Source organism: Oncorhynchus mykiss, chromosome 26 (genome assembly GCF_013265735.2).
Source record: "Oncorhynchus mykiss isolate Arlee chromosome 26, USDA_OmykA_1.1, whole genome shotgun sequence".
Taxonomy (NCBI): Eukaryota; Metazoa; Chordata; class Actinopteri; order Salmoniformes; family Salmonidae; genus Oncorhynchus; species Oncorhynchus mykiss.
In genome coordinates, this window is record NC_048590.1 from 19,052,868 (window position 1) to 19,197,046 (window position 144,179).

A 144,179-nucleotide genomic window follows, 5' to 3' on the forward strand; every position below is an offset into this window, starting at 1 on the left:
TGAACTACACAGAAGAAGGGGCGATAGCGGTAGTTAGCTAGCCGTACACCGGTAGACAGTGTCCTTCGTCCCTGCCCGTTGGTTACTGTTTTCCCACAGTTATGTTAACGACGGCGAGGGCAGGTGTTCGAAAGGTGGGAGCGAAGGACACTGTGTGCTAGCTTAACCAGCTAGTCTGGTACACAGTTGACGGGAGGCAGGGGTGACACCATGTGCTAGCTGACTAGCATGCTAGCTAGCTAGCACATAGTGTCCCTAACTAGCAAGCTAGCTAGTTAGCTAACACACCGTGTCGACCTAGCCTCCCACCTGCTGTGCTAGATGGAGGCGGGGGCGACCGGTAGAGAGCGTCGGACATGGTATTCTCTTTTACACAGCTGGCGGGAGCGATGCCATGTGCTAGCTATCTAGCAAGCTAGCACACATTGTCGTTTAACAAGCTAGCTAGTTAGCTGGCACAGGTTTCTGCCCTAACCTCCCACCTGCTGTGCTAGCCGGTAGACAATGTCCTTCTCCCCCGCTTATCGGGCACTATTCTCCCACAATTCTGTTAACGACGGAGAGAGCAGGTGCTCTCCCAGGCGGCAGCGAATGACACTGTCTACTGGTGTCTAGCAAGGAGAACTCTGGGAAGAGGGGCTGAAAAAACTAAACTCCCCTTTGACCTAAATTCAAATGTGTCACAAGCATGATGATGTTGTACGTTCATGCAGGAACCAATGGGGTGCTCGAGGGGTGATGTTCATGCAGAAACCAATTAGATGCTTGAGGGGGGGTTTCATGAAGGAACCAATGGGATGCTCGAGGGGGGTCTTCCTGCAGATGCAAGAATGCCCACATGCAGGAACGCCTCGAATTGCAGGAAAGTGGTACCGGAGCGCCAAGTTTAGGTCCAAAAGGCTTCTTAACAGCTTCTTCTATCAAGCCATAAGACTGCTGAACATGTTGTCAAATGACTTCTTCCCCCAAGCCATAAGTCTGTTGAACAGCTAATCAAATGTCTCCCCGGACTATTTGGATTATTTATTTATTAGCCAACATAATTTTGTCAGGGTTCCCACGTCGGCCTCTCTTACTCCATTTTATCCTTTTCCGTCTCTCTGGGATTATGGCCTGGTCCTGGGTGACCATTATGTCATCCGCTACTTACTCATTTAAGTAGAAATCTTCATCCAAATCCATGATAGTGATTGCTGCTCTGATGTCCAGAAGCTCTTTTTGGTCATAGGAAACGATGGCAAAAACATTCAGTGGTGGAAAAAGTACCCAATTGTCATACTTGAATAAAACTAAAGATACCTTAATAGAAAATGACTCAAGTGAAAGTCACCCAGTAAAATACTACTTGAGTAAAAGTCTAAATGTAATTGATCAAATATACTTAAAGGTTAACTCTCAACCCCAATTTCAGTCTTTACCCAACCCCTTCAAATAACATAAAAAATACATTAAGGTGAGAAGTTGTGGGTGGGGGGAAATGCTCATCAATTTTCATTTTGTGGGTGGGTAAACCTAGTTGTACCTGATCCCAACACATTCTCACTAAAGAATACTTGCCAGAAGTCCACTGGCACATTTGGAAAACAGAAGTGGTCCAATGAAGCAGATGCTAAGCCGCAGGACTGTTTCGCTATTACAGACTGGAATATGTTCTGGGATTTATCCGATGTGTTTAGCACATCAGTCACTGGCTTCATTAATACTGTAAGTGCATTGAGGATGTCGTCCCTATGGTAACCATACGTACATATCCCAACCAGAAGCCATGGATTACAGTCAACATCCGCACTGAGCGGACAGTAATCCAGGTGTTCATAAGAAATCCCGCTACAATCTCTGATAAGCCATCAAACAGGCAAAGCATCAATACAGGAATAATATCGATTTCCTACTTATGCTCGTATGAAGCTAAATGCCTTCTATGCTCGCTTGAGGCAAGCAACACTGAACCATGCATGAGAGCATCAGCTGTTCCAGATGACTGCGCGATCACTCTCTCCAAAGCCGATGTGAGAAAGACCTGTAAAGAGGTTACATTCACAAAGCCGCAGGGCCAAATGGATTACCAGGATGAGTACTCAGAGCAGCTGGCTAGTGTTTTTACTGACATTTTCAACCTCGGCTTGACCAAGCCTGAATGTACCTTGTTTCAAGCAGACCTCCATAGTCCCTGTCCCTGTCCCCAAGAACTCCAAGGTAACATGTCTAAATGACTATCACCTCGTAGCACTCATATCTGTATTCATGAAATGCTTTGAAAGGCTGGTCATTGCTCACAAATACCAACACTCTGGACCAACTACAATTCACATACCACCCCAACAGATCCACAGATGATGCAAGCTCTACTGCGCTCCACATTTCACTTTCCCATCTGGACAAAAAGAACACGTACGTGAGAATGCTGTTCATTAATCTAACAACCTCCCTCTGCAACTGGATCCTGGACTTCCTGATGGACCTCCCCCAGGTAGTGAGGGTAAGCAACAACACATCCTCCATGCTGACCCTCAGCACGTGGTCCCCTCAGTGGGGCATGCTTAGTCCTCTGCTGTATTCTCTGTTCACTCACGACTGTGTGGCTGCCCACAATTCCAACACCCTCATTAAATTTGCTGACGACACGACAGTGGTAGGCCTGATCGCCGATGATGATGAGACAGCCTATAGGGAAGAGAACAGATACTTGACAGTGTGGTGCCAGGACAACAACCTCTCCCTCAATGTCAGCATGTAGTGAATTGGATCGAGAGATTCAAGTTCCTCCGTGTCCACATCACTAAGGATCTATCATGGTCCCCTCACACCAACACAGACATGAAGAGGGAACAACAATGCCTCTTCCCCCTCAGGAGGCTGAATAGATTTGTCATGGGTCCTCAGATCCTAAGAAAGTTATACAGTTGCATCACTGAGAGCATCTTGGCTGGCATGCGGCACCGCAGTGTGGCAACTGCTTGGCATCTCAAGGCACTATAGAGGGTATCTCAATTCCCTTGTACCCCTGCACAACGACTCGGTACTGGTACCACGTGTATAGGCAAGTTATCGTTACAAATGGTGGATTTATTATTACTTTAATTATTACGTTTTATTACTTTTCTATCATTTCACTATTTCTTTCTCTCTGCAATGTTGGGAAGGGCCCCCAAAAGTAATCATTTCACTGTTAGTCTACACCTGTTGTTTACAAAGCACGTGACAAATAAAAATGTCTTTGATTTGATAATCAAAGAATGGTTTGTTTCCTATGTGCTAATGGAGCCTCCCAATTAAGGCCTGCAGTGGTGACATGCTGAAGTCCCCGTCTAGGATGCCAGTAGTACACAAAACAATGGCTCTGTAATTAATTCCTCTGACAAAGCAGTAACTAATGATCGATTGAGAATGCCCGGGCGCTAAAGACCATTTCCCCTTCACTTACTTTGCCTTTTTCAAAGCCATCTGACATTTTGATCACCAGTTAGGGCCATGTCAGTATAATTAATCACATATTTAAAGCTAAGCAAGAGCCTGTCCGCAATTAGATGGTATACAGCGTTTTAGTGATTTCTGAGATGATGTTCACTTATTTCATTATATTTAATTTTATCTGTAAAAAAGTGTAGGATGTTAATCTTATTTAAAACCATCATGACCTTCACTCAAAGTGTGGAGAAAAATATTGGGTAAATGCCATTGGTGTAAAGTACTTAAGTTAAAAAATACTTTGAAATACTACTTAAGTTGTTTTTGTATTTTACTTTATTGATTACAAAAAATATATATTTTTAAATTGATTTTTAAAAACTCCATCAATCTACACAATATACCCCATAATGGCAAAGCAAATGTAGGTTTGTAAGAAATGTTTGCACATTTATAAAAAATAACAAACGGAAATATTTACATAACATTTACATAAGTATGTAGATTCTTTATTCAGTACTTTGTTGAAGCCACCTTTTTTCCATTGATAACAGCCTCGGGGCTTCTTGGGTATGACACTTCAAGCTTGGCCCACCTGTATTTGGGTAGTTTCTCCCTTTCTTTCTCAGCAGATCCTTTCAAGCCCTGTCAGGTTGGACAGAGAGCATCGATACACAGATATTTTCAGGTCTCTCCAGGGATGTTCGATTGGGTTCAAGTCCGGGCTCTGGCTGGGACACTCAAGTGCATTCAGAGATTTGTCCCGAAGCCACTACTGCGCTGTCTTGTCTGTGTGCTTAGGGTTGTTGGAAGGTGAACATTCTCCCCAGTCAGAGGTCCTGAGAGCTCTGGAGCAGGTTTTCATCAAGGATCTCTCTGTACTTTGCTCCATTCAAATTTTGCTTGATCCTGACTAGTCTCACAGTCATTGCCGCTGAAAAACATCCCCACAACATGATGCTGCCACCACCATGATTCACTGTAGGGATGGTGCCAGGTTTCCTCCAGACGTGACGCTTCGCATTCATGCCAAAGAGATCAATCTTGGTTTCATCAGACCAAAGAATCTTGTTTCTTATTGTTTGAAAGTCCTTTTGGCAGATTGTCCTCCAAGCAGACTGTTGTGCCTTTTACTGAGGATTTCTTCTGTCTGGCCACTCTACCATGAAGGCCTGATTGGTGGAGTGCTGCAGAGATGGTTGTCCTTCTAGAAGTTTCTCCCATCTCCACAGAAGAACTGTTGAGCTCTGTCAGAGTGACCATCGGGTTCTTGGTCATCTCTCTGACCAAGGCCCTTCTCCCCCGATTGCTCAGTTTGGCCGGGCGGCCAGGTCTAGGGTCTTGGTGGTTCCAAACTTCTTCCATTTAAGAATGATGGAAGCCACTGTGTTCTTGGGGACCTTCAATGCTGCAGACATTTTTTGGTACCCTTCCCCAGATCTGTGCCTCGACACAATCCTGTCTCTGAGCTTTACGAACACTTCCCTAGGCTTAATGGCTTGATTTTTGTTCTGCCATGCATTGTCAACCTCATATAGACAGGTGGGTGCCTTTCCAAATCATGTCCAATCAATTGAATTTACCTCAGGTGGACTCCAGTCAAGTTGTAGAAACATCTCAATGATGATCAATGGAAACGGGATGCACCTGAGCTTAATTTCAAGTCTCATAGCAAAGGGGCTGAATCCTTTTGAAAATGTTTTTTTATTTATTTTTTTATAAATGAGCAGGAATGTAAAAAAAAAAATGTTTTCCCTTTGTCATTATGGGGTATTATGTGTACAGATTTTTTTTATATATACATTTTAGAATATGGCTGTAACATAACACATTTTGGGAAAAGTTAATTAAGGGGTCTGAATACTTTCACCAAAACTTCATCCTCTCTCTGGTTCCAAACAAGTTTAATCAGTCTAAAGTTCTGCTTAGTAAGAAAATGAAGTATTAACTTTGGATAAGGATAAAGATGTTTTACTCTTAATTTGAAATAGACACTCCAATGTTTAATTACATACTGTAGCATAAGCAGATTAAATGCAAATGAATTGAACATAAAATAAGGAAAACATTCCCACATAGCAGAGGCTCTTAAAAATATAATTTTTGAATTCCCATCTGAAATATGCTGCAACATCAAAGTGGGTGGTAAATTAAATGGCTCAGAAAAAAATAATAGTATAGTTGATATCTTTGTTAATTGGGATCTATGGCATCTCGGTCAAAGGCCCTAAGTAGTGAGTCAGGGGGAAAATTTTTAGTGGATAAGGAGAAATGATGTAGTGTAAAACGCTTTGAGTTAATGTCTGGTAAAATATAGATTGACTTCTACCACTATTACTGCTGCTATTCCATCTACTATTATTATTAAGTATGAACCAATAATATTGATAAATGATATTGAATGAGACTGGGAAATAGAGCTAATGTAATCCCAGTCCTGACATGAATATCAGAGGAACAGTAGGGCCTATGCAGCGTTAATGCATTATGTGCAGCACAGATTTGAATAAGGAGATCTCACAATTGAAAAACACAAATGCGTCCCTGAGAGTCTGTTGAACCTGAACATCCTCTCTGACTAATAAAGCCCATTCCCTGAAGGCCTGAAGGACTGATCGGTCTGTGTCTCTCTGTCAAGGCTGCAGTTTAACATGCTGCTGAACACTAGAGGGCTCTCCCCTCGACACTACACTGCAGACCTATTCTGCTGGTGCACAGGCCGATATCTCACATTAAACATGGGGCATTCATATATTAGAATCTACAGCGTTACCACAACCAGTAATCATGGAAGTTGAGGTTAAGTTAGCAGTGGTAATATTTTATCTGTTGTTTTACCCTTCAGCTATTGTCTCCATGCGACAATAGCTTTGCACGAAACAAGAATTGCAATACTATCCCTTGTGTGTTGCATTGTGTGAGTACAGCGACTATTTCATCCTTAGTCAAGCAAATAGAGGGCCCTTTCAGTGAAAACATACACTTTGACAACATATTTATGCATATACCTTTTGTTATTGCCTGCTCATATCATCTAGATCAAGTTTTTTTTTGATAATCATTGTTGATGTTATTTTGATGAAGAACTTTTTGCAGAACAATATAAGAAATCTTGTTTTCTCTCCATCATTTCAGCACCTCTGGCTACAAATAATTGAGAGGGAGTAACCTTTCTTCTGAAGCGAACAGCATTTTTAGTCAAAGGAAAGTGTGGCTTAGACATGAATTACCATTTTAAGTAAATTGTCTGTATAAACACATTTCTATATAATCAGCTATAACTGAGGCAAAACACAGCAGTAAGCCCACATTATGGAAAACACAAACGTGTCCCTGGAAATGGTTTCCATTAAATTAAAAAGTAGAAGTATCTGGCCAAATGCATTTTCACTATACACATTTTCAAAGTGCACTTCTCAGTCTCACTTGTACTGTTTGGGTATCAGGTGACCTTCCGGCCTACCTAAATGAGTAGCCAGGTTAATTCAAGTATTTAATTTCACTAATAAAATGTATGGGGGAAGGAAAACCCAATAACAAATGCTTCAAAAGCTCATATAACTGAAGTAAAGCAAACAATTGAAGTCCATTTCTTTATCTTGCTTTGTTCGACTGAAGACAGTGAAGGATACAGATACACTATATATACACAAGTATGTGGACACCCCTTCAAATGAGTGGATTCGCCGATTTCCGCCACACCCGTTGCTGACAGGTGTATAAAAACAAGCACAAAGCCATGCAATGTCCATAGACAAACTGGCAGTAGAAGGGCCTTATTGAAGTGCTCAGTGACTTAAAACTTAGCACCAAGATGGGATGCCACCATTCCAAAAAAGTCAGTTCATCATATTTCTGTCATGCTAGAGCTGCCCTGGTCAAATGTCTGAGCTGATATTGTGAAGTGAAACGTTAAGGAGCAACAGCGGCTTAGCCAAGAAGTGGTAGGCCACACAAGCTCCCAGAGCGGGACGCCGAGTACTGAAGCGCATAGCATGTAAAAATCGTCTATCCTCAGGTTGAAACACTCACTACTGAGTTCCAAACTGCCTTTGGAAGCAAAGTCAGCACAATAACTGTTCATCAGGAGCTTCATGAAATGGGTTTCCATGGCCAGACAGCCGCACACAAGCCTAAGTTCACTATGCGCAATGCCAAGCTTCGGCTGAAGTGGTGTAAAGCTTGCCACCATTGGACTCTGGAGCAGTGGAAACACGTTCTCTGGAGTGATGAATCACACTTCACCATCTGGCAGTCTGACGGACTAATATGGGTTTGGCGGATGCCAGGAGAACACTACCTGCCCCAATGCATAGTGCCAACGGTGAAGTTTGGTGGAGGAGAAATAATGGTCCGGGGCTGTTTTCATGGTTCAGACTAGGCCCCTTAGTCCCGGTTAACGCTACAGCATACAATGACATTCTATACGATTATGTGCTTCTAACTTTGTGGCAATGAGTTGGAACGAGGAATTGAGCCAGGCTTGATCACCCAAGTCAGTGCCCGACCTCACTAATGCTCCTGAAGCATGTCCCTGCAGCAATGTTTCAACATCTAGTGGAAAGCCTTCCGAGAAGAGTGTAGGCTGTTAGGGCAGCAAAGGGGGGACCAACTCCATACTAATGCCTATGATTTTGGAACGAGATTTTCGACAACCAGGTGTCCACATACTTTTGGTTATGGAGTGTATCTTTGAAACAATACTCTACCACTGTCCCGACCATTAAAGTTGTGTAGTGTATGTATGATCGCGTGCATTAATTTCCGAGGCTGTTGACCTGCCTCCTCATCAGTCCAATGAGCGCGGTAAAAGGGGAGGCTCTTCACACCGAACATTTCTCCTCCATCTCCTCACTTTTCCAGTCAGCAAGCAAGCCTGTCGGAGCTACAATAAGTAGTGCCACTGCGGGGTTGCTAAACTGTAAGGATTTCCACCGTGTCTTCACACTTTTTGCTATTTTTTTTTTATTTGTAAACGTCTCTCCTCGAATGAAAAGAGAAAAGCAATTGCAATGCTTTTAATCCATTTTTGAAAGGGTGAAATGGTGCAAGCACAAGGATGCGAGATACTGTAGTAAGTAACGCGGAAATGTATTAACAGGTGCATGAACATGTTTGGGAGAGAACGGGGCTTTTGTTTGATTTTTCTTTTGCATGTTTACATCTCGTTCTGCATATCAAAATCACCCAGAGATTAGCTTGTGCACGAGAACTGCACACTGAGTCGAAAGAAAGGTTGGCAACTGACCGGCTAACTATCTAACGTTATGTGAAAACTATTTAGGAAGTGCAGCTTTCCAATGTCGTAGCCTATTTTCAGCTCCGTGTTTTTTTCCCTCGCTTTGATGTACTACATTTGTTGAAACCTTAACTTCCTACCAAGCAGTGCAATTGAGACGACACGTTGTCCATTTTCAGTGACGCTATAGTATGTAAGGAGTTTAATTTAGCAACTTGTCTTCGTTTTTTGTGGTTGCCAACCATTTCAAATGAATGAGACAATCATATATTGTTGACCAGACGTTATGTTGTCACTTTGGACATTTATGCAGAACTGTTTATTGCCTACGTGTTGTAGCCTAATCTGTTTCTCGACGATGAAAGCTACGTGTAGCCTACTAGTTGTAGCCCAACGTTACCTCATGTGGAGCTATCCACTCCGAGTGGTGCTGAAACTAGCCGGCAACGAGCTAATACGGCACCTGTCATGTAATTCAATGCAGTTTCAGTCATCATTATTAAGCACCATATCAATGTTTGGATGTTTCTGATATTTCTATTCCTTTATTCCAATAACAGCAAGCGAACGTTATTAGGCAGCAGTCATAGAGATGCATTGTTAGGCTTCTCGGGTGAATAATTAACATAGCTATAAGCATGTTTCAATGTAGACGACATGGCAAGTTTGTTTATGCAGTATATATATATATATGTGTGTGTATATTCAACTGTAATAACCACGGTTGATTATTTTCAATTATTATTTGGCACAGGGTATGTTGTGATGTTTTGCTTGGCACTAACAGTAGGTATATGAAATCCGTCCAGTTCATAGAGGGATTATGTCTGTCTACTGTCTGTAAATGTCGTTATTTGACTCAGCGTTGCTTTTATGCCTGGCTTGTTTATCACAGTTGATTTTAGTGATATCTAATAGCTATGTCGTACTTAGACCTTTATCAAGAAATCCGTATGAACTCCAATGCTGTCACTGCTGTCTTTTAACTTGACCAACTTTGATAAATGGACAGACCGTGTTTGAGGTTGGGCATTTACCCGTGGGATTTTTACAATTATTTTATTTAATGAGGAGAATGATTGGTCTTTTACCATTTCATATTCTTTCATTTCAATTGACATAATGTGGAAGATTCTCTCATTGGTCTGTATAGGCCATTTAAAATCCTATGAATTCTGTGATTGCAGGACTAAAATTGGCATCTGTATGCACATTGCAACATGCCACTCTTTTACTTTTCCTAGTAAATTAACATCAATTTCTGTAGATGTTTCTTGTATATTAGAATTAATTACTCTGAATGGTATATTTGTAAAATAGTTTGTGTACCACAATGCTAACACTGATTTCTCTCCTCACAGTCAGAATAATAGTTGATTTTCATTCAATCACTGGTTGTATAGAAGTTATAGATGAGTTGATAAACAAGATTATATCATATTACTCCAATCATGATCTCATCAGGAATATAAGTACTTGCAGCATTGCTGAAATAGAATACCTGGTCTGTGAGATCTTTCCAAGCCTCAATTACAGTGACATGTGGGACATTTGCTTCATATGGCTAGGGTATTTGCTGAAAAGCATATTAGTACATACATTTATCCAAAGTAATGTGAAAACAATAATCATAACCAACATGTAATTGCTCAAAATCTTTCTAGGATAATCTCCAGAACATCAGATTAAAGATAGGCAATCTCATGTATCAGACTTGACCAGATGTATTAGACCAGAGACACAATCATTTACCCTACACTATAGCAGTCGAATAGAATCACAGGATCACACAGGGTAATGCTTTCTGCTGCTTTATACCATTTGTAATGAAGAGGACTGACTCTTAAGCTCTTCCTGCTCCTGTCAAAATCTCATAGAGATGACAGACAGCAATGTGTTTATTTTCTTTGGTTGATAAACGGTTGATATCATCGTGATCATCCATTGATTATCATCAACTAAATATAGTGATTGTTTGCATGAGTTGGCTCCTTAAATACCGCGTTACAAGTCAGGTACCACTGATCTAAAGTGAGGACCTTGATTTGCTCTCCCAGGTTCCTTCCTTTGTATTCTGCACTTGGCTTGTAATTTATATGGTTAATACTGATCACCTCTGTTTGCTCCCTTGTAGAATTTTCACACTGCTGGAACACCAAATGGATGGTGTATTGAGTACTACATCTCCTCACCATCTGCAATGGAGGCAAATGAAGCAATGTGAGTGACCTTCATCAGACAATGAATGCAAGCTCTGACGTTCAAAGAAGTAAGAAGTAACCTCTGTTTAACATCTAAGGGAGCGCTGTTGATCTTGGGAAAATAAGTGTCATAACAATGCCCAAACGGTCCGAGGAGATGCTGACAGACGTGTGGACTTCCTTGATGCTTGTGTGGATTACGTGTGTCCCTTATACATCCATGACCCCCATCATCAGCCAGTCCAAAAGTTTACAAACGGGTTCCACTGCGCTCCTACGTGGCCTCGTCGAAGGACAAAGAATACTTAGTCGAGCCAAGAGAGGATGGGTTTGGAACCAAATGTTTGTGTTGGAGGAGTTCTCTGGACCAGATCCAATTCTAGTTGGCAGGGTGAGTACTGTAATTGTCAGCTGTATATTAAGCTTGCTTATCGTTTGGAAACATTAATTCAGCCATTTGAATGCTCCACCATTTAAAAAAAAAAAAAAAAAAAAACATTTTTGTGGGATAGTTTTAGTGCTGAGAGAGAGACAGACACTGGCCTGATCTCATGCAGGGTTTTGGAGAGAAAATATAAATCCACAGCTACCAAATTCTGCGCTGAGGCGTTTTGTGTCGTGTCCCTGAAATATGGAAAAAGAGAGTGAAAATGAATAACTAATGATGCGTTACATTGCAGTGGAATGACCTACAGTACAACCATATATACAGTGGAAATATCTACGCATTGTGTTTTTCTATCCTTTCTTTTCTATTTTGTGTTTTCTTTTGTTTGTTGGCCAGGGTATTGGGTGTAGTTTTCCTTTGAAGTATTTGTCATAGGAACACAAGGATAAAAAGGGGTATTTTTGGCTACGTTTCATTGTTGAGAATTTGATAGAGCCCTATAATCCAAAGGACAAGGGACACCTGGTACCTGGCCTGTGTAGACGTGGCAGGGCCAAGGACCAGGGCCCGGGGCCCAGTGAGGGTTGTTGATGAGGCAAGCCAAAGCAGCTTGTTCACAGCTCATTGCAAGAACGCACCTGGGGTGTCTCAACCTGGCAGCTACTACCTCTGACCATTACCCAACCACTCTGGCACATGCACCAGAATATGCCATCAAGGATAATATTTGACCTCACACTAGCATGATTTACACATACCGTACAGCAGTTATCTATTTATTGATGAGGTTATTTCTTGCTGTATATTTCGTAGCTTAATGCTGTCATGATATTTACAACTAGTAGTTGGAGGCAAGCTGACATGACGAGGCAGCTATTATATCATTTGAATGATTACTGCACCTATATCTCAATCCCTATCCCACCATTGCAGTATGTAAAACACACAATTTCAGGTCCAATCATTGCCAAACATAACAGTGATAAAGAAGGAATTCATGCTGATCGTAATTTATGGCGTCATGGTACTATAAAGCATGGATAGGTAGAAGTCTCTAAATATTCATGAGGTGGAAAATGGAGCCCTACAGTACTGCCTGAATGCCCAAAGTTTGGCAGAATGTCACATAACTTAGCACTCTAACTTGATTTCTTTGGGGGATTAATGTCACGTAGGTATATCAATAAATCACATGCTCTCATGCAGTGTTTACACCTGTGTGTTTCCAAATACCAAACGAACACACAAATGTCGTTAAATGCAGCATTCATATTTCACGAGTCTCAATTAAACGGCCTCTGTCAGATCCTCCAATGGCTCTTGGTCAGAGAGCCGAAATAAACAAACACACTGTATCACTGTAATGATCTCCTAGGTGTATCTTTGCGATAGACTGATTTAGCTTTTGGCATGCATATAGAGTTGGTCTCACTGCTGGAGAGAGATTGTCACGAGGGTTCATGGAAAATAAGGATAGCACTCAAATCTGTTTGGTTTTATTTGTGCATGAAGCCTCTGTTCTTGGTCGGGGATTGTTTTAAGAATATTTAGCCGTTGTCACTCAAAATAATTAGCATGTGTAGGCTGAAGGACATTGCAAGGATTGTAGGAGTTAGTTTGGTTGAGGATGGATTTGTCTCGCATTTGAAAGACAGTGTTGATGAGTTGCATTATTATTCATAAGGTTAAGTACTCATGAGCATGGCTGGCAGAGCAAAGATAAGTTCGATATTGCAGTAAGATACAGGTGTAGGATCTTAATTTGATCACCCTGTTGTTGCAAGAAATGTCCTGCATGGCAGGAAATGCTAACTTGTAGTGAGTGCAAGGTTTAAAAAGGCTTTTTACATGTTTTAATTTCCTAACGAAAAATGCATCAACCTCCACAAAAATGTCCATTCATTTTAATCCACCCAATAATTCACATTAGAGTCTGTTGCAGCAGGATTATTTTCCTGTTGTGAGAAGCTGGTCAAATTAAGATCCTACACATGTATGATGTCTCTCTCTCTCTCTCCCTCTCACTCGGTCTCTCTCTTTCTCACGCTTCATTTAAAAAAATGATCAAATGGAAGTGGGAGGTGTGATTCAAATGGGTCATACAGATCTCAGTTTTTCAGTGCAGCCTGTGGTTGTGGGTTGATTATCAGGGAACCCCAGGCCAAGATTAGACTCATTCCATCCTTTACATTTTATTGTGCGGCACTCTGATGTTTAATTATACATAGATCTCCTGTCTTGTCAGCGACCGAGCTCCTCTTGAGTTCCTGCTGGCACTGGAAGGAGACTATTAGCATAAATGCAAAAGTGAGCATGGCGGTGTGGGAGTGTGAGATGGTCACAATGCGTGACGGCGTCATCCTTGCTGTTCTTTACAGCACCGCCCTTCTGACATTGTGATTCACTGAGCTGGATCTGCGTCACCCTGTGTCACTCCCATTTGAAGGAAATGCAGTACCTGTAAAACTGAAGCTGACGAGACAGCTGTGAAAGCTTGTTGCTCCAATGTAGAAGTGGTGTGCGGGGGATTTTAAGATTAACCGTGACTGAGTAATGTCTCCAAAAATAACGACTCATTAAGAGCAATGTGAGTGCAGGTGTGAGATTAGATTTAGAATTCTAGAATGTCATATTAAAGCCATAAAGTGTATATTCTGGCATGACGTTTAAAAAATATATATATATATTTTGCTAAATCTTCTTCATACTACTGTCTGAATTTATCACAAATCCTAGTCTAATCCAGCAATAGTACGTTTCCATGATTACTTTTTCTACTTTTCATCCTTAGTTTTAACTCTCTGTGAGTCTAATTATTTAATGTTACAAAGTGCACGTTCATTGTCATCCACAAAACAAAACATCACACTGAAAGGAGAGATACATATTCAACAAATTAAAAATTTTCCCAACCTAAGCAAAATTAGACTCTGTTTATAAAGGGTCAAATTGATTATAGTCTGTGTCACAGTTTGTTGTATCTCACATAACACTGATGCTACTTTCCTTTTCTTTTCCTTTTGATCTCATGTATTATAATGCTTTTAAGAATGGACTCCATTCTTCCCATTGAGGTGCAGATGTATACAAATGAAACAGCTCCTGACTGATCCTGTTTCTTATTGTCCGATGCTTTTATCTCTGATACAATTGTGTGTTTTGCACAAAGAGAATTGATAATAAGCCATTCATATTCAACAATTCATACTACAAGATTGCGAGGCCCGCGAGTAATAAAGAGAGTAATTGCCTTTTATTATTAATGCAGGGGGGGGGGGGGGGGACATTTAATATATTTTTGGTGGCAAAAAACGGTTCCTTTTGCTGTTCGAAAACAAGATACCTGACACCATAAGATGGATAGCATGCAAGGCCTGCAATAGTGTGGGCTTGGATATAAATCCCGTACCTCTCACATCCCTGCTACCTTCTCTTTAGTTAGATGGAGAATGATCTTTATCACCAATAAACAATACAATAGCAACTGATTTGATTAATATCACCCATATACAGTGGGTGATATTGCTCCACTAAATGTTCTGCGATTATGCTGCGGGACTTAGAGGTCGTTTGAGGTTTATTACGGTACCCTGCATCACTATTTCATTGCTCCAGACCAGCGCAAGGGGGAGTTAGAGCACTGATTATGCTTTTGGGTCCCAAAGCGCTACTGTGTCTTTAACTGACAATGAATGAGCGACATAAGCCCCAGGGAAACTGATAATTGTGCACGACTTCAACATTGAATTTCAATGAACTGAATGATGAGGATGAAGAAGGTGATTGAATTTAGATCAATAGAGTAAGAATTTATATTCAGACACCAGGAAAAAAACACTTGTTCTTTTGTTACTACTCGTCAGTATTACTTACTAAAACTGTTGTTACAATAACATTTTTATTCTAAGAGAAACATAGACCAATTATTTTGTGGAAATGTTTAAATAATAAATGTAATAATTTTTCTCTTACTGTAGTACTGTAACCTACTCCTGAATGGTTGCGTTGTCGCGGTCTCACACATCCCATTGCAAACTTCGCTGCTACTAGATGCTGGTTCAATACCTGTGTCGGCCATGACCGGGCTTTTGATTTCTCTCCTTCTAAAAACAGAAATAAATCATTGTAAATAACAAACTGGCTTTATTTACAAATTAGTAACAATGTCTCACCCCATGTTCAAGAATGTCCAGTTTCTCACTCACTTTACGTTATTTGAAATTGAAGAATTCTCCAAGATATCGTTATTTTTAAAACAAAGCTATTATTATTATTGTTAATTAATTTAGAATGATATAAAAACCCTTGGATATTCTCACAGATATATTATTTAACACTGTTTTTCACAAGAGAAGCAGGCTGTGAATTCTGCAAACAGCGTTTCTAGCAGGACAATATAAGGTTGAAGTCGGAAGTTTACATACACCTTAACCAAATACATTTAAACTCAGTTTTTCACAAATCTTGACATTTAATCCTACAAACAATTCCCTGTTTTAGGTTAGTTAGGATCACCAGTTTATTTTAAGAATGTGAAATGTCAGAATAATGGTAGAGAGAATGAATAATTTCAGCTTTTATTTATTTTATCACATTCCCAGTGGGTCACATACACTCAATTAGTATTTGGTAGCATTGCCTTTAAATTGTTTAACTTGGGTCAAACATTTCGGGCAGCCTTCCACAAGCTTCCCACAATAAGTTGGGTGAATTCTGGCCCATTACTCCTGACAGAGCTGGTGTAACTGAGTCAGGTTTGTAGGCCTCCTTGCTCGCACACGCCTTTTCAGTTCTGCCCCCAAATGTTCGATAGGATTTGTGATGGCCCCTCCAATACCTTGACTTTGTTGATCTTAAGCCATTTTTCCACAACTTTAGATGTATGCTTGGGGTCATTGTCCATTTGGAAGACCCATTTGAGACCAAGCTTTAACTTCCTGACTGATGTCTTGAGACTTTTCTTCAATATATCCACATCATTTTCCTGCCTCATGATGCCATCTATTTTGTGTAGTGCACCAGTCCCTCCTGCCGCAAAGCACCCCCACAACATGATGCTGCCACCCCTGTGCTTCACGGTTGGGATGGTGTTCTTCGTTTTCCCCCTTTTTCCTCCAAACATAACGATGGTCATTACGGCCAAACAGTTCTATTTTTGTTTCATCAGACCAGAAGACATTTCTCCAAAAAGTACGATCTTGGTCCCCATGTGCAGTTGCAAACCGTAGTCTGGCTTTTTTATTGCGGTTTTGGAGCAGTGACTTCTTCCATGCTGAGCGGCCTTTCAGGTTATGTCGATATAGGACTTGTTTTACTGTGGATATAGATACTTTTGTACCTGTTTTCTTCAGCATCTTCACAAGGTCCTTTGCTGTTGTTCTGGGATTGATTTGTACTTTTTGCACTAAAGTAAGTTCTTTGCTGCAGGAGGGACTGGTGCATTTCACAAAATAGATGGCATCATGAGGCAGGAAAATTACGTGGATGTATTGAAGCAACATTTCAAGAAATCAGTCAGGAAGTTAAAGCTTTGTCGCAAATATGTCTTTCAAATTGACAATGACCCCAAGCATACTTCTAAAGTTGTGCCAAAATGGTTTAAGGACAACAAAGTCAAGGTATTGGAGTGGCCATCACAAAGCCCTGTCCTCAATCCTATAGTAAATTTGTGGGCAGAACTGAAAAAGCGTGTGCGAGCAAGGAGGCCTACAAACCTGACTCAGTTACACCAGCTCTGTCAGGAGGAATGGGCCAAAATTCACCCAACTTATTGTGGTAAGCTTGTGGAAAGCTACCTGAAACGTTTGACCCAAGTTAAACAATTTCAAGGCAATGCTACCAAATACTAATTGAGTGTATGTAAACTGAAAGAAATTAAATAAATAAATGCTGAAATAAATCATTCTCTCTACAATTATTCTGACATTTCACATTCTTAAAATAAAGTGGGGATCCGAACTGACCTAAAACAGGGAAGTTTTACTAGGATTTAATGTCAGGAATTGTGACAAACTGAGTTTAAATGTATTTGGCTAAGATGTGTTTAAACTTTCGACTTCAACTGTAAATCCGAACTGGATTTAACAAAAAATGACATGAAAAGTGCACATTTGTAATCCCAAACTAAAAGTAATTGGAAAGGTAGATACAAATTATTTGTGATATTGTGGCTGCAATAAACAATGTAAACATGATGTAAATGACAGTAATGATGGACAGCTGGATGCATTTTGAAAACCTCTTTTCAAATATTTGTTTTTCACAAGTGTACTGTAGTACCTTTCCAGTACTCTTCACCTTGCCCCAAACTCCACCTGTAACACCTTAACACGGTTGCCATTCAAAAACGAGCTGTTTATCTAAATAAAAAAAATACATTTCGACTTAAGAGAACAGATGAAATGGACATAGTTTTCATCTATCATCATTTCTATCATAGGCCATTGTAATCGATGGGGGCTCAGGGCGGTACCGTTCTGCTGATCTGATGAATATGCACATGGATCAGATTCAAACTTTGAAGACCGAGATCGAGTCATTGAAGGCAGACCAGCAGAATGAGAAACAGTAGATAATGAGGGCAGAGATACGGGTGACAACTGATGTATTGGTCCAGAGCCAGGCGGTATTGGCAGAGTCAATCGTCATTGGCGGAGAATCCGGCGGAGAATGACGCATTGAAGAAGGCGAGGAACGAGATGGAGTCACAATCCATGCGAGGTACACCTGTGAGCTCTGAAACTCTACGTCCGACAGGCAGAGTCAACATACCTGGCGGGTTCGTCATTGGTCATTGGTTCACCTTGACATTTCCATTCCTCTTCTGACAACCGATCTTGACCAACTACTCACCAGGCACAGCAAGGGCCATCCGGACCGTTATGCTGTTCTGCTATTCCAAGGATGTGTAACTGAAGAGATACCACTAGTGGACACAGAATACCAACTGGGATGGATCCCGTGGCAGATATGGCTTACCAGTGAACCTCCGGGTGTTCTTCATTAATACTGTGTCTCAGACGTTTCTGTCCATGACTGATGCAACCCAAAAAAGCATTAAAGACAGAGTTAATGAGTACTTGAGGTCACGAGAAAGTCTGGACATGGCCTGCTCTCCCTTATGTAAGGAATTAGACACTTTACCATGTTAACTACAGTATGTACTGCAGCCTATGTTTACTTGTCAGACTGCACAGTAGCCTAATATACAAATGCTGGGCCGCTTCCATCTTCATAATGCTGTTAAATGCTTTATTATCTAAATGTTTATTGTGCGTGTGGGCAAGCTCATGAAACCTCAAAATGTTGGATAAACTTTGGAATTACTACGGGAATAAATATCGCTGAATGACAGAAATATTGGAACATAGTAGGCTAATGAAGATAAACAAATTGTTGCTTACTTATTTCCAACACACACGGTCACGTTGCACAGTGCCATTATCGCTATTAGCAGGACAATCAACTTGCCTAGAAGGAGGGTAGGGGGAGAATTCTTCAAATGTATTTCTTAGTTAGGTTGTCAGTACCACAACCGGCCGTGATTGGTTGCATTTTCAGTTTAATCCACCAGAAAAGACAGAACAAATAATACAACAAACATTGTGGTTAAACTCAAATATCCTAATTGATAAAAAAAACATTTTTTTATAATTTTTGTTGTTATTATTATGTATCACTTCCGACCGTGATTGGGAGTCCTTTAGGACAGTGCACAATTGCCCCAGTGTTTCTCTCTCTCTAAAAACAGAAACAAATGTTTTTGACAGTCTTTAATAAAGAAATGTTTGGGTTATCTGGACCTGGACACAATGTAAAGCATTATAATAGCACATCATGGGCTATTAGAAGGACAATATACCTTTTCCAACACCTTTCGGTATTTTGATACTTTGTGCAAGACAATCGATCTGCATTAAAAACTTTGTGAATGGGGCCCCCCCCGAGTGGCATAGCGGTGTAAGACACGGCATCGCAGTGCAGACTGCGTTGCTACAGATGCTGGTTCGAGACCATGAGGGTCGCTTTATTTACAAATTAGTGAGAATGTCTTACCCCCTGTTCAAGAATGGCCTTTGCTCACTCTAGGTTAAATTAAAACGAAATCATCTCCAAAATATTCTTAATTTTTAAACAAAGTATTATTATTAATGCATTTAGAATTAAATAAAAGCCCCTTCGGTATTCTCACAGACCAGATTTGCCATACCAAAAAAATTCCCTTTAGATATTAATTTAGAATCCTCCAATCCTCTAAATGTAATTTTTGGCGGAGAATCTCATCGTTGAAAAAAACAATATATTTTTCGATATACTGTAGAACTACTGTAGGCGAAATGAGTCTCACTATTGTTGAGTAATGTGCTGTTAAAAGTAATGTAGGTCTTATTTATTTAAAAAGCATATTGAAATTAGAATCAATTGGATTTGAAGCAATAGTTATTTCAGCATCGTTTCACATTGCGCTGAGACAAGCATGGGGACTGGTCTTGATAAATCAATGCGATTTTTATTTTCATTATTATTATTATTTCTAAAGGTACTGCATAGGTGTAAATATAATTTTGCAAGAGATAGCACTTGTAAAGCCTAACAATCTTTTTGAAGGGAAACAATAACAGTCTTGAACTTTTTTGGCGACATAGTGATACAGTATATTCTTATATACTGTACAATGAGGAATTCAACTACAAAATAGTCTTCTCGCATTTTTTTACCATTGCCCCTACCCACAAAGGGTATAAACAACAACAATAAATAAGAATAAAATAAGATAAGATAATATATACAAAATTAAAAAGTGAAGAACATAAATCAATCAACTCCAATTAGCACATGTAGGACAGTATGCTAGTGTGTGTGCATGGACTTTGCAGATGTATTTCTCACATGTGCAGCACATAGTATTTGTTTTACAGTCCTTCTTTGGGGGGCAGAATTGGCATCTCCTCCTCTTGCCTGCCCCAGCTGCAGCCTCAGGTGGATCAGGACAAGACTTGGTCCCCTGAACAGCTTTCACAAGCGCTGCAGAGGCTTGCTGTGCGGAGGAGGTGCTCCTTTCTTTGAATGTTTCGGGGTTACAAGTGCCTTTCCCAGCTGCTCCAGGAACACCCTCCTCTTGTTCCATATCACAAAGGCATTGTGTGAGGACACATCAAGGATGTTATGGGAGATGATCAGGGGCCAGTGTGCAGTCATCCTCCTGCAGCTGTAAGTTCCAATCACCTTGTCCAGCTTGTCCACACCTCCTTTGCGGCTGTGGTTGTAGTCCATGATGATGGCTGGCTTCCTGTCCTCACAATCACTGATCTCATTTTTTTGTGCAGTGTGCTCAGGAGGACCACATTCTTGTTCCTCTTTGGGATGTAAGAAACTAGAATGGTGGTGGGGGTGAAGGCAAACTTTAATAAGAAGGCTTCTCCCCCCCTTGTTGCGAGGAGTGCAGGTGGGGGAGCTCAGGCTTGTTCTTTCTAACTGTGCCAACCATGTTGATCTTCTTCTTCAGGAGCTGCTGGCTGAGTTCATAAAAGGTGAAGACATTGTCACACGGGATATTGGGCCCCCTTAGTCCATCTGTCACATCAAGCACAACCCGCATCCCCTGGTTCTTCTCTGGGCCTCCACTGGTTGGCTTCCATGTGTAGACTTGCATCTTCCAAGAGTGATGCCATACTTTTCTGGCTTGCTGGGCATATCCTGCCAGAAAGGACAGCGACCTTTTGACAAAAGAGATTACTATAAGTAATTTGTATCAGTGTCACAGAAAACAATCACATAAATCAATGATATTACAGCAATACATAATATAATTTAACAGTGAAAAGCACTTATATTACAGATATGAACATAAAAATGTACCTCTGAATGGAACCAGTTGCTCATCCACTGTTACTTCAGGCCCAGGGTTGTAGAGGTATGGCAGACGCTCCACCCACTTCTCCCAGACCTCTCTTATGGCCGCCAGTTTGTCTTTCACATGTCTTGCAGGTCTTAACTCACTGTGACTCAAATCGTAGTATTCTTGAGAAAGTGTGAAAGACTTTCAGTGGCATCGTGGCACGGAAAATTGCCATTCCACTCTTTGCATCCCAGAGACTACATTTAGCCTCGCCTCGGGACCTATACACACCCGCTAAGATTAGCAGCCCTATGTAGGCACGCAGGTCAATCTCATCCATCCTTTTCCAGATGCCTCCATATTTACGGAAACCCAGGATGATTTTTTTCTATGGCTGATGTGGTGAACATGTTGAATTTTGAGGCGATGTCCTGGGCATGGGCAACTGCATGTCTTGTGGGCCCTGGGGTTATCCTTATGACATGTTGTGCTGCCATCCTGCCCTGGCTGTCATATGGTGACAAGGACCATGTTATTTTGCTGTTCTTTGACAAACATATCTCTCTTTCAGCTCATCTGAAGATGATGTGTCGTGCTCTGGGTTGTATTCTTCCCCATCTTCTTCTTCAGATTCCTCCTCCTCTTTTAATTAATTGTTTTCTTGTCCCTCTTGGACATCTGAAAAAATAAGATATATGACCTGTTGGGCACTGAAATGTGCACTCATGGCTTCAGCAAAGAGAGAACTGGGCACCTTTATAGCCTCTAACTGCATTCCCCATTAGTAAACAATGCTTCCAAGAACTGTTTATTTTGTCTGAAATGTTGTTTATTTTGTCTGAAATGTTGTTTATTTTGTCTGTGAATTTGAGTCGTGTGGGGTCGTGGAGGGGAGTTCAATCCGTAGCACACATAATCTCAATTTCTTGTGTGTGTGTATCTGTGTGTGTGTGTGTGTGTGTGTGTGTCTTTGTGATTTTTGTGGCGTGTAAATTATTTAAAAAATGACCCTAAGACAATCTTTGTACCCCGGTGGTGTACAGCTTTCATGGAAACATGAACAAAGGCGATGTTTTACTTTTTCTAATGTCGGTGTCTCTCTAGGAAAATTTCAAGTTGAAAAAACATCATTTAGGAGGTTTTCTCTGCTGATAAACATAGTGGCGGGTCATTTTTTTAACCCTTAAGACAACACAAGGGTTAAAAGAGGAACCACTGTATTGATGCTAACTGTTTCATCAACAGCTTCTCAGCATCACTGTCATTTTGAAATATAGTCATGGAATATATTTTCATGTCGGGCAACAACTGTTAGTGCACTGCTCCTCACAGGTGAAGAGACACCCATCAGCTATCCAGTCAAGTCCCAGATGTTTGTTTATTCCGTAAGAGTACAAAGGAGCTGACTGAAGTTATACTCCTATACGCCTGTCAGTGCTGGGGGCTTGGTCCTCTCCTTCTGTATGATATAGTTAGTAAAGTGAGAGGGACTCTTGAGTCCTGGAAAGCTTGTCCTCAGAGGTGATGGAGTGGGGGGCGACGGCGTTCAAATTTCGTCGTATTCAACTTCAATAATGCTTGGCGGGAAGCTCTCTCTGGGTGTTGCCGCTGCTGTAGACAACTTCACCCTTGGAGCTTCTTGACAAGGTTTTTTTTAGTAGATCAAAGGTCCTCCTCCTGATCCCACCTCGATTTAGCCCTGCCAAAGTGCACTGTGATCTGAGAAGATCTCACGCGTTAATCTGCATTTGCTAAGGTTAGAACAGAGTCAGCGCAGGTTCTAGTGGATATCGAGCTTCGCCCTTGATTGAAGGCTTCGTAGTGGGAGTTAACAAGAGTATTACTCTGCATTTATAGTATAACATTGATGACTAATGTAGGTACAACGTTTTAAGCATCAAACATTTGAAAATTAGTCACTTGACGTTTATGGTTTGAGTTCCAATCCACTTCTTCCTCACAGCCTCTCCTGGGCTCTCCCTGGTGTTTTCTCCTTGTAGTATCTCTCTTCTGTGTGTTATCTTACTATGTTACTGCTAGTATATATCATGGAGGCCTTTATATCATTGGAACATGAGCACAGTCCCCCATTCCCTCTCTACAGTGACTGTAATAAAACAGTCTGATTGAGCTGTGGGATCACATTATTGCTTCCTTGGAAGAGGCTGACAGGTTGTCTATTGCTCTGTGTTGTCGTCTTGCTCCCCGTTAACAAGGTGTATGTGTGTGGTGTGGAGGGGCACAGGGACAAAACCAAAAATGAGTAGGAAGTATAATCTAAAACTCCACGGTCATGAGTGCAATTGCAAAAATGTGTTGTATCATTAAAAATGCATACAGCGCAGGATTTAAACAACTAAATGCTGGCGTTCTATTTCTCTTAATGCTCGCTCCTGCTCTCTCTCTCTCTCTCTCTCTCTCTCTCTCTCTCTCTTTCTCTCTCTCTCTCTCTCTCTCTCTCTCTCTCTCTTTCTCTCTCTCTCTCTCTCTCTCTCTCTCTCTCTCTCTCTCTTTCTTTCTCTCTCTCTCTCTTTCTCTCTATCTCTCTCTCTCTCTCTGCTCTCCTCTCTCTCTCTCTCTCTCTCTCTCTCTCACCTCAACCTTGTTTTATGGCAGTAACACTGAGATGATGCCTGTGTAAATCCTCTATCCTTACATAATGTTCAAATCCACATACAGTACGGGCACATACTCCATTTCCTCTCTCCAGGTATTGTTACCTTTTGGCCGTACATTTATTGTCAGACGTAGGAGAAGGCACAATCCCTCAGACGCAGTGATACAGACGCTTATGAGATATACTCTTAAGGTCATGTATAGGCTAATTCCCTATACATGCATCAAATATTACAGTATATGCATCCGGTGTCCAAGTCTGTTGCCACAGAAACCCTGAGGATAGAACAAAGTTGCCATTGTTCACACCAAGGTGCTGAGTTAGTGAGTGCATGGGTATTTTCATGGTTTAGTGCAGAATCCTAATAAATGGGTATTTGTGATGTAAACTTGGAAAGGCTTGCAGTGATTAGCGCTCCCATGTCAGTGTTTGCGAGCTGATATGTGGTGTTAACCTCTCCTCTAGCGACTGGCGGCTCTCCTTCCTGCGTCCTGGCCTCGGCTCGATCTGAAGTTGCGGTGCTGGTGCATTGAGCGGCTCAACGGAGTTGGCTGGCAAAGTGCTCAAACTAATCATTGGAATGAAGTAGTTCACCTCTAATGCTTTGCTTGTGCATTGCTTTGGCTAAATCATCCCTTTTTTGGGTTGTTCGCTTTTCCCCAAACCAAAAAAAAGCCATTTGTTTAATCCTAACAGGCTTAATGCTTTCAGTCCCACAGTCTTTTATTGACATTCCATCATTCATTGTCTTCTAGATATACCAGTTAACTAACCCCAATTATTCTGGGGATATTATACATGCGCCCTATGTGTACCACTATAGAGAGCTCGTTATGGTGACATGTTGGGACGTGACCTTTATGTCACCCTCTATGGGTGAATGTAATATGGGCCTATATTCGTTCAAGACATGTGCTAAACATTGGGCAGACAGGATCAATTTGCCATAATTACAAATTATTCAAATCTACGATTATAATGATCTAAAACCTACTAATTGGCCTCTTGCAGTGATCGTGGGCAGCTAAGAAACCCTTCGAGCCAGTAGATGTTTGGCTCAGCTCTCCATCCCTCTCCTATGGATGGCATCCTCAGCCTGAGTAGCTGCAGGCATCACAGCTCATCCCTGTGCCTCTACTCCCATACACAGCCCAGGAGCAAAACGGGGACTACAAAGTAATCTTGTTAAGAATGGATGTTGTTATTGTGCATTTGGCTTCATGGTTAGCTAGGAGCACACGTGGGCTGCCGGAAGAAGACAATATGGGAAGGGGTGGGTGGAAAGCCTATTTCTGGAATTTTTAAAGATGACAGCAACCACCCCCCTTCCTCCTCGCATCTCACCCTCATGATCCAAAACAACAACAAAGATGAAATGAACAATGGCGCTGACATTTGCTTGAGGAGCCATTTCTTTACCAATCTCCACTAGTGAAGATGATGATAATCATAGCAGAGTGAAAGGAAGAAACGGTGCTAACCTTAATCACTGTTTTGTCGCTATTATGGTGAGTTGAGCAGGAAAAATTGTGAAAGAAAGTATCCATGGAGAATCAATGGCCCAGGCACTTCTCGGCGAAACTGCCTCAGCCAACAGACTGTGCCTCTGACCTTTATCCCAAATGAATTATTTCTGTTTAATGATCCTTTTGCGAGAAGAAAGAAATAGCTGAAATAATTGCTGAAAGTATAAAACACCTTAAAAGGGCAACCTAGCAGACTTTTCTCAACAACCCAGTGCACACACAAACTCATATCCTCTGAAAATGCTTTTATTTGCATCTCCACGTTGTCCATGACTCAACAGCAAAGCCTTACAAATGAAAAAGTCCAGCATTTAGAAAGGACCTACTAGCAGGTAGTGGTGGCAATGCAGGCTTAATGTGTGAAACCTTTGGATACACAATATTTTCAGATTTTTCAGTTCTGGATGAGGGGATGGGATGGGGGGGGGGGTGCATGCATGATAAATTCAGAACGTTGTAATATAATATCCAGATGAGTCATGAATCCTTAATGGAAATCAGGACTGAACATGTAGGGTCTTGGAATTGTGCTCAAAGAACGATGGCTTTCTTTGTTAGCTGCCAATTGTGTTGGTAATGGGCTTCTGTTTTAGACACACACACACATGCCATTATCCATCTCTTCGCTGTATTGTGTTGTTCAGACATGTGCCCTTGGCTGATAGTAAGCAAGAGGGATGGGAGGAATAGGAGTAAGCCAACAATTGTGTGAAAAGCTATGACTTAGCGTACAGTGAAATGCATTGTTCTTGGGGCGTAGCTATAATGGTATATCATCAGTTTGGTTATGCAACTGAAAAGGACATGTAAACTCAAGAAAAAAAAAAACTGACCTTTTTCAGGACTCCGTCTTTCAAAGATAATTTGTAAAAATCCAAATAACTGCACAGATCTTCATTGTAAAGGGTTTAAACACTGTTTCCCGTGCTTGTTCAATGAACCATAAACAATTCATTAATATGCACCTGTGGAACGGTCGTTAAGACACTAACAGCTTACAGACGGCAGGCAATTAAGGTCACAGCTATGGAAACTTAGGACACTAAAGAGGCCTTTCTAAACACTCTGAAAAACACCAAAATAAAGATGCCCAGGGTCCCTGCTCATCTGCGTGAACGTGCCTTAGGCATGCTGCAAGGAGGCACGAGGACTGCAGATGTGGCCAGGGCAATAAAGTGCAATGTCCATACTGTGAGACGCCTAAAACAGCGCTACAGGGAGACAGGACGGACAGCTGATCGTCCTCGCAGTGGCAGACCACATGGTACAACACCTGCACAGGATTGGTACATCTGAACATCACAGCTGCGAGACAGGTACAGGATGGCAACATCAACTTCCCGAGTTACACCAGGAACGCACAATCCCTCCATCAGTGCTCAGACTGTCCGCAATAGGCTGAGAGAGACTGGACTGAGGGCTTGTAGGTCTGTTATAAGGCAGGTCCTCATCAGACATCACCAGCAACAATGTCGCCTATGGGCACAAACCTACTGTCGCTGGACTAGACAGGACTGGCAAAAAGTGCTCTTCACTGACTAGTCTCGGTTTTGTCTCAGCAGGGGTGATGGTCGGATTCACGTTTATTGTCAAAGGAATTAGCATTACACTGAGGCCTGTACTCTGGAGCGGGATCGATTTGGAGGTGGAGGGTCCGTCATGGTCTAGGGTGGTGTCTCACAGCATCATCGGACTGAACTTGTTGTCATTGTAGGCAGTCTCAACGCTGTGCGTTACAGGGAAGACATCCTCCTCCCTCATGTGGTACCCTTCCTGCAGGCTCATCCTGACATGACCCTCCACGATGACAATGCCGCCATCCATACTACTCGTTCTGTGTGTGATTTCCTGCAAGACAGGAATGTCAGTGTTTTGCCATGGCCAGAGAAGAGCCCGGATCTCAATCCCATTGAGCACGTCTGGGACCTGTTGGATCGGAGGGTGAGGGCTAGGGCCATTCCCCCCAGATATGTCCGGGAACTTGCAGGTGCCTTGGTGGAAGAGTGGGGTAACATCTCACAGCAAGAACTGGCAAATCTGGTGCAGTCCATGAGGAGGAGATGCACTGCAGTACTTAATGCAGCTGGTGGCCACACCAGATACTGACTGTTACTTTTGATTTTGACTCCCCTTTTTGTTCAGGGACACATTATTCCATTTCTGTTAGTCGCATGTCTTTGGAACTTGTTCAGGTTATGTCTCAGTTGTTGAATCTTGTTATGTTCATACAAATATTTACACATGTTAAGTTTGCTGAAAATAAACACAGTTGACAGTGAGAGGACATTTCGTGAACGAGTTTATGATGGTGAACGTCTGAAAATCGTTTTTTTTATTTTTTATTTCCTCATTCTTTACCGTTGTAGCATACAGTTTTGTTATCAATAGTAGAGAGTCCAATGATCAAATGTTCATATGTTTAAAGTCCGTTGACATTATTCTACATCACTGTCCATGTGGACTGAGGTTTATCTTGACCTTGAACTGAAAACAAACATCAAGGAGTTCACCTGCTCCACCACATATTGAGAAATGGAACTAAATGATAATGCACCTCATGTGCATTATCATTTAAATGGCGCGACCAATGTCAATTACAGATACATCTTCTTGGAACTACTCATATTTTTGTTATTTTATTTACCTAGGCAAGTAAGTTAAGAACACATTCGGCCTACGAACAGTGGGTTAACTGTCTTGTTCAGGGGCAGAACGACAGATTTTTACCTTTGTCAGCTCGGGGATTCGATCAAGCAACCTTTCGGGTACTGGCCCAATGCTCTAACAACTAACCACCTGCTGCCCCAATATTGTAGATGTATGATGTTTATTGATCATCAACATATGAGGAACAGGTACCTGGGGATGCAGTACCCGTATGTACAGTTGCTGTGATAGTTTCGTGACTTCATATCTTCATTGATCTTAAAATGTATTACACTCACTCATAGGGTATGACCTAGCAAACCGATTGCGACCTCTGGATCGATGCTGCCACACAGCCCCGTATTTCTCACTATTTGTGTAGTCCCCTGCCTGGTGATGTTTGCTGAATCCCAGTAGCCTGTATCCCCACTGCTAAAATGTGCCATGTTTATCAATGTTTTCTTGCACTCAAGAAAAGAATGTCATGTTTTCTTATCTCCCATTTATGGAGATACACAGTGTGTGTGCTGTGAAAATGCTAATGCTGGGGGTGTGTCCATGTTGATGACCTTTTCTTTTTGTTGATGCACAATGTTTTCATAAATAGCGTACTGATATCCCAGGCTGTGTAATTACCGCACTACAACACACGGGAGCCTCTTTATTAGTTTTCTGACAATGGCCTGCCTCGTCACAGCCGGCGGGTAGGAAACGCACTCGTGTTGTCTTGTATATACAAAGATGATCCCCCGTATGTCGTCCTCTCTTCGAGGGCTTTCGATTAAGCTATTGCTTAAAGATGCATATTCAGTGGGACATATTCTGCCTAGATTTAGGTTCACTTTAAGGGCTGTTGAGTAACATACATTCGTCTTGTTTCATTAATAAGGGCACAATAGAACTTGTGGGCGTTGTAATCATACAGCTCTATCACTGCATCTGATTAATATCAAGTAGGATAAAGGCAAAGCCAATTAACACTGAGGTTATGACTAGCTGACAATGGCTGTTGTATTATTCATGTTAGTTTCTGTTCTTTTCATTTAATCATGGCGATGATGTTCAGACATTAAACTACGAATTCAATTACCTTTTCAACAATGTACTTAGTGAGAGATACTAATTGCAAGGTAGCCTGCTCATCGACAGGTTCGTGTCAACACATCTGAAAGGTCGGACCTTTGAAGAATCGGGATGAGTCTTTTGGATTGGATTATCAAACATTTACAATGGAATAGATGGGAGATTCCATCCTTTGTTGCATCACTAGTAGCAAGGATGCTGCATTCCAAAAAGGTCTGTGCATATGTAATTGAATCCCACTCTGTCTGTACTAGCTTTGCACTTGTCGATAAGGATCACACTCTGCAGGTTCGGCTCTTGGGATTAGGGCAGAGGCGCTTGATCTGAGAGAGGAGAGGGAAACGGTTTGCATAAAATCACAACTCCACTGAATCCGTTTTGAAAAAGGCTGTGTCAACTGATTGAGGTTATTGTCACATGCCCAGCCCTGGACTTAGCCTAGCTTATTGTGTCTTCAGGATACCTTTGTTAACAATTAGCTCATACAATGGTGATACAGTGCTAGATCTTTCCTCTTGATGTATCCATATACACCCACACACACCTCCGCACACTTTCCCAAACAAAAGAAACAGTGTTGCTCAAATCACGTTGGCCTAAACAACACAGTATGTCTCATCATACCGGAAAGTTAACTTGACTTTTATCATACAAGCTGCGGTTGGCCTGGCAGATAACGGCATGCCCAGAAGTGCCTTGGATCAGCTATCTGGGTCCCTTGTGCCCGAATGGGATCAACACAGCAAAGGGGCTGGATGTGCCAGTTACGGAACATAATTACTAATGACCATTAGGAGTTCAGTTTTCACCCTCCAGGGGTTGGAGAAAGGGCTTCCGTCTTATCAGTTGATTAGAGCAAATAGAGGGGCCGGATCCTGAATGTTAAGTAAACGGGGGGCTAAAATGTGTTGCATTATCTGGGGAAGACTAATGGAACAGCTAAAAGTCCATCTCCCACTAATGCACAGCACAGCACACATACGGAACCGCTTACAAGAGTCATCAAATCTGGACACATTTGTTCCACCCTGATATAAGTTTCAGGCTTTTGACATTTCTCCAAATTCACTCTGCAGACAATTGTTTTTCTCTGTTGCAGCACCTTGGATTTTTAGCACTCGCATTCAAGTGTCGATGTCACTGTTGTTGGTTTTCCTCCTGCTAGATTCATTTGCATATGTAAATGAACAATTGATATGGATCTTCCACTGTCAGATTAACATTTTGCATAGCAACTTGCCAAGCAAGTAATTACTTATTGACAGACTCATATTTTGGAGGAAATTATAACATGAGGTGGAAACGGGGCCAAGTTGAAAACCTCTGATTAATCAATAGGTGGACATGAGTTGCGAGAGAGATCACTGCCAATCAAGACTGGATAATTAACTTTGTGCTGCTTCAGATTCACCTCGTGTTGAGACTCATCATCATTATCAGCATCCCGTCCACCTTCAACTGCAGGCCAAAGTTGGTTGGTAACACTGTTTCACAAGTGAAGTCAAACTTTATCCTGAAGATACTCCACCTCCTAACATGCATACAATCTTTATGAACAATCGAGACTAAAATGTGGGACAATAAAATGCGCACAAAATAATGTTTGTTTTATTCACCAATGTCCTACGGCATGTTTGCCAGGCCCACATATCCAATCTGGTGATGGCTTGACTCCAAGGCAACTCTAGCCAACCAAATGTACCATGCAACCTTGAACACGATGACCCCCTGTAACCTTGAACATTGGGAGTCACGAAAGTCAATAAGCAATTAATATCACTTTGGCGAGGCACTTAGAATTGTGACCGTGGACATTAGATCCGCTGTAATTATCCCGTTCATAATCCTCCATCAATAATAACATTTCCTTTGTCTGCATCAGCCTTAATTGCGAAATATTTTCAATGTGTTTGCATCAGCCCTATTCCCCCTTTAATATCATCCTTCCCGCGAGAGTAGCACCACGAGGAAAGATAGAGAGAGAAAAATATGTGCAGCTGCGCTTTCTACCAAGTAATCGAATCCCTCAAAAAGGGTTTCATTTTTCTTCATTTCTCTTGGACCAAAGGACCTTTAAACAGACCTATGCACCAAAAGAAGGCACCATAGAACACAATTATAATTCCAATACAGTGTTGTAGAGAAAATGTAAACAGATCGCTGGCTGCAAAGCTTGCCCTCCGATTTTTCCCAAAAGACTGGTAATAAAGTAGAACAGATGTAACAGTCGAAAGAGCTTTATACCTCTGTCCTTTTCTTGCTCTAGAAATTGAAAACTGTGGGCCCGTTAGATGCTAGGAGGAGAAGGGATACTCTAGATTTATGGGGAAGGGGGATTTTGCCATGGGTGTTAATGCGGTTTGTAAATAGAATATAATGTATGAGTATAAATGGTGTTCTCCAAAGCTGACATGCCTGCTTTCCCATACAATACATCTCTGTGTTTTGTCACAGGCTTAATTTCGAGTGGTTAACTGCCAGACTCTGAGGGGAAAATAAACAAACATAGTTCCCCCCAGATATCTGAACAAGTGCAAATTGGTGGCAAACTTTGATTTATAGAGTGCTTGTTGTATATTGGCAAATCTGGAATTCTCCAGGCAAGATATTTTTATCCCCATCCATTGTGTCTGAATATTCTGTTTGTTGCATTCTGTCTTGGGGCAGCATTTGTTTTATGTCTGATTTTGTTTTCCTGTTTATACCCCAATCCTTATGATGCACAAACACTAGTGAACTGCTTATCATCATTGTCTGGCTGTGGTTACGACTACTGATGTATTTAATGACTAGTGGGGAAAGTTATGGAAGGCATACAATTAGTGCCTCAGGACAAATCATATTTTTGTCGTCGTTGTTCAATGACCAGAAAAGTATATCTGAAAACAAATATTGCCTTTTAGCAAAAAAATATACAATATTGTTAATTATAGTGTCTTTGCACAGTTACAGTTCTTTGCATATTTAATTGGAGCGGAAATGCCTCTGTATTTGTGGAAGGGTTGAATATAGAAGATAGAATCTGTCAAATAATACAAGTATCCTCTTAGGAAGCATTGTGATATGAGCCATTTGTCACCATGAAAAAAAGTGTCCCATTAAAATGTGAATGCCAATTAGCAAAAACAAATTCCATCCCCCAAACACATTAATTAGACAATAGTTTTTGTTCATTTCCTTCTCGATTCACTTGTCGTTTTGTGGTAGTAATTAACAATAGTGTTGAATAAAACACATTTCGGTATAGCTTCGTTTAACATGCTACTGATGCCTTGGGATTCATTTCCGGCTCAGACCATGTAGGCCATATGATCTACTGTCCTGACCTTTAGCATATGAATCCAATCTTGTGGAGTTAGTCACTTAGCCTGGGAGAAGTCTTCTGCAGGCAGTTAAAGTGTAAAGTGACGATCTCAACTGACCTAGCCCTCTGATGTGTGTAAATCAGGGAGCTGGGTCGGGCCAGGCACTCTGGCAAGCAACTCTGGGAATGCCAGGCAGTGTGACTTCACTTTCTGAGAGGACTAGCAAGCCACTGAAGAACAAGTAATCCGTCTGCTCTGACACTGACACTGTAAAGGTTGTCCTCAGGCAAGGACTCCCTCTGTACAGCATGAGGAGTAGGTGTTAGCAGGAAAGTGTCATGGGCTTTCTCTTTTCCTCTCTTTTTCTCGCAAACACACTTTTTCTCTCTCACACACAAACACACACACACACACACACACACACACACTGGTACATAGAGTGGTGGCTACGAAGACGAGGTTAGTCTAGCACCATCTGCCATATACAGCAAGTTCCGAAAATAACAATCAATTTTCAACAAATCACTGCAGATTTTGTGCGTGGATTTGTTGATTTGTTGTCAGGGGAATTTATATATTGACTTCTGATCTTCTGAATAGGATATGATGAGATCTGCCCCATTGTAATTTCAACTAAATTGACTGTATCTATTGTATGTCATGTATTAAAGCTATGCCTCATGTAGGCACCAGAAACCTATTGGTTTCCCATTTGTGACTGAATTATCCCTGTTTGTTTGCTAGTTTTCTTTCTACCAGCTTTGCCCCTTGAATATAAGTATTATGTTGTGATCCCTCCAATAACAAGCTGTTTGAGGTCTAGCTGGTGCCCCAGTTAGAGAAGGCATGAAGTTACTGTAAGTTAGTTTAATGGCGGGTGCATGGTCATGAACAGGCTGTTTTGAACAATGGCTAATCAAAAGCTCCACAGTGTGAGTGACAGCATCAAAGTGGATCTGCATACTGGGGGAATTCTCCAACTTTCTGATTCTCTGCAATTAAGTCTGTGTGGGAAAAAAAAATGCATGCTGTGATGATTTCTTTCACCAGGCACAAACAACACGAGCACTTCTCAATTCTGCTGTTGTGCTTGTGTACATTATTCTCAACCCCAGGAGAGCTAGGAGTTGAGAGAATTAAAAAGGAAGAGAGGGTACTGAAGGGTGGGGAGAGGGAAAAATGCAATATTTTCATGTTTTATTGTTGCAGAGCCTTTTTACAGCAGTAACAATGTTAGACAAATTATACACCGCACAAGGAAACACTGTTCTTCGTCGATTATGACCACACAGGCCCCAAATAAGATCTGGTTTTTGACCTAAAATACTTGGAATTGATCGTTTCTGGTTTTAAAATGTCTTGGAAGAAGTATCTCTATATCTCCATTTATTTGCTCTAAATGTATCAAGATATGGCATGTAACTCTTCTTTTCTCTCCGTCTATGTACAACTCCATATTTGTTTTTTTATCCTCCCGCACAGGTATTACAGGTCAGTAGATTTCATCACCCCATTTCTGTGCATGTAAGCATTTTTGTAAGCATCTGGAGCGACTTAATGGATATTGGAACCTCTTATAGAAGACAGAGGAGCATTGGACAATGGTGAGATTGACGACTGTTTGGGTGTTTTCCCTGTGACCCTTCCGCATCTGGCAGGAACAGAGTCAGGCAGGTGTGACAGCCAGAATCCATCTCCCAGTCAGGGGTAATAGGGAGGGGCACTCATACAGAGACAACCCCCTCCCCCTTCCTGTTCTAGCCATCATTCCAGGAAGGACTCTATTTGTTTCAGTATCTTCCAGTAGGCTATTGGTCTGCTCTCTTATATGATTAGGACGACTTATGGCATGCTTTCTGACACGTTTTCTCTGTAAAAGACTGCTGCTTTCAAGTAACTACACTGATTCCATAGTGTAGTAAAATATACACTACATGGCCAAACGTATGTGAACATCTCCTCGTCGAACATCTCATTCCAAAATCATGGGCATTAATATGGAGTTGGTCCCCCTTTGCTGCTGTAACAGCCTCCACTCTTCTGGGAAGGCTTTCCACTAGATGTTGGAACATTGCTGCGGGGACTTGCTTCCATTCAGCCACAAGAGCATTAGTGAGGTCGGGCATTGATGTTGGGCGATTAGGCCTGGCACACAGTCGCTGTTCCAATTCATCCCAAAGGTTTTTGGTGGAGTTTAGGTCAGGGCTCTGTGCAAGCCAGTCAAGTTCTTCCACACCGATCTCGCCAAAACATTTCTGCATGGACCTCACTTTGTGCATGGTGGCATTGTCATGTTGAAACAGGAAAGGGCCTCCCCCAAACTGTTGCCACAAAGTTGGAAGCACAGAATCGTCTAGAATGTCACCAAACTTTACAGTTGGCACTATGCATTGGGGCAGGTAGCGTTCTCCTGGCATCCGCCAAACCCAAGTCTTTTCTTTTGTTATTTATTGAGAGGTTGCACAGGTGGGCGTCTGCAGTCGCAATGGTCTGACTTTTTTCCGTGGGAGGGAGCCCTAAATAAAGGTTGTTTCACTGCATGTCTCTCTTAGTGCTCTGTAATGTATGTCATGACTCATTGTACAGAACATGAGGGTAAAGTCCCCTAGAAGTGTACTGGTTAAATTTATCCTAGAATAACAGTCTTTAATTTTTCTGGAATTATTATTCTGATAAATGTATTTTTGCCTATTGTCACGTCGATAGGTTGATAGGCTGTTTGAGAAGGTTTGAATCCTAAGCAACCTGCCTACACATTGTTTGAAGTACAGTAGACCAACATAGTAACTGTAGTAGGCAAAGCTATGTGCTGGATAATCTTGGTATAGCATTTCACTGGAATTAAGGGGCCTAGCCTGAACCCTGAAAAACAGCCCCAGACATTATTCCTCCTTCACCAAACTTTACAGTTGGCACCATGCATTGGGGCAAGTAGCATTCTCCTGGCATCTGCCAAACCCATAGTGAAGCATGATTTATCACTCTAGAGAACGTGTTTCCACTGCTCTAGAGTCCGATGGCAGCGAGCTTTACACCACTCCAGCCGACACTTGGCATTGCGCATTGTGATCTGAGGCTTGTGTGCGGCTGCTCGGCCATGGAAACCCATTTCATGAAACTCCCTACAAACAGTTATTGTGCTGACGTTGGTTCCAAAGGCAGTTTGGAACTTGGTAATGAGTGTTGCAACCAAGGACAAATTATTTTTACAGGCTATGTGTTTCAGCACTCGATGGTCCCGTTCTGTGAGCTTGTGTGACCTACCACTTTGTGGCTGAGCCGTTGTTGCTCCTAGACGTTTCCACTTCACAATAACAGCACTGACAGTTGACTTTGGGCAAATCTAGCAGGGCACAAATTTGACAAACTGACATGTTGGAAAGGTGGAATTCTATGACGGTGCCACGCTGAAAGTCTCTGAGCTCTTCAGTATGAACCATTCTACTGCCAATGTTTGTCTATGGCTGTGCGTTCGATATTATACACGTCAGCAACGGGTGTGGCTGAAATAGCCGAATCCACTCATTTGAAGGGGTGTCCACATACTTTTGGTGATGTAATGTATTTCCATGAATAGGTAATACGGTAATGCATGTATCTTCTGAAATGTACTGTACTGTACTTTATCCCAAGATAACATTACTAGACAAGCTCTGTTTCATAGGGTACTTTCAGCAGATCATATCTAAGTTATTTAATACTGTAGTAAATAAAATGACTAATTGCAGTCATGTAGACTGTCTCTCTTGGTGGTAAAAACAGCTCTATGCCTTGTGGCCGAACAGCATTGTTCGGGTGCGTAACTCTGGAGCCCTGGAGTGTTGTCCTGTCAGTGGCATGGAAAATCCCTTTGTGGCTCAGCTCTAATGTAAATCACAGGTAAGGGGACCCTGAGCCTGGCTGATGTACCAGCAGTGTGCCGTGAAATCTCTGTTGACATTACCTTATGGGCAATTCCAGAAAGAGAGAGAGAAAAAAAGACACATGAACAATTCAAAAAGTCAGTTTTGACTCCTGTCTCTTTCACTATGGAACTGAATTTAATTACAGTAAAAGGCTTGACTTTTTCCTATTTACCAGCTGTCATCTGTACATTCCCAGAACTGAGGACACCATCCCTGACAGTAACTAGTTATAAAAATAACTCCTAATTTACCTGCTCGTTCTTACATTTACAATACCCCAAAGACCTAACCCGTTTTCTTATTTTTTTCCTGGGTAACCTTTTAAACAGACTAAGATATTTCCCAGATTTGATGGGGAGAGAAAAGCAGATAACTTTAAAATGAAGTGAGGTAGCTAGGGAGATGAGTTACATGAAGCAATTTCTACGTTCTTCGGCACCGTAGGGAGGAAGAAATTACTCTCTTTCTGTAGCATATAACAATATTTAGTTGAAATGATCTCGACTGAAGTGCTGGACTAAAATGGGAGCACTTTATATGAATCTTCAGGACCTTGTCTGTTATTTTGCTGCATTCTTTTGAGTGGTGCAGTGTGATGTAAAAGGTCAGCCGTTTTGCATTGGGATAAAGTTATGTAATTTTGGATAGGTCCTGAACTGTGTCTCAGAGCTACAACGATAATGTACTTAGATGGCTGAGTTTCTCCAAAAAAAGAAAGAAAAAACAGCATCACTGCTGTCTGTGGGAGGGTATGGTGATGTTTCTCTCCCTGGTCAATGGTTCCTTCTTCTCAGCAGTGTGAAACACACGCACACAAGCATGACTCACACAGACAGTGCTTCAGCCTGTAAGCGGCCGTCCACTCGGAAGTGACGTGGCGTCTTCCAACACAGGTCGGTGTAATCCCACGTTCCAACTCGACGACCTGCGTTGACGGTGCTACCTAATCGAGGGACCTTTTCCGTCCCCTAGCTATCTGAAGGGAGCTGCCAGCTGCTGCTGTGAAGAGCACTGCTTAACTGTTTTCCGCTACAGCAAAGCATCCTTTTTTTTTTTTCCCCCATCCAAGAACATAAAACAATGGTGTTATTTGCATATCTAATGACAGTCGAAAAGCTAAGCTTCTTAATTAAGGGGGGCGTGGGATATAAATCTAACCAATAACAGCAATGTTTCTAGATGTATTACAGATACATTTCTCTCTGATACCTGTACATGAAATATCCCAATGGAGAGATATGCAAGCCTTGTTTCTATATGAAATCCAGGTGTTGCTGTGTGTTTATTGCTGGATTGGCGTACTTAGTTTAATGTTCCTGCTAGCCCGCCACAGGTTACAGATACATGTTTTTAGTGCACTTGTGGCCTACTTTTTTTCAGTAGGACACACTTACAATTTATTCCCGACAGAGAAAACTCTTAACTGAAGTTGTCCATGACGCCTGGTCAAGGACTCAAAAGTCTGTTCTTCCGTTATTGAAATGTTGCGCAATGTTCTCTTTTTTTTCCGTGGGAGGGAGCCCTAAATAAAAGTTGTTGCACTGCATGTCTCTCTTAGTCCTCTGTAATGTATGTCATGACTCATTGTACAGAACATGAGGGTAAAGACCCCTAGAAGTGTACTGGTTAAATCTATCCTGGAATAACAGTCTTTCATTTTACTGGAATTGTTATTCTGATAAATGTATCATTAGCCTGTAGTCACGTCAATAGGTTGATGGGCTGTTCGATAGGCTGTTTGAGAAGGTTTGAATCCTAAGCAACCTGCCTACACATTCTTTGAAGTACAATAGACCAACATAGCTACTGTAGCAGGTCAAAGCTATGTGCTGGAAAACCTTGGAAGAGCATTTAAAACATCGTTTTCTGAGTTTAATTGACACAGGTAATAATAGTGTGTTTAACTGTTGACCATGTTTGGTGAGAAAGTTACAAAACAAAAAATCCTGTATAATACTCTGTAAATCAGAGTAGGCCACAGCTACGTTTCTACTCAACAGTCCAACATGAAGAACAGCAGCTCCATTGTCTAAAGGGCATTTCAGAATCCAAAGCTGTGGTTTTCCCTGTGGTCCATTGTGACAAATCCATCCGACTTTGCAACCACCATTCGCTTAGACACACAGTCGCGACCGTGCACCTCCCCAACATTCCTAACCGACGTGGCGACGGTTGGGGAAATGGCTTGAGACGTGCAAGAATTTGAAAAGTATTCAAGTTAACGGTCCAATATTCAAGAACACTGGTGTGTGGATGCGTATACGTTTTTGGACTCCGATAAGCACTTAACCCTTAAAAATGTGTTGCTTTGCAGTGGTGTCATTTACAAGATCACATTGCATGTTGTACTGGAGAATGAGATGCCTATCTTCTATCTTCTAACTAATTCATTCAGTTGTTCAATAATTAAAAAACAAAAGATGGTTGAAATATGAATTAGAAACCCAAGCAGCGCCATCTGGACAACAATAACAATCCATCACAACGAAATGATGCATCAAATTACACTTGCAACAGGTTCCATCTGTACCTTGCGAAATCAATCTCATTCTGATTTGAGTAGGTCAGCTGCGTGGAAAAAAAGAAAACAATTTGCTCCTTGATTATTGTTGTTTTGTTCTGGCTTCTCCCCTAGCCTGTGGTGTGTATATTTAGGCTCATAGGTAGGCTAATCATACTGTGGAGGAGGTTAAAACTAAAAACCTACCCCCGTTTAACAGACCGCACAGCATCCATCTCCTAACGAATTTTTACTGCTGCGGCTCCTTTGTCTCTGCACTCTACATAATGCAGAGGTTTCTGCCCGGGCACAGAATCTCAGAGAATGCATATGGAATGGCGATGCAATGGATAGATATACTCATTGCGTCAAGTGCATTGACTTGACTTTACAGTTAAATATTTTTATAGCACACTTGTGAAGGCGTCAGTAGCAGATTGATTGGCTCAGGTTGGGAAATTGTAACAAATTAAATGAACAGTGGGAATGACTCAATAGGGATAGTTTCTTACGTACAAAAGGTTATTCCCTCACTATAGCGTGTAAGGCCTTTAAAGTGTACTGCAAAATCATTTTCCATTTCCAAGTTTCTCTCAGCAGGCAGTCAGCCTGAAATACACACTCCTCTCACACACACACACACACACACACACACACACACACACACACACACACACACACACTACAAACTCCTCACGAACGCACGCACACACACACGGACGGATGCATGCACGCACACACACACACACACACACACACACACACACACACACACACACACACACACTCACATACACACACACACACACACACACACACACACACACACACACACACACACACACACACACACACACTCACTCACAAACAACATATTTTCATGGATGAGTACATCTAATTGCATTGGCCTCTTAGACTAAAGGTAGCCAAATCATTTGCTCTGTGATCCTTTTGCCTTTGAATTAATCTTGAGAAGCAGTAGTCTGGCCCAACAATAACACAACAGTTGCCATTTCTTCCTCTTCTCCTCCTCAATAGGGTTCTGCTCTGAGAGGTTGCACCATTCAAGACAGTGGATCTGACTTTAATTATTGTAACTCTCATTGTTGGAGTAGTGTGGTTCTCACTGAGGACATTTTTGGCAGATTTGATTAAAATGGTACTTTCATGGGATGGACTGCAGGGAAAATTGTCCCCAAGAATAGCTAAGTGTATCATATATCATGCATCGAGCCATCTGTTCCTTATATTCAAATGTTATTGCAATATTTAGAATTACAGATTATTCATGTAGGTGTAATTAACAAATTAAATCTTCCTAATGAAAAACTGTCTGTATAAATTGGTAGACTTCTTGCTCAGAATCAAGTAACTACAGTAAGTAATTCCTTAGTGTAGCCTTAAGGTAAAGTGGAATTTGCTTTATATATACAGTACCAGTCAAAAGTTTGGAAACACCTACTCATTCAATGGATTTTCTTTATTTTTACTATTTTATACATTGTAGAATAATAGTGAAGACATCAACACTATGAAATAACGCATATTGAATCATGTAGAAACCAAAAAAGTTTTAAACAAATGAAAATATATTTAATATTTTAGATTCTTCAAAGCAGCAACCCTTTGCCCTGATGACAGCTTTGCACACTCTTGGCATTCTCTCAACCAGCTTCATGAGGAATGCTTTTCCAACAGTCTTGAAGGAGTTCCCACATATGCTGAGCACTTGTTGGCTGCTTTTCCTTCACTCTGCGGTCTAACACGTCCCAAACCATCTCAATTGGGTTGAGGTTGAGTGATTGTGGAGGCCAGGTCATCTGATGCAGCACTCCATCACTCTTTTTGGCCGAAGGTATGTTTTGGGTCTTTGTCCTGTTGAAAAACAAATGATAATCCAACTAAGTGCAAAGCAGATGGGATGGCGCATCACTGCAGAATGCTGTGGTAGCCATGCTGGTTGTGCCTTGAATTCTAAATAAATCACTGACAGTGTCACCAGCAAAGCACCCCACACCATCACACCTCTTCCTCAATGCTTCACGGTGGGAACCACACATGCAGAGATCAACCAAAAATCTCAAATTTAAACTCATCAGATTTCCACCAGTCTAATGTCCATTGCTCGTGTTTGTTGGCCCAAACAAGTCTCATCTTATTAATGGTGTCCTTCAGTAGTGGTTTCTTTGCAGCAATTCAACCATGAAGGCCTGTTTCACGCCGTCTCCTCTGAACAGTTGATGTTGAGATGTGTCTGTTACTTGAACTCTGTGAAGCATTTATTTGGGCTGCAATCTGAGGTGCAGTTAACTTAACGTATCCTCTGCAGCAGAGCTAACTCTGGGTCTTCCTTTGCTGTGGCGGTCCTTCATGAGAGACAGTTTCACCATAGCACTTGATGTTTTTTGCAACTGCACTTGAAGAAACATTAAAAGTTATTGACATTTTCTGGAGTCACTGACCTTCATGTCTTAAAATAATGATGGACTGTCGTTTCTATTTGCTCATTTAATCTGCTCTTGCCATAATATGTACTTGGTCTTTTACCAAATAGGGATATCTTATGTATTAATTTATTAATTTATTTAACCTTTATTTAACCAGGTAGGCCAGTTGAGAACAAGTTTACAACTGCGACCTGGCCAAGATAAAGCAAATCAGTGCGACACAAACAACAACACAGAGTTACACATGGAATAAACAAACATACAGTCAATAACACAATATGACAGTCTATATACAGTGTGTGCAAATGAGGTAAGATAAAGGAGATAAGGCAATAAATAGGCCATAGTGGCGGAAAAATTACAATTTAGCAATTAAACACTGGCGTGATAGATGTGCAGAAGATGCATGTACAAGTAGAGATACTGGGGTGCAAAGGAGCAAAAAATAAATACACTATGGGGATGAGGTAGTTGGATTGGCTATTTACAGATGGGCTACATACAGGTGCAGTGATCTGTGAGCTGCTCTGCTTAAAGTTAGAGAGGGAGATATGAGTCTCCAGCTTCAGTGATTTGGGTATACCACTCCTACCTTGTCACAACACAACTGATTGGCCCAATTGCATTAAGAAGGAAACATATTCCACAAATTAACAAGGCAATTGAAATATATTCCAGGTGACTACCTCATGAAGCTGGTTGAGAGAATGCCAAGAGTGTTCAAAGTTGTCATCAAGGCAAAGGGTGGATACTTTGAAGAATCTAAAATATGTTTTGATTTGTTTGATGTCTTCAGTTTTATTCTACAATGTATAAAATAGTAAAAATCAAGAAAAACCCTTGAATGAGTGGTGTCCAATCTTTTGACTGGTTCTGTATATGATGCCATGTTTTTAGAACTACATCCCCTATGATGGCAACTGTGACCTAATACAGTGAGAAATTGTTACAGTGACCAATGGACATCATATCTGACCTTTTATCTGACCGTGATCTAATCAAATAAGAACGTATAGGAAATAGTCATTCTCATTATCTTACCAGTTGTAAACAGGGTTTCAGTCTGATCATACTTGCTCATATGTTGCTTTTCATGTCAGTTTGTGAACCACACACAGATAGCCCACACCCAAATTTCTTAGGATGTAAAAAGCAAGTATTGTAGGATGAATTTCACCACACAAATCAGCATATAAGGATTTAAGCTTCCAGGGCGAACTGCACAAAGAAACCCTGGCTAATTGAGCCTTGCGATGAGATTCAGATGGGGAACTGCTCTGACATGCTAGACGCCAGCTGACACCCAGCCTTACAGGGTGACAGGGCCCTCTCTCCCTCACACTCCCTCACCCTGCAGAGAGGAGCAGCACATGCCCTCTCCACCACTTGCCCTGACAAGGAGCAAAATCATTAATTCGCCATGTAGGGCTTAACGCTACACTTAAGTGTGGAGCCTGAGGCCGAGGGGAATGAAATATTCCTCATTAGAATGCACTATTGTTCCACCGACTGCTATGAAAGCTCATCTTGAGTATGGAGTGGCATGTTTTCTCCTGAGCTTGACAGTAAAAGCAGCCACATGTGGCAGTGATTGAGGGTACAGTGGGAAGGGGGTCTGATTCCCCTCATTGTGCATTGGGATTCACAATGAAGCAGTGAACTGTAACACAGGCCAATAAGCATGATGTCTGAGTTCTTACATGTAGAGGGGTTTCTAATAAACATAGATACGTAGATGCATGATGGGAAGTCCGGGTACGTGACCAGTTTTCATTATCATGCAAGGCTGCGGTTGTGACATTGCTGTTGGGTTATTTTCCAGTCGTTAAACTACTTATGCTTATTTAGTGCAGACTTTTTTATTTAATTTTTTGGTTTAAACTTTATTTAACTGAAAGTGCAGTTTGAGGGTTTGAGTGGGTGAGCGTCTGTACTATATAACGTTATTGTTGCAATTGCGAATGTGGACAGAACAGTTTTAATGAACACAAAACGGTTAAGGTTAAAAGTGTTCCCAGAATGTAATTGTTTGCCGGTTCAGTTTTGGTGCCTTGCTAACTTGGATAATGATAGACAGCCTTGTCAGCCCCGCTTCTTTAATTCTCCCCTCTGATGATCACTTGTGCATTGTGGTATGAAGATCATCCTACGAGAGGGAAAGAGGTACCATTTACACTGGACAGTATGCACTGGGGAGGGGTGGGGGGGGTTGATATTTATTTTTGTTCCTTGATTAGAATAATTGATACAATTATACTAAGAAGACTTCGTACCATGTATGGTTCTTCTTTGCCGGCTTTGTATTTTAACACACACACACACACACACACACACACACAGCCTCCAAGTAAACTGACATGCATTCATTTGGGCTCATTTAAGGGGTTTCGTAGTGTGTGGAATGTTGTGAAGCTGTTGTGTTAATGAGCCACATCTTTCATGTGAAATGATGGCACAATTAGGAAAACAAAAGTGCAAGGTGTGACAATTTAAGTGAATATGCTTTGTCAGTGTCTGTGAACAGCACCTTTGAGACAGTATATGCATGAAAACGGGTTTATAAAACAATCGTGGAGGCTTTATAGAGGTCTGGATTTCTGTACACACATTTTACCTTGTTACTCTGTCCCCAAACATGGTCTCAAAGGAATACCTCTGGCAAATTTCAGGGCAGAAAATGAAATGGAAGTTGCTGAATAGGATGTTCTGGCGCAAGATCTTTACAAAAATACAAATTAGAAAGAGGACCTCTTCTGGCCATGTTTCAGACCAATGCTGAACATTGTCCAATTTGCAAATGTTCTACTTTAAGATCCCCCCTGCAATCCTTAGTTACTTACCTTTGGGATCAAGTTCCTAATATATGGATAGAATAAAACCAGCCATATCCGCTCCTCATTTGAAGAAGAAGAAAAACACCTCCAACTGTCTCTTACCTTGGAGCTCCAGTTCTCTTATCATCTTATTCCCTATGAATCTCTGTAGTCGTTTTAAACATGAAAAGGGTTGTCTGTACTTGAATCCGCTAATGTTCACACAATGTGTGCTCGCTTGCAAGATGGCAGTGTCAAAGACCTTGACAGGTGACTCTATACATAGGCAGTGATGGGAAAAAGTACTCAAATCTCATACTTGAGTAAAAGTAAAGACACCATTAATAGAAAATGACTCAAGTAAGAGTGAAAGTCACCCAGTAAAATACTCCCTGAGTAAAAGTCTGAGAGTATTTGGTTTTAAATATACTTAAGTATCAAAAGTAAATCTAACTTCTAAAATACAGTGCCTTGCGAAAGTATTCGGCCCCCTTGAACTTTGCGACCTTTTGCCACATTTCAGGCTTCAAACATAAAGATATAAAACTGTATTTTTTTGTGAAGAATCAACAACAAGTGGGACACAATCATGAAGTGGAACGACATTTATTGGATATTTCAAACTTTTTTAACAAATCAAAAACTGAAAAATTGGGCGTGCAAAATTATTCAGCCCCTTTACTTTCAGTGCAGCAAACTCTCTCCAGAAGTTCAGTGAGGTTCTCTGAATTATCCAATGTTGACCTAAATGACTAATGATGATAACTACAATCCACCTGTGTGTAATAAAGTCTCCGTGTAAATGCACCTGCACTGTGATAGTCTCAGAGGTCCGTTAAAAGCGCAGAGAGCATCATGAAGAACAAGGAACACACCAGGCATGTCCGAGATACTGTTGTGAAGAAGTTTAAAGCCGGATTTGGATACAAAAAGATTTCCCAAGCTTTAAACATCCCAAGGAGCACTGTGCAAGCGATAATATTGAAATGGAAGGAGTATCAGACCACTGCAAATTTACCAAGACCTGGCCGTCCCTCTAAACTTTCAGCTCATACAAGGAGAAGACTGATCAGAGATGCAGCCAAGAGGCCCATGATCACTCTGGATGAACTGCAGAGATCTACAGCTGAGGTGGGAGACTCTGTCCATAGGACAACAATCAGTCGTATATTGCACAAATCTGGCCTCTATGGAAGAGTGGCAAGAAGAAAGCCATTTCTTAAAGATATCCATAAAAAGTGTTGTTTAAAGTTTGCCACAAGCCACCTGGGAGACACACCAAACATGTGGAAGAAGGTGCTCTGGTCAGATGAAACCAAAATTGAACTTTTTGGCAACAATGCAAAACGTTATGTTTGGCGTAAAAGCAACACAGGTGAACAAACCATCCCCACTGTCAAACATGGTGGTGGCAGCATCATGGTTTGGGCCTGCTTTTCTTCAGCAGTGACAGGGAAGATGGTTAAAATTGATGGGAAGATGGATGGAGCCAAATACAGGACCATTCTGGAAGAAAATCTGATGGAGTCTGCAAAAGACCTGAGACTGGGACGGAGATTTGTCTTCCAACAAGACAATGATCCAAAACATAAAGCAAAATCTACAATGGAATGGTTCAAAAATAAACATATCCAGGTGTTAGAATGGCCAAGTCAAAGTCCAGACCTGAATCCAATCGAGAATCTGTGGAAAGAACTGAAAACTGCTGTTCACAAATGCTCTCCATCCAACCTCACTGAGCTCGAGCTGTTTTGCAAGGAGGAATGGGAAAAAATTTCAGTCTCTCGATGTGCAAAACTGATAGAGACATACCCCAAGCGACTTACAGCTGTAATCGCAGCAAAAGGTGGCGCTACAAAGTATTAACTTAAGGGGGCTGAATAATTTTGCACGCCCAATTTTTCAGTTTTTGATTTGTTAAAAAAGTTAGAAATATCCAATAAATGTCGTTCCACTTCATGATTGTGTCCCACTTGTTGTTGATTCTTCACAAAAAAATACAGTTTTATATCTTTATGTTTGAAGCCTGAAATGTGGCAAAAGGTCGCAAAGTTCAAGGGGGCCGAATACTTTCGCAAGGCACTGTATACTTATGTATCAAAAGTTCAAGTAAATGTTAATCAAACCAGATGGCAAGATTTCCTTGTTTTATGAATGTATGGATAGTTAGGAGCACACTCCAACACTCAGACATAATTTACAAACAAAGAATTTGTGTTTCGTGAGTCCGCCAGATCAGATGCATTAGGGATGGCCAGAGATGTGCTCTTGATAATTCTGTGAATTAGACACTTTTCCTGTCCTGCTAAGCATTCAAAATGTAAATAGTACATTTGGGTGTCAGATAAAATATATGGAGTAAAAAGGACATATTTTCTTTAGGAACGTAGTGGAGTAAAACTACAAGTTGTCAATAAAATAAGTAGTCATGTAAAGTACAGATACCCCCAAAAATGACTTAAGTAGTACTTTAAAGTATTTTTACTTCAGTACTTTACACCACGGATTTATAGGCAATGAAAGTGTTTGAGGTTGTTTAGAAAGAAAAAAAAACTCTGGCCATAGAGTGTTATTCGCACTAATGTGTACTGGCATTACTATTTGTATACTGTGCTTCGTGATAAGATAATAAGGTAGACATGACCCACTTTCTATAGTGTATCAGTTCACCATAAACTTTCTTCTCAGTGGGCTTCAGTTATCAATATGTACGAAAAAACATTCATGACTACCCCAGTCGCGCCAACATTGGTTTTCAACATTCATAAAACTCTTATCAATTAACTTAAAAGATTATGCCAGTGATATAAGAATAAATTGTGACGCTTACCAATTCATTCCTTTTTTTTTCCAGCTACACACAGATTTGGATGTTGGCAGCACACCAATAAAGTATGTCCTGGCTGGCGAGGGGGCGGGTACCATCTTTGCCATCAACGAGATTACGGGAGATATTCACGCCATGAAGAGACTGGACAGAGAGGAGAAGGCAGAGTACACGCTTACAGCACAAGTCACGAACAGAGACACCGATCAACCCCTGGAACCGCCCTCGGAGTTCATCATAAAGGTGCAGGATATCAACGACAATCCGCCACAGTTTGTTGAAGGCCCCTACCGGGCCTCTGTCCCAGAGACGTCTCAAGTGGGTAAGTCAAGTGAAGGCCTTCAACTTCTCTTTCTGCGGGCATACAAACTCACCTCTACATCATTTGAAAATAGAACCTTTATTTATGTGTAATTGTAGGGTATTTGGGTAACTGTTGTGATATGTAATACCCACATTTCTGTTTTGATAACATTGGTCATCATTGGAATACACACTTTTTGCCTGACTTTTCAATTGCATGTTACCATCATGAATTCCATGTTGTCATATTATTATTTAACCTTCATTTCACTAGGGGAGTCAGTTAAGAACATGTTCTTATTTCCAATGACAGCGTAGTAGCAGTGGGTTAACTGCCTTGTTCAGGGTAGAACAACAAATTTTTACTTTGTCAGCTCGGGGATTCGATCTTGCAACCTTTCGGTTACTAGTCCAATGCTCTAACCAGCAGGCTACTTGCCGACCCTAATATTAAGTATGGTCTTCAGTGTTGAGTAGTAACAATTCCTGCAAGGGGATAGCATATATGCTTTCAACACAACGTTTTACATATTCCTTAACAATATTGTATATAACCACTACAAAACCTTTTGTATGTAACAGTATGTTAATATATTCATATATTCACATATTTATTTCAGCCAAGCATTCAAATTAGCGGTGCCTGATCACACATTTCAAATATAGCCCACAAAGTTAGCAGTACCTGAAAATGAATCGGCTCATGTATTTCGAGGGTCTCAGTACTGACCTTGGAATGGTTACCTAACTGTGAGTATTTTGTAGAAGTGGGAGAGCAGGATGCATCTCTTCATCTTTTTGACATGCTACCTTCAGAAAGAGGCATGTAGTGGTGTGGTTATTTGTTGGGTACTGTTGTTCCCTATCATGATGCTGACATAAGTCAGATATGATTTTACTATGACTGCAAACACATATTGCAGCCACCAACATTGCAGTTTTCTCTTAGTGTGTTGTTCTCAATTGAAACACTCATTGTATTTATCCAAGGGTTTTGACAGTGAAGTGAAGGAAATTGTTAGTAGTGGGGTGAAAAGCAAAGTGCTAGTTGACTGCAGAGACTGGGATTTGGCAAAGGGAATGCAATATAAAAATTGAAGTTGGTGGCTTTTGTGATTGTTGCTTTGTCACTGCTGATTAATTAAACATTCACCAACGTTCTCTTGTTAGCTTGAAAGGCTTTTTGAAAGGACTTGTTTTGGTCTTGTTAAGTTTTTATGTGTTGTGGCGTTATCAAAAGCTCTGGACATAAAGACACAAACAAACATTGAGTCTTTTTTCATCTCCCGTCTTATATTCATAAATCATTTGTGTTTCATTTCTATCACACTAAAATAAGATTTCATACAGAACTCACTCATACTCTATTTTCTAATTGTGCTTTAAAATTCCAACAATGTCTACTGCGAAAACAGAGGAAAATAAACTCTTATGAACATAGACTGTTGGATTTCTGACAAAAACATGTAACTCAAAACTATTAAAAAGGGCTTGAAGTAAATTCAAAAACCGTAAGCTGTTATATGGAGCTTTAACAAACAAAGGTGAGCTTTTAACATGTTTGGGCTGACATGCCTCTCATAGTACACATTGAAACACAGGCTTGACAATGCCTCAGTGTGTCATCACTACCTTGGCAGGCAGTTACCGCTAGAAAAAAATATATACGTGACATGTGCTTGTAAGGGCTTCATGTTTCCAGTGTGCAGGTGAGCACAAAGGTTAATAGAACATGCCTTGTTCTTTCTGAAGGTGACCTGGATATGAAACGTGGCCTTGTTCACTTCATTTTTCATTATTGAAAAACAAATCAAATGAAGCCATTTACAGTTTGGGTTTTGTTATACTGACATTGTCAAGCCCTGATCTGTTTCACCTGTCTTGGTGATTGTCTCCACCCACCTCCAGGTGTCTCCTGTTTTCCCCATTAGTCCCCGATGTATGTATTAGTCCCCCCTGTGTTTTATTTTACTAGGCAAGTCAGTTAAGAACAAATTCTTATTTTCAATGACGGCCTAGGAACAGTGGGTTAACTGCCTGTTTAGGGGCAGAACGACAGATTTATACTTTGTCAGCTAGGGGGTTTGAACTTGCAACCTTCCGGTTACTAGTTCAACGCTCTAACCACTAGGCTACCCTGCCGCCCCAAAGCTGTGTTCCCTGTCTCTCTGTGCCAGTTTGTCTTGTTTTGCCAAGTCAACCAGCATTTCTCCCAGCTCCTATTTTTCCCAGTTTCTGTTTTTTCTTAGCCCTCCTGGTTTTGACCCTTGCCTGTTCTGATTCCGAATCCGCCTGCCTGACCACTCTGCCTGTTCTGACTTCGAGCCTGCCTATCCCCTGGTACTGTTTGGACTCTGACCTGTTCCCTGAACTCTCGCCTGTCCCCGACCTGTCTTTTGCCTACCCCTTTTGGTGTAATAAATATCGGCGCTCAAGCCTCCTGTGTCTGCATTTGGGTCTCGCCTTGTGCCCTTATAAACATTCTCCATTGAGGAGGAAAGAGTGCAGAGTACATGTCATGACATTTCTTTTACTTACTTCCTTGGTGATGTGCATTCAACCTACAGGAGATGTTCCTCTTATCTTTCTCTGATCTCGTTCCATGACTGTAACACTTAATGATCTCATTCTAAGAGGACATTATAGCGTTAAACATTTTTTTTCTTCAACATTATCTCAAATGGGAAGTTATTGGGGTGATTGTCATAATAATATTGCTTACATCTTAACCTTTGAGTGTGGGCAAATAAACAGTCAAACAAGCATCCTGTTAAAGGTTTTATATGATTATATATTAATATTTAATACACTATACTCATCCATTCATTTCTTGATACTGGACAGCTGAAAATGCTGTATCTATATTCACAATATTTATATATTTAAAGTGGTCTTAAATTCTAAATGAGTTTGTTACTTAATGGTATAGGTCTTCTCACAAGGGGAATTATGTATCATTTGCACGGATTGGACAAATCTCATTGGATTATTGGATCCGTTCTCTTGTTAATGGGGTCTTTGACTTTAAGGCCAAGACAAGCAAGCAAATTCCCTCACTAGGTCCTCCAACCATATGCCGGAATTATAGAGCTCCCTGCCTTCTGGAGCTAACAAGGGGATTGTGATGTAGTTTAAATTACATAGTCTGCTTAAAGTGACGATTCAGGTAATGAGAATCAGGTCGTCCGACCCTCCTCTCTACCAGAGAAAGGGTGTGAATGACAATAATTGCTACACAGAGAAATAAACTTGGAAAGTTGTTTTGCCATCTCAAACTCCAACGTGAGGCCTCGGGAGCCTTGCCTGAGCCTGCTTCATTATCAAGGCGATTAATAAAGCTGGTGGAGAGACAGATGGCATGTCGCTCCTCAGCCCCCCTCTCCTCGCAGCGCGGCCGCTCTCAACCCCCCTGTAAAATGAGCCTGTGTACAGAAGCACCAGGCGTGCAAACGTGTCAGGATCTGCTAAATTGGAGCGCAGACATAAAATTGAAGTGACATTAATAGATTACCTGGAGTTCATTTGCATTTTGAGAGTTATTATGAACATCGGTAACAGGACTAACAGGCACGGTCTGTGGCTCTAATGATATTTCTGATTATGCACTGATCAATGATGGCAGCTTGGGAAATAAGTAAAGAGTTGTCATCATTGATTTTGACTTGATCAAGGAGAGACATATGGAAATGAGTGCTACATGCAGACATCCATTGGGCTTCCAATCATACAGTATACGTACATTAGACCACTCATTTTAATATTAGCACACCTTCATAAATTAAACATAAATTAAACATGTACAGAGTGAAACATAACACGTTTTTACAAAAAAGCAAAGGGACGCAGGTGAACTCAGATATGGGCCACATTAGTCACCTGTGAGATGATCTTACACACAATACTTCAACACATTACAGGTATCAGATCCGTATCAGGACAGCTGGACTATTTTTGATACCCTTCCACGCTCCATTTAGGCCAGATGTGCAATACATTGACTGCCTTGATTTCATCGAACATATGGTCTTTGTAATTCAACGCTGATCTTGCTGTCAATTCTGAACAAAACCGTGGCTTTGGAGCAGTGGCAAAGGGAACATTGTAGCTTAATTTGAGGGTCATCGTCTTACATTCATTTTTAGACCATGGTCTTCAACTGTAACAACTTGGTGGAGAACGATGGTGGAGGGCTTCTGTTTAGTGTGACTCGCCTCTCCGATTCAGGACTCTATGTTCTAGCAGATGGGCAGGGAGGCAGGAGGTTGTGGGCCTTTAACACTGTGTGCAGCTGGACCATCGCAGAGTCACATCTGTCGTGCAGGCCAGGCACGGTGCTGTAGAAGGCCAATGGCCTCAGCTGAGGCAGGGGTCAGGCCTGTGAACCTGGTGTGACTCTCTCAGCCCAGCCAGCCCTTTCGGTGCTGCTAAATAGGGATAGGACAGGAGTCCAAGGCAGAGGAGACTTCACAGACAAGCTGGGCCTAGCTGTAAATAACTTGCTCCTTCTATTTCACCTCATTCTGCATTTGGAGAGTCCTCTCTCTCTCGCTATTTCTCCCTCTATATGGGTGCCTATGCTTATATACAAATCTAGATTCATCTTTCGATACAGCCTTTTGATATGGCTTGTTGGATGATAGAAAACAATTTCAAGTTTTGGGAATGTGTTGTTTTGTCAGACAAACAGTGTGAATATGCAGAGACAACGGGCATGTCTGGACTGGTTCTGCCATCATTCAATTTAATCAATCACCAAGCTGACGCATCTGTCGGGTTGTACCAAAATAATGAAAGTGCACACACACACACGCACACACACTGACTCACACATTACTTATTCATCACATGTTATTTATTATCCGGCGTAACTCTGAATTATGCATGTAATATGATCAGTCTCTGGTCCTTCAAAGCCTCCTGAGGCATTTATTGTTCGTAGAATACAGTATGTAGGCTTTATATGTAGCATGCACTCTGTGGCACACATAACATACCTAGCTGTGCATTAACACAATTGTACCCTGCAGTTCCAAGGTTGCTGGTGCCTGTCATTTGTCCTGCCCCCCTGTGTAGCTGAGCCTGAACTCTCCCTCTCTAATACCTCAGCTTGGTCTTCCTTGAAGAGAGAACAAAAACTACAGGCTCCCAGGTAACGATGCCCTTCAATATGTTCTGCATAAGATTGGCTCTTACGGATGAATGGTAAAGAGCTCAATGAAACGAAGGACAAAACCCCCGACTGGCTCTTTTCAAAAGTCACCCTTTTCGTGGCGGCCATGAAGCCCACAAAAAATGAAGAGATAAGAGGCAACGTGATAAAAGACAGGGAAATGAATGAGCTGAAGTGTGTTTTTGTCTGGGCAGCTCTTGTGGTGAGAGGAAGGTACATAAACACCCAAGGCCAGTGCTAATGAGTCTGGGCAGCATTGTGTCGGCTGGAGTGATGCGACTGATCCCCTTTGACAGGGTAACCAGTACAATGCTGGACACTGACAATATCCCTTTCATGATGGAGACGGGAGGGATGGAGAGCATCCCGAGAGTGGAACATGTTATATGTGGTACTACAAGCCTAATAAAGGCCCAGTGTATAGCTGCCAACATACGATTTACATTGATATTACCTTTATATCATGTTTCAGGAGAAGACCCAAATGCAGACAGTGTCGAAGTAACAAAAGTTGATTACGAGAACAGGGGGCAGGCAAAACGACAGGTCAAGGGCAGGCAGAGGTCAGTATCCAGATCAGAGTCCATTAGGTATAAAACAGCAGGCATTCTCTGGGTCAGGGCAGGGAGAGGTCAATAATCAAGTGTGGTGTTGTAACGGTCTTCTAGGTGTGAAGGAGAGTCGGACCAAAATGCGGCGTGTAGATTGCGATCCATGTTTATTGTGACTATAGCAACATGAATCCAAATACAAACAGTGCAAAATAATAAACGTAATGAAAACCGAAACAGCCTAAACTGGTGCAAACTAACACTAAGGACAATCACCCACAAACACACAGTGAAACCCAGGCTACCTAAATATGGTTCCCAATCAGAGACAATGACTAACACCTGCCTCTGATTGAGAACCATATCAGGCCGGACATAGAAATAGACAAACAAGACATCCAACATAGAATGCCCACCCAGTTCACGTCCTGACCAACACTAAAACAAGGAAAACACACACGAACGATGGTCAGAACGTGACAGTACCCCCCCTCCAAGGTGCGGACTCCGGACGCACAACTTAAACCTATGGGGGAGGGTGTGGGTGGGCATCTGTCCGCGGTGGCGGCTCTGGCGCTGGACGTGGACCCCACTCCATAACAGTTTTAGTCCACCTCCTTAGCGTCCCTAGATAGGTGACCCTTCTTAATGACAGCTCGGGACAGAGGGTCAGCTCGAGACAGAGGGGCAGCTCGGGACAGAAGTAGCTCGGGACTGATGGGTAGCACAGCACTGAGAGGAAGCTCAGGCAGGTAGTTAGATCCGGCAGATCCTGGCTGGCTGGCGGTTCTGGCAGATCCTGGCTGACTGGCAGATCTGGAAGAGTCTGGCTGACTGGCAGATCTGGAAGAGTCTGGTCGACTGGCAGATCTGGAAGAGTCTGGTCGACTGGCAGATCTGGAAGAGTCTGGTCGACTGGCAGATCTGGAAGAGTCTGGTCGACTGGCAGATCTGGCTGCTCCATGCTGACTGGCAGCACTGGCTGCTCCATGCTGACTGGCGGCCCTGGCTGCTCCATGCTGACTGGCGGCCCTGGCTGCTCCATGCTGACTGGCGGCCCTGGCTGCTCCATGCTGACTGGCGGCCCTGGCTGCTCCATGCTGACTGGCGGCCCTGGCTGCTCCATGCTAACTGGCAGCTCTGGCGGCTCCTTGCAGACTGGTAGCTCCTTGCAGACTGGCAGCTCTGGCGGCCCCTGGTTGACTGGCGGCGCTGGCGCTGGGCTGACTGGCGGCACTGGCGGCCCCTGGCTGACTGGCGGCACTGGCGGCCCCTGGCTGACTGGCGGCACTGGCGGCCCCTGGCTGACTGGCGGCACTGGCGGCCCCTGGCAGACAGGCGGCACTGGCGGCTCCTGGCAGACGGGCGGCGCTGGCGGCGCTGGGCAGACGGGCGGCGCTGGCGGCGCTGGGCAGACGGGCGGCGCTGGCGGCGCTGGGCAGACGGGCGGCACTGGCGGCGCTGGGCAGACGGGCGGCACTGGCGGCGCTGGGCAGACGGGCGGCACTGGCGGCGTTGGGCAGACGGGAAGCTCCGATGGCGCCGGACAGGCGGGAGGCTCCGGCAGAGGCGCCGGACAGGCGGGAGGCTCCGGCAGAGGCGCCGGACAGGCGGGAGGCTCCGGCAGAGGCGCCGGACAGGCGGGAGGCTCCGGCAGAGGCGCCGGACAGGCGGGAGGCTCCGGCAGAGGCGCCGGACAGGCGGGAGGCTCCGGCAGCGCTGGAGAGGAGGAAGGCTCTGGACGGATGGGCCGGAGAGACAGCCTGGTACGGGGAGCTGCCACCGGAGGGCTGGGGTGTGGAGGTGGTGACGGATAGACCGGGCCGTGCAGGCGCACTGGAGCTCTTGAGCACCGAGCCTGCCCAACCTTACCCGGTTGAATGGTCCCGGTCGCCCTGCCAGTGCGGCGAGGTGGAATAGCCCGCACTGGGCTATGCAGGCGAACCGGGGACACCGTGCGCAAGGCTGGTGCCATGTAAGCCGGCCCAAGGAGACGCACTGGAGACCAGATGCGTAGAGCCGGCTTCATGGCACTTGGCTCGATGCCCACTCTAGCCCGGCCGATACGCGGAGCTGGAATGTACCGCACCGGGCTGTGCACCCGCACTGGGGACACCGTGCGCTCCACAGCATAACACGGTGCCTGCCCGGTCTCTCTAGCCCCCCGGTAACCACAGGAAGTTGGCTCAGGTCTCCTACCTGGCGTAGCCATACTCCCTGTTAGCCCCCCCCCAAGAAATTTTTGGGGCTGACTCCCGGGCTTCCATCCACGACGCCGCGCTGCCTCCTCGTACCAGCGCCTCTCCGCTTTCGCCGCCTCCCGTTCTTCCTTGGGACGGCGATATTCTCCTGGCTGAGCCCAAGGTCCTTTACCGTCTAATTCGTCCTCCCATGTCCATACCTCCTCGCGCTGCTCCTGCTGCTGCTTTCTCCTTTGCCCATTACCACACCGCTTGGTCCTGTTGTGGTGGGTGATTCTGTAACGGTCTTCTAGGTGTGAAGGAGAGTCGGACCAAAATGCGGCGTGTAGATTGCGATCCATGTTTATTGTGACTATAGCAACATGAATCCAAATACAAACAGTGCAAAATAATAAACGTAATGAAAACCGAAACAGCCTAAACTGGTGCAAACTAACACTAAGGACAATCACCCACAAACACACAGTGAAACCCAGGCTACCTAAATATGGTTCCCAATCAGAGACAATGACTAACACCTGCCTCTGATTGAGAACCATATCAGGCCGGACATAGAAATAGACAAACAAGACATCCAACATAGAATGCCCACCCAGTTCACGTCCTGACCAACACTAAAACAAGGAAAACACACACGAACGATGGTCAGAACGTGACAGGTGTGACAAGGTAAAGAACAACAGGCAGGCTCAGGGCAGGCAGAATGGTCAAAACAGGAACTAGAAAAAGACAGCAGCAAGGGGAAAACCGCTGGTATGCTTGACAAACAAAACAAATTGGCAACAGACAGAGAACTCAGGTATAAATACACTGGGGATAATGGGGAAGATGGGCAACACCTGGAGGGGGGTGGAGACAACACAAAGACAGGTGAAACAGATCAGGGTGTTACACTTTATGTTGCCTAGCTTTTTACATACTTAATTTAGGTGGCAAGCGTAGTTCAGTTCTCACATGTAAAAACACAGTGAGGTGCTCATGTCACCTTCCTAATATATATATATATATATATATATATTGATGTGTTAATTAACATTATGGACATTTGCATGGAATAGATGACTATGTAAGAATGCAGTTTTACATGAGCGAAGTGTTATAAAGCATATTATGAATTAGGCCTGGGTGATATGCCTTTTGTATCGTATACCGGCCGGGGAATTTTGAAATCCTGTTGGTATGATTTAAAACCGTATATATGTTTCAATTGTTTCGGTTTTGGGAGAAAGCCATTGAATCTAACTTTAAGTTAAGTATACATATAAGAAATCTAAGATAAATTATATCCAGCTCAGGGCTCCAGCTATGCATTTGGTTTGCTAAATTGCTAGCTAGTGGCTAGATTTCAAGATCAAGTTTCTTGGTTACAGAAGAGACATTCAATCCCCTACTGCGGATATTCCCAAACTGGGGTACGTGTAATGCCGTCGGGGGTACGCCAAATAAAAATGTGGTAAATAACTGGTAGTTCTGATACTACCAGCAGTACTACACCTGCACTGTTACATGACGCATCAGTGACACGGCAGGAGATGTTTTGAAACGCATATTTTGAAAATCGGAGATGACAGTGTTGTTAACAAAAGGCTAAGCTTGTGTTTTTAATATATTTATTTCATTTCATTTGCGATTTCCTATCATGAATAGGAAAAGTTGCGTTATGCTAATGCATTTGAGGCTATGATTACGCTCCCGGATACGGGTTTGCTAGTCGCAAGAAGTTAACAGATCTATTGTGTTATATTCTCCTACATTCCTTTTACATTTCCATAAACTTCAAAGTGTTTTCTTTTAAATGGTACCAAGAATATGCATTTCCTTGCTTCAGGGCTTGAGTAATAGGCAGTTAGGTTCTGTTATGTCATTTTAGGCGAAAATTGAAGAAAAGGGGCGGATCCTTAATTGAGAGACGAGCTTAAAGTTTTCTTTACTGACCATCATTTTCACCTGTCTGACCGCTTGCATGATGACGAGTTTCTCACATGACTGGCCTATCTGGGTGATGTTTTTTCTCACCCGAATGATCTCAATCTAGGATTACAGGGTCTCTCCGCAACTATATTCAATGTGCGGGACAAAATTGAGGCTATGATTAAGAAGTTGGAGCTCTTCTCTGTCTGCATTAACAAGGACAATACACCGGTCTTTCCATAATTGTATGATTTGTTATGTGCAAATGAACTTAAGCTTACGGACAATGTAAAATATGACATAGCGAAGCACCTGAGTGAGTTGGGTGCTCAATTACGCAGGCACTTTCCCAAAACGGATGACACAAACAACTGGATTCGTTATCCCTTTCATGCCCTGCCTCCAGTCCACTTACTGATATCTGAACAAGAGAGCCTCATCGAAATTGCATCAAGCGGTTCTGTGAAAATTGAATTTAATCAGAAGCCACTGCCAGATTTCTGGATAGGGCTACGCTCAGAGTATCCTGCCTTGGCAATCGCGCTGTTAAGACACTGATGCCCTTTGCAACCACGTACCTATGTGAGAGTGGATTCTCTGCCCTCACTAGCATGAAAAGTAAGTACAGGCACAAATTATGTGGAAAATGATTTAAGACTGAGACTCTCTCCAATACAACCCAACATTGCAGAGTTATGTGCATCCTTTTAAGCACTTCCTTCTCATTAACCTGTGGTGAGTTATTCACCATTTATGATGAACAAATAAGGTTTTATATGTAAGATGGTTAAATAAAGAGCAAAATTATTGATTATTATTATATTATTATTTGTGCCCCGGTCCTATAAGAGCTCTTTTTACACTTCCCACGAGCCGGGTTGTGACAGAAACTCAAACTCATTTTTAAGTTTAATAAATGTATCGTATAGTGTGTGTGGCAGGCTTACAACACCCCTTGTGTGCACATTAGGTAATACCTTATAGTGCAGTGTATAGTGCAGAAACGGTATGAAAAGGTCTAAAAATCTGGATACCTTCCAACCCCATTATGAATTGATTGGAAGTGAGCAGGGAAACCCAAAGGCTGCATGATGGGTGGGAGGTCTGTAAATGAGCACAGAGCGAGGCGGGGAGTGTTTTCTGAATGCTGAAGTGTTCTAATTCGCAGCCCAGCATTGGCAACGCTTATCCATATCTGATAGGGTGCCAGGTTGCTTTCTCACAGACATTCTTCAGTTCAAAATATCTTGCTCCGTCCCATTAATTATGCAGGAGGAGAGCTGCAGATATGTAGTGTTGCGTTGAGGCTTTTTCTCTGCCGCTCTCCTTCTCACTTCTGCTCTGCAAGCCTCCCTCTTTTTACTCCCTGCCTCTCTTCCCCACTATCTCTGTGTATCTCTCTCACTATATTTCACTTGTTTTCACCCCCAAACTCTTTCCTATGTGTGTGTGTGTTTGAAGGACTGTAGTGTGTGGGAGGGTGCGTTGGGGGAACAGTTGTCTATGCTCGTGCTCTTCTTGCTCCTGGTGATTGTAGAGTACTCAGCAGTGAGTGCGGGATCCTATGCCCTCCCATCGTTCTCTGTCTGCATTATTAATTGTCAGAGGTACAAACCATTGTTGTTTGGTCCCCGCAGGCACCCAACCGCGCTCTCCCAATTGAAAAGCACTGATTGCATCCTGTGGAGAGAAAAAAAATACGTTATCTTTATAGTTATTTTAAAAGGCATTTTCAAATTACTAAAGGCAGTACACCAAGTAAATACTTGAGAGAAGAAAAAGGTCCATGATTCTACCCACAGTAGCTTAAGTATGCATCTCCTTAGTGAAGAACACACACACAAAAGTAAGAAGCTTTCTGAGTATCACTTCAGTAAACACAGGGATGAGGCTTTATTTTGTGCATGAGAGTGTCACTGCTATGCTAACATTTCCCGAAGGGGCCCAGCAGAAGATTCATGTGGCACTGCTGGTGGCGGGAATTGCACACAGACACATAAATGGGAGGGAAAAACATTCATCAAGGTGGCAGAGACTTGAGCAAGGAGGCCCATCCAATCACAGCAGAGAATAAAGGGAAGGCATAAAAGTCCATGCAGCAAGGTCATTTGAAAAAGGAACAGATAAGAATGTGAGATCAAGTGGTAAATCTCCTGTATGTGGAGCCTTTGTGATCCTCACAGATGCCTGTCCCATTAACCAAAGCCAATGCTCTGTTACACTGCCTCTGCTCATGCTTTCTCCAACACTTCTCTAACCTGTGTGTGGAAACCATTAAACAGCACTCAGCCTGTTACATGTTCTGTAGATGATGATTATTCTTTGAGGAGTGTTTTTCTTCACCTCTCTGCTCATGTTGGTATTTGGCTTGTTTTGTTTCAGCACAGTGCCTTATTCTGGTTTCAGTGTTAGTGAAATATTGACAGTTGCATTGTTCCTTACGCCGGAGTATGGATTTAACCAGTCTGTGGTTTCTCCACAGTCATAGGCTGGTGTCCACAGTAGTCAATGCAGCACCAGTCAGTGAACAGGTTGACTATGTCACTTCAGCGCTTCTGGGTAATTGGCTAAATCTGCCCTGCAACACAGTGCAGAGATGGCCCTTTAAAATTTCAACTCACTTCAAGGAGGATAAACAAAGCAGGAGATGACTTGGAGTTTGGAGGCCCTAGCCATTGTATTTGCTCTCTTCTTCTATGTGATATCCATCAGGTGCGTGCGTGCGCGCTAATTTTATAGGGACATAGTGTAAGTGACCACAAGCTTCTGTGTGTTCCCAATGATGGATTGCTCGTCAGGAGGGAGTAGGAAATCTCGGTATGCCTGACTGATGCATTGAGGCCCAAGTCACGTACAGTGCATTTGGTCTTACCTTTCAGATTCCTCCGGGAATCATGTTAACCCTTTGGACTCAACGATCTTGTATCTGATGGCAGTTCAGCTAAGTTCTCCGGTGTTCCCTCCTACCCTCACATTTCCTCTGAGTACAGGGTGCATGCTTTGATACAGTTCTCTAGTAGGTGTCTGACCATTGTCAAAGCGGGCTCCCAAGTGGCGCAGTGGTTTAAGTCACTGCAGTACCTGGTTTGAATCAAGGCTGCATCACATCTGGCCGTGATTGGCAGTTCCATAGGGTGGCGCGCAATTGGCCTAGTGTCGTCCGTGTTTGGCCGGGGTAGGCTGTCATTGTAAATAAGAATTTGTTCTTAACTGACTTGCCTAGTTAAAAAAAGGTTATACCTGTGGTAGTTGGTCCTATGTGATATTCAGAAGTCCTATGCCCCATTTCCCTTGTTTCACCCTCAGGCTGCTGCCCCCTGGTTATGGGACCTTTGACTACAGTCTTGCAGTTTGGGTCATTTGGATACATTTTACAATGCAAAGAAAATGTACAATGCAAATCTAGTTATGTTAAAAACAATGTGCTACAGTGCATTTGTCTATGTCAGCGTAGTGCATTGGTCATCATTGTAACACAGTCATTCTTGGTTTCAAGTCTCTGTTGACCATGGCCAGCTTCTGTCTATTGAATAACCCTTAACCACACTATCATTTTCCAGAACAGTTCCTACAGTAACTTGTTTTTCAAAAACATAATGTGTACTAAATATTTACACTCCTTGCTATAAGAGTATTGGAAGAACACTATTATGGTCACTTACTCAGGATGAATATATTCATAAGAACATATACCAATGTTTTTTTTTTTTTGCCCAGCCATTATAAGTGTCCTGGGAGCAATTAAATATGTGAAGTGTCCCATTCTGTCTCTAACTTCCTTCCCTAAACTATCTGCATGTTGCATACATTTCCTGAGAACTAATTAAAGTGAGTCAATGACACAACACTTCAAAATGGCGGCATATGTCACAGCCATCAGCGGTGAACAAAGGACACTCTTAATTGTTTTGTTCCTGTGGTTCCTGTAAACGGCTTGTCACGGCTCACACTCCACAGCCTGCTTGTTATGTAAGTTTTCCTTGTCACTCCTCCTGCAACACACACACACACGCATGCAGGCACACACACACACACACACACACACACACACACACACACACACACACACACACACACACACACACACGCATGCAGGCACACACACACACACACACACACGCATGCAGGCACACACACACACACACACACACACACACACACACACACACACACACACACAACCACACACACACACACACACACACACACACACATGCAGGCACACACACACACACACACACACATTCCCTTCCAGTTTCTCAGTGAATGCTGTATCTTAAAAAAGGCAATGAATTGTACTGCAAAAATGACAATGACCACAAAGGGGTTATGTGTGACAGTTACTTACACTTCACATGCCTGATGTCCCCGATCAAGCAATGGCTCAGGGGAGCAATTTTTGTGATATTGACAACTATGTATTCTGGATATTCTGGGCAGGAACACAGTATCTGATATTCAACAGGTCTTCAAATCAAATCAAATGTTATTTGTCAGATACACGTGGTTAGCAGATGCGAGTGTAGCGAAATGCTTGTGTTTGTAGTTATGACAGTGCAGTAATATCTAACAAGTAATCTAACAATTCCCCAACAACTACCTAATACACACGTTTCTAAAGGGGTGAATGAGAATATGTACATATAAGTATATGGATGAGTGATGGCCGAGCGGTATAGGCAAGGTGCAATAGATGGTATAAAATACACTATATATACATGTGATATGAGTAATGTAAGATTTGTAAACATTATTAAAGTGGCATTATTTAAAGTGCCATTGTTTAAAGTGACTAGTGAACCATTTATTAAAGTGACCAGTGATTTGGTCTCAATGCAGGCAGCAGGCTCTCTGAGTTAGTGATTGCTGTTCAGTAGTCTGATGGCCTTGAGATAGAAGCTGTTCTTCAATCTCTCGGTCCCAGCTTTGATGCACCTGTACTGACCTCGCCTTCTGGATGGTAGTGGTTTGAACAGGCAGTGGCTCAGGTGGTTGTTGTCCTTGATGATCTTTTTGGCCTTCCTGTGATATCGGGTGTTGTAGGTGTTATGGAGGGCAGGTAGTTTGCCCCCAGTGATGCGTTGTGCAGACTGCACCGCCCACTGGAGAGCCTAGTGGATGAGTGCAGTGCAGTTGCCGTACCAGGCTGTGATACAACCTGACAGGATGCTCTCGATTGTGCATCTATAAAAGTTTGTCAGCGTTTTGGGCGACAAGCTAAATCTCTTCAGCCTCCTGAGGTTGAAGAAGTGCTGTTGCACCTTCTTCACCACAATGTCTGTGGGATTGGACCATTTCAGTTTGTCTGTGATGTGTACGCCGTGGAACTTAAAACTTTCCACCTTCTCCAGTGATGTCCCTTCGATGTGGATAGGGGGGTGCTCCCTCTGCTGTTTCCTGAGGTCCACGATCATCTCCTTTGTTTTGTTGACATTGAGAGGTTGTTTTCCTGACACCACACTCTGAGTGCCCCTACCTCCACCCTGTAGGCTTTCTTGTCGTTGTTGGTAATCAAGCCCACCACTGTTGTGTCGTCTGCAAACTTGATGATTGAGTTGGAGGCGTGCATGGCCATGCAGTCATGGGTGAACAGGGAGTACAGGTGGAGGCTGAGCACACACGCTTGTGGGGCCACAGTGTTGAGGGTCAGCGAAGTGGAGATGTTGTTTTCTACATTCACCACCTGGGCCCGTGGCCCGTCTGAAAGTCCAGGACCCAATTGCACAGGGTGGGGTTGAGTACAATGGTGTTGAATGCTGAGCATTCTTACATAGGTATTCCTTTTGTCCAGATAGGATAGGGCAGTGTGCAGTATGTTGACTAGTCTCCCAAAGAACTTCATGATGACAGAAGTCATTTAGTTCAGTTATATTTGCCTTCTTGGGTACAGGAACAATGGTAGCCATATTGAAGCATGTGAGAACAACAGACTGGGATAGGGAGCGATTGAATATGTTCGTAAACACACCAGCCAGCTGGTCTGCGCATGCTATGAGGATGCGGCTAGGGATGCTGTCTGGGCCAGCAGCCTTGCGAGGGTTAACGACTTTATATGTTTTACTCACGTCAGCCACGGAGAAGAGGGGGGGGGGGCACGGTCCTTGTTAGCGGGCTGCGATGGTGGCACTGTATTATCCTCAAAGCGGGCAAAGAAGGTGTTTAGTTTGCCTGGTGTGTGACGTCGGTGTCCATGACGTGGCTGGATTTCTTTTTGTAGTCTGTGATTTCCTGTAGACCCTGCCACATATGTCTCGTGTCTGAGCCATTGAATTACGACTGCTCCTTGTCCCTGTACTGGAATTTCGCTTGTTTGATTGCCTTGCGTAGGGAATAGCTTCACTGTTATATTCAGACATATTCCCAGACCTCTTTCCATGATTAAATGCAGTGGATCGCCCTTTCAGTTTTGCGCAAATTCCGCCATCCAGCCATGGTTTCTGGTTAGGTTAGGTTTTAATAGTAAAACATTGGGTAAAACATCTCTAAAGCACTTCTTAATAAACTCCCTCACCGAGTCAGCGTACATGTCGATGTTGTTCTCTGAGGCTGACCGGAACATATTCCAGTCCGCGTGATCAAAACAATTTTGAAGCATGGCTTCCGATTGGTCCTTCAAACGTGGCATGTTTCTCGTCACTGGTACATCCTTTTTGAGTTTCTGCTTATAAGACGGAAGGAGCAAGATGGCGTCGTGGTTGGATTTACCGAAGGGAGGGCGGGGGAGGGCTTTGTATGCATCGTGGAAGTTAGAGTAGCAGTGGTCGAGGGTATTGCGCATGCGCGTTGCGCAGTCAATATGCTGGAAGCATTTAGGTAGATTTATTATCAGATTTACTTTGTTAAAATCCCCAGCTACAATAAATGCAGCCTCAGGGTGTATGGTTTCCAGTTTGCATATAGTCCAGTGAAGTTCCTTGATAGCCGTCTTGGTGTCTGCTTGAGGGGGAATGTACACAGCTATGACTATAAATGACAAGAATTTTCTTGGTAGGTAAAATGGCTGGAACTTCTAGATCGGATGAGCAGAGGGACTTGAATTCCTGTATCTTGTTGTGATTACACCATGAGTCGTTAATCACGAAGCATCTTTGATGTAAACACATGCATTTTGATCATCTCAGATTCAGACTGCCCTGGCCGTACTGTCTTTCGTTTCTTTCTCATATCCATTGAAGTAGCCCTACTTGCACACAATGTTAAGCATGGGTATGCATTACCTGGGTTATGAAGAGTGATTTGTTGAGGGAGAGAATGCTTTACTGACGGATGATTATTTCTCGTCAGACTTTTACACCATGTTCTTGTCTCCTCATGAGCAATATGGAATGTAACACCATTTTCAGTGACAGTGCTAGTTGTAAATCATACTGGATTGAACATTGCTTGGGAAATTGGACTGCCATGTTGAGTGGCAGATGACAAAGTTCACTCTTTCAAGTTGTTTCCATACTGATTTGCTTCAGAATTTCCATCAGATCCATCTGCCTCATCAAAGTTAATATGTAACCCATATGGAACCTGGTTGTCAACTCTGATAATACATTGGCAGCATTCCAAATATGGCATTGCACCTACAGTGGTTGTTTACTGAACCTTGTTTATCCTATTTCTATAGTCAATAGTTTTGGCCTGCTGTTTTCATGTGACACAGTCCTGACTTTGCTTAATGTGTTTCCCAGTCTATGAATTTCAATCAACTGGGTCATACAGCAGCCACATTCACTACAGCAAGGTAAGCCAATCCACATGAGTCTCTTAGTCTGACCATGAGCTGTTTTTCTATTGTGGCACAGCCAGAAAAGATAACAGCGCCAACATCTATCTGATGATCATTAATACGTGGTCATTCTCTTGTCACAAGGCTAGTGCATTCATAGACCATTCACTACCGGTCAGCCAGTTGAGGATTGGCACCCATTTGATTTGACCTAGAAACCAGAGGAGATGATGGGCCGGGGGAATATCCATTCATCACCATGATGAGTCACTGAAACTTAATTCACATACGGTATTTTTCAATACATTTGAGTATAAATAGGTGAAGATAGAAAATAGCAATTATTTCAAGGACATAATTTTCATAATATTTATTTGTATATTATTTGCAATCTCAGATGAGGCTAGACATACAGTAAATAATACTGCCATTCTAACCACTGAACATGGTGTTCTTGGAGACAGACACTTTAGCCTATGTGCACTCCACAGTGCAGACACAGTGAGATAAATAGCACTGGTGTATCCAAGGTTGTAGAGTTGGATACTACTTTCCTGATGTCTACGTGACTGCACATATATATAAACTCAGCAAAAAAAGAAACATCCCTTTTTCAGGACACTGTCTTTCAAAGATAATTTGTAAAAATCCAAATAACTTCACAGAACTTTATTATAAATGGGTTAAACACTGTTTCCCATGCTTGTTCAATGAACCATAAACAATTAATGAACATGCACTAGTGGAACGGTCGTTAAGACACTAACAGCTTACAGATGGTAGGCAATTAAGGTCCCAGTTATGAAAACTTAGGACACTAAAGAGGCCTTTCTACTGACTGAAAAACACCAAAAGAAAGATGCCCAGGGTCCCTGCTCATCTGCTTGAACATACCTTAGGCATGCTGCAATGAGGCACGAGGACTGCAGATGTGGCCAGGGCAATAAATTGCAATGTCCGTACTATGAGACGCCTAAGACAGCGATACAGGGAGACAGGATGGACAGCTGATCGTGCTCGCAGTGGCAGACCATGTGTAACAACACCTGCACAGGATTGGTACATCCAAACATCTCACCTGCGAAACAGGTACAGGATGGCAACAACAACTGCCGGAGTTACACCAGGAACGCACAATCCCTTCATCAGTGCTCAGACTGTCCGCAATAGGCTGAGAGAGGCTGGACTGAGGGCATGTAGGCCTGTTGTAAGGCAGGTCCTCACCAGACGTCACCGGCAACAACGTTGCCTATGGGCACAAACCCACCGTCGCCGGACCAGACAGGACTGGCAAAAAGTGCTCTTCACTGACAAGTCGCGGTTTTGTCTCACCAGGGGTGATGGTCGGATTCTCGTTTATCATCAAAGGAATGAGCGTTACACCGCGGCCTGCACTTTGGAGTGGGATCGATTTGGAGGTGCAGGGTCCATCATGGTCTGGGGCAGTGTGTCAGAGCATCATTGGACTGAGCTTGTTGTCATTGCAGGCAATCTCAACGCTGTTCATTACAGGGAAGACATCCTCCTCCCTCATGTGGTACCCTTCCTGCAGGCTCATCCTGACATGACCCTCCAGCATGACAATGACACCAGCCATACTGCTCGTTCTGTGCGTGATTTCCTGCAAGACAGTGTTCTGCCATGGCCAGCGAAGCCTGGGACCTGTTGGATCGAAGGGTGAGGGCTAGTGCCATTCCCCCCAGAAATGTCCGGGAACTTGCAGGTGCCTTGGTGGAAGAGTGGGGTAACATCTCACAGCAAGAACTGGCAAATCTGGTTCAGTCCATGAGGAGAAGATACACTGCAGTACTTAATTCAGCTGGTGGCCACACCAGATACTGACTGTTATTTTTGATTTTGAACCCTCTTTTGTTCAGGGACACATGATTCCACTTCTGTGAGTCACATGTCTGTGGAACTTGTTCAGTTTATGTCTCAGTTGTTGAAACTTGTTATGTTCATACAAATATTTACACATGTTAAGTTTGCTGAAAATAAATGGCGTTGACAGTGAGAGGACCTTTCTTTTTTTGCTGAGTTTACATGTGGTCACAGAGCCCCATTCTCCCTTACTGTCAGTGGCGAGCCAATCAGGATAGCCCGTCTGAGGTCCTGTTAGCCCCATGGGCCCCTGGCAACACTGGAGCATCAGCCAGAGATAATTATGACACTGGGAAACAAAAGCCATGGCACCAACAAAGAGTTCCCACTCCCACTGCCATCGTGCCACAACTAAGCCTCTGGATTTATCCCCTCCAGTTTTCAAGTAAGATTCCTATTGATTTTCTATCACTGTAGGAATGTACACAGTAAATGGGAAGTGCCCTCTTAGTTTTTCATCTGATGAGACAAAGGGATATACCCCAACAACTTTATCCCGCCCTTACTCTTGAAACGCTAGCTTTTGCACCATAAAGACCATGACCATAACTCCTATTTGCCTAATAGTTTCATAACCTGTGAGCATAACATTTGTTTTTTTATAATTTGCAATAAGTCCTCAGTACTCTAGTTAATATTAATGAGATTACATTAGGTTTACCATAGGAACACAATCTGTAGCATCTCTGGGTGTTTGTGGACGGCTGGAACAAAAAAAAGGTGCATGACACATGTCTTTAGACAGGGGGATAGCATGGATTCGTTCATCCATCACAAAAGTAGTTCAGAAACTACCACATACTGTAAGTAACATTTGTTTGAGAATTAACGTCAGTAGTGTGACTGCACACGTCAGTCGATTTAGGCCTCAAACCTGCAGAGGTTTTGTCACAGACCCAAATCAGCTTTGGAATTTCATTTGTATAAGAAATTGTTATTTTTCATCACCTGAAGTTTATAGGTGTTACATATTTGTAATTGCACTGGTGGGCTACAGGCATCAAATCAAACCAGAGACAATATTCCCACAATTGAGTTTCCTCGACCAAGGGCCCAGTGGTGCATCCAACTCTGCAGTCATGAGTGTCCCCGAATTCTCGGTACAATATCCAGGAAGGACAAGCTAATCTGTACTGATTTGAAACAGTGCCAAACAGAAGCTTTTTTAATCCCTCACCTTTTTTTTATCAGAGGAGTGGAGAATGTACCCCTCTGAAAAGAAAAAGGTAGAGGGGGCTATTTCATGGCCCACTAGTTCCACTGTTTTGTTCCACACTTCAATCCCTATGTATTGTCACATAGTTCGGATTTTCTATTTGCTGCAGACACACCTTTCAAGGAATCAGAGGTATGAAGGTGCCTTCATAATTAAATGCAAATATGGCTCCATTTTCCCACTGCCATTGTAGTATTAGCAATTTAACTTTTAGGCAGATAAGACTTATTATCTCTGAAAAGTGGAGCAATTTCCTGTCCTGTCCTAATTTCATTTGACAATTGGCAAATACCTATAGCAGATACAATATACAGTACATTATTCTCAACCAGCGTTGCAGGAATAGACACATTTTTATTGTTGCATGCATCAATAGTACTTCAATTGTAATTAATTTGGATCATTTCCCTACATTCCCTGATCATTCACTAAACGAAGACTTTGTGACACTTTCAAATAATCTAGGTTTACTAAAGTTCTGGTATTGTAACAGCACGTGAAACTGTTGAGTGATTTGGTAAGCCCTGGCAACGGTAAGGGTCATCACAGCACATGAATAACTAACAAACACATTCCTCAAAGGGCCACTTGAGGCTCTCTATGTTAAATAATTGGGTAGCAATAGCAAAGCAGGTTTTTAGTCAGAGTGCAATGGTGGTCTATATGTTTTGTTTTTGTAAAAGGGAGGACAGTGTTACTATTAATCATTGTTGGACATGTTTTGGCTGTATAAAAAGGAAATGCATTCCCCTCATGTACAATATTTAATGACCCTCTCTCATGAAACAATCTTGAAATTCTGCTGGAGTGGGTCTTTATTCTGTAACATGTCATATGAACAGGCTCATGAGAATATTATACAGTTTAAAAAAAAAAAAACATTATTTCACCAGGTAGGCTAGTTGAAAATATTTTTTTATTTAACCAGGTAGGCAAGTTGAGAATAAGTTCTCATTTACAACTGTGACCTGGCCAAGATAAAGCAAAGCAGTTCAACACATACAACAACACAGAGTTACACATGGAATAAACAAACATACAGTCAATAACACAATAGAGGAAAAAAAGTCTATATACAGTGTCTGCAAATGGGGTAAGATAAGGGAGGTAAGGCAATAAATAGGCCATGGTGGTGAAGTAATTACAATATACCAATTAATGTGCAGAATATGAATGTGCAAGTAGAGATACTGGGTTGCAAAGGAGTTAGATAAATAAATAAATACAGTATTGGAATGAGGTAGTTGGATGGGCTATTTACAGATGGGCTATGTACAGGTGCAGTGATCTGTGAGCTGCTCTGACAGCTGGTGCTTAAAGCTAGTGAGGGAGATATGAGTCTCCAGCTTCAGTGATTTTTGCAGTTCGTTCCAGTCATTGGCAGCAGAGAACTGGAAGGAAAGGGAGCCAAAGGAGGAATTGGCTTTGGGGGTGACCAGTGAGAAATACCTGCTGGAGCACGTGTTATGGGTGGGGCTGCTATGGTGACCAGTGGGCTGAGATAAGGCGGGGCTTTACCTAGCAGAGACTTGTAGATGACCTGGAGCCAGTGCGTTTGGCAACGAGTATGAAGCGAGGGTCAGCCAACGAGAGTGTACAGGTCGCAGTGGTGGGTAGTATATGGGGCTTTGGTGACAAAACAGATGGCACTGTGATAGACTGCATCCAATTTGTTGAGTAGAGTGTTGGAGGCTATTTTGTAGATGACATCGCCGAAGTCAAGGATTGGTAGGATGGTCAGTTTTACGAGGTTATGTTTGGCAGCATGAGTGAAGGATGCTTTGTTGCAAAATAGGAAGCCAATTCTAGATTTAATTTTGGATTGGAGATGCTTAGTGTGAGTCTGGAAGGAGAGTTTACAGTCTAGCCAGACACCTATGTATTTGTAGTTGTCCACATATTCTAAGTCAGAACCGTCCAGAGTAGTGTTGCTGGACAGGCGGCCAGGTGCGGGCAGCGATCAGTTGAAGAACATGCATTTAGTTTTATGCATTTAAGAGCAGTTGGAGGCCACGGAAGGAGAGTTGTATGGCATTGAAGCTCGTCTGGAGGTTAGTTAACACTGTACCCAAAGAAGGGCCAGAAGTATACAGAATGGTGTCATCTGCGTAGAGGTGGATCAGAGACTCACCCGCAGCAAGAGCGACATCATTGATGTATACAGAGAAGAGAGTCGGCCCGATAATTTAACCCTGTGGCACACCCATAGAGACTGCCAGAGGTCTGGACAACAGGCCCTCCGATTTGACACACTGTCTACCAGAGAAGTGTACCTGTAAAACAGATGATGAGCACCACATATTCTGAACTGCAGATTGTCTGTATCTACAAAGGCACAACTCGTGCTCTCTGCCTCAAAACCATTTGCCAAGACCCAAAGCCAGGTGATACAAGGCAGAACAGAGGGGTTTAGACCAACAGACTGTTTGTTCCCTGCCAACAGCTGCATAAGGGAAATATCTCCACCTTTATTCCACACATTTTCTTTCAATGGTCCTAACAACAATTAGCAGAGAAATCTACTAGAATAGAAAAAAGTTAGCATCCTTATATTAAAATTGAGAAGCACCATGTTAAACTGGCCTGGTGTTATTACTCTGTTTGTGCCAGATTAATGGCACATGCCTAATGGCCGGCACAGAGGTGGACTTAACTAGTGTTGTCCCCCACTATGACCCATTATGTCTCCTGCAGTCAGCAGGCCTGGATACCTGTGGCTAGGCCTGATGCCTTCTGTAACCATGAACATTTGCCGATGTTGTCAGAACACCTGAGAACACATTTTACAAAACAAATTACCATACCATCTGTACTGTCAAGTTGCTGCCTCTGCGAACAGCTTTCCTCCTTTTATTCTCTTCCCACCTGAGCCACAGACTAATGATGAGTTGGGCATCAGCATCAGCCCTGCTCTTTATTGTTCATTTTTCAAAGCCTTCACTGTACGATTGTTTTCTCTGCTGGGACGTTGTAGCACAGTATGCTGTGTCATTCATGTGTCTGGCAATAATGTTGTCTTTAACCTTACCAATAAGTACCCCTGGCTTTATAGTGGAACCAGGAAGATTACAGGGGGAGAAGCTAGCTGTAAGGAGTGATTATGGGTGTCAGAAGTCCACTCTCTTTTTAATTATATGCCCTTTCTCATATACAGGTACCTCAGTCACTAGGGTGACGGCAACAGACGCAGATGACCCAGTCTATGGAAACAGTGCTAAACTTGTGTACAGCATACTGGAAGGACAGCCCTACTTCTCCATAGACCCCAACACTGGTGAGTGGATTGCCATGGTGAAATACTAAAGCAAATCAAAGTTTATTTGTCACATGCACAGGATCCAGCGATGTAAACAGTACAGTGAAATACTTACTTGCAGCTCTTTCCTCAACAGTGCAAAATAAATGTAACATTCAGGATCATGGCATGTAACATTGTTGAGCCTGAACAGATACACTCCTTCCTGTATGGTTCGATGGCAGTCAAAACAAGTGTTGTTTCAGTGAAATGTACAGATTGAATGCATAAAATCCATACATGGACAATTACTCAGCATACAAATTATAGTTGCGTTTTGAGGATATAACTCCCAACAAGATATTCAAGGACTCTTTACATTTAAAAGACCGTCTTTTTTAATTCAATCTGCCGTCCGCTTATTCTTCAACCTTGACTCTGCTGTTTTCCTAATTGCATTTTCAGCCGACTTGTTAACAGTGTGTCTGTAAGCAACATGATTAAATAATGGTGAAATTACATTAATAAGCAATGAGATGGAAATCAACTGCTCACAATTTGGAAAAACAACATATAATATACCAGCTCCAAGAACGTCCAAACTGTATGTACATAATACATATGAAGGCATATTTATACATATACTGTAGAAACCCTGTTTCCACCTCAACAATATTATGATTTTAAATCACTCACCTCTACCACAATAACATGAAGAAGGTATAGTGGATCTATGAAAGGACAATTTGAGGATCAGCGTGTACGGTTTGCATGATTACTGAGCAAATGCAGATGGCTCATTCAAGTGAGCCAGCTGTTTTAATGAATGCTAATGACAAATAAAAGGTAAGGGAAAAACAAACATTATTATCCATTTGACACTTCCAACACCATGAAGGAAATGAAATGCATGTGATAAATAAATAAACATCATGCCCCAATCCATCACTTGGTTAATGGACGGTAGAAAAAAATCCTACCGAATATCTATGGAAATTAGTGTTTGTCTTTCCACCCTTTTCAGTGATGAGGAATTAATTTGAATAGCTAACGATGATCAACAGAGATGACAGTAGAGTGAGTAACAGAGGATAACTGAAGTGTGTGTGCATGTGTGTCTTTGGGTGTGGTGCGTGAGTACATGTGAGTTTGTGTGTGTGTGTGTGTGTGTGTGTGTGTGTGTGTGTGTGTGTGTGCACTTCTTTTAGGGAGAGTTGTTCTTACCTGCTTCAGACAGGTAAGAACAGTGCATTGTCTCAGGCATAATATGACCAAGGGTGTCAGGCCTTCATTAAGTGTTGATTCTTTTTTTGATTATCCTGCCGGCCTCTGTTTGCTGAGCGGATTATCCTTGCCCTGAGCTCTTCATTTTCTGCACCGTGCCACTGCAGTCAATAAGGTTCATTCTGTGTACAATATTTTCGATATATGCAGTACCAGTCAAAAGTTTGGACACACCTATTCAATCCAGGGTTTTTCTTTATTTTTACTATTTGTAGAATAATAGTGAAGACATCAAACTATGAAACAACACATATGCAATCATGTAGTAACCAAAACAGTGTTACACAAATCAAAATATATTTTATATTTGAGATTCTTGAACGAAGCCACCGTTTCTTTGCATTGATGACAGCTTTGCACTCTCTTGGCATTCTCTCAACCAGCTTCATGAGATGGTCACCTGGAAAGCATTTAAATTAACAGGTGTGCCTTGTTAAAAGTTAATTTGTGGAATTTATTTCCTTCTTAATGCGTTTGAGCCAATCAGTTGTGTTGTGACAAGGTAGGGGCGGTAAACAGAAGATAGCCCTATTTGGTAAAAGACCAAGTCCATATTATGGCAAGAACAGCTAAAATAAGCAAAGAGAAACAACAGTCCATCTTTACTTTAAGACATGAAGGTCAGTCAATGCGGAAAATTTCAAGAACATTTAACGTTTCTTAAACCATCAAGTGCTATGATGAAACTGGCTCTCATGAGGACTGCCACAGGAAAGGAAGACCCAGAATTGCCTCTGCTGCAGAGGATAAGTTCATTAGAGTTAACAGCACCTCATATTGCAGCCCAAATAAATGTTTCACAGTGTTCAAGTAACAGATACATCTCAACATCAACTGTTCAGAGGAGACTGTGTGAATCGGGCCTTCATGGTCAAATTGCTGCAAAAAACACTACTTAAGGACACCTATAATAAGAAGAGACTTGCTTGGGCCAAGAAACACGAGCAATGGACATTTGATGGAAATCTGTACTTTGGTCTAAGGAGTCCAAATGCAAGATTTTTAGTTCCAAACACTGTGTCTTTGTGAGACGCAGAGTAGGTGAACGGATGACCTCCGCATGTGAGGTTCCCACCGTGAAGCATGGAGGAGGTATGATGGTGTGGGGTTGCTTTGCTGGTGTCACAGTCTATGATTAATTTACAATTCAAGGCACACTTATTAACCAGCATGGCTACCACAGCATTCTGTAGTGATATGCCATCCCATCTGGTTTGTGCTTAGTGGGACTATCATTTGTTTCTCAACAGGACAACGACCCCAAAAACACAACAAGGCTGAGTAAAGGCTATTTTACCAAGAAGGAGATTGATGGAGTGCTGCATCAGATGACCTGGCCTCCACAATCCCCTGACCTCAACCCAATTGAGATGGTTTGGGATGAGTTGGAAAGCAGAGTGAAGGAAAAGCAGCCAACAAGTGCTCATTATACAGTATGTGTGAACTCCTTTGACACTGTTGGAAAAGCACACAGAGATGCATACCAAGCTCTCCCCCGCCCTCCATTTGGAAAATCTGACCATAATTCTATCCTTCTGATTCCTGCTTACAAGCAAAAACTAAAGCAGGAAGTACCAGTGACTCGCTCAATACGGAAGTGGTCAGATGGCGCGGCTGCTAAGCGCCAGGACTGTTTTGCTAGCACATACTGGAATATGTTCTGTGATTCATCCAATGGCATTGAGGAGTATACTACCTCAGTCATCGGCTTCATCAATAAGTGCATTGACGACGTCGTACAGACGAAGCAACAAACAAGCAAAGCATCAATACAGGATAAAGATTGAATTCTGCTACACCGGCTCTGACGCTCGTCTGATGTGGCAGGGCTTGAAAACTATTACGGACTACAAGGGGAACCCAGACTCAAGCTTCCCAGTGACGCAAGCCTACCAGACGAGCTAAATGCATTTTATGCTCGCTGTCAGGCAAGCAACACTGAAACATGCATGAGAGCACCAGTTGTTCTGGACGACTGTGTGATAACGCTCTCGGTAGCCAAAGTGAGCAGGTCAACATTCACAAAGCTGCGGGGGCAGACTGATTACCAGGACGTGTACTCAAAGCATGCGCGGACCAACTGGCAAGTGTCTTCACTGACATTTTCAACCTCTACCTGACCGTAATACCTGCTTGTTTCAAGCAGACCACCATAGTCGCTGTGCCCAAGGAACTGAAGGTAACCTTCCTAAATGATTACCGCTCCGTAGCACTCACGTCAGTAGCAATGAAGTGCTTTGAAAGGCTGGTCATGGCTCACATCAATGGCATCCTCCCGGATACCCTAGATCCACTCCAATTCGCATACCGGTCCAACAGATCCACAGATGACGCAATGTCAATCGCACTCCACACTGCTCTTTCCCACCTGGACAAAAGGAACACCTATTTGAGAATGCTGTTAATTGAATACAGCTCAGTGTTCAACACCACAGTGCCCACAAAGCTCATCAATAAGCTAAGGACCCTGGGACTAAACACTTCCCTCTGCAACTGGATCCTGGACTTCCTGACGGGCCTCCTCAGGTGGTAAGGGTAGGCAACAACACGTCTGCCATACTGATCCTCAACACTGGGGCCCATCAGGGGTGTGTATATAGTCCTGTCCTGTACGCCCTGTTCACCCACAACTGTCTGGCCAAACACAACTCCAACACCATCATTAAGTTTTCTGACAACACAACAGTGGTAGGTCTGATTACCGACATCGATGAGACAACCTGTAGGGAGGAGGTCAGAGACAGTGTGATGCCAGGACAACAACCTCTTCCTCAATGTAAGCAAGACAAAGGAGCTGATCGTGAACTAAAGGAAAAGGAGGGCCGAACAGGCCCACATTAACATCGACGGGGCGGTCATGGAGCAGGTCGAGAGTTTCAAGTTCCTTGGTGTCCATATAACCAACAAACTGTCATTGGTCAAACACACCAAGAAAGTTGTGAAGAGGGCACGACAACGCCTTTTCCCACATAGGAGACTGAACAAATTTGGCATGGGCCCTCAGATCCTCAAAAAGTTCTACAGCTGCACCATTGAGAGCATCCTGACCAGTTACATCATCGCCTGGTATGGCAGCTGCTCTGCATCTGACCGTAAGGCGCTACAGAGGTTGGTGCGTATGGCCCAGGACATCACTGGGGCCAAGCTTCCTGCCATCCAAGGACCTATATAATAGGCAGTGTCAGAGGAAAGCCCAAAAAATTGTCAGAGGCTCCAGTCACCCAAGTCATAGACTTTTTTCTCTGCTACCACACGACAAGCGGTACCGGAGCACCAAGTCTAAGGACCAAAATGGCTCCTTAACAGCTTCTACCCCCAAGCAATAAGACTGCTGAACAATTAATCAAATGGCCACCGGACTATTTACATTGGCCCCCCATTTGTTTTGTACACTGCTGCTGATCGCTTTTTATTATCTATGCGTAGTCACTTCACCCCTACCATACATGTACAAATTACCTCGACTAACCTGTGCCCCCGCATATTGACTCGGTAACGGTACCCCCTGTATATAGCCTCGTTATTGTTATTTTATTGTGTTACTTTTATAATGTTTTACTTTAGCTTATTTGGTAAATATTTTCTTAACTCTTATTGAACTGCATTGTTGTTTAAGGGCTTGCAAGTAAGCATTTCAAGGTAAGGTCTTCACTTGTTGTATTCGGCGCATGTGACAAATACATAATTTTGATTTGATTTGGCTGAGAGAATGCCAAGAGTGTTTAAAGCTGTCATCAAGGCAAAGGGTGGCTACTTCGAATAAATCTAGCATCAATTTTTAAAAATTGATTTGTTTATTAAGACTCTTTTGGTTTCTATATGATTCCATATGTGTTATTTCAAAGTTTTGATGTCTTTATTATTATTCTACAATGTAGAAAATAGTCAACATAAAGAAAAAACCTTGAATGAGCAGGTGTGTCCAAACTTTTCACTGGAACTGTGTATTTATTCTTCTCTGTAAATAATATTACCTACTTAGCAATGTCCCTGGGGCTCGAGGGCGCCGGGCTGCCCTGCATTACGCACTCCTGCCACCATCATTACACACACCTGCTTCCCTCGTCACGCGCATCAGCGATTCATTACACTCACCTGGACTCAATCACCCGTGTTATTACCTCCCCTATATCTGTCTGTTCCCCAGCTCTGTTCCCTGCTTCTGCATTAATGTTTGTTTGTCTTTGTATACCTGGTTCTGACGCTGTTCCTGTCATGTTCCATGTCTGTGCTAAATTAAATGTTCAACTCTCCTTACCTGCTTCTCCTCATCAGCTTCGGTTCTTACACAATCAAGTTAGAGCAGCTAGCTTGTCTAACTATCTTAGCTGGCATGCCTGCTGGTAAGGTTGGTAGACTTTAGAAAAGCTAGCAAAATACTAAATGCACTGAATAAGACACATTTCTTTCAATCTTTTACCCAGATTTTAGCAGAGATGCAGAGAATCATAGTTAGATTCTTTTTTTTAAAGAACCACCAGTCAAGATGGTACAGACAGCTCAAGAGGTATGCTTAGATATGTCGAAAAATAAACATATTTTTGACATAAAATTAAGCATATTAATTATGGTTCTAGGTTGCAGGAGAAAATAGTTTCAGGTGTTTGAGATATGCTAAATTCTCTACCCCCCAGCCATCCTCACGTACTGGGTGTCCCCTCAGTCTTTCGGGGTGCATGACGCACCTGGACGGCATAATTCCCATTCAATCAGAACACAAATTACTTGCAGACACTCCAGCAAACAAAGACATTGATTTGCAATGCCATCCACAGGATTAGAGCCTCTCTCCAGGTGTTCTGTCAGAAATTCCACCTCTGTGAAGAAAGGTTGTTGTGAAGGATACTACAACACTCTTAAAGGTGCAATGAAGCGATCCTGTCAAGCATTATGAATGCCTTTGTATACCCCATTCTTTGTATACCCCATTCTTTGTATACCCCATTCTTTGAAGTGATCCTGTCAAGCATTATGAATGCCTTTGTATACCCCATTCTTATTTATGTGTATGCTGATTTTTTGCAATAACAATACATTTGGTGTTAATTCTTTTGCTTTCAGCAATCATTAAAATTGCTTTACATGGGATGGATCGAGAGATGCGAGAGGAGTACCTGGTCGTCATTCAAGCAAAAGACATGGGTGGTCATATGGGAGGGTTGTCAGGGACAACAACAGTTACTGTCACACTAACAGATGTCAACGATAACCCTCCGAAGTTCTCAAAAAGTAAACCAAATGTCCAATTCTCTCTCCATATACTATAGTTAGAACCCATCATTGGTAAATCTGAATGTATTTGTTGTTGTTTTGCTGCCTAATGTTTTTTAATGAATTTCCAAAATAATCAGAATTGTACTAGTTATATAGATGCATAGATAAGGGTACAACATCTACTGTTAGGGTGAAATAATCATGACGTCCTATTCTTCAGGTCTGTACGAGTTTGTGATCCCAGAGGACCTTGCCATTGGTCAACCTGGTGGCAAGGTAAAGGCAAATGATAGGGACATTGGAGAGAACGCCAAATCAACGTACAACATCATTGACGGTGATGAGAGGGATGTCTTCGAGATCACTACAGATGCCCAGACTCAAGAGGGGATCCTTCGGCTAAAGAAGGTAAGGACCTGACGCAAACTGCCCTGTCCTAGGGTTCCACCAACAACCTCTTGATATCCTTAACAGCTTCAACTTAAACAAGGACCAAATAGTTGGTTGCAAGATGGGGTATCAAAGGAGGAAGGTCGTTCATACAGGCTACAGGTCAGACCTGTATATCTAGACTGATTTAATTTAGATTGACCATGGGGGGAAAATGCTGTTGTACTACATATATACTGCAAAGCATTTTCAATGGCGAAGATGCAGAAAGATGGCGGACCCCCATGTACTGTACTTACCACAAACGCCTCATTTGCTAGGTTTGCCATATTGTACAGTGCACTCTGTTACAATTTTTTTGTGTTAGCATTAGCACAGTATACATGATCCCAATTCTAGCTCCAAGACTGTGGCAATTTTAAGAAATAAAAAAATGTGATTGCGCTGATTTCTAGGCACATTGAACCATGTCACACGCCGTAGTTCACAAAGTCTGTGGATAGTGCGCAAACAAAGACACCATCATCTGAATTCCTCCATCTTAATGCATTGAATTGATCTGTACGACTATATCAAAAACAACTACCAACATGAACACTGTTGATTCAGTAGATGGTTGCCTCCAGCAATCTAAATATTTACTATTACACAACCATATGGAGTGTCACCGTTTTTCCGTGGAACTGCGATGATAGAAGAAGAAGCTACTTCAGGCCTGAAGTATTCAAGTGTATGCATGACTGATGCATGTGTGCTCAAGTCTTGACTCATGGTTTGTTTAATGTCTGGAGTTGGAGCTATAGATCATTCAAACATGATTGTATGTCACTGCATTTGGATGCTAAATTACGTTACGTTAGGACATCCACTGTGACTTCCTATTGGATGAAATGAAATCATATTTTTTCTGATGATCTGCCTGGAATAGATTATACTCTACTAAACAAAATAGACAGCTTGAGAACAAACTAGACATGATCAATAAGACCTCTGACATACTTCCCTCTAGTATTTCACAGCGACAGCAGTGCTGTGGCTCTGCCTCATCACTTTATTCCGGTATACTTGGCTTGGAATCTGTTGCCTGCATTGCTAATAGCATGATGGATGAGATTGCATGTGAAAAACAGGAAATCAACTGCCTACTCTCTTCTCACCTCCACATCTCCAGATGGTGAAGTTCAGATTACTTTAGCAGAACTGGTATTTCTGCTTCCGTTCCGTACTCTGAACAACATTTCCTTGGTTTCAGAGCCCTGTTGCACCAGCTCGTGGAGTTTTTCTTAGCCGATGTGGAAGAACAAAGGATGAAATGGAGCAAATAGCACCACGACACTTCCAACAACAAAAATAGTTTCGTAAACTACTGTCAAATACCAAGTGCAAATTATTAAAGGTTCTTTGCGGCAAGGTTACAAAATATTGATCTAAACACGACTGCAGAAGCACAAACTAAGAAGTGGCTTTGTTGTTTTGGGTTTAAGCTTTTTATCTTCCCACCCTCAGGCCTATCAGGGAATGTTAGTGGGAAGTTCTGCTTCCTCCACCAGCCAGCCCTGAACTTTGATGTCTCAAAATGGCCTATATGTATACATACAGATCCTATGCTGAGACTTTGAATTTGAAGCATGGCACAGGAGGGCTCTGAGGTGGGGATGTCAGCAAGGGACAAGCATGGGGAAAATGGAGTGAAAAAGCTGTCCCATCTTCATATGCACATACTGTAGCAACACAAGCCGGTCCAACACTTTCACTAAGCATATGTTCCATCAATACGAAAACCAAAGTGCTGCTCTCCGGATTACAGAGAGTCAAGTGCTGCATGAATTGAACTCCCCCAAAACAATGAGTAATGGCAGAGTGGCATAGAGGGCCAATTCAAATATGGCTGACTCAGTGGAGAGGTCAGATGTCATTGAGGATTATTTGAGAGGATGAGAATATGAACTATTGTCTATACTATACTAACTATACTATTGTCAAAGTTATATTCTGAGGTAAAACTGTCGAGGTAGAGTCGCTTGTTGAAACAATCATACAGTGTTAAGAGGGGAAAAAATACATCATTCTTTGTTATAAGATTTGGTCAATTATGCATTACAATTTAAAAGTACAATTATAACTGCAATGCAGTAAGGAGTCTGACTTGTGAATTGTTGTTGTAAATCAAATATGAAAACAGAATAGAGGTGATCAGGAAATAGTGCTGAATTAGTTACTGTAACTATTGTGGTATTCCATCCTTTGTCTGTGGTGTAATTCTGACAATTGACCCCTGTCCACTTCTAGCCCTGGGCTCCTTTATACTTGGTATTAGGCTGTGATCCATTGAAACCAATGTTTGCTCTTGGTCCAGCTGTTCACTCCTCTCAGCATAGAGGAGGAGGAGAAGAAGGTGGGGAGAGAAGAGAGAGAGGAAGAGCGGTTAATAATGAAAATAGTCCAAATAGCTTCTCAGACCGCGGAAGACTGGGCTGCAGGGCCCTCTCCATACGGGTGCCCTGATGCCAGACGTGTGGACTTCAAAGCCCCCTGTCAGTCCCCGTCCCCAGCTGCTTTTCTCTCACAGCTGGGCCTGCTGTCGGCACTGCCCCAACACTGGCCTAACCCAGCCTAGGGGACCACTGGATTCTTTAATTTTTTTGTGTGAAAAGCTGGAATACATTTTTTGATCCCTCTGTGAACCCTTCTCATTCCCAAAGCCAACTCAAATCCCCTCAAGCGGCAAGGCCCAGTTTTGATTTCCCTATAAATCCTGGTTTTGGAGTGTGGAAGTGACTTGGTCCCATTACTCTAGTATTATAAGAGAGGCCAGAGTTGATTCAAAATAGTACTATAAGAGCTGCCAGAGGTGATTCAAAATACAATTGTGTCTAGGACGCCAGAGACTTATTGCGATGATTTTACATGTTGCAAATATTCAATGATGAAGATGTGTAAAAAAGTACTGGACTGTTTCTCAATGTCCTTGTGAAATAGGAATGAGACCAACTGTTATTTAAGGGGTATGTTTCTTCTCACTGAAGTACACATACAGTAGGTATGCAATTCTCCCTAGGAAATTGCATTGTTGTGTTAGAATTCCTGACGAATAATCCACTTCTATTCAAGTGATGATAATGCCTCAATAATTGCTATCCTTCAAATGATTGTGGCAATAATCTTATACCAGTGTTATCGTCATGGTAATGCATGTCCACAAAATTATATTTTCAGGTAGCACAAACTTACAAATAACATTATTTTCATTATTGCCTAACACATTTGAACCAGATCGGTGTGATATCAGATTAGATTAACTTTATTTACAGCCGTATTCTATCCTAGAGCAGATGTCACAAAACAAATTGCCAACACATAGATTACTTGAGGTGAGATTGTGGTTATTGCTAATAATTACAAATGTTGTTCCACCCTGTGCTTGTTTTATTTCCCTACATGTTTTGATAGGATCAGAGATCACTCTTTTGAATTTCAACTCAGAAATGCTTCAGACATCAGCTGCATTTTCCCCTGTTGCTTTTTGGACATCAGTGAAAGGCATGTGTTTCTGTCATTTTGTACAGCCCCTGAACTTCGAGACTAAAAAGTCATATACACTGAAGGTGGAGGCGGCCAACATTCGATTTGATCCAAACAGCGGCGCCCCCTTCAAAGATACAGCCACGGTGAAGATTGCAGTGGAAGATTCAGATGAACCCCCTGTCTTCTCCAAGCCCACATTTGTCCTGCAGGTGGACGAGAATGCCCCCATCAACACGGTTGTAGGAACGGTCACAGCCCGCGATCCTGATGTCACTGGCAGTCTGGTCAGGTAAGAAACAAGATGTTATTCACAACCTCATTTCACCAAACACTTGTTTACCTTATTGTTTTCACACCCATATAAGGACTGCGCCATGGAATCATATGTATTTCAAAACATAGTCTTGCCACTTGCTCTGTGCATGTTCCTTTTGGAGGTGAAATGTGAGCCGACGGCTGCCCTGGTTTCCTTAGGACCGCAGTGTAGTAAACTTGAAAGCACAGCACAGGGAGACTTCTCTTCGTGATGACTTTGCCTGCTGCGTTTCAGTTGTGTGACTTATTCTTGGAAATACCACAAGGGCACCTTGTATAGGTTATACAGGCAATTTCTCTCCATCAACCCCGGCATTTCATTAATTCTCCAGTGACTTGCCGCGTCCCCCGGACAACACTCAACAGGTTGTGTAATTTCATGGTGAACAGAGTGCAAGCTGGTAATCATTATTTGGCTATTGCCAAAGCAGGGGAGTTCAACCTGGTTCCAATCTTCATATAAAAAAAATAAAAATAGGCATACCAAGATAACGTAACCTGTTCTCATGTTTGGGTGTCTCTTTAGTTCTTCTTCTGTGACCCCAATGCTCTTTTATGTTGCACTTTCACTACGTTTTTCATTGTCACTGTGCTGTGCTGTGCATATTTATTGACATGTGCTATATATTATGCTGTTGATCTATGTGTGATAAGCACTGCCCTATTTCATTTTTATGTGAACATGTCTATCCAAGTGGCCAAAATAATTGTCATAAACGGTACTCCATTGTACTATATTGATATGTCAGACTGGCATTTGGGAATCATATTTTTCAGTGTAATGATGTATTAGGTTGTTTTTTCACTCGGGACTTTCTCATTGAAAGTATATTTCTGATTCCTTGTTTTCTGTTTTAAATGAAAGAGCACTTCATGTGTTTACTATTTTGTGGATAAGATTACAGATTTCGATAAGTGAATTGATGCTGAAGGATGTTATGCCAGTGTATGTAAGGCTGTCCGAAAGCTTTCAAGCAATCAGAGTTAAAGGAAGCTTTACGGAACCTACTTAGAGGCTGTAAGAGTTTGGAGCCGGATAAAAATGAATTATATTCCAGCACGTAAGTGGTTAATGTCACATTGCTTCTCATGTCTGCCAATGTCAAGGAAGGCATTCAACAGTAAAGCCATTCTGTTTAGGGGAAGGAAGGGAATGGCTCTTACACAGCTTGAGATGTTCATGCCATCTTGTGTTGTTTCTCAATACTGATAAATTGCTGCAAGATGGAATCTCACTTTTTGGGGGGTATTTTCTTAAAACTGCATTGTTGGTTAAGTAAGTAAGCATTTCACTGTAAGGTGGATTCGGCACATGTGACAAATAAAATGTGATTTGAAAGCACTGTACTTTTAATGCCCCCATGCAGTCTTTTTATTTAATTTCTAATAAATCACTATGTGTGTTTATTTCATGAAAATAATTCCCCAAATATTTGTTATTATTTGTTTCCATGAGCCATCATTAAAATTCTCCGTCTGATCGTGTGGTGTTGACACACATGTTAATATAGGTACTGTACACACACAGCCCTGATTGGCAGATAGAATCGTCTAGACGAGGGGCCTTCAACATTTTCAAGCATGAGAGCTACTTTTAAATTATGAAACATGTCGCAAGCTACTCATACATTTTTCCTAGCTTTCAAATAGGCACTCTTGGTATTCTCTCGAAATCCATTTTCTCGCTTCTAATTGACCTGGTTTGGGATTTTTTTTCTCAGTTTTTCACTCTAAATATTACAATTATTCATGGATAAACAATGCAATTGGATGTTGTGAGTCCATGTCAATGCTTAATTTACATCAGAAGATACTTTTTGAATGTAATACCCCTTTAGAGGAGAGGAATGTGCTGGTCTAGTGATGTTTTTGCTGGTGCATTATGTCATGACACATGATTGATACAAGTAGTCATTATATAATTCTTAAGTTTACTTTCTAACATTTCCTTGAGAATGTTTTAGGGAAACTCTTTCTGTCTACCCAAAAGACAGATGTCATGATGTCTAACAGATATACAGGGTCAATATTGATGGAAATAAATAGGCAGATATTGTGTTACGTTTGACTTTTTAAGCCAATTGTGGCTACAGCACCTTTAGAAACTATTGACACCCCTTGACTTTTTCCACATTTTCTTGTGTTAAGACCTGAATTTAAAATGGATTAAATTGAGATATATATATACAACCGGTCAAAAGTTTTAGAACACCTACTCATTCAAGGGTTTTTCTATATTTTGACTATTTTCTACATTGTAAAATAATAGTGAAGACATCAAAACTATGAAATAACACATATGGAATCATGTAGTAACCCAAACTTCAAATAGCCACCCTTTGCCTTGATAACAGCTTTGCACACTCTTGGCATTATCTCATCCAGCTTCACCTGAGATGCTTTTCCAACAGTTCCCACATATATTGAGCACTTGTTTTTTACCTGCACTCTGCGGTCCAACTCATCCCTAACCATCTCAATTTGGTTGAGGTCGGTGGATTGTGGAGGCCAGTTCATCTGATGCAGCACTCCATTACTCTCCTTCATGGTAAAATAGCCCTTACACAGCCTGGAGATGTGTTGGGTCATTGTCCTGTTGAAAAAAAATGATAGTCTTACTAAACCTGAACCAGATGTGTGCCATGAAATCTAAATAAATCACTGACAGTGTCATAAGCAAAGCACCACCACACCATCACACCTCCTCCTCCATGCTTCATGGTGGGAACCACACATGCAGAGATAATCCGTTCACCTACTCTGCATCTCACAAAGACACAGAGGATGGAACCAAAAATCTCACATTTGGACTCCAGACCATAGGACAAATTTCCATCGGTCTAATGTCCATTGCTCATGTTTCTTGGCCCAAGCAAGTCTCTTCTTCTTATCGGTGTCCTTTTGCAATTCGACCATGAAGGCCTGATTCACGCAGTCTCATCTGAACAGTTGATGTTGAGATGTGTCTGTTATTTTAACTCTGTGAAGCATTTATTTGGGCTGCAATTTCTGAGGCTGGTAACTCTAATGAACTTTTCCTCTGCAGCAGAGGTAACTCTGTGTATTCCATTCCTGTGACGGTCCTCCTGAGAGCCAGTTTCATCATAGTGCTTGATGGTTTTTGCGACTGCATTTGAAGAAACTTTAAAAGTTCTTGACATTTTTCATATTGACTGACCTGCATGTCTTAAAGTAATGATGGACTGCTATTTCTCTTTGCTTATTTGAGCTGTTCTTGCCATAATATGGTTTTTTACCAAATAGGGTTTTCTTCTGTATACCTCCTACCTTGTAACAACACAGCTGATTGTCTCAAACGCATTAAGAAGGAAAGAGATTCCACAAATTAACTTTTAAAAAGGCACACGTGTTAATTAAAATGCATTGTGACTACCTCATGAAGCTGGTTGACAGAATGCCAAGAGTGTCCAAAGCTGTCATCAAGGCAAAGGTTGGCTAATTGAAGAATCTCAAATATAAAATATATTTTGATTTGTTTAACACTTTTTTAGTTACTACGTGATTCCATATGTGCTATTTCATAGCTGAATTCTTTACTAGCATTTTACAATGTAGAAAATAGTAAAAAATAAATAAAAACCCTTGAATGAGTAGGTGTTCTAAAACTTTTGACGGGTACAATTGTAGACCTTTTTTTATTTCTTCAAGAGCTGTTACACTAAAAGGGCATTTTCATAATTTTCACAATTTCTATGTTATTTCGACCTCTTAGTGTGGAAACTGCACTGTTTCTTTAAGTCAAGACATGTTCCCTGTATGTTTTCACAATGTGTCAGATATATGTATATGTACCTGTATGTCAATTGCTTTTCACCACACATGACATGACATACAATATTGCCATTGACAGTTTAGTTTATTGTATTACTTTTATAAAATGTAACTTCTGTTCTTTAATGTCTTCAATTTTATCTCCTTGAGTTTCTTATAATAATAGAATAATTTCTGACAATTTGGTATCTATTTATATTATTTGTGTGTGATTTTGAATATGTAATGATGCATCATCATAGAACTGTATGTAGTCTCTCAGAAACGTCACGAAGAGACAACTAATGGAAGTCTCATACTGTTTTTATGCCCAGACATTTATCCTTGACATACAATGCTTTTGGATAGAGTGCATCTCTATGGAGTGATAATAAGCAATGTTGTGACCATCACAGAGGTTATAGGCTGAACATTGTTAGCTTTATCTGAAAGACTAGATGTAACCAGGTGAACACAAATGTCTAGTGTGTTTGAATCTCATCACGGATAACTTTAGCATTTTTACTAATTAGCAACTTTGCAACTACTTACTACTTTTTTAGCTACTTTGCAACTACTAGCATGTTAGCTAACCCTTCCCCTGATCATAACCTTAACCCATTAACTTAATTCCTAACCTTAACCCTAATCTTAACCCCAACCCCTAGCCAAGATAACATTATCCTCCAAGCTAATGTTCGTGTTAAAACAACCTAACCACCTACTGTAGCAAGCGTTAGCAACAACACATTAGAATTGGTAACATATCATAACGTATTGCAAATTCTTAATATTGTACGAATTATAATTTGTAACATATCATACAAATTGTAATTTGGACTCTATCATATGAAATGGATGATGGACATCTACAAATGTATACATACCTTGTGAAATGTAACAAAGCATACTGAATGGAGGGATTTATATAGGACAGATTTATATTTACTATGTTATGTCTACCGCTAAGTCCAGGTTGTGAGTAAACACCCTCACACCAAAATGACTCACTGTCTCTCAGTCTGACCAGGATGACTCAAAGGCTTAGGGCTGGTTCCTCACTTAGACCTCAACCCTCAAGATATACTTTATGCATTCAACCAAGGTTTCAGGTGGACTTCACAAAATGCAACACAATTCCTTCAGTGTCCTCCCATACTCTGTGAATATGATTTTAATCTTGAATGATCATTATGCTCAAGACTTTGGGCATTACACCATAGCTTTGAAGGCTAGAGTAAGAGCCAATCAAGGGTATCATTCCAGTACCAGGTATTGATGATGCCTTTTAATAATACGTTATGGCTAACCTAGGAAGTTGCCCAAAATACCATGTAGAGAAACATTTGTGCATTGACGGAGTTGAGTGGGACATGCACACAACACTGAACCCGGTGAGTGTTTAGAAGAGGATCATAGGACTACAAAAGGTTATGGGTAATGAGAGCCAGGTCTGTCAGGTGACTGTGTAAGCTTGTCTGCCTTTCTTCAGGCCCCGCTACATCATTTACTTACCTTGACAGCTGACATGTTGCAACTGTTAATACGAGGAGTCATGTAAAAGAGATTATGAAAAATGTAAAATGTAAAATGTAATGTCAAGTAGGCTTTCTTGTAGAAAACAGGTTCAGGACATGTTCAGGGAAAACGGGAATAAATGTGTCCTTACAAAAGAGCTGGTTAGCATGCGGAGGACAGAGAAATTAGTTCTACATCTGTGATCCTCCCAATAGAATTACTGACCTTATATAAGACAGAAATGTCATGAATGCATTTGTTCTCTGTCTCACACTCATATTACTGGCTTTATGGCTTATAGCCAACACTAATTATAGCTATCACTTCTAACATCCCCTTTTTGTGACCCAGATGACAGCTTAGTAAATGTAGTGTTCAAACCAAAAATAATATTAACACAGTGTGTAAAAGTTATAAATGTCATATGATTGAATAAGAAATATGTTTTTAGGTGGAGAGCTGCCCAATGTAATTGGAGTCAGGTATTGAAGGAGTGGAAAGTATGAGGTGCTATTTTATGTCGTCCTTTCCCGGCATTGAATTATTCACATCCAATGATCCGCTCCCAAACACATCCTCACACCGTTGACAGTCAGCACCCATCTCTTGCATGGAACATCTGATAATTGTGTTTGCTTTAATTCTTTTCACATCACATTGTCAGTTTGATTGACACGTGGCAGAACATTTCAGGGTCGGTCTCCCTCCACGTGAAGCTGTCAAAGCCTGACTGGAATCCACTCCGTCTCCTGGAGAATTCTCCCAGGTGGTTTGGACTGTCTGCCTGTCTTGAAAGTGCTCCGCGTCTGTGGAGGAGTCCTCCTGGACCTCCTGCCTGCCGTCTGAGGATTTACACCATTTCATCCCCAAAAAATTGAAATGTCATGGCTCAATACGTCTCCCACAGTTGGAATCTAGGGCAATGGCTTATTTATTTCATTTCCTGTAAGCTCTTTGTTTTCATTATTATTTTGTCATTGTTGTCTTTTTTTCTCTCCCATTTTTCTCATGCAGAAATGCATGTCTGTCAACAGGTCTGTGCTGATAGGGATGAGCAGTTCCACAGTGAAATAGGATGAGACTCAAGGTCATGTGTGAAGGGAGATGGGGTTGGGAGGGTGGGTGGAGGAGGATTGCAAAGACCATTGGGGAATTGGATTAGTGAAAAAGCAAGGCATTGGCTAAACTTTTGACTTGGATTTTGCTTTGAACGATGCTATGTTTAGAGGGAGGGGCATTTAGTTTAAAGGAATAACCATGTATGTTCTGTGTGGCATTGAGAGCATTCAACTATTGAATGTATGCATTCACATGCATATGATATACCTTAAAGGCCTTGTTGCTCTTGGTGACTTTGATGTTTCTAATTGGCAGCCTTAATTTAGGGCAATTCACAGTTGTTGATGGCATGTTTTTCACATGCCAAGTGTGGCAATGAATACCTTAAAAATATTGAATGTATGCATTCAAATAAACATGAAAAATAACACCGTTTCCATGCCAATAACATGTTTTTCACATGCCAAGTGTGCATGTGTGTCCTTTCTGAGAGCGTTTGAGGGATTGGCACCACACAATGCACTGTGACAAAGCCAGTTCTACAGTCACAATGATTTTGGAAATGCACATAAATATTACCTTTAAGAGGCTTTTTAATGGTCAATGTGTCATCATGTTGTTGCTGCTGGTGAGGTTGTTGAATTATATATAAGGTTGCTGCCCTTGAAATGCTCTTCTGTCTTGCTTCAATCCACAGAACAGGGACATCAGCGTGAACGAGGATGGTTGATTTGGATTTGAATTTAAACTCAACATTACATTGTACCCCGTCTATCTTGTGACTTTCCCACCCCTCCTTAGTATGACCCCTGTGAAGTTTTTCAAACGAGGTCAAGGTAAAGTCACAAGGAAAGGAGATAATGTTAAGGAGGATGTCAGTGTCACTATTGACATATTTGTATGGAGGGGGACATTAAGGAGCCACTGTTGGGAGACTAAACCGGACTCACGTCCACTTTAGTTTTTAAAGAACCTCCTAAACCGTATTGCAGCTTGAATGTCCTCTCCTGCTAATCTGAGACCTGTAATTCATTCTTCGATTATAATTATTGACTTCCTACTGCTTTTCACTTACATTCATCCACAGGAACCTCTTGATGGATACGTCTCCATTAGTCAGTGCACCCAAGGCATTGTCGAGAACGGTTAGCTGTGTGCTGCATGTAGAACTTCTGATGATTCTCTCTATTTGTGTAGGTACTTTATTGATCGCCACACCGATCTGGAGAGGCAGTTCAATGTTAACGTAGACGATGGGAAGATCACGTTGGCCAAACCACTGGACCGAGAGACAGATATGTGGCACAACATCACAGTAACAGCCACTGAAATCCGTAAGTAACATTTCCAATAGAAATTGTTATACTGTTTGTGGTCTACTACATAATTAATGAAATGCAATATCCTCTTCATATCAATGCAATGATGAAGGACGAGTGTCAACTCGGGGGGGAGACAGCTGCTTGTGAACATTCAGATCTGTTTACGAACCCAGTTTGAACAACTTCATTCTTGCTTCCAAAATAGAGGCCGTCTTAGTCCTCTATAAAATAGTCCTGCACTTGTAACCTATCTCATGTTAATGACCATAGAGTGTGATACAGCTCAGTAGTCAATTTGTGGAAGTGCGAGTACATTAAGAAGTATCAAATTAACAGTTGTAAACACAAACGCCAACATTGTTTGCACCAAAGCCAGCATCCATTACAGATACAGGAACATCTGTGATCCAGGAAACTGACTGACTATACAACATCTTCGAGGTAGAATGACAAACAACTCAAACCATATGTAAAACTTTATTTGCATAACAGATTGTTTCAGGGGGACTGTATGTTGTTATAAAATGTAGTGCACACCTTAAATGAGAAATGTAAAATACTTGTAACTTGCTCCCCCTCGCCTTTCTTAATCAAAGGGAAACACTAATTGTCACAGCAATAAAAAAATATCCCAGTTTTTTGATATCAAAGTTATGCTATAGAGCATACATTCATGGCATGTTATTGTAAATGCAATGCGTCTCTGTTGATATTCATGCTAGTTTTTGTCATGTCTGGTGTTAGACATTTCACTGTGCCTTTCATGACTTATGCTAAAGTGACTGTGACTCAAGACAGCAGCATCAATGAACGCACTTAATCGAAATTGACCAAAATAAATATGTCTGTTTACTATTCTTGGTGGATTGGAGCCAAGCAGGAATCCTCTCTGGCGTGAAGAGGAAGAAATGTGCTCCCAGTCCAATTCCATTGCCATTTGCCACCCAAACGGTGTCGCGTTCTACTGCTTGCACCAGTTGACATCTGACTAATCAGATTGCAATTCTTGCTGCGGTGGAGTGAAAGTCACTTTAACAGAGCACAAGGAAAACGTGGACACTTCTCTTTTTCCCCACTCTGTCCGTCTATCACCTTCTAGCAAACTGTCTATTTTAGTTTCTCTCTGTTTCCCACTCTTTCTCTCCTCTCTTATGCTCACCTCTGGGCATTTTGTCCTGAAGCATTCTTAAGTGTAAAATCCTCCATTTGCTGCAGTGTTATATCTCAAAACCATTTTCTGTTTTTCTGTTTTCTATGTGACAACATGCATCATGCACATCATTGTTTTGAATGTTAGCTATGTGTATGGTCTCACAAACATACAAAAAGAGGAAAGATGTCAACAGCCAGAACGACATCAATTGCTCCATGGACCAAATTATTAGCTACAAGTTAGTGGTTGCAACACTTATTAAACACAATCATTTATCTCAAAAGGGACTGTCAATTATGGGCGATGAATAATCCCAATAAAAATCAAATCTAATTAAATTGCCCTTTATTATCTTTTTAGACTTCTGCTGCCGTTGATTCATTAATATGCATTTTTTTTAACCCTCATGCATGAAACATGAGCGTGTTCAGGGGATTTCAAAAGCACTTTGAATGTGTTTTTTTTCTTCTCTCTCACCACTTCTGTTTTGCATTCTTGATATTAGCTAAAACTCAGATTGATGTGGCTTCTCATCTGCCTTTCTATCAGCCAAGGGGATTTTTTTTTTAAATAACAGAAGGAGAAAAAAAATCTGGGTCACGGAATTTACCTGGGATTTAATTTCCCGCTGTATATAGTATCCAATGTCATTGTATTCATTGTCTGTTGTTGGGTTTTTGTTTATCAGGGAACCACAGCCAGATATCACGGGCTACCGTGGCCATCCGAGTGCTGGACATAAATGACAACGCCCCAGAGTTTGCGACGGAATACGAGGCTTTCCTCTGTGAAAATGGCAAACCTGGCCAGGTAGGGGGCATTCATCAAGGCTGCCATTGTCGTCTCCCCCTGCATCTCCTCCGTAATGATCAGCCATGGTGAATTATAGCCTATTTATTTCACTGGGAAAGTACAGAGGCAGGAGTGTGGCTTTTCTCTGAGACACTCTCCTCCCCTGACACAGCACATAGAGACGGAGGGAAAATGAGAGCAGTCAGAATTGATCAGAGTGAATCATAATTCAGAGTTGTCTTTCATGTCCTCCTCCAGATGGCACAATGGATCTCTGGCCAAAATTCTGGACAAGTGCTTTGCATTCTCCTTCACATCAATCCTATTCATTCAGACAACAATAATTAAAAAAAAGACCAATGACCGAGATAGCTGAATTCTCATTTCTAATCAATCACAGACATACAGCTTGATAATAACTATGATGGCAGGTAAATAGATGAACCCAGAAACCAAAAGTGTGCCAGGTGAGACAGCACCACATTGATAACAATCTCAAATTCCTGGAATGAACGGAGGATATTTTTCATTTTCTCTTAGCCAATGTCACGGTCAGGCTTTTTGTGATGGCAAAAAAAAGTAATGGATGACCTATCTCTCTAATGGTATTGGGCTCCTCTCTTTCTGTCTGTGTTTCCACAGGTGATACAGACAGTCAGTGCTGTCGACAAGGATGACCCAATACAGGGACACTACTTTGAATACCGCCTCATCCCAGAGATGTTAAACAATCCTAATTTCACGATAAAAAACAACGGAGGTAAGGACAGAACATGTGACTTAGAATGACAAAAAATGTCTTATATCCTGCAGCATATTAGTCCAATTGAAGATGAAATCTAGTTGGATTACCGGACCCAGTGGTTAGTAGATGCGCAATAGCCTGGTCATCAGCTATTCTTTACTCCCTAGTGCATTTTGAAAGGAAGTAAATTAGTTGAATCCAAATCGTCTGCGGGTAGTCTTGCAGCCCATTGTAGGGTGACTTCTTGAGCTGTTGCTGCATGGCAGATGGCACTACATTTGTTTGCTAAATACGGTGATTGGTTTAGCAGGCTTTCTGTCCATCCTCAGCCCCCCCCCCCCCCCCCCCGCTCTCTTTTCCATTACTCTCACTGAAGAGCCCACGCTCATCCTGAAGTTGTTGCGTAATGTTTTCAAAGAGCTTGGGGCGAAGAATCTTCATCTGGTTCTGTCCAACTGTTTTGATGCGAAGCCTGCAGGCAAGAGGAACTGCTGTGTCTAGTTGTTAGTAAAAGGAAAATATAGAATAAGGACATTAAATGCACCAGCCTCTTCATCTAAATGGAAACCTGCCACCATGGAAACAGGTGTATTAAGAGACAAATAGGAAAAGTTGCTGAATCTAGAGAAAATCTAGAGAAATCACAGGCAACATTGAAGCAACATTTTCACATGTCGATATCATTATGCTATTAATTCAACTGCTACAACTAATAAACATATATACTTATCCATAACAATAAACAGGTTCTTACATTTTAATCACATTTTCTCAGCAAAAATGTGATAGTGTAAGAAATCACTCTTCTTGTTAATGTCTACGTTCAAAAGTTTTACTTAAACCCTAAATGGTTCTCAAGTAGATTACTAAGAAAATCTCATCCATTGTTTAAAAATTGCCTTTTTGCCTTTGTGCAGATTGCCATGTCTCATTTTCGATTAATTGAAAATGATCCTTTTTTTCCAAAGTATCTCTCTTTCTCAAACAAGCATTGCAGAACTGGCTACAATTTCAAATTCATCCCCCTGAAAAGATAGAACAAATGTTACAACAAATATTATGGCTGAACTCAAATGTGCCGGTTGATAAAATACCTGTATTTATGGGAAAGATGTTTGAAAAGGGAAAAGTATTTATCTTCAACTCGCAATCTGTGGATTCTGTTCGATTAGATAGATTGAAATTGTACGTTAAACATCACAGCACTGTTGAATGGTATGTGTTGAGTAGAAACACGAAGTGGGTGGCCAGCAGAGATAGATGGGCTGATGGAAGCTGAGGGTTGGGATGTGGAATTGGAGACAAGTGGGAGTGAAGTTGCTGTGCGGGAGATAGAAGGATGGTCAAAGATAATAAAAAAATAAAAAAAGTTTTAAAAAACATAATAAAAAGTCAGTTTGAATGACATTGAGGGGCAGTGTTTTTACAGCTAATGCCGGTTTGTCTGAGGCTGATGCCATGCAGGTGTTTGTACACATGCATATACACACACTCTCATTCAAATAAACGCATACAAGAACACATGTAATAGTGCCAGACATGCACACAAACATATACAGTTGGCATTGCTGTTATGATTTTTTTGCATTGTTTGCTGTTTTCTTTTGTCTTTTTCTTTTTTCTCTTTACTTCGTTCTCTTGGTTGTTGGATCATTGGGGGGGTTCTAAGGGGTGGGGAATGGAATTAATTAAATGTTGTATTTATTATTTTCTTCTTGGGGGGGGGACTGTGGGAGGGGTCTCGAATGGTTGAGGGACAGCTATTGGAGAACTGTGGGGGGGGTGGGGGGGGGGGATCTTGGAGGGTTCGGGTTCACGTTTTTTTGGCCTGGTGGGAGATCTGTCAACGTGCCCTTGAGCAGGGCATTGCTTCTGTGTGTCGCTCTGAATGGGAGTCTGTTGGATGACTGGTATCATGTAGTTGTTGAGCGGCTTCACTGCAAGTATATAGTATGTTTCGGATATTCAATAAAATGAATACATACAATATAAATAAATAAATACAAATATATTTAAAAAATGTCTAGATCTAGCTGTTGTGAAGTGTCAGTATTCTACATGAGAAATATAGGCACAGCACTTGTATGACTATTTCCACCTGCACAGAGCAGGCAAAGCCACTCCAGTGAAGAGTAGCAGACCCTTTGAACTTTGACCCTTTGTGCTGGTTTGTTTGTGACGGTGACTCTAATTGCAGTGAATGTGCTGTGGAGAGGATATGTGCTGTGGAGAGGATAGGGTTAGCCAGGGCCAGGGTCAGCCAGCTAGGATATCCTACTGCACACAAGCTGTTCAGGCTTTAACCCAATACCTCAGAGAAATGTTCAGGTATCTAATGTGATAAATGGGAAACCGCTGTGCACTTAAGATTGACACGATAGGAACCAGCATTTTACCAGGCGCTCTTATCCAAAGCAACTTACAGTAGTGGTCTCCCGTGGGAATCGAACCCACAATCCTGCCGTTGCAAGTGCCATGCTCTACCAACAGAGACATACACCGATTGTATAAAACAGGTGAATCCAGGTGAAAGCTAAGATCCCTTATTGAGGTCACCTGTTAAATCCACTTCAATCATTGTAGATGAAGGGGAGGAGAAGGATTTTTTAAAGTCTAGAGACAATTGAGACATGGATTGTCTATGTGTGCTATTCAGAGGGCGAATGGGCAAGACAAAATATTGAAGTGTCTTTGAACTGGGTATGGTAGTGGGTACCAGATGCATCTGTTTGAGTGGGTCAATAAAGGAAAGGGAAAGGGGAAGAGGAATACCTAGTCAGTTGTCCAACTGAATGAATTGTCACGCTGCTGGGTTTTTCATGCTCAACAGTTTCCCATGCGTATCAAGAATGGTCCACCACCCAAAGGACATCCAGCCAACACGACTGTAGGAAGCATCGGAGTCAACGTGGGCCTTCAGGCTTGATTGCTAATGTTTCATGTCTCTCATATTATCACATGTAGCCTTTACATGTTGCCGAATGTCATCACAATAACTTCACATGTGATCACATGAGAACGTGTTTTTGGGAACACTTCACGTGTTCACATGTGAAATGAATGTGCTTTTTCCACGAGGGCAGTTCAATTGTCTACCCTCTGTCTGAGCATGCGTGACATGAAACTACACGTGCTAACATGTGATCACGTGTAAAAAAAAATGTGTTCCAAAAGCACGTTTTCACATGATTTCAAATGTGAAACTTCACGTGAAATCATTTTGCTTCTTTTTTTTTTCCGTTACACCAACTTGAGTAGACTCTTATAGGAATAAAAGTGTTTGACAATATGTGGGTGAGTGGATATTATTAGCTAGATAATGAACACAGAGCTCACAGAAGTGTCATCAAAGAGTCCCTGGCACCTCTCGGAGTTGCCTTGTACCACCTTCTAAGTCAGTGCCGCACTCACGTCTCTTCATTTCCACATCTTAATATGGGCATGACAGAATAGGATTCAATCGCTTACAGAGTTCTGCTATTAGACTATGCTGAGGAGGAAGGTGACTGAAAGCCATCAGCAGAGTATACACGTGAGACCACAAAACAAATGGCAGGCCAATGCAACATGCTGTTTTTCTATTGTCAATTTGGAATTGCCCAAATTTTTACATTTAAAAAAAAAAATGTTACTGGATTGCAAAACATTTTGGTTTGTCACTACAAAAATACATGCTCTTACTCAACGGAAGCTAATTTGCTAGATGTTTTTTGTTTACAACTGCTTTCTCTCCCCACAGACAACTCCATCAGTGTTTTAGCCAAGCATGACACCTTCCGGCGCCAGAAACAGGAGATGTATTTCCTGCCCATAATTGTGACTGACAATGGAAATCCTCCAATGAGCAGCACTAACACGTTGACCATCCGGGTATGTGGATGCAGCAGGGAGGGAATAGTCCAGTCATGCAACGTGGAGGCCTATGTCCTACCCATTGGCCTCAGCATGGGAGCTTTGATTGCCATTCTGGCCTGCATAATACTACTTTTAGGTAAGATAATACTGATACTTTATGCCATTTGATTACATCTGAAAAATACAGACGTGCAACACTGGTAAACTTCTACAAACATTGTCTTTGTGAGCACATGACTTTGACATGTCCTCTTGTTCGGCAGTTATAGTGGTGCTGTTTGTGACGCTCAGAAGACACAAGAACAAGCCACTTATCATCAAAGATGACGAAGATGTGAGGGAGAACATCATCCGCTATGACGATGAGGGGGGTGGAGAAGAAGACACTGAGGCCTTTGACATTGCCACACTGCAGAACCCTGATGGAATCAATGGCTACCTGCCCCGCAAGGATATTAAGCCGGACCTGCAGTTCATGCCAAGGCAGAGTAGTGGCCCTAACGGTGTGGACGTGGATGAGTTCATCAATGTCAGACTCCATGAGGCGGACAACGATCCCACGGCCCCTCCCTATGACTCCATTCAGATCTATGGCTATGAGGGCCGCGGCTCCATTGCTGGGTCTCTGAGCTCCCTCGAGACTGCGTCCTCAGACTCAGACCAGAACTATGACTACCTCAGAGAGTGGGGTCCGCGTTTCAGAAGACTTGGGGAACTCTACTCAGTGGGTGAAAGTGATAAGGAGACTTGACCTTTGATCTGTAGAGACCCTTTGATTTTGTCCACATACTTGTGTATTATGCTAGGGTTTGCCGGCTTTTAGAAACAGCTGTTTAAAAAAGGGGGCCACCTTTCGTACTCTTAGATTGAAGTATAACGTTCATCATCTATCACATCAAGCGCTTTGTATTGTTGAGCCAAACTTAACAATGTCTATATTAGGAGGTCTATGATTCTTGTGGAGTGTAACTTAGATTCCGTCGTGGAGTGTCTAGCAGTATTTTGGGTATTTGTCATTTGCTGTGACTGACAGAAGCATAAAGACCTGGATTCTTGGTAGTTGCCTGATGAAAGAAGAGAGAGGGATTGTGTGATCTTACAGCCTTCTTTGGACAACGTGGAGATTCAACCACAGAACAATGGCACTACTGAGTGGCCCTCATCTCAGATCTCTACCCCCCACCCAGCTAATCAAAGATAAAATAGGAAACTAAAAGAAAAAGCAATATTTGATCGACATTACAATGTTGAATGTATGTAAGATTTGAAAAAGCGAAATGAGAACCACTACAATATTGGCTTCAAAATTAATTAGTTTAGATATCATTTGATACCAGGTGGCCACATTTATAAACTGTCTGAGCCAGACGGCTTGCTTTATACAACTATTTGTATTTACACGCTCCAAGTGTGGTTTGCAAATATTATTAGCCTATAAAAGACTAAAGCGAAAGACAAAAAAAGAGAAATGTAGAAACTTTGAGGCCTTCTTTTTACAGAAGCAAGCATTAAATACAATTGTATTCACATGTTTTTTGAAAATGATCGTGTTGATTCCTCATTATCGTTGTATGATTTGTTTTTGTTTTATATATCTGTTCTTATTTGCGTTTGTTTCTGTGCTACAGGTTATAAGTGAGTGAGAGTTTAGAATGATCCCTTTTCTCAACTGTTCTTTCCACCACTGAAGCTATTTCATCACAGCTGAACTTGTTGTTTGGATATTGCTGTTAATATAGTATACAGAGAACACAAATTACTGTATAGTAAAATATTGGACGGAAAGGGAACTTTAATGTATACTGTTTATCATTATTCTGTATACAGAGTTACCAGTAACCATATAAGCACAATAGCTGGGATAATTTAATTGATGTGAATATTCGACCCCTCAATTTTATTTAGGACCCACGGGTAACAAAACCCATAAAAATAAAATACAGACTCTTGCATATTGTGCTACACTGTATGATATTATACAAAAAATACATGTACATAGAGTTACTGATGATGTCCTCAACTTTCATTGAGTGGTGGTAGGTTTTGTCTATGCACGTTAGCTCTTGCACATGAGAATCTAAAATGGCACTACAGCTGCGTGCATAGTCAATTTGTACTGATACAGTATATGGCAGTTCTCAGTAGACTTCATAATATATATGAAATAGTCTTACATGCAGATCATATTTTCTACTGTGCTTTAACGCTTATAAATGTATGTTTAATTATTTACTCCCTGTAATGTAATCTTAAGATACCCTGTATTGTTTCCTACTTTGTGAAATATATTTTTATAAATATCGCTGAATGAGTTTGGCTTTCTTCAGCAGCTAAGATGGTTGGAATAGGAGAGTTTTGCACAGTTCCTACTTGAATTATCTATGTCCGTCATTGTGCATCAGGAAGTACCAATATCAATATGTCAACATATCTTATAATTAGGAAGAATTTATTTGGCAGTTGATGCACTGACTGGTTTTAAAACCTACAGTCAGACCCAAAATTATTGGCACCCTTGGTATCTTGTTCAAACAAGTTAGTATCTAATTTGAACGGCTTAATTGTTATTGTGTAATTAGGCCTCATTTTGTGATGCAGGGCCAGTTGTGTTTGTCCCTTGCTGCAATCATTCATTTACTGATGCCATCCACTGATATGATTATTCATTGACAGTTCTTTGATAGGGCCTGTAAGTGGGGAAAACAAGATCTCAAGTTTTACCAATTTGACTTCAGATTCTGACGTTTATCCACTTTTCTCCAAATGTTTTGGAGTTGCTCAGCAATATCTTTCATTAATTCTCAATGCTTAAGTTAAGGTTTACATTTTTTGGATAGGGCAACAAAAAAAACCTACACTTAAGTTTAGGCATTCATTCTGAATGGTTAAAGTAAGAGATAAGGTTTGGGATAGGGTTCAAACAAAAACATCAAACAAGTGTCTTCCACTGGGATTGAACATGCGACCTTCGGAAGGATGAACTTAGTATCTCGAATGACTTAGTATCTCGTTTGAATGACTAAGTCATTCCAAAAATAACAATGTTGCTTTAGGGCTTCCATAGAATAAGCCAAAAACATTGTATAAAATAAATAATACAAATACTGAGCTATATTGTATGCACATTGTTTGGGGAAAATTTGATTTGGTATTTTTTTATGTCTTTTCTATACTATACAGTTGCTCAGGGAAAGAGATGTTGTTTTACCTTTAAATACCTCACCTTGCGAGGATAATGGCACTGAGGTGTTTTCTAAAATGTTTAATGAGATTGGAGAACACAATGGAAGGGATCTTAGACCAGTGCTCTATACAGAATCTGTCCATATCCTTGAAATCCTTTGTCTGCGCTTATGGAATGGACAGCCACAGGTTTTTAATTGGGAGACCATTGCAAAATGTTGCAAAATGTTGATTTTGTGGTAAATTAACCATTTCTTTGTGGATTTTGGTATGTGCTTAGGGTTATTGTCTTGCTGGAAGATTCACTTGTGGCCAAGTTTCCACCTCCTGGAGAGGCAACCAGGTTTTTGGCTAAAATGTCCTGGTACTGGGTAAAGTCCATGATGCTGTTGGCCTTAACAAGGGTCCCGGGAGCAGTGAAAGTAAAATAGCATCAAAGATCAAATCAAATTGTGAAATGCTTACTTACAAGCCCTTAACCAACATTTATTTAAGAAAAAATGTGGAAAGCAAAGAGCCCTGCAGATGAGAATGGGGGCTTGCTCAGTCCTCCTTTTCCTGTAGTTTCTTTGTCTTGATCACGTTGAGGGCGAGGTTGTTGTCTTGGCACCACACGACCAGGTCTCTGACCTCCTCCCTATAGGCTGTCTCATCATTGTCGGCGATCAGGCCTACCACTGTTGTGTCATCGGCAAATTTGATGGTGTTGGAGTCGTGCCTGGCCATGCAGTCATGAGTGAACAGGGAGTACAGGAGGGGACTGAGCACGCACCCCTGAGGGGCACCAGTGTTGAGGAGTGGTGGTATATAGACACATACAAAGAATATAGATGCTTATCATGAGACACTAAACCTCACGCAGGCAAAACCTTGAGAATTCCTTAGATTTCGTGCACCAGCCGTTGCTTATAAATATATAGGCTGCCGCCCCTTGTCTTACCAGAGGCTGCTGTTCTATCCAGCCGAAAAAGCTTAAAACCTGCCAGCTTTATGGTAATCATGTCGTCGTTCAGTCATGACTCGGTAAAACATACGATTTTACAGTTTTTAATGTCCCGCTGGTAGGATATACATGCTCGTAAATTGTCTATTTTATTATTGATTGATTGTACATTGGCTAATAAGGCCGATGGTAAAGGTAGATTACCCTCTCGGCGACGGATCCTTACAAGACACCCGGACCGTTGTCCACGGCATCTCTGTCTTTTCCTCCTGCGAATGACAGGGATGAGGGCCTTGTCGGGTGTCAGGAGTAAATCCTTCCCATCTGACTCGTTGAAGAGGAATTCCTCCAGTACTGGGTGAGTAATCGCTGCCCTGATATCAAGAAGCTCTTTTCGGTCATAAACTCTTTTCGGTGGCAGAAACATTATGTACAAAATTGTAAGGAACGATGCTGCAGAAGAGAAACGAGTATGGGGAGTTGACAGTTACTGTAATTTGGAACGTACATGCTACAGGACAGGAACAGAGTCAGAACTAGGAAACACAAAGACAGACGACAATCAATGCAGCAGTGGGGAACAGAGCTGGAGAGCTGGAAAATATAGGGGAGGTAATAAACAGTCGATTGAGTCCAGGTGAGTCTAATATCACTGATGCACGTGACGAGGGAAGGCAGGCGTGCGTAATGATGGTGGCAGGAAGGCATAAAGCTGGGCAGCAATGCTGGGTGTAAAATCAAAATGAACCGGCAGAGGCGTGGGAGCCTGGCAATCTCGCAGAGGCATAGGAGCCTGACGATCCGGCTGAGGTTGTGGGAGCCCGATGATCTGGCTGAGGCATAGCAGCCTGACAAGCCGGCTGGGCTTAAAAACCTGATGATCCGGCTGGGGCCTGACGTGGGAGGGGCGCCTTCCGAGCCAACCGGGGCAAGGAAACCTCTCGAGCCAGCTAGGGAATGGAAGCCCGACGATCCAGCTAAGGCACCCCTGGTTCCATCGGTGGCACCCCCCGGACCCGACGTCACCACCAACCGAACCGCCAGCACTCACCAATGCTTCATTTGAGGGCTGCTGCATTCTGTAAGGAACAACGCTGCACAAGAGAAACAGGTACGGGGAGTTGACATTTAATTTGAAAAAGACATGCAACAGGACAGGAACAGCATCAGAACTGGGAAACACAAAGACAGATGACAATCAATGCAGCAGCAGGAACAGAGCTGGGGAGCCCAAAATCTTTAATGTTCATGACGAGGGAAGGCAGGTGTGCATAATGATAGTGGCAGGAGCGCATAAAGCTGGGCAGCCTGGTGTCCTCGAGCTCCAGGGGGGGGGGGGGGGGGGAGATCAGGAGCAGGCGTGACACAAAATAAGTTACAAATAACTTGAAAACACACAATAGCACAATTGGTTACGGGAACGTAAAAGGGCGGCCATCTCCTTCAGCACCACCATACAGTAGGCATGGGGTTCTTTTCTTCATATGCATCTTTCTTTCGATGCCAAACCCACCACTGGTGTGCGTGGCCAAATATGTCTACTTTCATGTCATCTGACCACAGCACATGTTTCGAATCCAAGTGCCAATGCCATTTAGCAATGTCCAGGCGTTTACATTTGTTGGATGACATGAAAATAGAGCTTTTTGGCCATGCATACAGAATCTCTTTCTCTGAGCAATTATATTAGTACAAAATAATATAATTTTCAACCCCCCAAAAATTCATACCTGTAGCGATATTCGTCTTCCTCTGATGAGGAGTATGAAGGATCGGACCAATATGCAGCATGGTACGTGTCCATGTTGATAATTTATTAACATTGAACACCAAAATAACAAGGAGAACGAACAAAAACAAAACAGTTCTGTCTGGTAGAGACAGAAACAATCAGCCACAACTAAAATGGGGAAAACAGGCTACCTAAGTATGATTCTCAATCAGAGACAACGAACGACACCTGCCTCTGATTGAGAACCATACCAGGCCAAACACTTAAATACTACATAGAAAAAAGAACATAGACTACCCACCCCAACTCACACCCTGACCAAACTAACACAACGACATAATAAAGGAACTAAGGTCAGAATGTGACAATATCATATAGCTCAGCATTTTTATTATTTATTTCATGCAGTAACTTTTGATTATCTTTATCCTGGTTGCCAATCATTTTGGGCCTGACTGTGTTTCCTCAAGAATTATGTCTTTGCTGTTTGCTTGGAAAGAAAAAAAAACATTGACATTTGAGCCAGTAAAGTAAAAAGTATGTTTACAATCAAGATTATTGACTGTGAACCTAAATTGTAAACGGCAGGCAGAAAAAAAACAGGAAATGTCAACTGCTTATCATTTGTTGCTCCTAGTAGCTTTTCTTGAAAAAGTGCTGTGGTGATGAAGGCATGCCTTTATCCACATAAGATCCTGGGATTGTTCTCAACCTATACTGTCTTAAATAAATACTTTATCAGTTTAACATTATGGAATTAAGTCGATTTAACTTTACAAATCACATTACATTGTATAAATTGCTTGTTTATTGAATGTGACGAACTTACATGGGAACCAAAAGTAAACTTCACAGCTTTTCTACTGTCAGACTGGGTAGCTCTGAGTACAACATGAAACTTTCCATAACAAAGATCCCTCCAAGGGCTTGAGATATTGTATTCCATTTCGAGTTCCAGGGCATTACATAGAAAAGCGACTAATGGATTTCTGCACAACATGTTCTCAACTATTTACAATGAAAAAAATGTCTCATGTCCCATTACAATGTGTAGAGGACTATTCAGGTATGAATAGAGATATTTAAGGTTGTCACCATCAGCAACAGAGGGCGGAACAAATTTAGGTATGTTCTGTGCGATCTCATGGTTACTAAACTAATTTCCTTTTATGAGTAAGTGCCCCTATTCATGTCTCATATAGGTCAATTGAATATGTATTTTATATGTATAATATGTATTATTTCAAATGAAAATGACAGTCTCAAAAAGCTGTTTTGGTGAACTTGCAAGGCCATTAGACCATTTTCTTCAATTTGATATCTACCAAAGCCTGCAAATAAATATTTTGAAGTCTGTTAAACAAATATGTTTTTCAATTAGACTGAACAGATGTTCTTTATGTGTACCCTCTCACCGTTCATTTCTCTTCAAAGAAAGTAAACCCATCATCATTCCATCTCGGGAACGTTACCTACTCATGTAAAAAGGTTCCTCATGGAATGAATAGACCTTGATTTCATTAATGAAATTGAATTCCATTTTATAACTCTGCGTTATATAGTAATGATAGTCTGTCCCTCATTGTGTTAACAACAAAAGAGAGGCTTAGAGGCATTGCAATTTTCCCTTTTTTACTCACATCTTCTTAAAAAGAGCGATTTATTTTGAGCGTCAGCTTCTCTCGTGGTTAATCCTGCTGAAAGATTAGAGTTCAATCTTATCTGATTTTGCAACGACTGTTCATGAATAGCAAAATAACTTGATCTTGTCAATTACTGACTGTGCTTGAATTAATTTATATATTGTTACACAGAAAGAGAGTGGGGGATCATTTATTTTTGTCTTTGTTTATTTGAATCCTATATACTTCATAGCCAGTTAAAAATGTGGATATACTGTAGTAGTTCACCATTAAATATGAAGCTAACTCAAACCACATAAATACTGCAATACTAGTATACTTCACTGCAAATTATACTGAAGAAAAATATAAACTCAACATGTAAAGTGTTGGTCCCATGTTTCATGAGCTGAAATAAAATTATCCCAGAAAATGTCCGTACACACAAAAAGCTCTCATATTTGATGTACACATTTTTTACATCCTTGTTAGTGAGCATTTATCTTTTGCCAAGATAATCCATCCACCTGACAGGTGTGGCATATCAAGAAGCTGATTAAACGGCATGGCCATTACACAGGTGCACCTTGTGCTGGGGACCATAAAAGACCACTGTAAAATGTGCAGTTTTGTCACACAACACAATGCCACAGATTATCTAGCTTTTGCCAGATAATTGAATGTTCATTTCTCTACCATAAGCCAGCTCTAACGTCATTATAGAGAATTTGGAAGTACGTCCAACCGGCTTCACAACCACAGATCACGTGTAACCTCGCCAGCCCAGGACCTCCACATCCGGCTTCTTCACCTACATGATCGTCTGAGACTAGCTGATGAAACGGAGGAGTTTTTCTGTGCAATAAAGCCATTTTGTGGGGAAAAACAAATTCTGATTGGTGCCCCTGCCCAGTCATGTGAGATCCATAAATTAGGGCCTAATGAATTTATTTCAATTGACATATTTTTCGATATGAACTGTAACTCAGTAAAAACATTTAAATTGTTGCATTTTGTGTTTATATTTTTGTTTAATGTATTTAGAACGAGGTTTGTCTCCTTGATTTGTTTTTCCTAAAGTGTTTTCCTAAAGACATACTCTGTAGAAATGTGAATCCAACCTGTGTGACCCCGGCAGACCAACTAGCTCACTTCAGTCACAGTTCATGTAGTCACAGTTCATGCAGTCAGTTCCTGCAGTCACAATTATGTTTTGTCTGTAGGTCTGACAGAGGCTGCTTAACTAAACAGCAAATCTAATTATCTTCCCTCTTTTGTCACGTAATGGAAGTGCCCCTCTGGTGACAACCTTGTACATGTTCTCTACTGAGTTTAAATACTGTCTGGTTGCTCCTGATGGTGTGGGGAAACTGTAATTACGTTGCCTAAAGTGCTGCCCTCCATCACAAAAACATCAGCACATGCAAATGTTGGAATATGTTAGACTGCAGTTTGAATTAGATAGTGTGTTTTGCATTTTTAAATATCCCAATCCATCTGTCTATCATGACCCTTCTGTCTGACTGTCCATAGACCACATTTATACTGATATTATCACTACCATCACTACCATTATGTTTATCCCTGGTTTCTATATACTTGGCAGTATAATGACCAAAATGCCTCCTAGCCCAACTCAGGAAGGTGATATTAGTAGATACTGTCTACTGTGACTGGATTGCACTGGATGTGAGAACAGATCCAATCACAGGATGGATTTATTACTAAATATGAAAAGGCTCATTCATAAACAGTGTAGTAACAGCAGACACCTAGGCCAGAGCGGTAATGTGGTTTCATGTTAAGCCAATTAATGATTATTGTATATCAACAGACTCACAACATCAAACAACACTGTCTGTAGTAGGTGGTGGCTGCATACACATGCCAAGACTAAGTTTAAATTGAACACATTATAATTGTGGCAGTCATTGTATGATTAAGAGCATTTTACCTTTGGCTATGTTCTCATTTAATGTATTATTTAATTTGAATGTTTTGATTGAATCTATTTTTAGGAGCATGGTTGTGGTCATTGGTAATGCCATAACACTGTGGCACTGATCCTGCACTGTGGAGTGCGTAATTGACACACTCTGTCAGGTGCGTGAATGAGGACCCAAAAGCGAATTAACAAACAGAGTTTCTTTAATGATAAACACACGTGGGCTCAGATGGACAGGTAGATTCCGACAGGACAGGACAAGGTTGCAGCAAACACGATGATAGTCTGGTTCAGGCATGAGACACACAAACAAGAATCCGACAAGGACAGGAACAAAAACAGAGAGAGATATAGAGGACTAATCAGAGGGAAAAAGGGAACAGGTGGGAAAAGGGGTGACGAGGTAGTTAGGAGGAGACAAGGAACAGCTGGGGGAAAGCGGGGGAGAAAAGGTAACCTAATACGACCAGCAGAGGGAGACAGGGTGAAAGGAAAGGACAGAAAGACACAACATGACAATACATAACAGTACCCCCCCACTCACCGAGCGCCTCCTGGCGCACTCGAGGAGGAAACCTGGCGGCAACGGAGGAAATCCTCGATCAGCGCACGGTCCAGCACGTCCCGAGAGGGAACCCAACTCCTCTCCTCAGGACCGTACCCCTCCCAATCTACGAGGTACTGGTGACCACGGCCCCGAGGACGCATGTCCAAAATCCTGCGGACCCTGTAGATGGGTGCGCCCTCGACAAGGATGGGGGGGGGGGGGGAAGACGAGCGGAAGCGAAGAACGGGCTTGATACAGGAGACATGGAAGACCGGGTGGACGCGACGAAGGTATCGCGGAAGAAGAAGTCGAACTGCGACAGGATTAATGACCCGAGAAATACGGAACGGACCAATGAACCGCGGGGTCAACTTGCGAGAAGCCGTCTTAAGGGGAAGGTTCTGAGTGGAGAGCCAAACTCTCTGACCGCGACAATATCTAGGACTCTTAGTTCTACGCTTATTAGCAGCCCTCACAGTCTGCGTCCTATAACGGCAAAGTGCAGACCTGACCCTCTTCCAGGTGCGCTCGCAACGTTGGACAAAAGCCTGAGCGGAGGGGACGCTGGACTCGGCGAACTGAGATGAGAACAGCGGAGGCTGGTACCCGAGGCTACTCTGAAAAGGAGATAGCCCGGTCGCAGACGAAGGAAGCGAGTTGTGGGCGTATTCTGCCCAGGGGAGCTGTTCTGACCAAGACGCAGGGTTGCGAAAAGAAAGACTGCGTAAGATGCGACCAATAGTCTGATTGGCCCGTTCTGCTTGACCGTTAGACTGGGGGTGAAAGCCGGAAGAGAGACTGACGGAAGCCCCAATCAAACGGCAAAACTCCCTCCAAAATTGAGACGTGAATTGCGGACCTCTGTCCGAAACGACGTCTGACGGAAGGCCATGAATTCTGAAAACATTCTCGATGATGATTTGTGCCGTCTCTTTAGCAGAAGGAAGCTTAGCAAGGGGAATGAAATGAGCCGCCTTAGAGAACCTATCGACAACCGTAAGAATAACAGTCTTCCCCGCTGACGAAGGCAGTCCGGTGACAAAATCTAAGGCGATGTGAGACCACGGTCGAGAGGGAATGGGAAGCGGCCTGAGACGGCCGGCAGGAGGAGAGTTACCGGACTTAGTCTGCGCGCAGACCGAACAAGCAGCCACGAAACGACGCGTGTCATGCTCCCGGGTGGGCCACCAAAAACGCTGGCGAATGGAAGCAAGCGTACCCCGAACGCCAGGGTGGCCGGCTAACTTGGCAGAGTGAGCCCACTGAAGAACGGCCAGATGAGTAGGAACGGGAACGAAAAGAAGGTTCCTAGGACAAGCGCGCGGCGACGGAGTGTGAGTGAGCGCTTGCTTTACCTGCCTCTCAATTCCCCAGACAGTCAACCCGACAACACGCCCCTCAGGGAGAATCCCCTCGGGGTCAGTGGAGGCTACTGAAGAACTGAAGAGACGAGATAAAGCATCAGGCTTGGTGTTCTTAGAGCCCGGACGATAAGAAATCACGAACTCGAAACGAGCGAAAAACAGCGCCCAACGCGCCTGACGCGCATTAAGTCGTTTGGCAGAACGGATGTACTCAAGGTTCCTATGGTCAGTCCAAACGACAAAAGGAACGGTCGCCCCCTCCAACCACTGTCGCCATTCGCCTAGGGCTAACCGGATGGCGAGCAGTTCGCGGTTTCCCACATCATAGTTACGTTCCGACGGCGACAGGCGATGAGAAAAATACGCGCATGGGTGGACCTTGTCGTCAGAGAGGGAGCGCTGAGAAAGAATGGCTCCCACGCCCACCTCTGACGCGTCAACCTCGACAACGAACTGTCTAGAGACGTCAGGTGTAACAAGGATAGGAGCGGATGTAAAACGATTCTTGAGGAGATCAAAAGCTCCCTGGGCGGAAACGGACCACTTAAAGCACGTCTTGACAGAAGTAAGGGCTGTGAGAGGAGCTGCCACCTGACCGAAATTACGGATGAAACGACGATAGAAGTTCGCGAAGCCGAGAAAGCGCTGCAGCTCGATGCGTGACTTAGGGGCGGGCCAATCAATGACAGCTTGGACCTTAGCGGGATCCATCTTAATGCCTTCAGCGGAAATAACAGAACCGAGAAATGTGACGGAGGAGGCATGAAAAGTGCACTTCTCAGCCTTCACAAAAAGACAATTCTCTAAAAGGCGCTGGAGGACACGTCGAACGTGCTGAACATGAATCTGGAGTGACGGTGAAAAAATCAGGATATCGTCAAGGTAAACGAAAACAAAGATGTTCAGCATGTCTCTCAGGACATCATTGACTAATGCCTGAAAGACAGCTGGAGCGTTAGCGAGGCCGAAAGGAAGAACCCGGTATTCAAAGTGCCCTAACGGAGTGTTAAACGCCGTCTTCCACTCGTCCCCCTCCCTGATGCGCACGAGATGGTAAGCGTTACGAAGGTCCAACTTAGTGAAAAACCTGGCTCCCTGCAGGATCTCGAAGGCTGAAGACATAAGAGGAAGCGGATAACGATTCTTCACTGTTATGTCATTCAGCCCTCGATAATCTATGCAGGGGCGCAGAGACCCGTCCTTCTTCTTGACAAAAAAAAACCCCGCTCCGGCGGGAGAGGAGGAGGGGACTATGGTACCGGCGTCAAGAGCTACAGACAAATAATCCTCGAGAGCCTTACGTTCGGGAGCCGACAGAGAGTATAGTCTACCCCGGGGGGGAGTGGTTCCCGGAAGGAGATCAATACTACAATCATACGACCGGTGTGGAGGAAGAGAGGTGGCCCTGGACCGACTGAACACCGTGCGCAGATCGTGATATTCCTCCGGCACCCCTGTCAAATCACCAGGCTCCTCCTGTGAAGAAGAGACAGAGGAAACAGGAGGGATAGCAGACATTAAACATTTCACATGACAAGAGACGTTCCAGGAGAGGATAGAATTACTAGACCAATTAATGGAAGGATTATGACAAACTAGCCAGGGATGGCCCAAAACAACAGGTGTAAAAGGTGAACGAAAAATTAAAAAAGAAATGGTTTCGCTATGATTACCAGAAACAGTGAGGGTTAAAGGTAGCGTCTCACGCTGAATCCTGGGGAGAGGACTACCATCCAGGGCGAACAAGGCCGTGGACTCCCTTAACTGTCTGAGAGGAATGTCATGTTCCCGAGCCCAGGTCTCGTCCATAAAACAGCCCTCCGCCCCAGAGTCTATTAAGGCACTGCAGGAAGCTGACGAACCGGTCCAGCGTAGATGGACCGACAAGGTAGTGCAGGATCTTGAAGGAGAGACAGGAGTAGTAGCGCTCACCAGTAGCCCTCCGCTTACTGATGAGCTCTGGCTTTTACTGGACATGAAGTGACAAAATGACCAGCAGAACCGCAATAGAGACAGAGGCGGTTGGTGATTCTCCGTTCCCTCTCCTTAGTCGAGATGCGGATACCTCCCAGCTGCATAGGCTCAGCTCCCGAGCCGGCAGAGGAAGATGGTAGTGATGCGGAGAGGGGGGCAACGGAGAGCGCGAGCTCCTTTCCACGAGCTCGGTGACGAAGATCAACCCGTCGCTCAATGCGAATAGCGAGTTCAATCAAGGAATCCACGCTGGAAGGAACCTCCCGGGAGAGAATCTCATCCTTTACCTCTGCGCGGAGACCCTCCAGAAGACGAGCGAGCAAAGCCGGCTCGTTCCAGCCACTGGAGGCAGCAAGAGTGCGAAACTCAATAGAGTAGTCTGTTATGGATCGATTGCCTTGACATAGGGAAGACAGGGCCCTGGAAGCCTCCTCCCCAAAAACAGATCGATCAAAAACCCGTATCATCTCCTCCTTAAAGTCCTGATACTGGTTAGTACACTCAGCCCTTGCCTCCCAGATTGCCGTGCCCCACTCACGAGCCCGTCCAGTAAGGAGAGATATGACGTAGGCGACACGAGCAGTGCTCCTGGCGTAAGTGTTGGGCTGGAGAGAAAACACAATATCACACTGGGTGAGGAACGAGCGGCATTCAGTGGGCTCCCCAGAGTAACACGGCGGGTTATTGATTCTGGGCTCCGGAGATTCGAAAGCCCTGGAAGTGGCCGGTGGATCGAGGCGGAGATGGTGAACCTGTTCTGTGAGGTTGGAGACTTGGGTGGCCAGGGTCTCAACGGCATGTCGAGCAGCAGACAATTCCTGCTCGTGTCTGCCTAGCATCGCTCCCTGGATCTCGACGGCTGAGTGGAGAGGATCCGAAGTCGCTGGGTCCATTCTTGGTCGGATTCTTCTGTCAGGTGCGTGAATGAGGACCCAAAAGCGAATTAACAAACAGAGTTTCTTTAATGATAAACACACGTGGGCTCAGATGGACAGGTAGATTCCGACAGGACAGGACAAGGTTGCAGCAAACACGATGATAGTCTGGTTCAGGCATGAGACACACAAACAAGAATCCGACAAGGACAGGAACAAAAACAGAGAGAGATATAGAGGACTAATCAGAGGGAAAAAGGGAACAGGTGGGAAAAGGGGTGACGAGGTAGTTAGGAGGAGACAAGGAACAGCTGGGGGAAAGCGGGGGAGAAAAGGTAACCTAATACGACCAGCAGAGGGAGACAGGGTGAAAGGAAAGGACAGAAAGACACAACATGACAATACATAACACACTCGTGTAATTAGCATTAATTAGTACCTCTGTTGGCGGATAGCACGGCTTAAACTGGATGTCCTGCAGTTTGGACCGTGCACTGCTGTCACTGCTGCAGTGACCTGCTTGAAAACTATCTGGCTACTTTGGCTGCAGTGGCTATTCTCTGCGAGAGTCCGTATCATTCACCGTAAGAATGATGGAATCTGGGGTGCTCAGACTTTCTGGTTTAATTGAAAAGATACCCGTAAATACAGTTTCTTCAAACCCCTTTGCTCTTTGTGCCCTTTCGACAATGTAAATTACCCCAAGTCTTAAGTCCTGGCAGTTTACTTTGCACTTGTGTACAAATACGTTTTCTGAACACATATGGAATCATGTGGAATCATGTAGTAACCAAAAAAGTGTTAAACAAAGTAGCCACCCTTTGCCTTGATGACAGCTTTGCACAACTACTGTGATTATTATTATTTGACCATGCTGGTCATTTACAAACATTTGAACATCTTGGCCATGTTCTGTTATAATCTCCACCTGGCACAGCCAGAAGAGGACTGGCCACCCCTCATAGCCTGGTTCCTCTCTAGGTTTCTTCCTAGGTTTTGGCCTTTCTAGGTAGTTTTTGCTAGCCATCGTGCTTCTACACCTGCAATGCTTGCTGTTTGGGGTTTTAGGCTGGGTTTCTGTACAGCACTTTGAGATATCAGCTGATGTACGAAGGGCTATATAAATACATTTATTTTATTTTGATTTGGGTTTGTGCAGATAACCAACAATTTACGATGTTTGAAATGAGTCTAACGTGAGGTAAAGTAAATCATTCCTTAATTCGAAGACTAATTGATCAGATATAAAATATCTGAAAAGTTATTAGGAAATTATAACTTTGTAATCTGAATATTTTCCTTGGTGCCCCGACTTCCTAATTAATTACAGTTACATGATTAATCAGTGTAATCGCATAATACTAATTACAGAAAATCTTTGATAAAACTAAAAGTCTTCATTTAATGATAGTAAAGACACGACATATATGACGCCCCCGTGCGAGGAATCTAAAACAGAATTAGACTTTGCTGTGGAATTCTATACATCAATTGTGCAAACAGAATTGTACAAACAGACTGCTTTGTATACATTCAAATTGGTTGTGTGCGTGTATTCCCATTTGAAGAGGCTACAGAGCGCCTCCGGTAGTGGTCGTTAGCGTCAGAGCAATGAGTGATACATTCCAGATTTAGTTCGTTAGGCCAAACGATACTATTTCTGTCAGTCAATATTAACTTCTAGAGCAAGGGCAGAGAGCCAGTAAGGTTCGAGGATAGATCGAGCTGAAGTATTTTGTCCGCCTACCGTACTAAATGAGTGTGGACTGACTACAGGCATATCTGTATTTATGTACCGTGTCGCTCAGGTCAACATAACGATAGCAAAGTATGACCGAATGGTTTAATGTGAGACATCACTAGTAAACCCACTCTTTCCATGGTGAGAGGACCCTATTTTGCGCTTAGAAGTGATATTTCTGAACAACGTAGAATTAGCTTGCATGGGATGCTAAGCTAACAGAGGGGGAACAGTTTTCACTTCCTGTGTTCTGTTTAAATTCCTGCGCCTTGCGCGACGGTTTCCGTTTGATTTCAGCATTCTGCATCACTGGTGGTGAAGAATCGCAAGTACATCTCTTAAAAGAAGTGTTGGAAATCCAAACGTGGATCACGTTAAAATAATCCAGCAATCTTAATTGCTTGGGTCTCATTCAATTTATTTATTTAAATTGTCGAACATACCTTTCTAGGTTCTTCCAGTTAAATGAGACACCTTAAACTTTGCAATAGTAACCTAGATGAACCAACTTCCCAGGTTAATTTTAAGTTTCATTCCCAGGCAGCCTATCCAGGTATGATTAATCATTATCATTGATTCATTTCATTTGCTTTTGCAAATTCATTCACGTCCAACTTCCACAGTACTTTCCAGTACTGATGGTTCATAAACATCTATAAATAGATTAAAATCGTCTTTGCAGCTCCCAATATATTGCAAAACCAAACTTTGGAAAATTAGGAAAAACATTTTTTCCTTTCAAATGTTCTAATAATGTGCAAGCTATCAGAGGGGGTAGTCCCCACTCGCCCACTAATTAGTGAACCTCCACCTGCAAATGGATTGATCTCTGACCTCAGCAGCGATACCAACCCTAATTAAGCCATTAGTGGAAAAGCAGACAACAACGCTTTCCAAAATCAACCATCGGGCGCAGGCCTCGTAAAGGTTCTCTCCAGTCTAGCCCTGATGTCTTGCCACCCGAGATTGGCATCTATCCAATACCGCAGTGCACAGCTGAAGCACGAGCAGGTAATGGTAGACATAAAGGGACAGGTGGAGAGAACCGGGAACCAATGACAAATGCAGAAAAGGGAAAAATTCTGCTAGTTATGGAACTGCTCTTGAAAACTGAACAATTAAATGTATCTGCAAAAACGTATGATGATGAACAAGCACCAGCTCTTCAACAAAATCGTCTTCTACAGGAACAAAATCATATGCTACAGGAACAACTCAATTTAGCCAAAACTAAATACGATGCTGTCCACGCCAAACTAGATATATCTGAAGAGTTATCTACAAACAGGAGCGCTCAACTTGATAACATGCATGCAGTTTTGTTGAACGTTACTCAAAGTAACACGGTTCTACTCAAAATGCTGCAGACCAAAGACAATAAGTTAATCAACACAATGACAAAGTTGGATGACAAATCAGTAGAACTCATTGAAGTCGCTGACCTAATGAATGATGAGAGAACTCAGGTGATGAAGATGTAAATATTGATTTCTAAGCAAACGGAGGAAATCTCATCACTGAATCTCTCGCTCCGTACTCAAGACCTCTATCTGCAAACCATGACAGATAAGTTTGAGACCACAAGGAGCAAGTGTGTGTCATGACGTTGACCTCTTTGGGTACAGCAAGCCCCATCCCCCTCTCCCTGCCTCTCCCTGCCTCCTACAACTAGGCTGCTGTGGTCAGAGAGGTCGTAAATTCCTCGAAGAGATTATCTCCTCATGGCCACAGTTTCGAGACAGAGTGAATTTTCATAGAGAACAAAGAAATTTCATCCACCTCACAGAACTTGAGGTTCGAACAACCCATTTGTTACATTTTGGTGAAGCTCATGGGAGATGGTGCTGCCACATTATCACAACACGGTTTACATAATAGCCTCAGACATGAAGTTTACATCTAATTATTGTATAAGATGAATGAGTGAGGATGATACTGTTCGCAAAATTGTGTAATGTGATTTTGGACTGTTTAATGAAGGAAACTCCGATTTCCTTTTGAGTTGAACTAAATCAGGTGACTGCCCATGAGCGCAGTTAGGGTCGGACATCCTGGGACAGGCCCTTTTCTGCAATTAAAACCCCAACTTTGAGAAGTTCTCACTAGACTATGTTTTCTCTCAATCTCAAAAGGACAAAGGTTGCAGACCATTGCTGAATCTTTTAACCATACCACGTGGTTAAACTCTTAGACTATCGATACCGACAGAATAAGAACAAGTCTTTGATATTAATTACTAGTCTGCAGCTAGGAATTCGGTATCATTGAAAGCGAAGAACGAAGACCGCCGAAACATCCATTCTACAACAACATGAAGGAATGTCGCTCTGAATTGTTCATGTGCAAAGGATTAGTATTTCAATTGTTATAATTATCAACTCTGTAGTGACTTCTCAGGTGATCCCCACTCCCCCTTTTGTCTAACAAGCTGCCATGCCGTTTTAGCCCACTAGGGCACATTCTCCTATAATTTCTTGTAACCATATTTACTTTGTTTATGCATTTCTGTGAATTACTTAGTAATAAATACATGATTTAATAAGACAATTGATGTATGGATGACTCATAGTGAAGACTGGGTTATACTCGGCCTTATCTCAGGATGGTAAGTTGGTGGTTGAAGATGTCCCTCTAATGGTGTGGGGGCTGTGCTTTGGCAAAGTGGGTGGGGTTATATCCTTCCTGTTTGGCCCTGTCTGGGGGTATCATTGGATGGGACCACAGTGTCTCCTGACCCCTTCTGTCTCAGCCTCCAGTATTTATGCTGCAGTAGTTTATGTGTCGGGGGGCTAGGGTCAATTTGTTATATCTGGAGTACTTCTCCTGTCTTTTCCGGTGTCCTGTGTGAATTTAAGTATGCTCTCTCTAATTCTCTCTCTCTCTCTGAGAACCTGAGCCCTAGGACCATGCCTCATGACTACCTGGCATGATGACTCCTTGCTGTCCCCAGTCCACCTGGCCGTGCTGCTGCTCCAGTTTCAACTGTTCTGCCTGCGGCTATGGATCCCTGACCTGTTCACCGGACGTGCTACCTGTCCCAGACCTGCTGTTTTCAACTCTCTAGAGATAGCAGGAGCGGTAGAGACACTCTCAATGATCTGCTATGAAAAGCCAACTGACATTTACTCCTGAGGTGCTGACTTGTTGCACCCTCGACAACTCCTGTGATTATTATTATTTGACCATGCTGGTTATTTATGAACATTTGAACATCTTGAACATCTTCTGTTATGTTCTCCACCCGGCACAGCCAGAAGAGGAATGGCCACCCCTCTTAGCCTGGTTCCTCTCTAGGTTTCTTCCTAGGTTTTCCTAGCCACCGTGCTTCTACACCTGCATTGCTTGCTGTTTGGGGCTTTAGGCTGGGTTTCTGTACAGCACTTTGAGATATCAGCTGATGTAAGAAGGGCTATATAAATACGTTTGATTTGATTTGATTAGCTCAAACATGGGAAGGTCCTTAGCAAAACTACGAATTGATCTAATCTACAAGAGATGGAGAGAAATGTAAAGCAAGCAGTCTTGGTTCTTGCTGCAAGTCAGATGTATAGCTCGACCACTTCACAAGAGCAGTATGCTGGAAATCAATAGTGTCTGGTCAGAGCTCTTCTACCGCAGCACTTACTCCAGTTCAAGAGCCCCTTAAATGACTGAGGGTGGGTCCATAAGCCCAAACCGCAGAACATTATACTACTTTGTATTTACAGAACTTAGTTCATCTTGGTGCCACAGTATTTTATCAACTTGATGACAATAAGATGCCTCACACCATCCGTGATTCAATAGAGACATTGATCCAACACCATTAATTGAATACTACACTCTCTTTGCATTGTACCTTTAATTATTTTATCTCTAGAAAGATCATACAAAACCCCACCGGAGAGTTACAGGTTGACAAGGAATTATGTAATCTTTATGGGATTCCAGGTAACACTAGGGACACTAGTCAAAGTACACTGGTAGAGTGCTCCAGATATACAGTGAGTTTCAAAAGTATTGGGACAGCGACAAACGTTTTCTTGTTTGGATCTGGATTTGAAATGATACAATTGAAGTGTGGACTGTCAGCTTTAATTTAAATGGTATTTTCATCCATATCGGAGGAACGGTTTAGGAATTAGAACACTTTTGCACACAGACCTCCCACTTTAGGGACCATTACGGATAATCCTGAATGAATCGTGAATAATGACGAGTGAAAAAGTTCCAGACGCACAAATCCCAAGACACGCTAACCTCTCGCTAACAGGGGAGGTTAGCATTTTGGGGGGGTATGATATTTGTGCGTGTGCTTCTCACTCATCATTATTCACGATTCATTTGGGATTATCCATAACCATGGTAGCATCCGCGTTAATATAGAATTGTTAAGAAACATATTATACTCTTATTTACAGTAAAAGTAACTCCAAACTGACACAATACTTTAGTTACCATTCATTTTTATTGGGAACTGTCACGCGGGACTAGGTGGGTGAGGAAGGAATCAGGCACAGAGAGTTCCACTGGAAAAGGTGCAATTTAATGTGGCACAAAAAAATAACAAGCTAAAACACAGGGCGCGGACAATAATGTGGACCACCCACAACACAGGGTGCCAGGTCCAGAAATATATCACCTCTACCTAACGCACACACGTAACATAGACACAATCCTGCACAAAACAAGGGCGGGTACACATACTTTAAATAAGGAAGCCCATTAAAGCACATACAACAGGACACAGGTGAAACTAATAAGACAACACAAACAGACAACGAAAAAGGGATCGGTGGCAGCTAGTAGGCCGGTGACGACCGCTGAGCGCCGCCCGAACAGGCAGGGGAGCCAACTTCGGCGGAAGTCGTGATAGGAACAAAATAATCTGAAACAGAAATAAACAAACAGTAATTGCATCAGAAAAAATATGTAGAGTCACAATCTTGATGTATTCATTACGTGCTATGAATATTGGACCAGATACTTAACTTTTTTCTACATAAGTGAATTTGTTCCAATACTTTTGGTCGCCTAAAATTGGGGAACTATGTACAAGAAGTGTTGTAATTTCCAAGTGGTTCACCCAATATTGATGAAAATACCCCCAAAGTCTGCTCTTTAACCTCATAGTCATTATATAATTTCAAATCCAAAGTGCTGGAGTACAGAGCTCACTGTAAAAAGCACATACCCTTCCTCAGAAAGTAGTCACCCCCCCAACTTTTCCACATTTTGTTGTCTTACAAAGTACAATGAAAATGGATTTGATTGATTTGTTTTGTCAACAATCTACACAAAATAATCTGTAATGTCAAAGTGAAAGAAAAATTCTAACATTTTAAAAAAGATTATGAAAAATAAAGCACTAAAATATATTGATTAGATACAGTTAAAGTCAGAGTTTACATACACCTTACATTTAAACTCAGTTTTTCAAAATTCCTGACATTTAATCCTAGTAAAACAACCCTGTTGTAGGTCAGTGGCCCATTCCTCCTGATGAACCAGATTTGGTATTTTTTTCAGCGGTCTTGGCTGATTTCTTTAGATTTTCTCATGATGTCAAGCAAAGAGGCACTGAGTTTGAAGGTAGGCATAGAAATACATACACAGGTACACCTCCAATTGACTCAAATCATGTCAATTAGCCTATCAGAAGCTTCTCAAGCCATGACATCATTTTCTGGAATGTTCAAAGCTCTTTAAAGGCACGGTCAACTTAGTGTATGGAAACGTCTGACACACTGGAATTGTGATACAGTGAATTATAAGTGAAACAATCTGTCTGTAAACAATTATTGGAAAAATTACTTGTGTCATGCACAAAGTAGATGTCCTAACTGACTTGCCAAAACTGTAGTTTGTTAACAACAAATTTGTGTAGTGGTTGATACATGAGTTTTAATGACTCCAACCGAAGTGTAGGAAAACTTCCAACTTCAGAATCACCTTTGGCAGCGATTACAGCTGTGAGAGCTTTGCACACCTGAATTGTACATATTTGCACATTATTCTTTTTTTAATCTTCAAAGCTCTGTCAAGTTGGTTGTTGACAGCCATTTTCAAGTCTTACAATATTTAAGTCAAAGTTGTAATTAGGCCACTCAGTAACATTCAATATCATCTTGGTACGCAACTCCAGCTTATATTTGTGACCGACAGGCTCAAATCGGTCTAATGTAGCAAATTTGAAATTGTACGTTGAATTAAAGTAGAGACTCAGAGCTGCAAAATGGTATATCATACTCTGCATTGTTGAGACACAATGGGAAAGTAATTATATTTTGAAAGTTGATAAACTTGTAAACTCACTTTTGAGGAAAGCCTTTTGAGGAAGACCTTTGATTGCTTTGGTAACTACTGGAGAGCTCTCCTTTGTCTACAGCCATTCAGCCATTCACCTCTTAAGCCATCCCCACCCATCTCTTTAATGATTCACATGTGAGGTCATGTGCTAAACAGTGAGTAGTGTAGTAAAATCAAGACTAAAAGTGGTAAAAGTAGTAGCCTATAATAAGGAAAAATTCCAGGTAAACAGAAATTGATTGGTCATGTGAAAGAAATACTATAACCCCCAGACATATCTTGCCAAGTGGATGGGTCTCCACAGAAGGTGTAAACAGTACAGCCAAATGGTTACATGCATATTAGCAATATCAGAAATAGATAGTGGTCAATATAAATACAATAATATATAGTATGTACAAGAACAATATCAATAACAATATTAGTGATAGACGAGGTAGTTATATGCATACAATCAGGGGTAAAGTGGCTGAGCAGCAGGATAAAAAATAGCAGCAACGTTTGACGAGTGTTAAGAGAGAGTCATGTGAATAGAGGCACTGCAGATAGTGCTGATGACTGGTCCGTCCGACACCACGCATGTACAAGTGAATCTATATTCGGAGAGCCTGTTTCTGTCCTGCCCTTGATTTTGGTGCAGGGCATGTTATGTCCATAGACTCTTCGTTGCAAAACTCCCATATCTTCTCAAAAACATAAGTTTGTCTAGCTGTGTCCAGTCCAGGTGGTGCTTGTACAGGCAGACCATCTATCGGAGGAAGGATGTCAGTGTTGCGCAGCAGCTGAAACCTGGTCCCAACTGAGTCCGAACGCTCCTTGGCGACAACAACACCAGGCTCCAGAGCATCGAAGCTGTAAAACAGGAAATATCAACAAAAAACTTTACAAACTTGCGCAACATCAATTCACCTCCCAAATGTAGATAATAAGAATAAGGCCTTGTGTTTTAGGTTATGGTGCTCCTGAAAGGTGAATTTGTCTCCCAGTGTCTGTTGGAAAGCAGACTGAACCAGTTTTTTCCGTAGGATTTTGCCTGTGCTTATCTCTATTCTGTTTATTTTCATCATCAAAAACTCCCTAGTCCTTGCTGATGACAAGCATACCCATAACATGTTGCAGCCACCACCATGCTTGAAAATATTAAGAGTGGAACTCAATTATGTTTTTGACACATTTTTTGCAGTTTGACTTTGTTTTGGAATAATTGTATTCTGTAAGGGCTTCCTTTTCACTCTGTCAATTAGGTAACTACAATGGTGTTGATTTTCTCCTATCACAGCCTTTAAACTGTAACCGTTTAGTGGGGTACAGAGATGAGGTAGTCATTAAATAATCATGTTTAACACTATTATTGCACACAGAGTGAGTCCATGCAACTTATTATGTGACTTCTTAAGCAACTGTTTACTCCTGAACTTATTTACCCTTGCCATAACAAAGGGGCTGAATTCCTTTTGACTCAAGACATTTCAGCTTTAATTGAAATGTTTCATTAATTTGTAAACATTTCTAAAAACATAATTCCACTTTGACATTATGGGGTTTTGTCGTGATGTATGTTTTGTCCTATATTTTAATTTAATTTATTTAGATTCTTAATCCCCCGTCTCCGCAGGAGGCCTTTTGCCATTTCGTAGGCCGTCATTGTAAATAAGAATTTGTTCTTAACTGACTTGCCTAGTTAAATAAAGGTTAAATATATATATTTTTTAAATCTATTTTAAATTCAGTCTGTAACACAACAAAATGTGGAAAAGTCAATGGGTGTGAATACTTTCTGAAGGCCCTGTACAAAATCAATAGTTATTGTGCCACACTTGTAATTAATTCATACCTTTTAACGTGTGTTAACCTTTTTGATATTTAGAAAGGCTCAGTCATTATCATGCTACATTGTGGTGTGGTCCATAGTAGTGCATCGTTCCGAGTTCTTTATTATTGAATGAGTTGCATCAACTTCGGGTTGAGAGGTCTTGTTGAGATGCAGCCTCACTCTCCCCCTCGCCGTTGATCGGGTCATGCATATTTCATGATCAATGTAATGTCAATGAGTCCTATACTAATCCACCTGAGAGCCAGAGCGAGTAGACCCAATGATCAGGGTGAGTGAACTCAAACAGACTGGGATAAATATTGTATTTTGAGAGGCAGAGGGAGAAGGTAGAAATAGAGAGAGAAAGGAAGGGCAATATACAGAGTCTGGTATTTACCTTTCTCTTTTGATAACAAGTTGTAGATTTAAGATTACAACCTGAGGATTGCTATTGTGGACATCGAGGCAGACATGTCCCACGTTCTAATCGCTGTCTGCAAGTCATGCAGATGTCTGCAAAAAATAGCTCACATTAGTGTAAAGTTGGTATTTTGCCCTGGCATTCAAGGGAGTAAAAAATGTGCAGAATTGAATATAGAGTGCGGGGGATAATTGATTGCAAAGTGGGTATGTGTCTTGACAAGTCAATAAGCTGTAACTGCCAGTGCATTCAATTTATGCCCTGCTGTGCTGAAGCAGAGTTCTCACACGATTCCACAAGATCATAATAATATATATATATATATACACTGAGTTTACAAAACATTACTAAGACCTTCCTAATATTGCATTTTTCATATCCTCAGAACCGCCACATCTACAAGGTGTCGAAAGCATTCCACAGGGATGCTGACCCATGTTGACCCATGATCAATGCTTCCATAACCATGTCAAGTTGGCTGGATGTCTTTTGGGTGGTGGACCATTCTTGATACACACGGGAAAAAGTGTGAAAAACCCAGCAGCTTTGCAGTTCTTGACACAAACCAGTGTGCCTGGCACCTACTATCATACCCCGTTCAAAGGGACTTAAATCTTTTGTCTTGTCCATTCACACTCTGAATGTCACACATACACAATCCATGTCTCAATTGTCTCACGGTTTAAAAATAATTACTTAACCTGTCTCCTCCCCTTCATCTACACTGATTAAAGTCAATTTAACAAGTGACAACAATAAGGGCTCATAGCGATAGCCTGGATTTACATGGTCATTCTATTTCACGTAAAGAGCAGGTGTTCCTCTTTTTTTTTTACACTTATTTTGTGTTGTAAGTCTTATTTATATGGTACCTCTTACATCCCATTACAGGTAATTCTGACAACTTGAAAGCTTTATTTCCCTAAAACAATGTGTGTAGATGAAGATCAAGGTTAATCAACCCGAATTCACCCTCAAATACATTTTTTAAGTGGGATGTCCAGTGGGAGGTTTACCAAAGACACCCCTGTGAGCTGATTGGTTGATACTTCCTTTTCAATTGGAGCAGAGGGACGACTCAAATAGAGATGTGTCAGATCTCAGTCCAAATGCATTCAGAACAAGCTCGCAAGCCAAGCTAGTCAGACTGAAAGATATCAGGGAGGTTTCCCACAACGTAAACAGACACTAACGGAGGCTGCGAAACTGCATGAGAATTTCAGTTCAAACCCAGGCTGTTACCTCAGCAGTGGGCTAATATCACAAATGTTTACCCACTGCACTTACGCACACTTGAGCACAAGAACATCCAAACATATCCCTCCGCTCATTACGTAGGCAGGTTATTGCTCTAGGAGTAGAATAACCTGCCTAATCCCAATTTTTTTTCACGTTGACATTTTCACTCCGGTGCGAGCATTTCAACCACTTTCTAAAAACTTGAATGTGACAATATTTATAGAGTGATGTAGGATAACAAAAGTGTGGGATGTTCTTGCACTCCCTTTTAGACCCATTAGACACAGAACAAAATCATTATTTGGACTGAGTGGGACTGAGTGATCCTTGTTCCAATGTAGAATGGGGAGTTAACATGGTATTACAGGAAGAAAGAATGTATTTTACATCAGATGATTAGCCCTTTCAGACCTAATTATGTCCCATGGGAACCTGGGACTTTCGTCAGCACTCCTCTCTGACACTGTGAGCTCTACCTCTTCCTTTCAGCTGCTGGCTGACGGATGCAGACAGACCTACTCCTCCCAATTATGCCCAAATTCCCTACAGTCCCCATCCAAAGACCTCCACTCCAATGTATGTTAACACTTCGATTTCTTTTACCCAATTAGTCTCGCTTATTGGTTTAATTCTTTGCTTAAATGCCACATCAATGGGATTAATCCTCAAGTATGATGTCATTGAACACGTTGAATCGATTTCCAATATGTATGTATGGATGTTAGCGTTAGGTGAAGCAGGGATTGCACTTTCTAGCCCAGAAGATATTCAACAAGTGAACACTATCGGGTCCTGAGCAACACGTAGACCAGTAGTCCACTAACTGCGATAACATATATTTTGTCTTTTATTTAACCTTTATTTAACTCTATGCAAAGTTAGTTAAGAACACATTCTTATTTACAATGACACCCTACCCAGGCCAAACCCGGATGATGCTTGGCCAATTGTGTGCCAACCTATGAAAGGTTGACCGGTTGTGATTCAGTCTGGAATTGAACCAGGGTCTGTATTGACGCCTCTAGCACTGAGTTGTGGTGCCTTAGACCACTGCGCAACTCGGGAGCCCCAATTGAAGTCTGTCCTTAAAAGTTTTGTAAATGCAAGTTATCTTTCAAACAGATGTTGAGCAGAAATTGTACTTAAACACAATTGACTGCTCTCTGAACCTGCCGTTGAAGGTCAAGTCAGTGTTATCATTTACTGGTAGAAATAGTGAAGGTTCAATACAGACCAATTCAAAGTGACGATAAATGTCTGTTGTGTGCATATGTGCACGCAGAAAAAGTATATTTACTTTGTAAAGAAAAACAGGACATTAAACATACTGCATAGCCAAACCACTGTCAGATGCGTGTAACAACATCTCAAGAATGAGTTCCCTCCACTTTCAATTGTATTCATAGTGACCTCAAATGATTCATTCTTAAAGTGTCCCTGGCATTTAGACAGCACAAGTACTAACTGATCACGTAGATGGTTTTGGAATGTGCTAAATTGACATTGGTGCACGAGGCAGTAGAACAGAACTGGAGAACTGGAGTGCATGTCCCCTGATTAGATAAGTATGCAAAGTGTTTGTCTGTCTTTGGCATGTGCTGTGTTATTGCACCCTATTTGAGTGGGACCACTTGTCTTAGGGAGGGAATGAACATAACTTAAGCCAAGCACTATGCAATTCAATTTAGAGGCGGGCAGGACGTCTGAAATTCTCGGCACACTCTAAGGTAAAGCCTCATTAATAAAGAACAAAATCACTATTAAGCCATTCGATTTGGTACTATCAGTAAATGAGTGTTCCTGGCTGTGCATGTGCATTTTGATTGTGACTGATTTAGCGGGCAGTAATAGCATGCAGATATATTGGAACATGCATACCAACTCTCATCTCAATATCCATGGATACAACTGAATGTTTAATTGAAGGCCTATTGAGTTTTGATCAGACAAATTTCAGACACATTTCCAAGACTAAACTGACATAAATCAGTGAGCCAGCTTCAAAAATGATCCTTCATGGTCAGTACGGCAACATTTCACAGAATGGCAATCTCGTTTCAAATGTAGCAATGCTGCTGTCATTCTTGTTATGCACTAATGTATATAAATGGATAAACTATAACTGAACTATAGTGTAATCATCATTGAAAGCCTTCACAGTAACCATTCTACCATGATATTGTATTAGGGTTGAGGCATTGTTCATTCAATACAATTGTGCGGGACCGCGAGCATGGGATGTTTGCCACTGCTTAATTGATAGTGTCATTATAGAGATAGAGCTGCTTATTTGGTTTTAATTTCGATAACACCCCCCTCCCCCATGAAAAAGTAGCTGAGTATGACTTTTTCCTTCCACTCTCTTATGTGTTTTAGGCACTCAATGTCTGCTCCCTCTAATTAAATGAGGTGAAACAGCCTTGTGTTGCACTTTTATCTTTCAATTTTGTCAGCATGTTTCCAAATGCACCCATCTGAATTTCAAATGATACATGTAAATATAAAGTCTACTCTCAGAGAACCAATTACATTAAAGGCTACATTATGGAAATAGAGACCAAAACCTACAATGTGAAATTAAAAGTTCATCATTTAGTTCCTCATAGGGATGTGAAGAAAATAACATTTATTCAATTTGCTAATATTGAAGTGCTTAGTCTTCCCTGAAAAACCACATTACTCCTGGCATAAGTGAAATATTTGCACTGTGCGTTTTTTTTTACTGCAGTTATTAAATTTGAATCGAAGGTACTTCATAGTTTTGAATTGGACTTATTTTAACATTAACCTTATAAATCTCTAACCGAAGGACTGTAGTTGCATGTAGCCTTGGACAAATTCATTCAAATTATTTCCTAGTCCTTGTTGGTCTAACAGCGAATTTAACTAGCATGTGAATCCCAGTTGTGTCAGTAAACACTTGTACAACTCTAACATACTGTATGTTGCTCAAGTTCATTATTAAGTTGATCGTTCATTTTAATACCAACGATCCATCAATATTGGGAAACTCATTCCTAAAGAGTTAAAAAAATGCTCAAGAAAATATAACTGATAACATTGGCTGACCAAAGCTCTCTAAGACACAAAAGGTAGCCTGTCATTGAAAGATTAATGAAATTCAGATGCACAACTGAATAATCTGTCAATCATACTAGAAGCCATTCCTAGAGATTTTTTTTCTTCCATGCATGGTTCCAACAGTGCTGGTATTAGCAGACATATGGATCACAGCCTGCAGGAATGCTTCAGTCTCACTGCAGGATCATTATTTCGATGGATGGAGCCAGGTTAAAAAATATGCTCATAGAGTTCTCGGGCGGCTCTCTTTTTGTTTCCAGACTGTCCCTATTTGTCTTATTGATCTGAATCTGTGCGGCCAAAGCATCTTTAAGAAAGACAGGTGAAATACAGGGTACATTTTGTCCAAGGTGGTTTATAGTGTCATTTAAATGTTGGGCTATTCACCTGTAGTAGCAGTGAGTGGGTAAAATCACTGGAGAAGCCAAGGCAGAAAAAAAAGCCACACTACAACCTGTGTTGTGATAATTGTGTTGTTTGCTCTATAACCCGTTAGTTAATATTCCTTGCCGCCTAAGGCCGAGACAATAGGAGGACACAGTGGCAGAATCAATTCAACCACACCTTTGTTTCGTCACAAAACCGGAGAGCAACATCTGTCCAGTGAAGTCCACAAAACATATGGCATGTAACAGACAGTTACATGACCTACAGCGTGGTCAAACAAGTTAATGTTTTTTAAACTTTCAGACCACTAAAAAACTATTGATTTAGAACCACAGAGAGTTACCATAAGTTGCAAAGAAAACAGGAGCTGCCTGCACTATTCCAGCACCATTTCAACTTCAACATTTCTACATCATCAAATCACTTATTCTTAGTCTAATACAGTGACAACTAAAAGATACCAAAAGCTATTTAGTCCAATCAACATCAGCTAAATATGATCCATGTCCATGGTCCTGATTTATCTGTGTGTGTGCGTGTGTGTGTGTGTGTGTGTGTGTGTGTGTGTGTGTGTGTGTGTGTGTGTGTGTGTGTGTGTGTGTGTGTGAGTGTGTGTGTGTGTGTGTGTGTGTGTGCGTGCGTGCAAGTAGAAAAACATGCTGACTCACCCTACTTGTAGAGAAACGGCAATGCCATCCTCCTATCTTTCATGTTGCCAAAATGGTCTGTGACTCTGTCATACAGTACACACTTTTAGTTTTTGTTGTCCTAGGTGACCTGGCTAAAATGCTGGCTACCTAACTTCCTTTCATGGGCAACATTAGGCAGCTAGTCAACATTAGCCTACTACATATAGCTACATATTGAACTTCCATCCTTTCAGGCCAGGAGCACAATCTAGGAATTTATGGTTGGATCAGAATCGCTGTTAAAATCATTGGCAGGTATGGATAATTAAGGAAAACTACAAGTCAAAATATCTACAGTATCTCCTTCCATTAATGATTTAGGAAAGGGACAATGTTAGCTAGCTAACCACTGGAGGATAACGACACAACGAGATGCAACAAGTTTTTTCTGTCAATTAGATTTTGCTTTTGATGTGATTGGTGTGAAGCCAAAAACAAACTGGCTTCTCTTAACACTTTGTTTTTGGGTGCACCAGCGCCATTCACAGTTGAGCTCACTCAGTTTAGCTCAATGCTGATTGGCTATTATTGTTTTTAAAAATACAAAGGGAGGCCCAATGCTTACTGGCTTCACTTGCATTCAATGCTACTGGCTGCGAACAATGGCATACTCTTTTTTTATACCCCTTTTTCATGGTATCCAATTGTTAGTAGCTACTATCTTGTCTCATCGCTACAACTCCCATACAGGCTCAGGAGAGACAAAGGTTGAAAGTCATGCATCCTCCGATACACAACCCAACCAAGCCGCACTGCTTCTTAACACTTCGCGCATCCAGCCCAGAAGCCAGCCGCATCAATGTGTCGGAGGAAACACTGGCAACCTTGGTTAGCATGCACTGCGCCCGGCCCACCACAGGAGTCACTGTTGCACGATGAGACAAGGATATCCCTACCGGCCAAGCCTCCCTAACCCAGACGACGCTAGGCCAATTGTGCGTTGCCCCACAGACCTCCCGGTCGTGGCCGGTTATGACAGAGCCTGGGCGCAAACCCAGAGTCTCTGGTGGCACAGCTGGCGCTGCAGTACAGCACCCTTAACCACTGCGCCACCCGGGAGGCCCTGGCATGCTCTTTTTGACCAGACAGCATCAGATAAACGGGCCACAGATACTGAGAAGGAGGGGCGCTGTTTCGGTCGTATGGATGGTTTCTCTGATGAGATACAATCATTCAGCCTCTTACGAATTGAATGATTATTAAACACAAATAGACTAAAGATACATTATTTTATGTTTTTTCTTTTTGTAATGGTATTTTTTTTTTTTTGCAGAAGCCTGGCTTCCCTTGGATTTCATGAATACAAGCCACTGTTCACCTGATAATACTATTTATCTCAATTATTTATCTTAATTTATCGAAATCAAAGTAACACATACAATACATTGGCTAATTACACATGTATCAAATCATTAAGAAACCAATTAACACTGAAAGTTTGCTTTGAGAAATTTTAATTAAAACCTGTCAGCATTACTAACAAAATGTATAAATGTATCTGATAACGCATACAAACTAATAAAGACCGCTTATATAGTTGCATGTTGTCTTAAGTGGGTACTTTTTTTGCAGTGTGACATGGCCTCGGAGAGGTCTGAAATCACAGATGCGCTCTACAGGGCTCCATGCTTTTACACCACCGTCAGCATCTTTCCCAACCACCTAGCATATGTGGCATTTCAGCCTGGATTGCATCCATGAGGAAGCGCAGGAGAAGATTTGCTGACACTACTCAAAGAGAGAGAGAGAGAGAAGCCCTGTTTATTTCTGGTTCTAACATGTGTCCTTTGTCCTGATCTTTGCCAAATTCTGATAATGCCCACATTTTTAGACAGGTGTAGACAATCAAAATACAAGTTGGCTGCGTTTACACAGGCAAGTTACATAAGTTATTTGACAGATATTCTTTCAAAATAATATTTATGTTGACACATATTGATGGCATAAGTCAATGGTGCCACCTGTCAATGATTTTAGAGGGCAGAATAATTATGATTGAAATGGTTTCACAGTCCAGGTCCGTCACAATCAGATCTAAATCGTTGCGTTTACACATGCAGGCAGCCCAATTGGCCTTTTGACCATTCACTTCAGATCTTTTTCAAAGCTCATCTCGTCACAATGAGGACATAGTGGACGGAAAATAGACACATTTTAATACCATGTCTGAAAATGTGGACACAATCAGGACACATATTTCAACCAGGTATAACCGAGGCGAGAAAAAAAGAGAGCGAGAGACAGAGACAGAGACAGAGACAGAGAACAGACAAGCATTTTCCAGGAATTAGAATGCTATTGTACAAATGCGAATGTCAAACACAAGTCATTACTATTTTTATCCACTACTGTTTTACCCATAGCCATATAATCTCCACTCTTCAAGAGCCAAAGGAGATCAAGTCATGCAAACCTGCACAAAGCCTAGAGGAACAGGGGTAGACAACAATTTATTGTAACGTCATTCATCATTCGCCAGGTAATTGATTGTAGCTTTGCCTCATTAATAGCAGGCATTATTTCCCCCCTGTCATTAAGATAGAGTAGGTGCAGCTCTCTGATAAGCGCCACATTTGTTGATGAACACTATATCAAAGCAAATCTTTATCAAGGCACATCAGCTATTTTGAGATTAAGGACTTTACCCAGACAAACTTGTCCATACTCCAAAGTTGCAGTGAGAAGGTGTATTTGGGGTGGGGGGTGGGGGGGGGGGGGGGTAATTAAGAAATGTTTCATTCACTGCAAACTGTATTGAAATATTAATTTGTATTATTAAAGGCATGGTGGCATTTTGGGTGCATGCTCTACAAATAATACTGCACATAATGATGCATAACTGTCAAGGGAGGTGGAGACTATCACAAAGATAGGTGAAACAGATCAGGGTGTGTAACTCACTGTCCAATTTACAGTAGCTATTACAGTGAAAGAATACCATGCTATTGTTTGAGGAGAGTGCACTGTTATGAACTTGAAAATGTATTAATAAACCATTTAGGCACATTTGGACAGACTTGATACCAAATTTCGAAAATAAATGCAATGGTTCATTGGATCAGTCTAAAACGTTGCACATTCAGTGCTGCCATCTAGTGGCCAAAATATATGTTGTGCCTGGGCTGGAATAATAATATTATGGCCTTCTCTTGCATTTCAAATATTTTTTTTCTTTGTATTATCTTTTACCAGATCTAATGTGTTATATTCTCCTACATTAATTTCCCATTTCCACAAATGTCTAAGTGTTTCCTTTCAAATGGAATAAAGAATATGCATATCCTTGCTTCAGCTCCTGAGCTACAGGCAGTTAGATTTGGTAATGTCATTTTAGGTGAAAATTGAAAAAAAGGGGCAGATACTTTTAAGAGATCCCAAGAGATGTGTTTCCATGTTCCCTAACATAGTGACAAAAAATTGTTGCATAAGCCATGTAAGGTGGAGATGAGAGATGGTGGGAGGGGGACTGGATGACCTTTTGGAAAAGCTCCCTCATTGAAGCTGTCCCGCAGCTTTGGCTGTAGTGGTATTTACATTAACTTTAACATGTCAATACATCCAGCATGGTCAGGGATAAAATATTCATTTGACCTTTAAGGCTAAAACACTTAGTTAAATGCTGTCATAACATTTACCCTTAAAAACGTACAGTGCAGGACCCAGCAGCAGGATTATCCCTCATTACTGCCATATTCTAGACAAGGAAAGGTACCTTTGCTGACAGCTCTGATGTGACAAAGGGACTGTCTATTGTTTGCTGTGAAAGCCATTCATCCGATCATCTCCCATTGAAAATTTGGTTGGCAGTTTTGACAAACAAGGTGTGTCTTATTATCACACACATGCAGACCTGTACACACACACACATACACATACAAATGCATGAAGGCACGCATGCACAGACACAAACCCTCCATCTGCTTGAAACAAACAAAATGGATGCATGCCCTTTGGGAGCCGTAGCAAATGAATGCTGTTGACAGAACAATTAGCATTTTAAAGACGGAATAACCTTTACTCAATACATCATTTTTATTACTCTGGACCTTCCTTTCCATCAGCAGCAGGACCCCAAGCCTGGTGTGTATGGCAGCATGCAATTGCCTATAGCTTGAAGCCTGAGGAACCCGTGAGAACTGTTTAATGTGCTAAAGCAGGTGCAGTCAGACAGAAAGGGCATTCTAGGCAGAGATGGATTCGTCATCTCCTGACCCTCACATCACAGCAGTGCCAGAGGAGTGTGCCGAGGTGCACACATTAGACACACAAACCCCTTGGATAGGTGTTAACTGGTAGCATGCTGCTTCCATCGAGGAGGTATTTGCCATATCACAGGAAATGGAATACCCATTGGTTGAAATATTGATTTTGAGGTTGTATGGAAGGATTACAGTAATAATTTAAACTTTGATTGGTTCTGCATTTAATTTGGCCTGATCAATCACATGAATTGAATACTTAGCACACCATTCCAAAAATATCCCTTAGGAAATTAGGTCTATAATCACACAACATTATTAATTGAGTGTACTGTGACATATTTCATAGTTTGTCATTTGGATTCACATAAAACACATTCCCAGTATAACTGCCAAGAGATTGTAGCTTCACTATGATACATAAGTAGACTTTGTCCAGAATGGTCTTTGTAAGGCAGTGGTTCTCAACCTTTTTCAGTTAATGTACCACCAACATAATTTTGCTCTGCCCAGAGTATCCCTGAAGTACCTCCTCATGTGCATTTTACCAGCAGGCCTATGGTCTCATGAGTCTTCTCAAGTACCCCCTGTGGATAAGCCAAGGACCGCCAGGGGTACTAGTACCCATGGTTGGGAACCACTGTTGTAAGGAAATAGTTTAACTGATTGGTATATGATGTCTGGTAAATTTGTTGATAAAATAAAACATTTACTAATTGGATTCATGTTTGTATGCACAGCTGTCTGTATGCACAGCTGTCTTGCGTGCGTGCCTGTGTAGTTCACCTGTCGGCTCTTTTAGGTGTCTGAAACCAAGAGAAGCTTCGCATAAGGTGGGCATTTTCACTTAAAAGCTCACTCTCGGGCCCCATTTTAAAGAAGAAGAGGGACTAATATGAAGGTCTTCAGAGTCTATTGAGTGCATTGCTTTTATCCACCCCACCCGTTATCCACCATGGAAATCTACTTGTCATCTTCCCAAAAGCCCATCTAGGGATGGGTTTTGAAAATGAGCATAAGCTACACACACTCACTGTCATTTTGAAATGTTGCTTTGTTGACAGTAATCAAATCCATGTTGTTTTCTAGTCTACTTACAGTGTCCGAAAACTGAAAGTAAAGTATATGTTGTCTGAATACATGTTGGAAGACAAATTCTGAAGACAAACTGAATTGGTGATGCATGGTCAGGAGTCTAAGTGGGCATGCCTTCTCCTGACCAACATACACTACATTACCAAAATGATGTGGACATCTGGGCTTTAACATGGAGTTGGTACCCCCTTTGCTGCTATAACAGCCTCCACTCTTCTGGAAAGGCTTTCCACTAGATGTTGGAACATTGATCCGGGGACTTGCTTCTATTGAGCCACAAGAGCATTGAGGTTGACACTGATGGTGGGTGGTTAGTCCTGGCTCTCAGGCGGCATTCCAATTCATACCAAAGGTGTCCGATGGGTTGATGTAAGGGCTCTATGCATGCCAGTCAATTTCTTCTACACCGATCTCAACAAACCATTTCTGTATGGACCTCGCTTTGTGCATGGGGGCATTGTCATGCTGAAACAGGAAAGTGCCTTCACCAAACTGTTGCCACAAAGTTGGTAGCACAAAATGGTCTAGAATGTCATTGTATGCAGTAGCGTTAAGATTTCTCATCACTGGAACTAAGGGGCCTAGCCCGAACCATGAAAAACAGCCCCAGACCATTATTCCTCCTCCACCAAACTTTACAGTTGGCACTATGCATTCAGGCAGGTAGTGTTCTTCTGGCATCCTCCAAACCCAGATTTGTCCATAAAAATTGCCAGATGTTGAAGCTTGATTCATCACTCCAGAGAACGCGTTTCCACTGCTTCAGAGTCCTATGACGGAGAGTGTTACATCACTCCAGCCAACACTTGGCATTGCGCATGGTGATCTGCTCGGCTATGGAAACCCATTTCATGAAGCTCCCGACAAACAGTTCTTGTGCTGACGTTGCTTCCAGAGGTAGTTTGGAACTCAGTCGTGAGTGTTGCAATTGAGGACAGACGATTTTAACGTGCTACGTGCTTCAGCCTTCGGCGGTCCCATTCTGTGAGCTTGTATGGCCTACCACTTCGCAGATGAGCCGTTGTTGCTCCGAGATGTTTCCACTTCACAATAACAGCACTTACAGTTGACCGGGGCAGTTCTAGCAGGGTAGAAATTTGACGAACTGACTTGTTGGAATGGTGGCATCCTATGACGGTGTCACATTGAAAGTCACTCAGCTCTTCAGTAAGGCCATTTTACTGCCAACGTTTGTCTATAGAGATCGCATGGCTGTGTGCTCGATTTTATACACCTGTCAACAACTGGGGTATGGCTGAAATAGCCAAATCCAGTAATTTGAAGGGGTGTCGACATACTTTTGTATATAAAGTGTATTTTCACCTGAGCAAACAACATTATAGTGGCTTTTTGTGGAACTTCCTTGTCTATCAGTGTATCAGTGTTTTGTTACTTGACATGTTTTGTGTTTTTTTGTGGACCCCAGGAAGAGTAGCTGATGCTTCTGCAAAAGCTAATGGTGATCCAAATAAAGAAATAACAAATAAAAGTATGATTTGTCAGATGTTGAGATCCTAACCCTTCTCTAACCAAGTGATAGTGAAGTATGACCCTGACAAAACTGGACTACAGTATGCAGTATCTCTCACACAGCTGCTTTGACACAGAAATGTGTAATCACCCACATATGAAATGTCATAAACCTACTTGCCATATTTCTCTCTCTTTAACTGAACATGCAATAAAGCACATCTAGTCAGAATCAAGTGTGGTACTGTAGAGCTGTCATTTTCTGTGTATTTAATTTCACACATATTTGCACAGGGAAATTACATTTGACTTACAGTATCTTATGTAGTCAAGGATTATGTGTAAATACCATATATTGCACCTTGAACATGACCCTTTACGCTTTGGGCCAATGCACGTAAAGAAAAAAACTATGAAGTGGCAAATAGATAATTTAATTTTCAAATATTTGCTTATTTGTCAAAATTGTCAATTCATTTCAGTAAGTGAGTTATTGATGATATGGTACATTGTAAGTGCAGATGCATAAAACAAGAGCTCAACTAAAATACCAGCAGATTTTCCTCAGAGTTGTTCTGCACATGATCAGTTAACTAACCTAGCAAGGGTTAAACTCATAACCCAATCATGTGATGCACAGAGTGGATATCCAATATAAAGTCACACAATCCACTAAACTCCTCCAAATCTCATTATCTAAGTAAACTCATATCAATCCCACTGGCATCTTAATGCATTATCAAGAACAATAATTCTACTTCTTTAACTTGATTCTTGTAGTTCATTTGAGGTTTCAATTTGAAACGTTTTTAGAAATATCAAAGTGTTGCATATTATTCACCATTGTAACGCTTGAAGAGTGATGGGTGTGGAGTCAGGCGCAGAGAGCAGAAGATTCGTGGGAAAAACCGCTTTAATGTCCAAAAACCAGGAACACGTACAAATGGGTGAAGCCAAAAAACAGGCGCAAACACAACCCAAGGACCACTGGTAATACCCGGACATCGAAAACCCAAACAATAAACAATACACCTCTTACGTACATAGCAACAAGCCCGCACAAACACAAGCGGGCTAATCGAACTTCAATAACATCAACCTGAAAACCCCAACAAGGAACAGGTGAAAACAATGAGACAAAACCAAACGGAAAGGAAAATGGATCGGTGGCAGCTAGTAGACCGGCGAGCGCCACCCGAACAGGAAGGGGAGCTATCTTCGGTGATATTCGTGACAACCATAACAAGCTATTCTTACACTGTGATTACGCTGTACCTAACAATGTCATTATTATTATGTAAACAGTAGTAGCAACACGTCATCTAAAGTGTCACCTTTGTTTCAAATTGCAATGCCTTGAGAGGTAACAAACTCGTGATCCATTTGAAATACGTTTTTTATCTATTTTGCTTATTGGTCATGTGAAAAAAGCAAGTGTTCCCTGACGAAGGTGCACATGTCGCACGTTAAAGTTAGGCGTTTACTGACTGATCTCTCTGATGAGGAGAAATTGAAACCGAAGAGAACGTGAAGAAGCCGCAGGAGTATCCCTGGCTCCCTCGTCGAGAACCTTGTGAACTTGTCTAAGGGACTGAAATAGAGGACGCAGAGCTAATACAACATTTATCATTCTCATTGTGCCAGCGCAGACACAAACAATGTATAATGGATCAAATATCTTCGCAAAACATTGTTCTCATAACCTTTACCTTTAGGCACTTTTCCTTTCAAGCGTGCTCTAATTGCGTGTGTGTTGCAAAAAACACGTTTGAGGATCAAAACAGTCACAGGTTAATAAGTACCTTGTTCTGGTGTGTGTCAAGATATCTCCATTTCCAAGCCCACTTTTGCCTGGAGTGAGTAAGCATCTTCAATAGGATGGAGAACTTGTTTTGAACTACAAGCAGGTTTGTATTCTCCCATCCTTTGTTAAACTAATCATCCCATGGGCAAACACCGTAGATAACAAAGGATGGAACAACAAGCCGTTATCTCGCAAGAAAACAGGAAAATAGATATCCCCATTGTGCATAATTTAGCTGTGCTCCCATTTCTTTTTACCAATACAGAGGAAGAATGAGGTTGTGGGCTGTAAGAGAGAGAGAGAAATACTCATTCCAGCAGTCAATTTGGTACTGATGGACATCTATGGATAATGAGTCTTCAAGATCCCTTACACTCCTAGAAAAAAAGGTACTAAGTAGAACTATGAAGGGTTCTTTTGTTTGTCACCGTAGGGCAACCCTTTTTGGTATTAATGTAGAATTCTTTGCAGAGGGTTCTACAAGAAAAACTTTATGTAGGGTTCTTCATAGAACCTCCTGTAAATGGTTATACCTAGAACCCTATATGAAGGATTCTGCCTAGAACCCTCCACAAATGTTCCAATAACCCTTTTATCCTCTAAAGGTTCTTTCTAGAAGTCTCTATGAACGGTTCCACCAGCCTTATTAGCATTTCTAATTATACTCTTTATACAATACATTACATACAGTATATCAAAAGGCCTTTCTTTGAGGGTATAGTTAAGCCCTAACTTCTGGTCACATAAGGCCTGAAAGTCACATTATTCTGGCTTGCAAAGTGATGTGTAATTCCAAATGGATCCAACCAGTCTTCCGAAATGGACCTGCGGCTTTCTCACCCGGACCCGATAAGCATAAATACAGTTTTGAAATATAGAGACACTTTCTGACCTGGTCGGATCCAGACCCGGTCCAATCTGAGTGAGGGAAGCAGCATAAATCACATTTTCTAAGCTACTTTATTAACCATAGCTGATAAAGGGAGAGAAAGGTACCGCCCTATTATCCGGGGAGTGGCCGTACTGTGAGTGAGTGACAAGGGGGCAGGGAGGAGGGAGGGAGAGACAAGAGACAGCAGCCAACCAAGCCGACTCGCGCTATAGTAGAAGAATAGCTGCCAGAAATAGGTTATTTATCATCAAATATGATTACGTACTACTTGTCTTGACTGAATCAAACTGGGAGAAACTAGTTAAGCTAGCTAGCGTTAGCTAGCTACGCTAATTGCGGCTGCAGTGCATGCACTTTCTCATCCCACAGTTACAAATAACAACTCCATTCAGAATATTAAGCAGTAGCCTACATGTTTGGCGCTTGGTTGCTGCAGCCTTTCCTTCTCCTTTAACTTTGAGTTCAAGTATTTTCATTCCATCTTCCATTGATTAGATATCGAAAAACTTTTGCCACACATGGAGGCTCCATGACTGTAGCCTATTGCCGCTTTGATATCTTATGATTGGCCAACAACAACAACAACAAGCTATACGTGCCAAGCTCCACTCTCTTGAAAAGCAACAAGAGCAGCAGGATAAATGGTAAGATGTCTCTATTTCTCTCCCTACTGCAGCAGTCACATTCGGATCTGTACGGGCCCTTATTTATCTTTGTGTAGCATAACATTAATCAACCAATCCATGTACATGCAAAAACACACATATTGAAACACACAATTTTGAAAATCAATGTTCTTGAGAAAGATGATAATGAGGGATATGTTTTACTCTACACTGAGTAAAAATGACATGATCATACTCAACTCTGGTTATTAACACCAACACTGGGGCTCTTTTACCAGGTAAGTTGACTGAGAACACATTCTCATTTGCAGCAACGACCTGGGGAATAGTTACAGGGGAGAGGAGGGGGATGAAAGAGCTAATTGTAAACTGGGGATTATTAGGTGACCGTGATGGTTTGAGTGCCAGATTGGGAATTTAGCCAGGACACTGGGGTTAACCCCCCTACTCTTACAATAAGTGCCATGGGATCTTTAATGACCTCAGAGAGTCAGGACACCCGTTTAACATCCCATCCGAAAGACAACACCCTACACAGGGTAGTGTCCCCTATCCCTGCGATATTTTTTTTTTAGACCACAGGAAGAGTGCCTCCTACTGGCCCTCCAACACAACTTCCAGCAGCAACTGGTCTCCCATCCAGGAACTGACCAGGACCAACCCTGCTTAGCATCAGAAGTAAGCCAGCAGTGGTATGCAGGGTGGTATGCTACACCACTGAGTGTTAAGTGAATTTAACTCCGAATCAACACTAGACATTTTACACTGAAAAATCAACTCTAGGTAAAACTTGCCAATTTGCTGTGTACCATACAATACACTCCTGGTTGATGATTCTTTGGAAGGCAAAAAGGATTCTTTGGAAGGCAAGAAGTGTTTTTTGTAATGATTGTAATGCTTTTCTTTCTTTCAAATAGTGCCTGAGCATTAGTGTTTACATCAGTGTTTAAACTTTAACATTAGGAGTTTGAGTAATCTGATAAATTTAAAAAGACAGGCGTGAGAATGTTTTAAACTGTAGCTACATGGGAATATTTGTGCATTTATCTGGTATTCCCTTAATCATTTTACATATATAGTACTGGCATAGTTGATATCTTTGCCATGATTTCTGTCTTTCAAATGAGTCTTTTCTGTGATTTTAATGAGCAGATAGTCAGGAATAGAAGGAAGTATTCATCATCAGAGGTCAACTACTGGCATTAACCCAGTCAAGCAAAGTCAGCTGTTGATAGTTTTCTTAAGACTTAATACTTCCCCAATGTGGCTATTTCCATAGTAAATAGATGCAATTGGGAAGTGAAAAGTATTGATCATTTCTATCCATTGCGATCCAAAGAATGGAAATGTTGTCAACTTACCTAATACATCAAATATTGCACTGACACATTTATAATTGTTTATTCTATTTGACAGATAGCTTAATTTCGGTCTTCATTTGGAGCAAATTCTTTTGTCGTGAATGTCGAGCCACAAAAGTGTTGTATAGTGGAGGGCTATTACAGCTATCAACCATTTTAATGATCTACCTTAGGGCACAGGTACAGCTGAGTAATTTATTTGAGCTGGCAAGAATGCAGGTTAATACCCTCCATCAAATCTCCACAGACTAATAGAGAATATGGTGGTTTGAATTCAGATGTCAGACTGTTCAGTAAACAGCCTCATATTGTTTGATTGCCCCTCGTGTGAAGAGGGGAAACAGACTTGATAGCATGACCCACATAAGACCAAAAACAAATAATATATTTGTGGTACGTCTGTGAGATTTGAGGAAGCTGAGGTAGCACAATAAACTTCTGTCACCCTGTCCCTTGTTAATTTCAGAGATTTCAGCGACGTGGTTCAATGAGCAAACCCCTCAGCAGATTGACACATCGCGTGGGGGGGAGAGTGACGTTGAGAGATCACATCCCTGCGGGTTCTGAGGTGACGGGTCATAAATCCCTACAGACATGCAGGGAGAGAAACACAAACCTGAAGGAGATTTCTGTTCATGCATAGAAAGCCGTTCTCCCTCACCGCCAATATCTCCCTTGGGGACTGGCTGCCAACTCACTGCATGCAAAGCAGTCTCTGCTGCAAATGGGTGTGGGTGAGAAGAACTTCGTGGTGCGGGATAAAAAACAGGGCCGACGTCCCCCCGAATTCACTTCCCTCCCTATCATCCAGATGATCCTGAATGCCAATTACCTTCAGTTCTGTGGGGAGTGTGCTGTCAGTCAGGATGTGTCTGCGTGTGGCGGCACGGAGAGGCAGACGCTGTGACTCTGCCAACAGTGCACAGCACCGGAGTGTAAAGCTGCAATTTAATACACTGCTGGTGACCAACAATGGGACATTACTACCTGTAATACATTACACATCCATCCATAAACACTGCATCACAGTCTGGGGCAGACTTTGAATCTTTGTGCAAAGTTCATCTTTGGTAACCCTCTATGTTCTTAAATATCTACTGTATTATTGAGAATATGATTTTATTTTATTTTTTTATTTTATTTCACCTTTATTTAACCAGGTAGGCTAGTTGAGAACAAGTTCTCATTTGCAACTGCGACCTGGCCAAGATAAAGCATAGCAGTGTGAACAGACAACACAGAGTTACACATGGAGTAAACAATTAACAAGTCAATAACACAATAGAAAAAAAGGGGGAGTCTATATACAATGTGTGCAAAAGGCATGAGGAGGTAGGCGAATAATTACAATTTTGCAGATTAACACTGGAGTGATAAATGATCAGATGGTCATGTACAGGTAGAGATATTGGTGTGCAAAAGAGCAGAAAAGTAAATAAATAAAAACAGTATGGGAATGAGGTAGGTGAAAATGGGTGGGCTATTTACCAATAGACTATGTACAGCTGCAGCGATCGGTTAGCTGCTCAGATAGCTGATGTTTGAAGTTGGTGAGGGAGATAAAAGTCTCCAACTTCAGCGATTTTTGCAGTTCGTTCCAGTCACAGGCAGCAGAGTACTGAAACGAAAGGCGGCCAAATGAGGTGTTGGCTTTAGGGATGATCAGTGAGATACACCTGCTGGAGCGAGTGCTACGGATGGGTGTTGCCATCATGACCAGTGAACTGAGATAAGGCAGAGCTTTACCTAGCAAGGACTTGTAGATGGCCTGGAGCCAGTGGGTCTGGCGACGAATATGTAGCGAGGGCCAGCCGACTAGAGCATACAAGTCGCAGTGGTGGGTGGTATAAGGTGCTTTAGTGACAAAACGGATGGCACTGTGATAGACTGCATCCAGTTTGCTGAGTAGAGTGTTGGAAGCCATTTTGTAGATGACATCGCCGAAGTCGAGGATCGGTAGGATAGTCAGTTTTACTAGGGTAAGCTTGGCGGCGTGAGTGAAGGAGGCTTTGTTGCGGAATAGAAAGCCGACTCTTGATTTGATTTTCGATTGGAGATGTTTGATATGAGTCTGGAAGGAGAGTTTGCAGTCTAGCCAGACACCTAGGTACTTATAGATGTCCACATATTCAAGGTCGGAACCATCCAGGGTGGTGATGCTAGTTGGGCATGCAGGCAGCGATCGGTTGAAAAGCATGCATTTGGTTTTACTAGCGTTTAAGAGCAGTTGGAGGCCGCGGAAGGAGTGTTGTATGGCATTGAAGCTCGTTTGGAGGTTAGATAGCACAGTGTCCAATGACGGGCCGAAGGTATATAGAATGGTGTCGTCTGCGTAGAGGTGGATCAGGGAATCGCCCGCAGCAAGAGCAACATCATTGATATATACAGAGAAAAGAGTCGGCCCAAGAATTTAACCCTGTGGCACCCCCATAGAGACTGCCAGAGGACAGGACAACATGCCCTCCGATTTGACACACTGAACTCTGTCTGCAAAGTAATTGGTGAACCAGGCAAGGCAGTCATCCGAAAAGCCGAGGCTATTGAGTCTGCCGATAAGAATATGGTGATTGACAGAGTCAAAAGCCTTGGCAAGGTCGATGAAGACGGCTGCACAGTACTGTCTTTTATCGATGGCGGTTATGATATCGTTTAGTACCTTGAGTGTGGCTGAGGTGCACCCGTGACCGGCTCGGAAACCAGATTGCACAGCGGAGAAGGTACGGTGGGATTCGAGATGGTCAGTGATCTGTTTGTTGACTTGGCTTTCGAAAGACCTTAGATAGGCAGGGCAGGATGGATATAGGTCTGTAACAGTTTGGGTCCAGGGTGTCTCCCCCTTTGAAGAGGGGGATGACTGCGGCAGCTTTCCAATCCTTGGGGATCTCAGACAATATGAAAGAGAGGTTGAACAGGCTGGTAATAGGGGTTGCGACAATGGCGGCGGATAGTTTCAGAAATAGAGGGTCCAGATTGTCAAGCCCAGCTGATTTGTACGGGTCCAGGTTTTGCAGCTCTTTCAGAACATCTGCTATCTGGATTTGGGTAAAGGAGAACCTGGAGAGGCTTGGGCGAGGAGCTGCGGGTGGGGCGGAGCTGTTGGCCGAGGTTGGAGTAGCCAGGCGGAAGGCATGTCCAGCCGTTGAGAAATGCTTATTGAAGTTTTCGATAATCATGGATTTATCGGTGGTGACCGTGTTACCTAGCCTCAGTGCAGTGGGCAGCTGGGAGGAGGCGCTCTTGTTCTCCATGGACTTCACAGTGTCCCAGAACTTTTTGGAGTTGGAGCTACAGGATGCAAACTTCTGCCTGAAGAAGCTGGCCTTAGCTTTCCTGACTGACTGCGTGTATTGGTTCCTGACTTCCCTGAACAGTTGCATATCACGAGGACTATTCGATGCTATTGCAGTCCGCCACAGGATGTTTTTGTGCTGGTCGAGGGCAGTCAGGTCTGGAGTGAACCAAGGGCTGTATCTGTTCTTAGTTCTGCATTTTTTTGAACGGAGCATGCTTATCTAAAATGGTGAGGAAGTTACTTTTAAAGAATGACCAGGCATCCTCAACTGACGGGATGAGGTCAATGTCCTTCCAGGATACCCGGGCCAGGTCGATTAGAAAGGCCTGCTCACAGAAGTGTTTTAGGGAGCGTTTGACAGTGATGAGGGGTGGTCGTTTGACTGCGGCTCCGTGGCGGATACAGGCAATGAGGCAGTGATCGCTGAGATCCTGGTTGAAGACAGCGGAGGTGTATTTGGAGGGCCAGTTGGTCAGGACGTCTATGAGGGTGCCCTTGTTTACAGAGTTAGGGTTGTACCTGGTGGGTTCCTTGATGATTTGTGTGAGATTGAGGGCATCTAGCTACACTTCCTTAACCCAAAAATGCACCTATAGAAACAGAATGGAATGTACAGCATGTTCCTGCAATGTGTGTCAGTGTATGACTGTTAGTGACGGTGACACTCTTTGCTCCATATAGTGTCTTTGTTTATGTGCGAATGTTATGCATACAAACTACTGCCCACGCAGACACATATCTTATTCAGATAACTGGAAGCACACCTGTCAGCGTAGTTTACCTGAGAGTAATGAGCAGAATGTTTTTACATTACCAAGCCAGCTGTGATTGTATCTTCCAATGGGAAAAAGAGCAATACTACTATGTAAATACTGCAATGTGGATTTTGATTGAATAAATCCCTCATTTAATTACATCGAGAAATGTCAAGGCAGCTTGAATCTATGGAAAGATTAGAAAGCTATACAAAGCATTGCAGTGACATTTCCAAAGGTGGACCTGCTTTTGATGGCCAATATCTTTTCCCCTCTCATCATTTTCTTCACTTTCTTCAACGGTTCAGACAGCATTTCGAATCGGGCTTTCTTGTGAGCAGATGCTGTCGAGATTTGTCTACATATTACCATCTTGTCTATTGCCATCCGGCTTATCCAGCTTTGATGGAATCGTTAAAAAGCAGATATGAGCAGAATATAGGCGCACCTGCCTTTGTCAGGCGCTGTTTTCTCATCAGATGTGAGCATGGCGATAAGAATCGGAGCAATGCCTGCAGGTCGTGTCACTCTATGCATAACAATCCATGTCTGTGTGGCCGAAAGAAAAGCACGTTGAGAGTAAGGAGAGGGGTGGAAAAAAGGATTTGTTTTCTCAGTAATAATTATGTATTGGGCCTCGACTCTCTTTTTCAAACACATTCTAAGTGACAGTTCAAAGAACTGGATGGAAGTGTCTACATTTTCACTGCAACTCTTGTCCTTTGTCATTTTGCTATGTAGGCAAAGCTCAACAGCGTTTGACCTTTGATGTGGGTTGCCATGGCCCTCAACATCAATGCAACATCAAAACGTCCCTAGAAAGTCAACTGGAGCTGGCATACTAAATGCCGTGGACGACACTAGGTTTACGATGTCACTCGACAAACACTGCTGATCAATAGAGACAGGAGCTTGTAGAGGGCACATAGGGCAGGAAGTAAACACAGAAAAAAATCAGTGCGAAGTCTTTACCCCTGGACAGCCTCTGATCAAATAGTCTACATCACTGCGTAGATGCTGGGTGGGCAGTTAGTGGCTACGGGTCCTGCATGGATGGAGCACTACTCTGGGCCAAATGGAGCCAAAGCCAGGAAATAAAGACAGGATTGATTACTTTGACTTTGACATACCGCCGGAGAAAGTGGCTCTCTCCTTAGCGCAGAGAGCAGCCCACTGCTCCTCTCACCATGACAATCTGACATTCAGTTTGCAGCTAATTTACAGTAAAGGAATGTTATAGATGTTGTCATGATTTAGGAGTTATTGATGAGTCATGTTCCGAACATAGGTTTTGTTTGCGAGCGGGTTTGTGTTTTGTTCATTGCTTTATCTTGCCCCCTGTCAGAACAACACTCGGGCATATTATTTTTAATTGAACAAGTGTTGTGTTGTATTATTTTGTGTCTGCTTTATAGTAACGAGAATATTGGATTTGGTACCGTTTGCCAGGCTGTGGTGCACAACAGAAAAATGCAAGGACATTTCATAGAAAATAGGGACATGGCAAACCATGATTAAAAATAAGCATCAACTAACTAACATGACATGACACACAACAAAGGTCATCCATATTACCACACATATCAGTCGTGTTATAATACGAGCAAAGACCAATCTGTCCCTGTGAACACAAAGGTCTACAGCATTTTGTCAAAACAGTTTTCAGTAGCCCTATGTGTTGGGAGGCGGATGCTGCAGGCTATGCGGGGGGGGGGGGGGGGGGGGGGCTGTGTGTTTCAAACATGGCAGTGCCCCACACAGGTTAATATGATTGTCCCCTGCCTTATCTAATGTGACTAGGGGGCCTTTCTTGGCCATGGCACAAATCCGCTTTGAAGCATCTGTCAATGCCCTCCCCTGGATAAATGTCGTACGTGGAATATCTCAGGTGGCAGCTGGGCCACTGCAATGGTAGAGGCAGGCAGCCAGAAAACAGCCGAAAGCATCACACTCCTACAGCGGATTTTTTTTGGGGGTACATTTTGACTATGCTACACATCAACAAAACTAAATGGTCTTTCAACTGTTTTAAAAACACATAGGGGTTATTTCTACTTCATATCCAGCACTGTTTTGGCAGTCACCAGTATTTCATCACTGAAGGCTGTCTGTATCCACAAAATGACAAATACTATTCTCGGCCATTGCTTCTTTAAAACATGGTCATCCTCACCTCTGTGTCTCTATACTCCTCAGAGGCTATCTGTGGAATTGTGCTGTTATGTTCGTATAATCTCTTTTTGGATGGAGAATCTTCTTCACCTTCACTTTGTACCAACAATATGTGCCAAGCATTGCATGGCATTGAAACTCACTGAACCCCATCCTCATCGGTCCTTCTTTTTTTTACCTGCTGGTTGACTGGTGAGGGATATCCAGATCCTAATCTCTCACTGTCTTTCTGTTTGATACAATCATATGTTCCTTTGTAAAGACAACATTCAATGGTAATCCTTTCAATCATGTCTCTCTTTTAGGACTGCATTCAGATTCCCTAATGGAGTACAGCATATGTTAGGAGCACTGAATCATAAAATTGTTCAACCCATTATTCGGAGATTTGTGTTATTTTTCAGCGACTATACTATATGTATTTAATGAAATCAAACGTGTTCATAAAATGTCATTCATGTAAATTGTCTAATGAATGAATCTTTTATGAATATAACCTTCATGGAAATGAAGAGTTCCTAACATAAAAAATCAGTACGCTTTTGAATATCTGATCTTCATTTTCCTCAAGAGGGCACGGGTACACTATCATACCACTGCTAATTCAACTCTTTCACAGTCTCACCTCTTCGTAAACTGTGCCTTGAACCCACACAGTAAATTACATTTCTCTCCACATTATATGGACCTTTAAGGATGGACACTTGAACTACTAATAAAACCATTTGAGAGTCTATGTATTCCACTTTGACCAGACAAAGAAACCTGTCTATCACACATACACTGAGTTTACAAAAT

At 42.1% G+C, this 144,179-nt stretch overlaps 1 protein-coding gene across 2 annotated transcripts; it reads left to right on the top strand.

Moving 5' to 3' along the window:
• Nucleotides 1-8,264: 8,264 nt before the first annotated feature.
• On the top strand, nucleotides 8,265-98,169 carry cdh8 (cadherin 8). 2 transcript variants are annotated; one of them, XM_021585911.2, is made up of 12 exons: nucleotides 8,265-8,482; nucleotides 10,782-11,239; nucleotides 46,771-47,065; nucleotides 70,848-70,967; nucleotides 77,274-77,441; nucleotides 77,647-77,834; nucleotides 81,383-81,630; nucleotides 89,202-89,338; nucleotides 91,168-91,289; nucleotides 91,914-92,031; nucleotides 95,756-96,007; nucleotides 96,135-98,169. In XM_021585911.2, the coding sequence occupies exons 2-12, from the start codon at nucleotides 10,985-10,987 to the stop codon at nucleotides 96,620-96,622; spliced, it is 2,391 nt and encodes a 796-aa protein (XP_021441586.1). In that variant the 5' UTR covers nucleotides 8,265-8,482; nucleotides 10,782-10,984; the 3' UTR covers nucleotides 96,623-98,169. The 2 variants fall into 2 exon arrangements, with proteins under 2 accessions (XP_021441586.1, XP_021441588.1); XM_021585913.2 differs by having other exon boundaries at nucleotides 96,141-98,169.
• The last annotated feature ends 46,010 nt before the right edge of the window (nucleotides 98,170-144,179 follow it).

Bases quoted from the DNA above. Each gene is read 5' to 3' on its own strand.
- cdh8 (XM_021585911.2), top strand. From the start codon at position 10,985: ATGCCCAAACGGTCCGAGGAGATGCTGACAGACGTGTGGACTTCCTTG. The intron at 70,968-77,273 runs GTGAGTGGATTG...TTTTGCTTTCAG, and splicing joins CTCCATAGACCCCAACACTG to CAATCATTAAAATTGCTTTA. The intron at 96,008-96,134 runs GTAAGATAATAC...CTTGTTCGGCAG, and splicing joins CTGCATAATACTACTTTTAG to TTATAGTGGTGCTGTTTGTG.